Source organism: Erigeron canadensis, chromosome 4, assembly GCF_010389155.1.
Source record: "Erigeron canadensis isolate Cc75 chromosome 4, C_canadensis_v1, whole genome shotgun sequence".
Taxonomy (NCBI): domain Eukaryota; kingdom Viridiplantae; phylum Streptophyta; class Magnoliopsida; order Asterales; family Asteraceae; genus Erigeron; species Erigeron canadensis.
In genome coordinates, this window is record NC_057764.1 from 24,208,994 (window position 1) to 24,353,172 (window position 144,179).

Here is a 144,179-nt window from a genome sequence, read left to right on the forward strand (position 1 = left end):
GGTGAACTTAGAAACTAGTGTTTTTCTCGTTGTGTAGTTTGTATTGAGATCACGGAATTAAAACTCTGCTCAACACGTCTTGCCAGGTAGTGTAACTATAGCTTGCAAGTACTTGTTGTTCTCGTGATAGTTCAATTTTGGATGCTACTCGTCCTTTTTAGATATGCAATCCCATCAAAGAGGCTAATGCAATGTGGGATATGGGCTAGATGTTGAATATGGGCCATCAAAGAGTGTGTTTTTCCTGAGGTATATATGCAATCTATGTGAATGTGCGACCATCTATAAACCCTTATAAAGGGTATTGGAATTAAGAAATTAAGCATAATTTCACTTTCCAAAATACCCCTCCCTATGCATAAAATCTATCTTTTCCATTCTGTCAATCTGTCTAATTACCCATCGCTCCACCGCCTCCCTCCATCACCCATCGACCTTCCATCAGATCTCCACTGCCGCTCTCCATCATCTCCATTGCTGCCCTCCATCTCCACCGCCGCCCTTCATCACAATTCACAACCGCCACCATCTTTCTTCTCGGCGGTCGACCACCGCATATCGTTCCCTTTTTTCATCGGGAAACTTCATCATCCATTTCTCATCGTCCGATTTGTTGATTAAAAATATGGGTTATAAACATGTTCTTCGATACACAAGTTTATATATATACATGATTACATCCATATATCCTATCAAATATTTGATTATTTTATGATTTTGCTATTTTTAAAATTTAAGAGTTTTATCCTATTCAAGTGTGGAATGAAATAAGGAGCGATCTTGAGCGGATATGGTGTAGCATCGACCAGACCCTACGGTATTTTATTTTTTACTAATTTTGGTGATTTTATATATTAAAAATTACATTACAAGATATATATATACACTAATGTAGACGACTAGATGGATCATCACTTGTATAAAACAGGATTGGGTAATTAGATTACAAATGAATTCAAGAAATCTAACATCAAAGGTCAATGTACTTATGGGTATAAAGTAAATATATAGGATACTACTCAGTATTTGATTTTTGCAGTCTTATTTTTATACTTTTTAAATGTTGATGGACAGGTACAAGATAGATGTATCAGGATGAGCGTTGGTGGATAAGTGAAAAAATGAAGTTACGTTGTATATCACCCCACGGTTCTACACTTTCTTCAGGGGAGGGCTGGCGTGGATCAAGCATATTTAGGATGTTCATGAGACAGACAATAATTTGCGGTGAAGTGGGGGAACAATCACACTTCCAACGAGCCGAAAAGGATCAATATGTGTGTATATGTATGCATGAAGTACTATTTGGTCACACTTCATATTATTGTTATTTGGATGCCACTTATCGTTCTTTTACATGTTGTTATGCAGTCAAGACTGGTCGACCTAAATGCTGAGTTATGAAGCAGTTCGATCTTGGATCCAGAGACGATGCAAAGGTATTTGCTATTTCAGTTATCTATGTTTCCAGTTTTGAAACATTATCTGTTTATACCTTTTAAAGTGATTTGTTTAGTGGGTATGCTATGATCACACACGATGGATGCTTCTCTGAAACTAATAGAAACAGCAGTCATAGTGTCGTACCTTATTCCCCTTATGGGACAACATATCCAAACTAATGTTGGATGAGTGTGATTTGTGATAAATTGTTTGTTTAGTAAGGAATAGGAATTGTTACCTATTAGCTTTATTTCTTCGATTGATTTTGTATACTATGTGAAGACCTACTTTTAAGTTTTTGTATGAAATGCTCTTTAGATAGAAACCGGTGAGAACACATGGTGCTGTTGTCGGGCTTCCCACCGAAGTTTTAATCAAGTCACCTAAACAAATTGGTTAAATAATGATGTTTAATAAAACTAAAAAAGCTTTTCGTAACATGAAGCGTGGCAATTTTATCTACCCGGTAGTTTACCTTGGATGTGCTAAGAACTAATGGTATGTACATGTCTGCTTGGTAAGGAATAATTTTTTTAGTTATTGTCAAGATAAAGTTCAAGGCCCTTAAGATACAAAGCTATCTGGCTATATTTTCTTTGATGTCTAGATATAATTATTGCAAGATAAAGTTCCAGGCCCTTAAGTTACAAAGCTGGCTGACTATATTTTCTTCCATGTCAAGATACAATATCCTTTAGCTTTATGGAATAACTATTTGTAACTGTTTGCAGCTTAAATCTTCATTGCTTATTCACATTGTCGGAACTAGCCTCGTTTCCGAAAACATTGGACGACATGTACACCTATAGTTTATCTGGCTTCATGATCATGGACGGTTCTACAATGAGGGTAGTGGGGGCAACTGCCCCCATTCCATTTTTGATACAATGTAATTATTTAGAGGTATATTTGAAATAAATAAATAAATATTACAACAAATGTCATCGTCGTTGTCATAAGTTTCTTCTTTGGAAGTACATTACTTATGTTAGAAACATTATTTTTGAGATAAATTCTCTATTGGTAGAGAAAAAAGTTTGAGTTTTAGTTTTTAATAAAGTTGAAAAAGGAGTTTGAAAAAGGGTGAAGATTCTCCTAAGTTAAAGGTTACTTGAGGGGTAAAGTTGGAAGCTAAATTGTACATCATGGTTCCAAAATTGCAAAGACCAATATTCATGTAAAAGATAGATATTTCCATAACTAGCACTCACCTGTGCTAAACTCGGTCTTCTCAACTCCGATCATTAACGAAATTCTTTTAGGAGTCCATTTTTTTCTAATTACAGGTGAGGGTCCATTTTTTTTAACCCCCCCCCCCCCCCCCCCCCGAAGATGGATCTTATATATAATAAATTACTTTTAAATTTGACCGCTCACAAAAAATATACTGGCTTCGTCCCTGTTCATGATAGTGAGGTATATTATCTTTTATTTTTTTGGTTTTGTTACTAAATTCTTGCATGCACATCACTTGAAATTTAAGTTTACGTTCTGCAAGTTTTATTTACCAAATTTGTTGTTATCTTCTTTAAAAAGATTAGTTAACAGATATATATTTATCTTTAACTTTTGATTTGTTAACGAATTGGAACTAGCGCAGTTGTCCGGCAATGCGGCGGTGGCAGTGGCAAAGGCGATATGGTGGTGGCCGTCGCGAGTGGTCTAGATAATTGATGTAAATGTAATTTTTATATATTTTAAAAATAAGGGGGTCATTAATTTTTATATGCGTTGAAGTAAAGATATACATAGATTTGTCTATCTATTTTTATGTTTTAGGATAGTAAAGATGCTCACCATGTAAAAACTTATGAGGTTCTTTGAATGATAAGGACTTTCTTGAAGGTGTCACCATGTAAGTTGTATGCCAAAGATTTGCAGATATGATTATGAGTGTAGCCAAGGCGTCAACTCAGTGGTTATATTAAGTCATATATCATATCATGGGTATAGTTATTGTGAGTATTTAAATAAAGTATGTTTCTTTACGGATTATTCCAATTAATAAACTTTTATGTTTATTTTGTTTGGTCTTGATATATAATGGTAATTTTTACGGTTTGGTTTGCAATTATTTTCGTCGTCTCATCTCGCATGCTTTGTATTGTAATCACCGTTTAGCCGCCGCAACGCGCGGGCACCATACTAGTTCAATTATATATAGGGGTATTGAAATGGCGACCATTGGCATAGGTCAGTCTCTGTACTTTCATATAATCATACTAGCGTTGTACCCGCGCGATGCAACGGGGAATAAGAAGAAAACGCCGGTGGTTTGTGGGGCGGCGGCGATGAAAAAGAAAAAAAAATAAGCCGGCGGCGGTGGATGGTGGTTTGATGGTGGTTTTTGGGGCGGTGGTGGATGGTGTTTATGGGGGGGATAGCGTACATAGAAGGTGGATTGCGGCGGTAGATGGTGTTTATGGGGGAGAAAATCAGAGAAGGGGAGAGGGAGAGGAAATCGAAAATCGGATGACGTATGTGTGTGTAATGAGCGTGATGGATAAAAAATAGGTTAGTGTAAATTAGGAGGGCATAAAAGACATTTTAAAGGTAGAGGTGTTAAAAGAGGGGTGGGGTAGTTTGCTTATTAAGGGAGTATAGATTGTTGCCGATTCTTGGATAAAATAATAGGAACTTGCATAATTCTAATAATAATAATAATAAAAAAAAAAAAAAAAAAAAAAAGAACACACTCTATCAAAAGACAATTGTAGCATCATTAGGTCCCTAGGTGATGCTACCAAGCTTTCATGTCTACAAGCTTAGCTTTTGAGCACAAGTACAACATGGTATCAGTTGGTGGGTAAGGTAAGTACTTTAGTAAAGGTAAACTAGGCTTTAGCTTGTTCGAAGTATATTCAAGCGTTTACAAATCAACCTTTTGAATTGCATTACTGAAAAAATAGAGTTATTTGCTTAGTGTTGCCAGTCCATACTTAACATATGAATCACTTATGAAACAAAAAGGGGAGAAATGTGTCGAGTAAACCTGCCTGAACCTTTCTTGACACATTGAAAAACGAAAAGATATTTTGACCCATTATCTTAATCCGTTCAAACGAAAAGAAATGGCAGTTTGAAAATTACACATTGAGAAGCTATCAACCAGTGTGATTTGTTCACCACATATTACCAGGTCCGTTTTAGCTATTTTTTCATTTTACGTTAAAAATGAAGCATAACCTGAATCAATCTGGTTAACAAGTAAATGAGTCAAAATTGCTAACTAAAAACTTTACATAAAAATTGCATGTTAAATTAACAGAACATTTAACTTTCACCCGCTTTTTTTAGTAGAACTTTGCATCTTCCCGCAAACTTATTTTCATTTGTACATAATAGACCTTAGAATGCAGGTGGATCAGACCACCTTCTCTTGACTTCAGTTTTGGATCGAACCTCCTTAAGCTTCCCATCAGTTCCATAATCCCGTTCCATAACAAGATTGATTCCTTCATCAGAATACCACCCGACACCGATACACAAGACCCCGTCCTTACCAACATCAACATAAGCTGTCACACCACCAGGCAACCAAAGTATTGTGATATCTACCATGTCTAGCACCTCTTCCTCCCCAAAGTAGACTGCACTCTCAGGCAAACTTCTTTTCTTCAATGTCTCTGTGCAAAGATATACATATGGAGGATCATTGTTTTCCTCTCTAACTGTCTCCTCGCCGTAGATTGGTGTGGCGCTCGTCTCAAACACCTTCCATGATCCGGCCAATTCTGATGGCCGGACTCTTCTTCTCTGAGAAAACGGCTTCACATCGAAGTCCACGTCACTGTTTTCATTGTAAATGATCAAACAAGAGTTAGCAGTAATCCCATGTTGTAAAAGTAGTAAATTAGACAAGTTAAGTAACAGCTTGAAATGTCAGGGACAGGTTGAGTTGGCCTGCAAACACTTTCTTGTCTGTTTTTCAAATTTCGACCACTAAATATGATTAAGACAACTACATCATGAGGGAAAAAAGAACAGAATGATATGAATCATCAGTAATTTAAAATGGTGCACAGAGACAAGGGAGGTTCATCAGATAGGAAGACTAGAGTATTAAATTAAGATTTTAAACAAGTAACTACAACCAAAAAAAAAAAAAAAAACTGTAAGGACACATCACTGATAGTAACTGAAGTACATGAACTTAATGATACCTCTTGTCAGGGAGACTAGCAGTACTGACCCATTGCTCTTCATAAACAGCGACCCTCATGATCTGGATATCTGAACCCCCATCACTGAACTCTATGGTATGAACAATGCGCAATCTCTTGTGGCAACCTTTAACCAAACACTAAGCAATGGAAGAGTGAGACACGGAGCTTACCTCTCTATAATCAATATAAAGAGACGTCTTTAAAACAAAATCGCACGTCTGCTAAATGCTAACCTATCTCTAATGGGTAAAATACAAAATTCAGCTAGAAAATAAATGAGTCAAACAGGTCGGCAGGTGCCCACACTCTACTCTTAATAGATAAAGATTGAATCATCTTAATCAACAGATTAGATAAGTACTGAATAAACATACATTTTATAATCATATTGGAGTTGTGAGACACTTGCTATTTATAACAAATTTAAGAAAAACTGTGTCAAGTCAGCAAAACTCAATTTGACCACTTTCAACACATGCCAAAAGGTACCTGTTTTCAACCATTATACAAGCAAGCCCGGCCTTTTGTAACAGCTCTAGTGCTCTACTATGCCAAGAACATACATAAACATAGCAACTAAATTTAAGTGGTCTTGATATCGTTGGAGATAGCTATTATGTGAAGCCAAGAACGGGTAATCAGAAATCAAAAGGACCCTGAAGTTAGCTAACCAGTGGCCGTTAGCAGCTCCTTTCAGAGGAACGCTTAGTGATCGACTACGGGCATATATCAAGCTAAATTTGATCACAAAATTGAGGGGGCATTAAAGCTATATCCTATGACCTCATATGAGTTAATTTTGGTAGCGGAAATGAATATAGGTGAAGTGGTCAAACATGTGAGCTTAGTCTTTAAAATATAAGGTCCAGTGGTCCACATCCTGTAGCTGCTCTCTTCTCTTTTTATTTATTGGCCACAGAGCCTAACTCCAGCAGTTTATGCTTATCTATACTTCTAGTCCCATAACTTTATTAGATATTTTTTACAAACCATTTGACCTCCTCTACATATTCTTACTACCTCCTTACTGGTCCAAAATCTTTTAATTAACCCGAAGTTCATAATTACAACATGTCTTTTTAATTTCACTCACCAACACATACATTCATGTTTCCTAAAACTACAAAAATATGTTACATTCAATACGAAAGAAACAGTAAGATCATCATGTAAGATTAAATGTGGACTAATATTGAATGTCACGTATTTTCTTTGTTCTATATGATGCATACCACTCCTGTATGTAAAAACAAGGTTATCCCACCAAAAGTTAACAGTTTAACTATGATTATCATATACTAAAGACAGATTTTGAAGGTTATTGGTTTGAGTTAGACTTAAAAAGATCATAGTAATTTAATACATTCTAACATATTACATAATATACAATTCTCAGTTTGGTTCAGTTTGAGAACCTTCACTTGAAAAATCAAAAAGAAAACCAATTATAAACTCGCTTTCAACTTCAAGTCAAGCTGATAACCAACAACCAAATGCAATTTAAAATCTAAGAAGATTTGGTCCAGTTTTAGGTTTTTAGGTCCAAACCAGTTTTTAAGCACCCCTGCGAATGATGCAAGTTGCAACGTACAATACATTAAGAGCGACATAAACCATGATATAGACTGGATGAGATAACCACTGAAACAAACTTACTTGCTCAAACTTGAACGTTGGGGATAAGAAGTAATTGGAATCATTAACTTCTCCAACAGGTATGTCAACTGGACCCCTTGAGTAAGAGCCATCCTACATAACAGCACGTGTGGTGAGTGATAGTGAACAAAGGTAAACGAATCGTAAAAAGGTAGGTAGTTTTTAAGGGCATGAGACCCAAGGCTTGATCTTCAGACCTAAAACTAGTACCCTTTACTTCAAAAATTGGGAGACACCAATCTAGCCACCCCATCAACCTTTGGCATAAATATCCAAAAGCATCTTCATAATATGGATTATGCTGTCATTCTGTAACTCTAAGTAGTGACTATTTACGTTCTATTTGAGCAAAAAAATAACTTGATGAGAGATGTTAGAGAGAACATGGACACATGATAATTCATAAATCTTAAAGAATTATCTTGTTATTTTTGTTTTATAATTTAACTTTATTACATTGAACGGTAACCTATTGAATAAGGTAGTCAAAAGTTCACCATGAAGGCAAAAAGCAGAATCTTCTAACAATGCAAAAAGAGTTAATTTAACCACGAAAATGAGACAAATTTTGTATGTCTCAACCTTAATTTTAAGCATCACACATGCGCTTGTGAGTGTCATCCTTCCACTACCATACCAGCAGATGTTTTCATTTGTAATAGAATGACAAGTGAGAGGGATGATAAAAGCTGAACTAACATTACCTCAAAAAAGACAAGACCAGGCTCCATACCCATAAGATCTTCTTCCATCACATCACTCTTTTCAAAGTCAAAAGACTCAAACTTTGGCAGTACATGGTTTTTCCTCCTTCCATCAAGTGTTTCTATGGTGGATAAAGATTCATCCTCTTTATTTTTGTTCTGCAACTCCTTATTTTCACCATAAGGATTCAAGGTCACCCAATTCACTGTCCTCTGAATGTGAGATGCTTCCCCTCTATTTGTTGATGGTACTGCCTCAATACGGGAAAGAGTGTAGCAGTCAAATTGATGCTCGTTGTTTCTTCCAACCTCAATGGGTTCCATCTGAGCAGTGATAGGTGAGAACACTGCTCCCGCTCCCTTCCATATGCCACTAACACTACTTGAAAACGTGTTCCATACCGGCATAATTACAGGCTCCTAAAATATGAAAACGATATCATGATACAAGTCAACATATAAGGTTTCTCACTCTGTCTACATAACTTAACTTCAACCATTTCAAAAAATCAGATGTCACACACACAGACAAACACACAGTAGTCAAGCAGGGATAAGGGAAACAAGCTCCACAATGAAAGCATAAAATATGCTGTAAGATGATTAGATGAAGCCTACCATCAAACTTACAATACCATAATATATTTGTAACTAAAAAGGGACAGCTTTAGCACATGTCAACACTCAAAAGTAAGCCGTAACTCAACACTAACCAACCTTCATGTTGTCAATTATCATTTGCCATTAAGAACAAAACAAGTCAAACTGTCAAAGTTCTTGTATCACTTCCACTTCCTTTCAAGAAGGCTAACAACAGCTACTTAACCAAGACGAACCTTTTCTTAGTACTCAAAGGAACGAAGCGATTCCAATTCTATATAGACCTCAACTTAACAATTATTTTAACCCTTCCCTAAATCTCAAATTAAACCTGAACAATTTTCATTCTACCTTCTCTGTTTTAAACTCAAATTTGGTTTTCTTATGAAAAGGCATTTACCCTAACAATACAAAACCAATATATATGCTCCGATTACGCTCGTATTTCCTAAAACCACAGAAAGTAGAATATCCTAGTCTGTGTTCAACTAACAGGTCCTAACTAACTAGCTTAAATGACATAATCCTGTACACTATCATCTCAAATTCAAACCAGATATATACTTAAAACACAAAATCACTATCACATACTCACATTAAATCAAAAATTAAAATTGAAAAATAATAATAATAGAAATTAAAACAATAATTAAAAAAAAATAATATTAATACAATTTACTACCTGAGTTTGCAACACATTTTCAGTTTCAATCAACATAGGACCAGAAACCAAAACTACTCCATCATCACTCCCACTAACTTTCCCTCTCCGTCTTTTCGCAGTCGAATTTCGAACTTTCGTCCGCCGTCTATCGCCTTTTTTCACTCTATCTCCGCCTCTGTTTCCATTCACAGCATCATTATCGATACTCCACACGTTATCCTTCCCTTTCGCCTTCGCCGCCGTGAATTTCGCGTTCCGGCGGTTTATGCTTTTGCAGTAAACACGTGTATATGGATGCCGGATTGTTGTTAATGATGATGATGGATGAAACGGTAGTTGATTGTTCCAGAAGGTTCTATAAACATCCAGCGATTGCATTTCTTCTTCTTCTTGTTCTTGTTAGTTTTGGAATTTTTGCTGCTTGGATATTGTTTTAGCTTTTGCTCTTTTTTGGAAAAGACCCCCAATCACTTGTATCAATTTCATGTTTTTAACCGATTTTTACAAAATACGAGTATGTTTTTTTTATTCAATTAAATAAACTAATAAAATAAAATTGTACCCACGCGATGCGACGGCAGGTTGATAGTGGCGACGACTGGTGATGGTGACAGCGATCGTGGCGGTGACGAACTGATGTTGGTGGTGGGTGTAAGTAATTGATTTAATGTAATTGATGTAAAGTGGTAGTGGGAATATTTTAGAAGATTAGAGATTGATGATGTAAATTAATTTAATAAAGGTAAAATGTTAATTTTATATCTAACACTTTTATGAGAGAGAAAATAATAATTATTATAAGAGAGTATAGATGAGTATCTATTTTTATATTTTTATAAATACACCTTTTATTATGCATTATATAGGTATATTTTGTGTATAATAATTATTATATATTAAAAAGGTGTATTTAGAAAAAAAGGAAGTGGCAAACTAGCAATAGACGGTCCATTTAAAACGAGAGGTGATATTAATATCATTAATTTTGATACATCTATCATTATATATAACATGTATATTACATGAGTTTGATAAAACTATCAATATAAATGTTACAAATATCGTTTCCTTTTTAAACGAGTCATCTATGTACCTCATTAACATTAGAGTTCTCACTACAACAGACTCACACTTTAAAATGACTAGTCAATATTAGCGTTATAAAGAAGAACTTTTAGATGTGGAACATTTACATATTGTTTTTTTTAATCCATAAAAATCATGGAGACCCATGCATTTATTCATTAAACAAGAAATAATAAAATATTAGTATGTGAGGGGTTTCACACCTAAGCTTAGGTGTCGGACAACCTTATATTCCATTTTCCCACACACATATATATATATATATACACTAAAAGAAAGTTTGGTATGTGAGTGGGTGGTATGTAGCTAATAGTACCATCTTCTATGCAGATGGTACAAGTTTGTATTGCACAACCAAAAATAATTAAAGGACTTAACGTCTGTTAGTTGTAGCTTGGATAACTAACAATAATAACAAAAAAGTATATAACGGAGTTTATTTTCAAGTTTAAGTGTTTTGACTTTTGTTACGAAAGTTTCATTTTATTTACTTTTTAGCACATAACTTTTGGTTTCTTAAATTTACTTTTTGCCACATTAAGTTTTTTATTTTGTTTATTTTTACCATGTAACTTTTACTTTTTAAACTTCGCCACGGGAACGTTGTTTTTTACTTTTCCCCGTTTTACTTTTTGCGACATAACTTTTGATTTTTCAACTTTTGTCACGAAAGCTTTGTTTTACAGTTTTTGTTCTTTTAAATTTTGCCACGAAGTTTTGTTTTTTTACCACATAACTTTTGGTTTTTAAACTTTTGCCGCCAAAATTTCATCTTCCCTCCTTTTTTTACAAATAACTTTGAGTTTTTTTAACTTTATCCACCAAAGTTTCATTTTCTTTGGTTTTTAACACATAACAGGTTTTTCAACTTTTGATACAAAAATTAAAATTTTTTGTACTTTTTGTCTTATAACGTCGATTTTTTTAAGTCTCACTCCGAAGGTTTTATTTTCTTTTTTTTTTTTCATTTTTTTAATATTTTTTAGCACATATGTTTTTGTTTTAAATATTTGTTACTAAAGTTTCATTTTCTTTACTTTTTCCAAAATTTGGTTTTTAGCTTAATGTTTTTAAACTTTTATAACGAGAGTTTTGTTTTTCTCTCAAAGCTTGCATAGAAATGCTTGTTAATAACTAATTTCCTAAAACATCTTCAATACCATGATTAATCTAAAACCCACCATTTATTTAATTTTGTAACTCTAAATTATACTTTTCCACTCGTTAAAGGCTTCCAAGGTCTAGGAAGTCATTCCCTTATTTAGTGTACTTCGTATATCTAAGCTCATCTTTAAGTGCGATACTCATATATATATATATATATATATATATAGGGTAACACTCCGGTGAGAACACTCTTAAAATAAGAACGGTGAGAACACCTTAAAAACATCATTTTGATGCATTAAAAGTCCATAAAACTAACATATTGCATAACTAATTATCATTATTTAAGGGTTTAACAACACATTCATTCGTTAAAATCGAAATAATAATGTTTTTTGTTTTGTGCATCCATATTGGATGTATATTCATCAAAATGATGCATCCAACAAAAAACGTGAGTTTTTCGATTTTGATGAATCGATGTGTTGTTAAACACTTAAATAATGATAATTAGTTATGCACTATGTTAGTTTTATGGACTTTTAATGCATCAAAATGATGATTTTAAGGTATTCTCACCGTTCTTATTTTAAAACTGTTCTTATTTGATAGTCCCCCTATATATATATATATATATTATATATACTAGAGTGTAGCCCAATGCGATGCACGACCTCGATGATTATGATCAGAAAAAGTGTTTGGAACTCATTCAAAACACAAAAAACCCAAAAGCCAATAATCACAACAACATAGTTTTCAAAAGGGGGCTGATTTTTACACTTAATAAAACTATTTATCCACTGAAATTTAAATAAATAGACAGTTTTACCCTTATGTTCAGTTTACCTAAAAATGCTATTCGAGTTTGTTTCTCGCTGATCTTCCATACATGACTTATCAACAATTAAATATGGATTTACATGTCCATCACATTCCCCGTTAACATGTAACTTATAAACTATTTCATAACCATCAAATCAATGAATCACAATAATATCTATTATTATCAACTTCAATTCGATCTCGAGTTTGACATTGTGATTTCAATTTCCTTCAAATCTCTTTTTAGAGAATAATATTTCAGAAAAATGAGACTTTATTTTGTAAGTGATAAATAAGAACGAAATACTAGCCCCTTCGGATCGTGAATGAGTATGGTGTGTTAAATCGGATAAATGAATTTAAAGTTTGTGGGATTAATAGCTTATGGTCTTCTTTTTGTTAATACGTGTGGATGGATGTGGAAGTAAAGTTACCGAATAGGATATCAGAAACATCCAAGGAAGAAAATGGAGGACTAATGGTTTCTGAATATATTAGTTGTGTTGGTTAAAAAGAAAAAAAAAAGAGAAGAAGATAGATGAAAAATAATGGATAAGGGCAATATAGTCTATTTGTTTAAAAATTCCGTACAAGAATCAACTTATTCCGTGTAAAAATCACTTCCCTTTTCAAAAGCAAGAATTCAAATCATAGTTGTCGACTCGTAAATCTCGACTCGACTCGAAATATGATTTTTCGGCTCGTGATTCGAAACGTGACTCGAATCGTAAGAGTCAGGATATTTGAAAATGTATATTTTTATAATTATGTGTAATTATTTATTGTAAAAATATTGTAATTTATTAATATGATAAGCTAAAAATAAAAATACTATTAAAATCAAAGTAAATTTAAAAGCATATAAAAGAGTTATATTTAAAAAAAATAAAAAATAAAAAAAAAATTTAAGAATTATTTTGTGACTCGTGACTCGGACCGACTCGCACCACAAAACACGAGTCATGTTACGAGTCTGGAGTAAAACGAGTCATTCCATCGAGTCGCCTCGTTTTCCTTTTGTTTTGACTCGACTCGTACGAGTCGACTCGTGACTCGTACGAGTTTAACAACTATGGTTCAAATATAGTATCACATTTCCAAAACATAGAAACTTCAAACCCAAACACAACTGCAAATGCAATGTCACACACCATCCCTTTGATTTTTACAGACGCCATTAATTCTTCCATCAATCAACCTGAAGAGACTTGGTTGCTTCGAACTCATGACCCTCATTGTCATCTTCATAATCCCCAAGAGACTCGCAATATATGTGAAAAAAATTAATCATGCATATTTGTACAACATGTGATATATAACAAAAATAAGCAAACAAAAAAGATATTCACTTGGTAATAATGTTTCAGATCAAAGATGATGATGATGGATGAAAAGGTAGTTGGTTGTTCAAGAAGGTTCCATAAGCATTCATCGATTTCATTTCTTCTTCTTCTTGCTGTTTGTTTTAGTTTGTTCTGGAACTTATATCTTGGTATATTGATTCCGTGTCAAAGGTGTTATTGACTAAGGGCTCATTCTTTTTTTATTCATTAAGTGCTTAGTGTATTAAGTGGCTGAATGCATTAAGGAATGTCTGTGTGTATTAAGTTTAATATAAGTAATTGACGATTATTTTTTTTGTTTAAGTCAAGATAGAAACATAAAATTTAACCGAATAATATTAAGTTCTTAACTATTAAGTTTATTAATAAAAAAAACAAGACCTTACTGTTAGATGATGATATCAATTTGTATATAAATAAGTCAAAAATATATGATTGAAACTCATTTAACCGTTCAAACTCATTTCTTAATAGGGTGGAGATTAGAAATTATTATATCTATACTATCTATATCTATACTATTTATACTATATTAATAAAGCAAAAAGTTCTGTCTAAAGCAAAAAGTTCTGTTTAAATTTAAGTTTCAACATTTACTTTCTCAAAATGCTCCTTTTATATATTATATAATTACATAAAATAACTATATTACCTTTTATCTCTTCTCAAATCTTAACCAATCATTTTTTTCTCTCCCCCATAAATCATTTATTCTCCTAATTCATTCAAAATCTTTTATCTCAAAAACCGTACATCGAAAAATTATAAAAATTGTATGGGTGTTCTTAAAAATTCATACTCTTTCATTAAAGATGTCATTCGATATACTTTTGACGAACTTTTAAATCTAAGGGCTTAGCCCGTACGGCTAAAGCATTTGACTATCACACTCTATGACCTATCACACTCTATGACCTATTACTCCACCATCTCACCGCCGCGACGCACGTCTACTTGTTCTTGTTTATTAAATAGAATGCTAAAGAAAAACTCAAAAGCAAACTACCCACAGAATTTAAAAATGTATAACAGGTGACAACGTACTTTCATATTCTTAAACCACTTCCTCCATCCGTTAGTTTTATCGTCTACTTGTCGGGCTTCAATGACTTCCGCCAGCACATCCTACATGAACTAAATACAATTATAAAATAGGATGTGTCATCCCTCAAAGTAAACAATTAATTGCATCTGTGACTTGTGAGTCAAGGAGTCCAACACTGCTTGGCGATTCATATAGACGTAGAGGTGGGTCCATTTACTTGTCTCTATTAATTCTTACATTATATATCTATTTAGCAGGTGTAAATTTTGGAAGTATATATCTAGAAAGTAGAGATTAGTTAGTATTTTTTTTGTAAAGCAATAAGTTGATCAACTGGTCGCTGACAATTCATTGAATTTTAGCTAACTAGCTTAATACGGAGTCAAATTTTAACATCATATGTAAGGTGCATTTACATACGATACTTTTCTGTATATATACATAATACTGCATCATGCATATATTTACAATACATGCACTAGATTTATAAGATATACATGCACTGAAAAAGGAATATATTGGCAACATGCATGCATGCATTACTTGGGAGAGTATATATATATATATATATATATGTCTAATTAAGATATTGATCATATTATTTCGTTTGTACATGCGTCGACTTAATATTATATAACATCTAATATATATATATATATAGCAGATTCGATCCCTTTGCGTTGAAATCCATGTGTGGATCGAGTAGTACGGTACGTACTAGTTTTTTACAATTAATACAAACTAATTAAGATAGGTACCATGCATTGACACCATAAAATGATCCAATGGTTAAATCAAAACTTAAAGACTATATTCAATGTTTTTACCTCTTTGATTCTTGATCACATGTGCACGAATATTGCTATGATCATATATATGCAAGTCGATCACATGTAATCATAGCAATATTCGTGCACATGTGATCAAGAATCCAAATCTCCACATAATTGTATAACGGATGATAATCCATGTCTCCACACAATTATAAACTTTAGAATTACACATAAGTAATTCAGAAAACAATCAAAAAATAATTTTCATATAAAGAACAATAATCGATTGGACTTGATTTGAAAAGTTCTCAAAGGTTCTCGCAAAAAAAAAAGTTCTCAAAATAACTTTACCCTATATATATATATATATATATATATATGAGAAAAGGAAATATAAGGTTGTCCGGCACCTAAGCTTGAGTATGGAACCCATCACATACTAATATTTTATTATTATTTTTTTAATGAATAAATGCATGGACCCCCATGATTTTTATGGATTAAAAAAAACAATATGTAAATGCTCAACACCTAAGCTTAGATACCCAACAGCCTTATATTCTCATCCTTATATATATATATATATATACTCAAAATACAATGCATGTATCATGTATCTAGTTTTTCATTTAACTATTCAACAATCCTTTCCTTTATTTTTTCTTTTTTGACAATGTTAGGCAGGATATTATTTTATTAAGCTGGTCAATATGTCATTAAAAATTTTGATGTGACATTGGTAGAAGATGAAAGGTTTGTATTGGTAACAACGACCGCCAAAGAGATGACACACATTTGTTCACAAAGAAAATAAAATTTCTTGTTGTTTCCTATTAATAAACAAATATACGTGCCAACATTCTCTAAGATTTTATCATCAAGTTATCGCTGGCTAATTAACGACAATTTAGTCATTGGTTTCACTATAATTAAGTTGAAGGCAAATACATTTACTTTGATTATTTCGACTTAGGCCGGGTACAATCTTTGGGTTCCATTTGTCTACATTTTTAGTTAGTGTGAACAAATTAAAAATTTTGTCACGCTTTTATGTGTGTAAAAATATGTAGAACTAAAAGTGTGTAGAAATTTTTCCATACTAAAAAGTGTGTAGAATTAAAAGTTCATACTTTTTAGTGTAGACTTTTATAATTATTTGTAACACCCCATTTGCCCCCACTAAATAAAAAGTGTGAACTTTTAGATCTACACACTTTTTAGTGTGGATATATTTTTACAGACTTTTAGTTAATTCTACATATTTTTACACACATAAAAACGTAACAAAATTTTTAATTTGTTCACATTAACAGAAAGTTTGGATAAATACAACATTATTTGTAGTGATAGTCAAAAAGTTGTGATAATAACATTATTTCTGGTCCTATATTACTCCTTTTTTATACGAATTAGAAATATGTCGTCACTTATAACATTTAAACTTCTCAATAAAATCTAGATTGTATATTGTTAGTTGTGTCCTTAAATGTAGTATGTCATCGATCTTTGAGAAGATTTAAAAGTGAATATATGTATAGTCGTATCTAGTTGAATCGAGAAATTTAACTATTTAATACTGTGGGAAAGAGTTTTTTTAAAGTGAGTCAATCCACCATATATGTTGTTTGGTAAGGGTTGAACTGTTGAAGCGTTTGAGTTAGTGGCATTATTGAAATTGTTAGATCACTTTGTGGGTGGTTATGTTAGTGTTTGTTTTTTGGTAAATCTTATATTTAAACTAATCTATAAATCTCTTATATAAATAAAAGAATATTGTCTCTAGAAACTTTTTACCTATGTGGCATGCCATTATTTTTTTCTAAACTATTTTTAAAAATATATGATGACATAATAGATTTTCTTAGATTTTCTTTTATTTTAAAAACTATTTTTTATATTAGGCAATATGCCATTTCTTTTTTTTTTTCATATTATTTTTTTAACCTTAATTATTTTTAATTAATATGAAAGATAATATCCTAACTCTTTAACTTTAGTTTCATATCTACTATTAATTTATGATAGTTACTTTTTAATTTTTCATCACCCTAATCGGTTTTATGTATTAATGTTTATCTTTAAAAATATGTTGCTATCTCTGTATCAAATTATAATGTATTGACAACAAATTAAATACATATTTCTATATATTTTTTGGTTTTAAATTTTTAATTAAGCTTCCCGGGTTAAACCCGGGTTGATTAGCTAGTTATTTCATAATACATCATTGCTAGCATTAGAACCTTGATTTTTTCTAAAAGAAGTCAACGTCTTTACCACCCACCATAACAAGTTAGCTATTTTTACACACTTTATTATATGTAATTTTTGATTGAATGGTTCGCACATATAGATGTGTACAAAGTAGTAATAGGTTATGGCTATTTAAAAATCCCGGGTGGAAATGACCAATTTATATCTATCGCTCACATCATTATTGACCATTTTATTAAGTGTTTTTAAGTCAATTTTATGTGCATTTGGCGAGTTTATGGTGTTTGTTAGTGTTCTCAGGCTCTAAACAGGTTACGTATTCATTTGGCACATTTTCGGATTATTTTTGGTCAAGATAGTGATTCATGATATCGAGAGTTGTTTGAAGTGGAAGAGATGATGGGATTTGTGGCTTACAAGTTGGAAAATGGTGATTTCGATCAGAGTTACTAGATTGCGACGCAGTGGAGGGGGACATGTGCCCACTGCGCCGCAGTGGTCATCAGAAAAAAGAAGGATTTATCCGTGGATTTGGACTGCGTCGCAGTGGGGAGTGATGGTGCTTCACTGCGCCGCAGTCGCCTGAAGGACAAAATAGGACGTGGATCCTCACTGCGCCGCAGTGAGGGTATGCATGGCTCACTGCGCCACAGTGAGAGCACGGACAGAAAGGGTCTGGATCAGTTTTTGCATCAGATTTGGAGGAGTATAAATTCTTTCTATGAGCTGCTCTACAAAGGGTTATTTCAAGGATCAAAGCAAGAATTTTTTCCTCCGATTCATTGAAGATTCATGAGCACCCATCTAGATCGTATCTACTTTTATTGTCTTGCAATTTCAATTTCTCAAACGATTGGTACATTATGTTTTTCTTTTATTTTAATTATTATTTCGAAATGACCATGAGTGGCTAAACGTTTAATCATCCACCTTGATGAAACTAGACGAATGATGTGATTGCTATATTTTTAATTCAAAGAGTTGATTTCAATTATCATTGTGTCGGGATCTTGATGATTTTAATTCCTTTATATATATTATTTTGATATTGGTGACATATGTGTTCTTCGTTAGTGGTAATAGTTGAATGCATATGTGATTTTCAAATGGTTATTTGTCTATAAGCAATTATTACTAGTTCAGGGTATGATAGTGAATATCATTTTAATGAAAGGAATATGTTGTCAACGTGTTTTATAACTATTGGTGGTACAACGTTATTCTCACATAAATACAATTGTTAATTCGATAGTTAAACAAACTAAATGTTGGTAAGGTTGTCTAGGCATTGGTGGTACCGGCTCCGGTAATTTCACTAGCAATTTAGGTGATCGGGTAATTTTTTTAAGGTTGATGGTACCGCGTGAGCACCTTAATCCTTTTACGATTATCTTTTCAACTCAAATGAATTTGTTCTTAATTGAATGCAATCATGTTTGAAGTCTAGTGAATTCAAGGTGGATGATCTTTATTATTATTGTCTGAAGTTTTCCTTACTATTATGCAAATTGTCTTTTCAATTTCTTTTAATTTATTTGTCAAGTGAGAATTGAAGCAACACCCTTTTTTCCAAACCATTTTACCAAACAACTAGTTAAAACCAATCCCCGAGAACGAACACGGTCTTACCTCTTAACTATATTGCAAACGGTCGGGGCCACTGCCCGATAGTGTGTAGTAGTGAGTTTTAGGTGATTCTAGTTTATAATTTTTGAACTCGATTTAGCACATCAGGTTCTTTCTTTTATGTGGGACAAGAACATGTATAAAATATATAAAGATTATATTGCTCAGTTGCAAGTTATTAAGGTCGGTCTCCTCCGCTTCTAACCCTTTGGATTCGCTTATGTTTGCAGATGGGCTATAAATATACAGTCAGGGACGTCATATTTATAGTTGGGAGTTTAATTAATACAAATTTTCTAAATAGAAGCATTGAAATCCCAAACGCAATTTACTCTTGCATTTGTAAACAACCACATAATCCTCTCTTTATCACAACCAATTTTTGTCATCTACTTCCATTCATGCCCACAAAGACTCAAAAATGAATATCATCCATCTCATCACCCATAATAATATATATTCTTCTCACAAACATCATTTATGTCACAATAAATCTTTAATGGACACTTTTGATATGGGTAGTGACATTTATAATTTATCTAAATGATTTATTATAACGATTTTCTAACTTATGCCCTAAGGGCACACCTAAAATGCATTTATTATATGAATCTTCTTATTGAAACTAACAATTCATATTAATTATATTAATCTTTTTCTTTCTACCATATCTAGCCTTATATTATTCCTTCCTAATTTTTCCCGTCTACTAATTAAATATCTATAGTTCCCTATAAAACTATCCCAATTCATTGATAATTTGCTGTCACTTAAAAAAATCCATGCATCCATATGTAAATTGACGTCGACTTTTGTTCTATATGTATAAATTGAGTACTTTTTGATTGCTTCCAAAATAACTCCAAAACTAATGTAGGCCTTTTTAGTTTATGACAACAAAAATTAGTTCAGCAAGTTATATGATAACAAAAGTACACCAAGCAAGTTATATGATAACAAAAGTACACCAGGTTAGGAAAATGGGATTATGCATAAAAAATGTCATGTCATATGAATTCATTTTATATGTAATATCAAATATCACCAAATCTCCATAGTTTTGGTACAATTCAAAACAGTGAGCATGACACCAAAAAATATGCTCTAGCTTATTCTCACTATCTACTGTAAATACATATTGGAAGTTAAGGTTTTCAGTTTTAGCATTTTTACAATACTCCAAAAGCTCTCTTGCATCATTCTGTGATTGTAGTCTAAAATTTTGGTAAAAAGGTTATAGACATCCTTATTAAGAAAAGAAAGCTCACCATGTCTCACATACCTTTCAAGCTCCATCACCCGCATAATTTGTCTAACGGACAAACCTGCTTCTTTTAATAAAAGTATATGTTTCTCATCTTCTAATGTAATATTACGGTAAGATGGAAAAAAATCGAATCTCTTGAGTAGACAACAAAACATGTTTGTGCTCCGCAACAAACTTAGTAACTTGCCATTCTTCCGGAAAAATTTCGTTAATTCTTCTCAATGTAATACGCATGTGGGCTTTGCATTCATATCTTACATAGCCTCTGTTTCTTGTTTTTTTGGTGTAGTCTTTTGTAGGCTAGGCTTTTCCTTCTCGATGACAAAAAAAATCACGTCTTTTCCTTTCTCCTTTCTTGTTCACGAACCTCCCTTTTCAAACAGAAAACCCATTATTATATATGTATATAAATGGTATAACCAAAATATTGAGTATAAATCATTTGGTTGTTAGAAATAGAAAAAACTACTGATGTAATCACGGGATTAGAAAGTTGGTCATCACTACCCTTAATTGAAGATCTCAACTTGGACAGGAAGAAAAACCTTTATTATGTTTCCTTATTTAGTTCATAGAGTGGTCTATAAATTCTTGAATTTAAAATTGTAATATCATCACAAATGAATACAAATTCATTCAATCATCCCGATGCGTCTCCAGAAGAACAGTCATCTTCAGAGCAGTTCTCTCTAGAACAACAACACAATGCCATAGAAAATATGAGTCCAAACCTGATGTCCAAGGTAAGTAATTCTTCTTTGGATGTTACACTAGAAACTACTGTACCATATTCGAATGAGGTGTTGAGATCACAGTAAGGAATGTTTATTTGTTAGAAAAAGTATATACTGGATTTTTTGGCAGAAACATGAATGACTGATTGTAAATTGGCAGATACACCCATGGTTATCAATCAGAAATTGTTTATGAAGTTAGATGGTAAACTTACTGATAAAAACTGGTACCAACGGATGGTGGGAAAGCTGATTTATCTTGCTCATACTCATCCAAATATCGCATATGTCATTGGATTAGTAAGTCAGTTCATGCATCAACCTCAAAAAGAACACATGGATGCATTTCTAAGAATTATCAGATATCTCAAAGGAACTATTGTTCATGGGGTTTTGTTTAAAGCAAATGGTCATCTTAATATTCAGATATATACAGATGTTGATTGGACTGCAAACAAAGGAAACTGGAGATCGACCTCATGATACTTTTCTATGGTTGGAGGAAACCTTGTTACATGGAAGAGTAAAAAGCAAAAGGTTGTTTCTATGTCGAGTGCAGAAGCTGAATTTAAAGGTGTATCCAAAGGCTTAGCAGAAACATTATGGCTAGGGAAACTTGTGACAGAATTAGGATTTGCCCTCAAAGAAAGTATCTGATTACAATGAAACAACTTCAAATTTCAAAGAATCCAATACAACATAAAAGAACCAAACATGTAGAGATTGATCATCATTTCATCAAAGAAAAGCTTGAAGACACAATAATTAAGTTGTCGTGAGTCAAATATGAAGATCAACTTACAAGCATATTAACCAAGGCAGTAGGAAGTGTCATATTAAAAAAAATGTCTAAACAAGTTGAATTTTAGTGATCCCACTATTCAACTTAAGAGAGAGTGTTAAAAATAGAAAATATGACGGATGTAATTACGGGATCAAAAAGTTGTCATCACCAGGGACGGCTCTACAATGGGGGCAGTGTGGGTAACTGCCTCCATTCCAATTTTGGTACAATGTAATTTTTTAGAGGTATATTTGTAGTTTTGTTCCTAAATAATAATAATAAACAGAAAATACATTATACATACAAATGTCACCATCGTTGTCATTAGTCTTTTCTTTGGAAATGTGTTACTTATGTTGGAAGCATTAGTTTTGAGATACAATCTTCTATTGGTAAAGTAAAAATCTTCAGTTATTTTGATTTTTAACGAAGTTGAAAAAGAGAAGTTGAAGAAAGTGTTTTACTTGTTTGGGTAATTGTATCAAAATTTATCACATGCTCTAAAATTGCAAAGACCAATGTTCAAGTTAAAGATAGATGTTATCATAACTGGCACCCAGACGAAATTATTTTAAGGGTCCATTTTTTCTAATTCTCCGATGAGAGTTAATTTTTGTTTAAAAATTTTTTTTCCCTCAAAGATGACTCTATAAATATAATAAGAGACTTTTAAATTTGCCCCCTCGCAAAAAAAGTTCTAACTCCGTCCTTGATAAATCACTTCCCTTAATTGAAGATCTCAACTTGAACAATAACAAAAACCTTTATTATATTTTCTTATTTAGCTCATAGACTGGTCTATAAATTCATTTTGTCATTGGTATTTCCACCACTACTAACGTTTGAGGCCCATATATATGTGACGTGGGCTTTTACAATATGTCCTAGGTTGGATCATCGATTTTCGCATGTTGGATCATTGTCATTAGATGATTTATAGGCATTCATTTCTTACGGATATATGATGCATGGTATTAGCCGATAACAAAACCATAAAACAACGGTTCCGTTCAATAAACCCTTAATAATTTTATATATCCATAATAAATTTATAATCAAAAGAATGAATGTTTATATTTTATTTAAACTATTTCTTTCTAGTTTGTAAAAAAAGTTATTTGTATTAAGTAACCTTTGATTTATATACTACTTCTTTCGTCCCATTATAAGTGTCTTATTTTAAATTTTCATAGTATATATTTTTTAACTTTGATTATAAATAATTTTTATTGTGTTAATTATATAACACTTGATAAAAATATTATACCAACAAAAACATATATATATATAAAACTCAATCAATTTGTATAATTTTCATTAAATTTTCTATAAAACAAACAAACGTATTTACAATAAAACTGAGAAAGAAAGATGTTGAAAATTCAAAATACGACACTTCTAATAATGGGACGAAGGCAATAGTAATTTAATTAAAACTTATTCTGAAAATTTCAGAACTAAGTAATACGAGTAAATTAAATTAAGTCAATATATATATGGTTTAATTAACTCTATAGCAGATTAGCAGGTGATGATCAACCCGTCACGTATTCATTTACAAAGTGGTCTCTGCCACCTGACCAATTGTATATGTGAAAGAATTGAAGATAATCATCAACAGATATATATATGTATATTTAACTGCTAAATGAATTAGCTAGCCTATAAATAGACACGTACCATTATTCCAAGTTAAAAGAAAATAAAATTAGTAATCTAATCGATCGGTCGAGTAAAATGGAAAAAGACACGAAGTCCTGTTTTACTAGTGCCATGCAACTTGAAGGTGGCAAAAACATACCTCAACGATACATTCTCCCTCCACTACAAAGACCAAATATCAATAATAATGATTTCTCTTCTTCTTCTTCTTCAACCACCATTATCCCTGTGATTGATCTATCTTTGTTGAATGATCCCTTAACTAGGTCTCAAACCATCAACGAGATTCGTTCAGCTTGCGATAAACTTGGGATTTTTCAGGTTTGTTAATCATTTTTAATTTAGTGTTTTTTTAATTTCTGCACGAGTTATTACATCTAACTTGTTGAGATATATATATATATGGATTATTAAATGGTTGAAATCCACCTGAGCACTAGTCTGATTGGGCGATTAGTGGGTACCAAATGATATATGAAATCAGAGGGTTCTCTCACCAATTACCTTATATATATATATATATAGAAGATAAAATATTTTTTTTTGTGTATACGTAGATACGTTTATTTCCAAATCGATGATCAAGGAATTGAAATAAATAATCAGCTGATGAAAAATACTACTGTATTTAATTTACGTAAATATGTATATGTTGCATGCATGCCTGAATAAATAACAAAGTTTGTGTCATTTTGTATGTAATTTTTTTGGGTAAATTTTGTATGTAATTAATTAGGTGATAAACCATGGGATGCCAATTTCGGTGATGGAAGATGCTCTAGCCATAAGCAAAGAGTTTTTTCAGTTGCCAAGCGAAGAGAAGATGAAATTTGCTTCTGGAAATGTTCACGATCCAGTTAGATATGGTACTAGTATGAATCATGTTCGTGATAACGTCTTCTGCTGGAGAGACTTCCTAAAGCACTATGCAAATCCAATTTCGGAATGGAGCCATACGTGGCCTTTGAACCCTCCGGGTTATAGGTATATATAATACTACTCGTAATATAATTATTGTTAGAATAAGATTGTTATAGATTTTAATTATTATTTATGTTAAATTATCATTAATAAAATTGATTATCAAATAAAATTTGGTCAAGTACGTTGACTCAAGTTTAGCCAATGAGATTTTCAACTTCTATTTTATTTGAACTCTTTTTGTTGTTACATCATTGGCTTTACAATTAAGCTTGCCTAGCTAGCTATTTATAGGCATGATATATATGTCGGTGGACTTGGAGTCCATACAAACTATCTAGATATTTACCAATGATATTTAGTCTAATCAAGTAGTTGAAGTGAGTTAATATTAATACATAATATTATATATGTATGTGATTTTAATAGGATTAAAGTCTTACATGTCATAATATATTTGGATTTGATGTTGGGTTTCCTCCCATGAGAGTAAACTATAACACAATCGGATATTGACCTGTCAATGATACCAATGTACTGTTGTTCAAAAAATAACTATCTAGATTTTTTAAATAATTTATATTTAACTAAATATCTAGTCAATTCTAATTAGTCCTAGTAAGTTCTAGAAATACATATACATGCATATTATTTATATAACGAGTATATATATATTAGAACGGTACCTGCGCAATGCGATAGTGTAATGGGGTGGCGGTGGTGGTGCTGATGGATCGTGGTGGCAATGGTGGTGGTAGATTTGGTGGCGATGGTGGCGATTTAATGGTGACGGCGGTGGTGGTGGTGAGGGGCACCAGTGGTGATGGAGGCGATTGGTGGTAGTGGCGGTAGTGACGGGGTGGTGATGGTTATTGGTGGTGGTGTCGGAAAGTATTATAATGGTGGTGGTGAGGGGCACCAGTGGTGATGGAGGCGATTGGTGGTAGTGGCGGTAGTGACGGGGTGGTGATGGTTATTGGTGGTGGTGTCGGAAAGTATTATAATGTAGTTTGATGAATTGTTGAATGTTAAACGTTGAAAATGCTATTTTGGCTTTACATTTTATAAGTATATATAGAGGTGATTACAATAACAAAAATAGTCAAACACATTCTTATCTTGTATATATACGTATATGTATATATATTGTTATTATCAAAGTGATATGATGCTTTACTAAAACAGGGTTAATTGATTCTGCAGACAAAAACTAGGAAGCTATGCAAAGGCTGTTCACCTATTGCAAACGCAACTAATGAGAGGTGTTATAGAAAGCCTAGCTGGAGTAAAAAATGCTGATTACTTAGATGATGACATCAAACAAGGCTCTCAACTCATGGTTCTAAACTACTACCCATCTTGTCCAGAACCAGATCTTGCATTAGGAATGCAAGCACACACCGATTTCGGAACCATGACCATCCTAAACCGAACCGAACCAGGACTAGAATTCATGGACGTCATGACTGGTACATGGCATCCAGTTTCATCTATCCAAGGAGGATTAGTAGTTTTACTAGGGGATCAAACTGAAATAATGAGCAACGGTAAATACAAAAGTTTGATTCATAGAGCAACTGTTAACATGGAGCGGACTCGCTTGTCTATTGCAAGCATTCATAGTTTGCCCATTCAGAAAAAGGTGGGACCCATACTTGATTTAGTCAACAGTCAACATCCCATTGCTTACAAAGAAGGTAGCTTTGGTGAGTTTCTTGATCACATATCTGCTAATTCTCTTGGAGGTACTAAATACATTGACACCTTGAAAATCCCGCGGTAGGTGTGGATCGATACGAACGTTTAGCACAAATATATGCAATATATGATCAAGGAAAAACGCGCCTCATCGATCATCAGAGATTTTCTGCTTAAATTCATAGCTTAATTAGAATAATGTTGATTCTACCTAGCTTATGTATCGAATCTATCTAATTTGTTTATTTTTCATGAATTAATTACCTGATCGATCGATGTGATTGATATGATCTACTTACGAGTATGTTGTTTACTTGATACATATATATATATACAATAGTACAAAGAGAGCTAGCATTCAGTATATTTTACTTCGATGGTGACCCTGAACAAACCATATACTCTAACTAAAAAAAATTAACATGCAATTTTAGTAGACGGACAAAAACTGCAATTAATTAATACGTACAAAAACTGCTGATGAACATTCATTCTTCAATCTGGATTTCTATGGATCAAAACCGTTGATGGGGCAAAAATGTGGACTAAATGTGTAATTTGTGAAAATCAACCAGTAATTTCGTAATCATGATGGATATTAAAAGTTCATTTACTCCATATATATATATATTTAAATAGTACATGCACTACTCGTGCAATGCGACATCGATGCGATGGTTGCGGTGATCGGTGGTGATGGCGGCGACTGATAGTAGTGGCGGTGGTTGTTGGTGATGATGACGACGTTGAGTGATGTAGGTATTTGATTTATAGGAGGTAATTGTTACATTTTATATATAAGATAACGGACTAATTTCTCATAATAGTAGTATGTAACAAGGTTATAATCTTTAATATAGAGTATAAAAGAAAATTACAAATAAGACAAATGAAAAATGTAATGAATGAATTAAAAAGAAGACAAGTAAAATGGACCTAGCTACCTCTCCATCTATATGAATCGCCAAGTAGAGCTGGACTCCTTGACTCACAAGGCACAATGCAATTGTTTCCTTTGGTGATCACACATCCTAGCTATTTTATACTCTTTTTATATTTGTACTACTATATATGTCGACGCTCTGGAAGGGTGGTTAAAGCCTGACAAGTGGAAAATAGAAATGACAGATTGAGGCAGTGACTAAAATACAAAAAAGAAATCTGTCCTCGGTTTATGATTCATGAAACATGAAATGTGAGGATACTTTGCTTTTGTTTCTAGTTTTTCACTAGTTATTGTACCCGCGAAAAATAATGAAATAAGCAAAAGCAATCAAAATCAAATGTTTAACGATAAAGCCGTTATATAATTAAATAGCAAAAGATAAAGAAATTAGATGTTTAGTGATAAAACCGTAAAGTGTCACTAAAAAAAAATTCATTTGTTCACACTTGGTTATAAAAAATATGAAAAAATTTATGAATTTAATTACATATAAAAATGTGTAAAAAAAAATTACATTTAAATGTGTGAATAAATGTCAATGGTTATAATTTTTTTGCACTTATAAATGTGTAAACAAAATATTAACACTTAAAAGTGTAAACAATTGTTAAATATTTTCACATTTAAAAGTGTGAAAACCCATTTTGTAACACATGATTTCTTCACACCCTCCATGTGTGAAGAAAATAAGTGTTACTCGTACAAATTAACTTTCATACTCTTAAGTATGAACAATTGATATATTTTTACACACTTGAAAGAGTGAACTTCTCTTTTACACATGTATAAATGTGTAAATATTGTGATTTTTTATATTTTTCTTCACAATTTGAAATGTAAATTATTTGTATACACTTTTAAATGTGATTAAATTAACAAAAGTTTTTCACACTTTTTGAAAGTATGGAAAAACAAGTGTGAATATTAAAAATGACATATTTGTTGTAGTGTGTCAAAGTTATTCGACAGAAACATAAGAACCCAAAAGTTCGGTGAAAAAAAAATGAAAACGAAAACTTTGTTGGAAAGCAAAACTCAAAAGATAGAAACTTTAGAAGGTAAAAAATTAAAAACATAAAACAAAAAACAAAAGTAAAACATATAAACTTTAAGTGGTAAAAGTGGCAAAAAGTTAATAACTAAAGAGTTGTACATCATGCATAGAATCATGTTCATATCATGTTGCTTCTTAGTACTCCTTCGTTCTTATTTTATATTTTTTATTTTGACTTTTCAAGTCTTTTTCTTTAAACCATTGACTTTAAATGTTTTTGTTATATATTAGTTGATGAAATTAATATCAATGAAAAATATATTTAAAACTCGGTCCATTCATATATTTTATAGCAACTGTTATAAATTACAAACAAATATATTTACGGTCAAAGTTGAAAATAAAAAACTTAACAAGTCAAATTTGGACAATTTAAATGGGAAAGAGAGAATATATATATATATATATATATATATACGAGTATAATTTTCTTTTCATTAAACAATAATAATAATAATAATAATAATAATAATAATAATAATAATAATAATAATAATATATGAGGCATGGGGCCTATATAGTACATCGGCTTTCCACTAATTGTTTTTTATAAATCCTTATAAATCCTGCGAAGTTCTAACAAAAAATGATTGTTATAAATTAATAATAATAATTATGATTATAATTGTATGCTTAAACCAATGGGGTTAGTGATTCATTGATAAAATCTTTGACTTTGCAACCTATCAGGACTCAAGTCTTACTTTTTACATTTTTAAGGTGAATTATTAGAAGCATTTTACTAGAGTTTTGGGTTACAGTCCAAATATTTATGTAATTTAAAAGCTGGAATAAACTAGTTTGTCATTCTAACAAATGAAAATATAAATTTTAAAATTTGCTAAAAATCATTATCTTTCTCTTTAATAAAGCAAAGTTCTTAAACTTAAAAAAAAAAAAAATGAAAGTGCCGGGTGTCAACCTCTCCCCTTTCCTTTTTAAAAATTCTGTCAAACAAAAATGATGATAAACAAACAAATAAAAAGAAATTAGTGTGACATCTTAAACTTTTCGTTGAACGATCGACTTGAATCATTAAGTCAATGATTTATTTCTGTTAAGTATCTAAACGATTTAATGTGTATTTGTCATTGATGTGTCATATGTGAAAGGTGTTAAATGCCTTAATGTGTTATGATGTGATTTAATGGGTAAACATGCTTGATTTGTCGCACAATATTTCCGATAGAGTTTAAGTCTTAAATGTGATGTTTTAGACTGGAGGTCCAAGCTAAGTGTGAATTTTAGAAAGTTGCTTCAACGGGTTAAGGGGTCATTAGGCCTAATCACAATATTATTTTCGGTTTCTAAGCCCTAACCGCCACCTTTTGCAGTTTGCCCCATATCAAATCTCTTGCGAAAAACTTCTGAATCGTTGTGTTTTGTGTCTCCTTAATCAAGCTTTTGCATCCTTATTGTAATCTCCGAGTATCTGAGATATTATTTCATTGATTTCATGTCCTTTTAATCCTTTGCATCTTTTCAAATCTAGTCTAGGTCATAAGATAATTGTTTGTTGTTGAAATCAATCGTTATCATCGATTCAATGACCTTAAATGTTAATTGTTGTGTTGCAAATCATTTAAGGTAGGGTTGAGCAAAAACCGAACCAGAAAACCAAAAATCGAAAAAGCCAACCCGAACAAAAAAACCGAACAAAACCCATTGGTTTGTTTTTCGTTTTCTAAAAATCGAACGGATCAGTTTGGGTTTTGATTTCATATACCAAAAAACCAATAAAAAACCGAACCATATATATTTCAATTTACGTTATATTTATATCATACTACATTTATGTTTATTACTTATAATTTGTAAATATATTAATATATTTAAACTTTTTTTTCTTTTTAGTATACAAATGTATATAAATTGTATGTTCCAAATGAAAACGTATAAAAAATCAAATCAATTCGTTTTATAAAAGTTATACCAAGATAACACTTATAAAATATAATTAGTTAATAAAAAACATCTCTATACTTTATTTTGTCTATCATATTTTTTTTCTTAACAATTGAAAGTTAAATTTATAACATTATAAACAAAAAAACGTAAAAAAAAAATTTATAAAAAAACTGAAACAAAATCCTAAACCGAATCAGAAAACGACAAATCAAACCAAACAAAAAAAATCCAACAGTTTTGATTTTCTAAAAACCGAATAGATCGGTTCGGGTTTCGGTTTTAGGCAAAAACCGATCCAAACCGACCCATACTCATCCCTAATTTAAGGGATGATTGATGACTTCATTGCATCAATGGACTATTAAAATGATGTATTTGATGTTAAAAAGTCATAGTGGTGGTTTGGGATCGCTTGGTATTCGTGAAGCTCCTATTCTAGCCATACCCAAAGTCGTGAATTTCCCATTCTAGCCTTACCCTAAGACACTTATGATTTGGTGTGCATTCACTTCGGGTTCGGGTTGTCTTCTTATGTAACATGACAAGGTCATCAGTTATGCTTCACGTCAGTTGAAGCCTAGTGAGTATAATAATCCTACTCATAATATAGAGCTCGCTGTTATGGTCTTTGCTTTGAAGTTGTGGAGACATTATCTTTATAACACTAAGTGCACATTGTTACAGATCCTAAAAGCTTGCAATATGTACGTCTTCACTCAGAAAAATATGAATGTAAGACAACGTAGATGAGTGGAATTGCTTAAAGACTATGATTGTGAAATCATACACCATTCGTGTAAAAGGTGTTGGAACCACGTTAGTGTGACCGTCACTGATCATCTATCATTCATGATATGATAATTGACGATAACTGAAATTCCTATGTCTAGTAATTATATAATGGCCGTATTTACTCTTAAAGACATACTATAGGGTTTCTCATTAGATGATTGGAACTATGAGGACTAATGCTACATACATTAAACACCAGAGAGGTTGAATGTATAAATACTTTCATTATAAATAAAGAGTCATTAATCCAAATTTAAGGTTAATGAAGAATCACAAATCAAACATTATACCCTCCTTAAATTCGTGTGTGTCTTCCTCATCAGATTCGTGCATAACGTTACAGCTGAATCATCATCTCATTATTATTCAATCGTGTTTTGGAAACCCGAAATCAATAGCAATCATGCTTAATGCTCTTACAGGTTCCACAGAACGATCGATGATGTTTTATCACTCGAATCGTTTGAGCTGAATCTATGTTACTTGAGCATATCGAGTTGATCCAAATTAAAGCTCTTTTAGATGACAATGTGGGGAAAAAACCCTTGGGTAAAAAGGAACGGGTCAAATGATGGTGAATAAGTCCGGGTTTTCATCTATCATTTTAGTCCACCATAAAACTAAATCTTGACTCCGTTATTATACCTTATAACAGTATAACTTGCTTTTGAAGACATTTACTAACTAATAGTATATAACTTGCCTAAAATTAATAAAATTTATTCCTCAAATTTGATGTATGATCCAGTTCACAATCTCAAAAAGAAAGATAACATGGTGCTTTGTGTTTCTTTTAATCCCAATTCACCAATGATAAGCCCCGATAAAGTTGCATTCATGATCTCCAAATGTTTGTGAACTTTCATATTGATTGGATATTATAGTTTTTGCGTTGATTCATGATCTCCAAATTTTTTGTGAGCTTTTATGTTCATGGGATATCAAGTCCATTTGAGAATATAGAGATGAGTAAATAATCTCTAGATGACATATATAATAGAGAAAATCGTGACAATAGACAATTTTCGTTATGATTTTACCAAAATAGTCAAGTTTTTTCAGATTATCACAACATAGGCAAAAAAAAAAAAAAAAAACCAAAATCGCAACAAGAAACGGCAAATCGCAACAAGAAACCTGCAAATCGCAACAAGAAATGACAAATTTAAGAATTTTTTTGAATGGCATGATACACGAAGGAGACCAAATTAAAGAATTTTTTTTCTACTCGACTTAAGTACTTAAATCCTTGAAAAATGTTTTAAATGACATGATACATGGAAGTCCTTTTAATTGGAGCACGACGAAAAACCTTGGGGAAAAAATAGAGTGAATGTAAAAGTAATTAACAAGTTATCGTTGGTTCTTTTCAATATTTATAAATGATGTTTTAGTTAGACTCAATCTACGCTACAAATAAAATACCAAACAATTAAACAAATCAAGAAATTGTTGACTATGACCAATTAATAACATCGTGTAATTGTATCAACCGTCAAATCGTCAATCACATACGGCACTAGCTAGTGTTTTAACCTTAATTGAACTTTTCTAAGAAATAGAAGTTTGGCGAACAACCAAAGCTCGTACAGTCATACTGAACATAAGAACAAGTCATTAAGTCAAGCAAATGGAATGTTACTAAACTTGATTGAACCACATAAACCGTTTCATTTGCTCATAGAGTATAATATTTCCGTTTCAAAAAAACAACTGTTAACCATATTTTCTCTCATTTTGAAACAAATAGAGTGAATTATTTATTTGTTCATATAAACTGTCTAAAAGATAGTTTTCATCACTATTTTGAAGTTAACTTTGAAACCTTTTAAAAATAGATTAGAATTTAGAAGGTAAGAGAGGGGCAAAAAGCTAAGCTGGATACTGTTCCATCATGCTAAATCGTGGTCCTTATTTTTAAACATTATCATGTGATTTAGTTTAATGATTGCATGCTTCTTTTTTATGGGGCAAATTTGTTAAAAGTTGTCTCAGTTTAGAAGTAAGGTGACTTATTTGCAAGAAGTTTAGATACATATTTAGGGCTATCTTAAAAAATTATTTTATGGGTTTTACTGATGATAACCGTTATTATTAATGTAAATAAATTAGTTGTTTTTATCATAAAATTCAGAAGATGAACTTTTAATATTAAAGATACATGTTTTTTTATGTATGTTAATGACGACTTTAAAAGTATCATTAGAAATTATTTTATTTTATTAACGATATTTATTTTATTTAACTCAGTTATTTAAAAATACTAAGGATCTAACTGTGATTCGACAATTTTGAAAAAGTTTAGTCCTTATTTTGATTCATATTTGTATTTTAACAAGTATTTAAATAATGAAATACTAGGTTAAATCATCTTCCACTTGCTAGTGTAGTGGTTGACATCCTTTGCAAATGCTTTGGGACTCGGGTAATACCTGAGTTTGAATCCTGGCAAAGGTCTCCCAAGTCCTTCAATGATGCCTTGTTTCTTGGGTGACTTTGGTTTAAGGTTGAGAGAGTAGGGTTTACTCCAATTAAATTTCGTACTTTCGGATGGTTTAGTTAAAGGTTTTGGTTCACTGAAAATTTAAATGACATACTGCCTGAAAGACGTATGTGACAATATATGGGATAAACACGTTCTGATCATTTGAATGTTAAAAAAAGTTAAGTTAAATCATTTTAGAGATGTTAAAAAAAATAAAATTTATTTTAGAAAAAATGAAATAATAATAAGCTTTGTATAAAACACCCTGGCCAATATCCGTGTTCTTCCCACTTTCAAAAGCAAAAGCGACAACACACGCATATACTCACTCTCTTTCTGCATCCATCAGCAGCATTCAGCACGCATATATATTTTTAGAAAGAAAATATACCCATATATATACAGATACATACACATATAGATATAGAGAGAGAAAACAAATGCAATAAACAACAATACCGAATTCTCTCTTCCTCTCTCTATATCTTCATATATATACATTCACACAATAAAATCAATCAAAATTCATTCAAATTCATAACCATTTCCATATCACTATCATTTTAGATCTTCTAAAACCCTAGCTGTTATTCACACTACGTTATTTAACCGTTTTTGATATCATTTTTTCGCTTAATCGCTCATTTCGTAGGCTTCCGATTTACTCGCTGCTGGTTATGCTGAAATTGAAGATGAATTACTGTGTGTAATCAGTGTGTGAAGTTAGTGTGTGTATTCGGAATGGATGATAGAGGTAGTGGCGGATCGTTTGTGGCGGTTAGAAGGATTTCGCAAGGGATTGATAGAAGTAATACTACTACTACTACTTGTCAAACTAGTTCAGGTATATCTATATCTATTTCTGTATCTATATATCTATAATTCTCTCTATATATATATATATATATTTTTTTTTTTTTTTGTTGATTTTATGGTGGAATTATGCTAGTAATTATTGTTTATGATTTTGATTATATTTATGTATATGTTCAGGAGTTAAATTATACTAGAAGTATTGGATCTATCTATCTGTCTCAGATTGAAATTTTTAGGAGTAGATGATTACTTGCATTGAATTTTGTGGTGAGTTTTGTGTTTGGATGAAAATAATTACTATATTTTTTATATTATATATTTTTCATTTTCTAGGTAATGAGTTTTTTACAGTTTTATAAGCTTAGTTAGGATATTTTGTTGATTTCATGTGGAGTTAGGGGGATTCGGTTAGGAAAAACGAAGTTCAATTAAATATATTTCTCTTTAGTGAACAAAAGGATAAAAAATAAAAGAAACAGAAGATTTTATAATAATGGCGATATATAGAAATACAAATGTACGTAATTCAGGGCTCTTACAGTTAGAAATGTGCATATACGATATTGAGTCTACACGTCTAAAGCTAAATGACTCTTAGTTACTAGTTAAACTTATTTCATTTTGTTAATTACTAGAACTTTATAAGAATGGATACGTTTAAAGCTGGATTCAAATCTATTACGGGAGATGATTTGATTATTTTCGTTCTATTTGTTTATTTAGACTACCATGTCTAATAATGTTGAATGTGTCATGTAGGCAGTAGGTGATTGATTCTTTTCTGGATTAGCTTTTATTTGATATTCAATGTTGTGTTTTGTCTAAGTTGTTAATACTAGATGTTCGTTTATTTTGGTAAGTATGGTGGTACTATATATGTGTGTATTGGTTTTGGTAGACCCTTTTCCATCCTGAGTTACTGTGTGGTGTTGGCCTACTAAATTATGTCAAGCACATTGATACTTCTGACTTCTGAGTCCTTGACATACTCTATATGTCAGCGAATAATTATTGTTCACCTAAATTATGAAAAAGCATTGATGATTATGTTGCTTTATCAACACTTCATTTTAATTAGTTTATGACTTTTATGTTTCTGGATGGTTGAGAAACAGCTGCTGTTTACATTATAGGACCTGAGCTTTGATTGTAGTTGCCTGTAGTAATTGATACCATGTTTGAATTTTGACAATCGAGTGAAAATGATACTTGTTATTTGTTAGTTTATTTTTAAAATTTTTTTTTAATGATATATGTACCATATTATATTTCAAACCCCTTAACTTTTCTGGTGTCTTAAAAACTCACTTGCTTTGGGAATTGTTTCTCTTTTACTACAGCCGAGGTTGTAGCAGGATCAGCAGCATGGCTTGGCAGAGGCCTTTCATGTGTTTGTGCTCAGAGTAGAGAAGATGATTCTCGCCCGTCATTTGATTTGACCCCTGCCCAGGTCTTGTTTTAGACCAATAGCTATAGTAAATTAGTAACATTCGATCTATTTATGACATATATACCTCTAAAGTCTATTTTGTAGTGCATTATAAATTTTAGTGTCAGATCTTCCATAAATACAATAAGTATGACCATAATGTCATGCTCGTAGATGTTATTGGTTCCATAAGCATCATTGTTCTGTCGATGGTGCTTATTATTGGTATTTTAGTTTCCGCATTACACTTATTATTGCTGAGAATGTCAATGGTTGATGCGGAAGGCTTTCATGTGCCTTCTATTGATTTCATGTGTTGTGTTTCATTGTGGCTTTATGTTAAGTTAGAATATAACTGTATTTATTTCCAGACAAGGGATAATATGTGATATAGGTAAGCCTAATACACAGAAAGTAACCATTTGGGGTTTAAGTTTCATATGGTTCGTTGTTATATATAAAGAATGTTTTCTGTAATTGATCTTTGATTCTGATTCTTCTTTTTTGAAACCAACAGGAGGATTGTTTACAGAAACTGCAAAACAGATTAGATATTGCCTATGATAGTTCTGTTCCAGAACACCAGGTACGTATATGTCAGTTAAATGCTCATACGTCATACATTATCCATGATTTGAAGACAATAAAAGTAATGACACATGCTTAATTCATTTTATTTTTCTTTATGCCGTGTCTCTAATGCCTTTTTAGGCACATCTTTGGGGTGATTTATTACTAGGCATATATAGAATAAACACACATTCTTGATTGTATGTATCAATTAAAGTTGGCAGTTTCCATTTACTTATTTTCTGGGTATCTTCAGTTAAGTTTCTTTTCTATCTAGGTTTGTATTTGTTTTAGTTGACCCTTGTAAAAGGATTGCCATTTTGACTAGTTACCCCAATTCTCTCATTTTGCCTCTTCTAATACAATTAGTGTTTGTCTTACTTTGAATGTTGACAGAAAAAGAAATTGGTTGTTTAGATAATGGAGGGTTGGTCTCTCATCCTTTTCCTATTTTATTTTTACTCTAGGAAGCACTGAGGTCATTGTGGAAAGCTTCCTTTCCTGAAGAGGAGCTTTATGGTCTAATTTCAGAGCAGTGGAAGGAAATGGGATGGCAAGGAAAAGATCCATCCACAGATTTTCGGTAAGAAATACAGTCCCTCTTGTTTTAGATTTACCAATATTGTTATATACTCTAACCTCCTCGAGTTCCAATATAGGGGTGGTGGGTTTATCTCACTGGAGAACTTATTGTACTTTGCAAGAAACTACCCGGTATGTCTCTTGTTGCAATACATCTTATAGCTTTTGATTACTTGTATTAATTAATTTTGTCTGTATCCATTTGGAATCAAGTATTAATCTTTTATGTAAACTATAGAACTATAGTGATTAGTTCTGTTTAGATAAAGATATTGGAACAAATTCCTCTGTTGTATATAATTCTTGCTAGGCATATTCTGTTTCTGGTTGTCACTTTTGAAAGAGTTGATTTATTTCTTTTACACCACCTGGTGTTCAATTGTTACATTCTATGCAGAAATCATTCCAAGATCTTCTTCGTAAGCAGGAAGGTGACCGGTCCATGTGGGAATATCCTTTTGCTGTAGCTGGTGTCAATATCACATTCATGCTTATTCAGATGCTGGACCTTGAAGCAGGTTTGATTAATGTAGAATGTTCAGCTATTGATTTTGATAAAATATATTTCATCTGCTTTATTAAATCTAATCATGTTTCTTTCAGAGTGGATTAGATTTTCAACCATTGTGTCATTTCATTCAGTCCACTATTGTACTAGTGAAAACCAAAAAATACAAGAAAATTGCTGAATCGAACCTGTCACTTCATTGCAAAATTGTTCTTTATCAACCTGCTCCTCAAAACGCAAGAAATTGCAAAAAAATTGGTGTTTTTTAATTTATTTATAAGCATTTTCACAGTCTGTTGATTGTTTTGCAATTAAATAACAAGTACAGTGGCTGAAAAATGTATTAACTTGGTTCTTTTTCAAGTCTCTATTTCTCTTTATCGTCTCCCACTAAAAGAGGCCCATGTATTCTTCATCTAACATTATATTTTACCCATTTGACCCATCAAAGATACGGCAACCTAATCGACCCTTTTACTAGTAAATGTGTCGAATTTGCCACCTCTATGGCCACATACCGATGAACTTGTGCACTTTGTAAATTCTGATGTCTCCATTACAAGCAGTTTCTGTGTCAGGAATTTGAGAAAAAGATCCTGAATTACAGATTGTGTTGTTATACCATATATATTTCAGTAAAGCTTGAATGCTAGTTGCTAAATGATTAACAACTTGCAAAATTATTCCAAAAAGACACTTGTTTAAAGTTCATAAAATTGTTTTCTGTGCAGCAAAACCACGGTCTTTGGTTGGAGCGACCTTCTTGAAGTATCTTTCAGGTATGTACTTTCGTTTGTTTTAATTCTCTTATAACACTAGATTTCCTTCCGTTATTGTACTTCTAAACTGTCAAAGGTACACTATTATTTCTAAGAGACTTGTCGTCAACACTCAACACTTCTGACCATTGGGTCAATGGCCGCTTTGTATGTGTCATCTGACTTACATAGATGTGTTCATTTCAACCCAATCACTCATGAATTGGCCGGTTTATGGTTACACTGAAGCAGGGCTAGAAAGGAGGGTAAACCTGTTTTAAAACTTCTTAATGCATTCCCACCTTTGGTTGATGCTTTAATACTAAGCAGAAACCAAGCGTAAGAAATTCTAGTTTCTAGTCCTAAATCTGATCATTTTGAAGCTACAGGAATGGTGTAATTTTGATTATATTTTGTTACAATGGCTTTGCTTGGAGCTAATTAACTATCTATTTTATATTTTAATTCTTATCTGTGTATCCATATTTATTGCACAGATAACGAGTCCGCATTTGATCTCTTGTATTGCATCGCCTTCAAGCTAATGGATCATCAGTGGCTTGCCATGCATGCATCTTACATGGATTTCAATGTATGTACTTACTTTATATATTGATCTTCATAAGTTAACCTCTTCTGATTGTTCTTAAGTTTTCACTTTCTCTCTATCATTTCCTTAAGATTAAAGGACCTGAACTCATCGACTTTCTGGTTTCTTTACAATTGTGTTATATCTGAAAGGCTCAATGACATGTAACTTTAGTTAGAAGGGACACAAATTTAATGAAAGCATTAGGCGTTGAAACATCTTTACTCTTTAGTATGCTATAGCTGATCATGTCTTTATTTATTTAGAGGGTTGGTAGACCAAGGCTCCCAAGTCTCTGAGGGTTGGAGATGAAAATTATGATATAGTTTTTCCTTGCATATTGCATAAATGGAGGCGGCAAATAGGTGTGTTGGGCTGATTGGGCAATGTGTTAAAATGAGTAACGTGTCTCAATCGAGGCCTGAAACCTTTTTATATCCATGTTTAATTTTCATTACATATGTGTATATATATATATATATATATTATATAATGCGTTATATAGGTTTACCAAAACTATACCGTTGACATATTATTATTTAGTTTTGATTATACGTATTAAAAAGTTCATAATGCCCGACTTTCAACCAGTTTTCATTGTGGCTATTTTTCATTTGTGAGTTTTTGACCTATTAGAGTTGGAAATGAAACTTAACCAAAATCAACCTGTTCAAAGTAAACGGATTATATCTTGAAAAGGTTGTAGTCATGGTACCGACTACCGAGGGAGTGAAGGGTATTATCTGCAGCCTATGTTATTTATCTTACTTCTCCTAGTTGTGTGACAGCTATCTTCTTTTGTTCTTTGATACAGGCAGTGATGAAATCAACACGACATCAGCTGGAAAAGGAACTTTTGGAAGAAAACATAACACATCTTGAAGAGCTGCCCTCTTACGCACTCCTTACTCGATAACCATTCGTTTGTTTACTTCAAAAATTATTAGCTGGCAAGGTACCAAGATTTGAACAGTCCATGATCAGAGTGACACTAGCAAGTGGACAGTTTTACAGTGGATGTTTAAGCATAATATTAACATCAATATGGTGCATGACACTGCATTAAAGATTTACTACTAATAGCTTGATATGGGCTCCAAGAGATTTCAAGAATTTCCACTAGTTCCTAATCGTGGTGAAGGTGATGTAAACGGGTAGAACCTGAAAGAATTGTTGTATCAGCCTTACTGTGTCTAATGGGTTGGCATTGCTCAAAACTTTACATAAAAATGCTGATCTGTTCTTGGATCTCCTTGTCATGTTTATAGTTAATCTCTTAGAGGTGGTCAAATTAATGTGTTGAGTATGAGTTGATATCGGTGATTTTATCCTTTGGGTCAGTTTGGGTTGATTTAAAAATACTTTGGTGAGTATATATTGAAACTCTATAATACACTTCAGAAGGTTATATACTGGTAATCTGGTATAGTAGACGGAATATGTGGGTTACATTGAGTTGATTTGCATATACTATGGTCAATTTATTTTGAAAACTGTACATTTTAGAAACTTCACATAACAAGCTATGGAAACTTCACATAACAATCTATATGGAAACTTCACATAACAAGCTTCAGAAGGTTATGTACTCCAATGGAATATGGAATAACTAGGTGACCATTGCTAGAAGTTGTATACCCTATTTTCAGAAAGTTATGTGCTTGAATGGTATATGGAATAACTAGTAGAGGTGTACATTACCAGATTTTTTTTCTCAAACCTCTTTCAGATCCCAAACCGAAGCGGTTTTTGGTCAAAACGTTCAAAACAGGTTTTGAGGATTGAAAATACAAACCGAACCCAACTCGTTTGGATCGGTTTGAAAAACCGGCTTCTTTGAAGTAGAATTATTTTTAGACTTAATAATTTAAACTTTTGTTATAGATCAAACTTTGATTACATTTAACTTCTCTTATAGTACTTAGCTAGTTTGGGTTAGGTAATGTTTTGAGCTTATTTTTATTACATGATTTGTTTTTGATATAAGTTAAAAAGTTGATTTTTAGTGTTTGAACGAACATATTTTTTATATCTAACTCTGTATAACTATACTTATCCATAATACTATATAAATCATCTTATTGCTCCTCTCTTTTTAGCCACAAAATATCCGAATGCCATAATCTATCAGTATCCCTAACAGCTAAAACCCATGTGTTAGTAAAAGTTACAGGAATTCTTTTACGAGATCTATTATTTAACATCTAAAATAATTACACTACATTCTTTCATATCAATTGCATTTAAATCAATAACTTACATTATCCACCATCAACACTACCACAATTTGCCACCACTACCACCACCCATCGTCGCTGCCATTAGCAGACTGACGCTACTACCAGCACGTTCTCTTGTAGCCCAAACATGTGGAACAACATTTATGCTATTTTATTTTTATAAAAATATTAGAATTTTAAAGATTTCAAAATAAATAATAATATGTAAATTTACACACTAAAACTACAATCTTATTTTACCGAGTACCGACCAATAACTGAATCCTTGAGATTCAAATATATCAAAAATTAATTCTAAAATAAGCTAAATAATGTTTAAATAATATAATAATAGTAAGAGCATCCTAATAAAAGTTGATGAAAAAGTTTTCTTAAGAAAGAAGAGTCTTTTAATAGCTTAATACCATTATATATAAAGACGTTTTTAATTAAAAGATTGTCTCCCCAAACCGCTCAACATTAAAGACTTATTGCAATCTCATAAAGGTTTCGACACATCTTCTTAAACGCAAAACGACCTAGCTCGTTCTTCTTGCTTACGTATGGGTCATTTGAAAAACCAGGAACGAATGTGTCTTCTCCAATAAATTGCCTTCAATAACTGAAAAGCCTTAATTTTCTTTGGTTATCCAATCGAGCTCCCCGTTTAAACATCAGTTGGTCCTAGTGGAGTAGTTTTAATTTTTAGCTTTAGTAACTCTCTGAATCCAATATGTAAATTCTAGCGGCTTACTAGATTTTCATATCAATAAAATTTCGATTTTGTTGTTAAAAGAAAAATTTAAAAGATTGACAATAATAAGTTTGAACAAAAGTTTTTTTTTTTTAGATTGGAAAAAGAAAAAGAAAAGGTTTTACACCTTTAGTTAGGGGGTATTTGGTATTACGATTCTTAAACAAAATCTGCATTTTCAAAATAGATTATGCGTGCGTTTTGAAAAAGCATGTAGCTACATGCTTCTCCAAAACTGCGTTTTCATAGCCAATAATCACTTTTTCATACAAACACTTTTTTAGATTATTTATGTTTTACAAACGTAATAATCAGATAATCACTTTATAACGCAATCCCAGACACCCTCTTAGTAAATTATTTCCGTAAGATAAAAATCTTTTTAAAAGCTTTTTCCAATCGGTAAGCTAAGCTAAGACCACCCACATCGGTGATCCTTTATACAGATTGAATAATATTATATTGAAATAAAAGTACAGAAGCTAACAATTCCTCATGCTCCAAAATCAATCTTAGATTGTCTTCCAAAACAAGCCACATGTCACCATTCTATTAGTGACATTTTTAAAAACTTTATTACACATAATTAATTATAGCCTTTGTTAGGTTTTTCTTTAATTTCTTACTAAGCATACTTTTTCACATAAATATAAACATATGGTATTATTATTTTTTTTTTACGAACATTTTGACATAAATTTTATTAAAAATGGAATTATTTCAAAACATTAAATTTTTTTATTTTACTAATTTTTTTATTTTGTTTTTGTTATTTCAATATTTATAAGATTATTGTAAAACTTATTCTACTTATTAAAAGTAAAGTATTTATTTTTGATATGGTAAATATAGTTATAACTTATATAAATATAATAAACAAATAGTTTGGGTTGGGCTGTGAGTGTGAGTGTGAGTGAAATTTTGAGTTTGGTTGGATTGTATTGATGGAGGAGAGGGAGAAACTATTTTTTAATTAAAGATTGGGTTATGTGGGTCTAATACCCGATTAAACTCACAATACTTTACAAAAATTAAGGACCAAAACATCCTTTGGCTGAAAATGGCCCCTCCTCGTGGATCTTCGAATCTCATGGCGATTTACGGTATTTGATACTTGATAGCATTTATTATTAAAAAATCCATCTATGTTAATTTTTCTGTTGTCAAAATGAAGTAAAATTATTGAGTATGATATATATGTATGTATAGGTTATGATGTGGTTTTGGGATCAATTGCTGCATTTTATATATTTATGGCCCCTTTTACTAAAGTTGAAGAAAGCTTCAATGTCCAGGTTCCTTCCTTCGTTTCATCGATTCTTCTTTTCTATCTAGATAAAAGAATTTTTTTTTTTTTGACTTTTTTGTGCATTTTGACGCCACAACCTCATTGAACATAGCTGAACTTTATCCGTATAAACTTTCTCCTTGCGGTGTCTAAATAATTTCAAATAATTTTATATATTCAGTGGTAACCTGCAATTTCTGGTTTTTCCTTTCTTCATCGTAATTATCGAACTTTATCGAGTTGAACTGACCAAGTTTTAGCATTTGGTTGACTCAGGCCATGCATGATATCTTGTATCATCAGCATCACATAGAAAAAGTAAGTTTTGTCTACTTTTTTTAGTAGAACGTTAGTGTCGTGGGTTACTTTCTCCGCTTTCTGGAGTTGAAAAGATAATAAGTTTCTCTAATGATCCTGTTCGATACTGCATATACAGTATGACCATTTGGAGTTTCCTGGAGTTGTTCCTCGCACATTTATCGGTAAGTTGTTTCTTGGTAATATTGTTTTATTATAGCAGGATCTTATGTATTCAAACTATTGTTTGAAGTTTGAAACTACATGTCCCATGCTATCTTTTGGCAGGTGCGTTGATAGTTTCCATTTTAGCATCTCCGATGGTTTTAGCTATCAATCTGCTGCATTTGCCAAAGATTTATAGTCTTTTAGCAGGTCAGTTCATCAATTTTTCTGAACCGGCCAACATAGTTGGTAATTTTATTATGGAAGACACTGCAACTTACTAGGCATACAATTATATTTAGCATTAATAGTGTAAATTTCACTTGTGAAATATATATTCTAATGATATTTTCTTCTTCGAATCATTTGTGTTATTTTGTTCAGTGCGTTTGACCCTAGGATTCTCCATCTTGGCTACACTTAGATTTTTACGAGCTCAGGTATTAAAGTTATTAAGTCTACTTGATGTCTGTTTACATATGCAGGGGTTGGGTATTGTAAAACAAGTATTAAAGTAAAACAAATAAGACAAGATCTTGACCCTTAAATCATGGTTAGATTGATGCACGAAGATTCACGAAACAATTGATACACGATGATTTTCATGATGCACGGTGATTTTCAGTAAAGAGAAACCTATTGTTTTATTTGTTATACTTGAATACTTGTCTTATTATACCGAAAACCTACATATGCATGTAATCTTTTTTATGTCACATATTTAATGACATGCATTTGGCTTAACATTGGTAGGTTAAGGAAAAGTTTGGCCTTCAAGTTGAGGCTTTCTTCGTGATACTGGTAGCAATTCAATTTCATTTGCTGTTCTACTGCTCACGACCTCTTCCTAATATATTGGCATTGGGTTTAGGTGATTGAACTTGACTCCTAGTGCATTAATATAGACCATTACTTCACATGTTTATATAGAGTTTCTGTTTCACTTTTATATTAGGAAAATGATTTATTCTCCTAAATATTTGGAACATGATTTATCCTCCTAAAGTTAAACGTGGTAAGATAGCCGATTTTGTAGATGATTTAATAATGCTGCTTTCATGTGACTCTTAAATATGGTTTGGATAGATGCTGAATGAGACTTACGTTTTACTTCTGCTATTTCCAATCTTTGATTTTCTTTTAATGACAACTTGGTGCGTAATATGTTATAATTCTAAAGAGTGTTGTTTTATTGACTCTGTAGTAAATTTATCCTATGGCTACTGGTTGAAGGGGAGCTATTATGCCACACTAAGATGTCTGGTATACTTTTCAAAACTTTAAATACCCTATACTATGGATTTCAAATTTCATGTCCTGTAATATTTTCAAACATAATTCCACATTTGAATATCTCTTTAACTTTGAAATCAAGATCAGGATTTGTTTGCTTTGATGAGTATATATTAGCTTCTAGTATTTTTCTCAGGCTTTAAAACTAATTAAAGTGACACCAAGGAATAATGACTACTGATTGCTGCTAGTACACTAATAGTGCTCTAAATTGTGCTATATTTAGTAGCAAGTATATTTATTAAAACCCAAAACATGTATGTACAACAAGTAATAGCCTCCAAGTTGGAGACAGCATCAATTTTTCTACATACACCAAGAGTAATAGTGTTTTAAATTGAAAAACATTGTATAACATGTGTCTCTCTACACCTATGTTTCTATGCACGTCTCATTTTATCTTATTTGAAGTTCAGATTTTTGCTACAATTGTCTTTAGATGTGATATGCTGCTGCTCCTTTGTCCTCTTGGTCTAGAGCTTTTGCTGGTATGTCCACTTGGTACTGAATTGCGTTCTTATTGTATTTGTTGTCTTCCCTTGCATATTATATCCTTATTGATATATTGTTATCGATGGCAGACAAAATCGATTACATTGTGGAAAGCCATAAAATGCTGCATCGGAGCTGCGATATTTAGCATAGGTCTGTATTACTATGTGCTGCTATATATATATATATACACGTTTTAGTTTTCAAGGCCAAGCAATAAACCATGTTAATGTCAATCACATTGATTTCTTATATTTTGTAGTATTATTGTTATTTTTTACAGGTCTTACTATCTTAGTTGATTCAATAATGTGGCAGAAGCTATTGTGGCCTGAATTCAATGTTTTTTGGTTTAACTCTGTCTTAAATCGAAGTTCAGAGTGGGGTGTATCCTCTGTTACAAAAACTATTATATACTGGTCTAGCTTGTCAGTCTATTCATGTAAGCTATCCTTTTTTTATTTGACCTTTTTCGGATAATAAAGATAACCCAAAATCCCAAATCAACCCCTTTATCATTAGATGAGTTGCAATTGCGACATCTAGTTCTATCTCTCTCTCAAAAATAAATATTTATCACACTAAATCATACAATAACAATGTTGTCCTTGTCTTTAAAACTACCTATTTGTATAGGATTAGGATTCCCTGAAGCTGTAACAACTTGAGGGGTCAAGTTGGAAGGATCTCAACCCTTGGCTTAAAATCAAAGGTCATGATTTAAAGATGATCACTAAATCTTGACCCTTGATTTTAATCCAAGGGTTGTGATTCCTCCAACTTGCCTAGTCAAGTTGGAGGAATTTGAGGGGGACCCTAATCTGTTTTTTTATAGTAACTTCTATTAATCTTAGATGGCTCATTGTCATACTTCCGTTCCTAATTCTCTACAAAGATGTACGAATTTCTAAATTTCTTCCTAAACATCTTTTCTTTTAATCAAAAAGTGTGGTGCAGCTTCTTGCAATTTAGTTCTGTTTCTTCCCTAACAATTGTTGTCTAGACTCATCCATTTTATTGGTACTTCACTTCTGCTTTGCCTCGATCGTTGTTGGCTGCATATCCTCTCTTTATGGTAAGTTTAGTAATTAGTTAGGAAATCTAAAGATTTGTATTCTATATCTAAATTGATATATCTTTTGCAGCTTGGGGTTATACTTGATAAAAGAATTGTATTCTACATCCTTCCAGTTCTCTCGTTTGTTATACTTTATTCCAAGCTTCCACACAAGGTATCTTACATGCATCAATCATAAATTAGTGGTTGACTATAGGCTAACTTCTTTCATTTTACATTCTACATTTTGCAGGAGCTCCGGTTTGTCATTAGTTCCGTTCCAATCTTTAATTTGTCAGCAGCTATTGCAGCTAGTCGTATGTATGTGGCTTCTATTTATGTTAATTGGTATTTGACACCATTGTCTTGCTTAATACTATGTTCTTTTACAGTTACAACAATAGAAAGAAGAATTTATGGAATTTGCTTTACATAGCTCTGCTGGGTTTACTCGTGATCAGGTTGGATAGTTTTGTTTGATCATTCTTATGAAAATATTGAACCTTTTCACTTCCCAATATTGATATTGTAGTTTGTTTAGTCTAGCATCCACTGCCATAACTTTCATGGCTTCATATGAGAACTACCCTAGTGGTTATGCTCTAAAATCTTTGCACAGAGTAGGTAATCTTTCCCCTCTACCACTCACACATGCGCACACACACACACACACACACAAACACAAACACAAACGCGCTCACACCTACCCAACTATCATAATTTTAGTTGAATCTTATAGATTCATCAATTTAATTTTGCTGATAGGCCAAACCAAAAACACTACCAGTGAATTGTGGGTTCATATTGATACCTTCTCAGCTATGAATGGGATTTCCCGGTTTTGTGAGAATGACAACCAATGGAGGTATATTTACTATCAATTTTCACAAATGTTAATAGTTTCAGGAGTTGCACTCTTATGGAACAGTTTCTTAAGTTTGTCAATAAATGTCATGAACTGTACTTTATACACAGTAATAATCTGGTTCATTGACTAATTTATGCTCCCAATTCAGGTACTCTAAAGAAGAAGGCATACCATTGGAAGAGCTTTGGCAGAGAAACTTTACTTATCTTCTGAAGTGAGTGATCAATTTTCTATTCTACTACTATCTGTAAAATGTTACATATGCTAGATTGTGGTTCTTCTCATTGTTCTTTCTTTACCTCATAGCTATATGCATACATTTAGGATTTTCATACACGTATTAGAATAAACATAACTTCAAGTTATTTATGGAGTTCATTAATGTGCCTGCATTCATGGGTACTGATAGAACCTTTAATTTTCATCTTCTTTTTTTTTTTTGATTTGTTTTGTAGCGGTAAAGACTAATGACACTAGAATTTGATAATATAGGGAAACATTGTTTATAACCCTTGTTTTGTGCTTTGGGGTAAAGTTCATCTTAGGTTGCATACACAACTTTGACATGTATCTCTAGTTCTCTACATTCCTAGAATTTTCAGTCGAAAGTTAGACCATAAGATACTCACAATTTATTAGCATATGAACCTTGCAAATTGCTATTTTTTCGATCATAGGTGCTCCGTGGAGGTTAAGTAACAGACCTTTTTTCTACGTCACTACGCGTCGTGACTTGTCAGTGTAACATGCATTTTGTACATATCTATTAAATAATAAATGCATCAGATATGATTTTAGAGATATATTTAGTCAATAAGATCTGAATAGTTGAATCAAAGCGATTCAGAAGGTTGTATGCATAATAAGGATATGACTTTGAGTCTGTTTTACCCGTTCGGTAAATAACCCATATCTGCCCTTCCAGAAGTAAATGGGTCCAAATTACCACCTCCACTATTCATTTTGTCTTAAAAGACTTTTCATGTTTTATTGTTAAAATAGGATTTGACCAATCCAATGTTTCCATTTTGACTCAAGTTCTTAAATTTTTGGAATAGTGAACACTCGAGCATCAATGGATTCAAGTGCTTGTTTCAGGTGGATGGCTTTTCCAGAATTCATCTTAGGGGTGGCTTCCCACCAATTTCAATGGTACTTATACTCAGCATTAATTTTATTTTTTTTGTATATCTAGAATACAAGTATGAAATTTGTTGTATTTTCTACAGGTCAAAGAACCGAAAGTATATATACATGGGAATTTCCAAAACGCAGATATCATGCATAGAAGTTGGTCAGGTTGCTCATGACTTCCTTCACCTTGAGAAATGCAACTTGTGTTATATTTTATAAATCGACCAGTTGGTGCCTCCTAACTTATTAGGATTTTAAATAGCGAAGTGTGTTATTTGAAGGTGCAAATATCTTGGCAGTTCTAGTCATTAAAACTTCTTCTTGGGGTAGCAAAACAAAGTTTTGATGTATTATACTTTTTTATTTCATTGAAAATTGAGAATCTAGTTGACTGAAGTTGAGTTGGAGTCTTTTACACAGATACAAATTTTCAACCAATTATGTCTACAGGCCGAGAACAAAATACAAGTAACAAAAGTTTCAATGCATTGTTTGTGTTTTTAGACGAGCATTTATCAAGTTCTTATGTATTTAGTTTGTACCCATATTTTGCTGACGTGCTACGATGCAAAAAGAATAAGATTGTGTTGCGTCTTTCTCTTGTCATCGGTTTGTTAATATAGTAAAGCAAAAGAAAGTCTCCAGTTATTCAAGATTGCAGAATGAATTTTAATGGCTTACAGCTCTTTTCTTTAAGATTCAAGATTATTGTATTATATATAGTTAAGGGTAAATGATTCGTTTTTGCTTTACCAACTTTTTTATTGTATTATATATAGATATATTTTTAACCAACTTTTTTGTTGTTATAGACTTATAGTTAACACTTTATCTTAAATTAATCGTTGTAAACTTTGTTAAGCTTAGTATGATATTACATAATTTAGCTTGTGATAGTGCTGTAGGGATCGCATAAACCTAAGTTCAATGGTTGTTACTGTTTGAAGAATTTAAACGAACCTCGAATTAAAAGAGATGCCTACTTTCAACTATACTTTTTCATTTTGGTTTTACATGAACCTTTTCCCCATGAAATACTTTGTTAGAAAAGGATCCATAGCCAGAAAGCATGACTACATGTGGTGATTCCCTAATGGTTACTTGCACCATTTTCTACATAGTAAATAAATATATCATGATTGATTTGATACCTTGAATGATTAATACATAGATAGATATTGAGAAAGAGAGATTGTGTATGGAGATCACTGATCACTTTGATTAGTAACACTTTCCTCTCAAACATGAACGGACATCCTTATATTAATACATGTCAGATCTTTAATTAGTATCTTTATCTTTATATTCGAATTCTTTATAGGTTAAGGATTAGATCAAGTGTAATGGTGTACATTTACGAGATACAAAGTTATACTTGACTCGATTATTATTTTTCATAAATCATCACTAAAATGATTTAATGATCATAATGAACAAACAAAATTATTCATATCCTGATTAGAGTGTATATATTCGTTTTTTATTTTTATTTAAACTGAACATATAAAATTCTCTTTTATGACCCATATCATTCCGGTTTCCTATGTGTATCTATCTTAGATAATTTACAAAGCTTCATGTCAATTAATTTTTAGGGCTTGACTTGGAAAGGGGGAATATTTTTGTAATATATCAATCATACATTTAATCTGTGTATATGACTATAGCTATCAATTTTACAGTTAATTGCATATTCAATTTTTCCGAATTTTTAACATAAAAAGGTGAGTACAAGACTATAAGGGCTAATAAATCTTGATAAACCTAAATAAGCATCAAAAGACACACCTCAAAAAACAAAGTACTAACTTTGCCAACTTGAAAACTCCTCACACTAATCAAAAACACATACACTTATACACACACACTCTTCTTATCTTTGGTCCCTTTTCAAGATTTCCAAACCAAAACATTTTGTTCTCTAAAACCCTAAAATCCACACATCAACAAAATGTTACTCCACTCAACAATATCTCAATCTCCACCACACCCACAACCCATTTTCATATCATCATCAAATTCTTTAAATTTCCCATCTGGGTTTAGGATTTTACAACTCAAAAAGTCCAAATGTAGTGGCTTTATTGTAAAAAACCAATCTTCAGTGTCAAAAGTGCATAGTTATGGAACAGTTGATTATGAGAAAAGTAGGCCAGGAACAAGTGTAACATGGAAGTCTATTTATAAAAGGATTTCAGTAATGGGGAACCCTGAAAAGGGTGCAACTGAGGTTTTGAATCAGTGGGAAAATGAAGGCAAAAAAGTTACAAAATGGGAACTTTGTAGAATTGTTAAAGAAATGAGGAAATATGGTAGGCATAAGCTTGCTCTTGAGGTATATGTGTTAAAGTTTTTTGCTTTTTTTTTTTTTGTGTGTGTTATGTTGTTAGTAGTTTGGAAGATTGATTGGATGAATATAAGATACTGTAGTGTATTTATGTAGTGTTAAACATTGAAATTGTAGTAGTATAAAATAAATAAAATAAAAGCGGAGTTCAGGGTTTCAAATCGCGCCCTCATATCCATTTAAACATAGTGTTACATGATTTCCCTTCTATCGTGTTGCCCGTGGGACTAGTTGGTGGGGACGAATAGTGGGTCGGTTATCGATTTTAGTACTATGTTGTAAGGAGGTCTAGGTTGGCTTTTGGAATGTAGATGAAGTTAGTTTAAAAGTCTAAAAATAATTTTAAAGAATTAGTAATGTGTTTTATTTTCTAAGCAAAATAAAGCTTACTACATTGAGATGGTAAAATTTGTATTCGAAAAGAATTGCAGATGAGTATTTGAGTTCTAGAGTTAACATTTGTTGAGATTTAGGCCTCGTTTGTTTTTGAAGAAAAACTCTGAGCGTCCTCTTGATCTAATTCGGTCAGAAGTTTTATGTATAATACCCCGTTTGTTTTTCTTTCAGATCCAGAGGGTGAAACCTCTTAGAAACTTCATATTCGGTCAGAGGTTTGTGAATCTCTTTTTGATTCTGATAACAACTTTCTGAAACAAAGCAAAGACATAAAACCCAACAACATTATACCTTTTATTTGCCCTTTGCAAGCCTCGCTCATCAGTATCGTTCCTATATAGAGGACCATTTTATAACTTTGCTGATATTATGAAGTATTTAGATAAGATTATAACATTCTGTCAAAACGTGTGTAATTGTGCTTCTGTTTTGTCTCAAATATCTTAGTTAGCAAGGGAAAAAATTCAAATAATATGAACATGTGTAAAATATATTGCATGTGTTGTATGGCATGATTGGTATAGCTATATAAACTGCGTACATAAAAATAACTAGTTATCAAGATGAAAAGTTGAATGATATGAAAGTTCAGTGTGACGAATACAATAGCTGTTTTTATAATTTAATCAAAATAACTTACTAAGGCATCAGCCTCATGACCATCATTTGTAAATGCTTATAAAAACTTAGGTGCATAACACAGATGCATATATATAAATTAGTGAATGGTCAATATATATGGAAGACAACACACATTAGCTGTGGCCTGTGGACACTCGGCAGGAGTTGGCTAGGTGGGTAAGACTGGGCAGGTTGAGTAACTGGTAAACTACAGCTTGTGTCGGGTCAGGTTAGGCAAGTGTTGGATTCATGTTATTACTTGATGAGTTAAATATAATTACAAAATATGTGTTATAACGATGTATACAAAAATTGTGATAGCACAAGATGTAACTATGTAAGCTCTTTTTAGCAAAAAGGATTAATAGCTTCTATGTATCTGAATAAATTTTGAGTGACTTTCAACCGACTTGACATGCTCGGCCTTGTATTCATTTTAGTTGTATGTTTCAGCCTAACCCATTTGACCCGTTAGTGGTATGTTTTAGCTCAACCCATCTAACCCAAATCAACCAGTTTATTCGTAAATCCGCCAGAATTGCTATATCTAGCTGTTTCTGTTTAGAAGAAAGAGACCTTTCATTTTGTGTTAATTACCTAAAAAAAGGTTCTGGAAATGTGATTATCATTTCTTGATAATTGAGCATCATCGTACCGTTATTAATGTAATTTCCCTCACCTGCAGATTTACATGTGGATGAATAACAGACCTGAGAGGTTCAGAATATCATCGAGCGATGCGGCAATTCAACTAGATCTAGTATCTAAAGTATACGGTATATCAGGTGCTGAAGATTACTTCAAAAGCCTGCCGAATAATTTAATGGACAAACGTATATATGGGGCCCTCTTAAATGCTTATGTGCGTGCTAGAATGGTGGAAAAGGCCGAATCTTTATTAGTTGAAATGAAAAAGAAAGACTATGCTAGCCATGCCCTTCCATTCAACGTGATGATGACCCTCTACATGAACCTTAAAGATCAACAAAAAGTGGAAGCCTTAGTTAAAGAAATGATGCAAAACAACATCGATTTAGATTTATATTCATATAATATCTGGATTTCATCTCGTGGGAATCAAGGATCTATTGAAGAAATGGAGGAAGCTTTTGAAAAACTAAACCTTGACGGGTCGGTCAATCCAAATTGGACTACTTATAGTACCATGGCTACTTTATATATCAAGAAGGGCGCATTTGAAAAGGCTGAAGATTATCTTAGAAAGATTGAAACCCTAATCACAGGGCGTGATCGAATTCCTTATCATTATCTTTTAAGTCACTATGGTAGTATTGGGAGGAAAGAAGAAGTTCAAAGGATTTGGGAATCCTATAAAACAATCTTTCCATATATACCGAATTTGGCTTATCATGCTGTTATCTCCGCGTTCATCAGAATGGAAGATATTGAAGAAGCCGAGATTCTTTATGAAGAATGGGTGTCAATAAGGTCATCTTATGACCCAAGAATTGGTAATCTTTTATTAGGTTGGTATACTAGAAATGGGCTCTTGGAGAAAAGTGAACTTTTTCTCAAAGAAATGTTGAATGTTGGCAAATCAAATTCGAGTACATGGGAAATTGTTGCTGAAGGGCACATCAAAGAAGGTAGGGTATCAGATGCATTATCTTGCTTTGAAAAAGCGGTATCTAATGAAGGGTCGAGCTTCTGGAGGCCAAAACCTGTGAATGTTGCTGCTTTGTATAATCTTTGCGAACGGGATAATGATGAAAAAAGCAAGGAGGCGTTGCTTGAGGTGTTGAAAGGAGCTGGTGTTCTTGAGGATGATGCTTATATGTCGCTTTTACCTTTTTACAATGGATCAAACCCGGGAAATGTTCCAGAAATTGAGGGTGATAATGATGAAGAAGCGGCGGATTTACTTTTAAACGAACTGCAAGCAATTTAAGGACTGATTATAATCTGGTATTTATGTTATAATTCATTGTTGTTAAAGATTAATGCAGATTCTAGTTATGGTTAGTCGTTACACAAGATTTTGCAGAGTTCTTATGATGATGTTTGGCATTTTGAGCGAAGTTAGATACATTCAAGGAGTTGGTTTTTTTAGGCTTTTATCCTTTAGTCTATGGTGTTTGAAGTAGTGAGCGATGTGCAACTCTTTCTGCGCAACGTACAAGAAGCTATAACAAAACCTATATATATATACATATATATATAGACTTCATATATTTTCGTTTTACATCTTGTCAGTTACTGTCATCACTTAATGTGTTCAAAATAGATTTTGGGTTTTTAACAATGCTTTTTGAAAAACCATGTAAGTATATGTTTTTCCAAAACTGTGTTTTCATAGTAAATAATCAATTAATCACTTTTTCATTCAAAAACTTTTTCAGATAGTTGTGTTTTACAAACCAATAATCAATTTAAAATGTAATCCCAAATATCCTCTTGGTAAATGAGATTTAGAGGATCAGATTTTTCTTTAATCCTAAATACGTTGGCAATGAAGTATATCAACCAATATCAATACCATATAATGTTGCTTAATGTTACACGAAATCTTTAAATGAGACAAGTCAAAAACTTCAACTTCAAATCTTCAATAGGCAACCAAAATTAATGTAGGGAACATATTATCGTATTTGTACATTAGTCTTATTGCCGTGTGCGATGCACCCAGAGTATAAACCCAGGCTTATAAACACCAATCAATCCTATATTTGACCGATATTGGATCATAACTTATTCCAACTTGATAGATACGTGACATATTGCATGATTAGGCCCATTGTTCAAGGTGAAATTTTGGTCTCATTTGACCCATTGTTCAAGCGAACAGGTTTTGCCATTCCTTAAGAAATTGATTGTGTACTGATTAAGAATCCAATTTTCTTAAGCGAATAGATCATTTATGCATTAATTAGATCTTTTTTAAAATCTTTTTTCCTCCTTATAGGTATATACAAACTTGAATCCATGGCTTTTAGTAGTGGCAGTGACATATTGTGTTGCTTAATTATGAGTTTTTTTTTTTTGTTCAACTTTATCGGAGGCTCGTAAGAAACTAAGAAATCTCGGTAGTTTTTTGGTATGGTTTAGTTCATACCTTGTTGTATCTCTAAAAAATGTCTTATTTACCAAGGATGAGTAGACAACTTTTAACGTATAAGTCATTTTGTGGGCTACTGAACGAGATCTAAAGAGAATTCCTACAAGAGAATTCGCTACAGAACATAACATACTTGTCACTTCCTCTTTGTGCCCGATATGTAGGGTAGGGGACAAATCGGTACATCATTTGTTCACAAGTTGCTATCTCACACATTAGTTTGGCAGATGGTTTCCTCCTGGTGCAACATGTAACATTTTTTTGCATTCTCTTTGGAAGATATAAGGGAACACACTCACAAATTGTGGGAAATAAAAAATAAAAAACTAATCCATGGCGTTTTGGTCCTTTCCTCTTGGGTTACTAGAAGACAAGGATCCAAATGGTATTTGAAATTAAGCCTCTACTGGTGAACAAAGTTGTACAAGACAACAAATTATTGGGGTGCTCCGACTTTAGAAGACTGGAACAACTGTCCTTTTAAGCAAAATGTAATTTGTGAATAGGTAAAATTCTCCCAAAATAACCATAAACCAAATTTATAGTAAAAAAAGGAAAAATTATTGCAGTTAGTAACCACTATGGACTTCGATTATAGTTTATATACCAGTTTTTATATATTGTTATGTTATGAAAACGAGCTGATCAGAATTAGAATTAATCATAAACGACAAACTTTGCAAGAAATTGTCAAGCGAATAAAGAACTCAATAGGATTAGGTTTTCTTGCATTACTTCTAGTCTTCCACTATCAAGCTAATAACAGAACTTAACTTTCTTGTTCAAAAAACTAACGACTAATTACAAACCGGGAACGCCTAACCTTTTTACGAAAAGCACCACTTTGCACTACTAACTACCTGTTATGTATGCGAACTGTCTCGGGTGAGATTGGAGTCCACCACTTTTTGGTTGATACATCCCACACGATACCGCTACGCCAAAGATCCTTTAGTGGAGCACAACTAACTAAGAAATGAGAAGTGAACTACCCCTCTTAAAGGCCTAAGGTCCTTTCTTAACATAGTATTATGTTACCAACATGGTTGCAACATGAAGAATTTCTAGTAGAGGTGTAAAAAAAAACCGGTTAACCTAACCGACCCGATATGTAACCGGTTAACCCAACCGGTTAAGAACCGGTACCGTACAAACCGGTTATAGGTTACTATAAACCGTCGGTTAGGAATCGATCCTTACTTTCAAAACAAAAATCGATTATTAACCGGTTAACCTATAACCGGTTTTTTTATTAAATAATTAACTAATAACCGGTTAACCTATATATTTATTATCAGACTATAATATTATTCCTATATCCCAGGCGACACCCCTTTATCCAAAAACTAGATATAATCAAAACATGATATATATGTATATAATTTTAATTAATTATTACATACGTGATGATCAAGAAGGGAGTCCAATCCAATTGAAGAGTGACTATTGAAATCACCATCAGCATCTTGATTCAAACAAGAATAAGGAGTGGAAACGGTGATTTCGTCATTGTTTCTTGTTGTGCTACTCTTCCATTCTCTCCTTTCAATCTTGCCATTTGTTACATTTGTTACAGATCTGAAGTAATTGATCCAAACACTTATTTTTGTGTTTTTTTTGTGTCCTTCGATTTGGGAGGATTTCATTCGATTTGGAAGCGGCGGGTTTGGTTCTGGTGTGGGTCTATAATAGGGTATGTCAATATATAATTACATTCTGCTGTATTTTTTTTTCCGGTTAACTGGGTAGGTTAACCACTTCGGTTAACCGGTTATTATAAACCGGAATCGGTTTCATCGGTTTATATTTTCCAACATACAAACCGGTTATTAACCGGTACCGATTAACCGAAACCGGTTATTTTTTTTAAAAAAAATAACCGGTTTCGGTTACTAAAAAAAATAACCAGAACCGATTAACTGGTATTTGCACCTCTAATTTCTAGATAGCAGAAGGGCGCCCCAATGCGACCCAACCAGTTTGAGCATGTTTTAAAAGTCACATGGTGGAGTCTATTCTTATTGCACATTAATTGATTTTAATTAGAATTAACATATTAAAATGGAGAGAAGCCAACCCAAATTCTAGCCAACAATAATCTATAGACTATCCTGAAAATTTTTACAGCAACTTTAATAAAGGCTGGTAACTAAAACTTTGTTTTAAGCCAATTCTAGCAAAAATTATCGTTACGCATTTAGAAGAGTTAGCATCAATAGATAAGTCACTATGAGAGGATGTAAAAGTGGTAGCATATCTCCATAAGTTAACTAAATTACAGCTGATTAGTCCTAGCTTTTCATTGTTCAAAAATATCTACTGTAGCCAGCTTCCGGAACCTTTTGATTAGACCTAGCTCTTCATTCGTCAAAAATATATAGTGTTGTCATGAACCTTGTGACCAGTCCTAGCTCTTCATTCTTCAAAAATGTTTATCATGCCTTTTAAAAACAAAATTGTTAAGTCTTGAAGTCTATTTTAACATTAAGATTTCGATTGGAATCATTGTCTCGCAAGTGATTGAACTCACTTTCATCAACCAATTTGTGGACTTTGATTCATCAACCACGTCACCCTTAATATTCAAAAGTCTCAGATCCCGTTTATGACAAAGGTTGTGCAATATAAAGCTATTGTAGTCGTCTTCGTGTAGGTCTCGCAGTTTTCATACAACAAGTAAACTTCGTTTGTAGACCACGGTCGATGCTCCTATAAACGACGAAACTGATCACGCCGAACCCAAAGACTGAAAATAATGAGTTGACCAAATTCAACACTCAACCATCAATTTCTTCCTCCTCAACACACATCATAAAAACCTGTAATGCTTGTTTCATGGTAGTTCGACTTTTATACCACGATTCCTAGGAAAAAAAAAAATCAATGACTGTTAAATTACAAATTTGGGTACCTGGTTATGGACTTATGGGTAGGCTTGGCAATATATAAACAAGAAAACCCTTCCCTAGATTCTAACGTCTTCTTGAAGGACGATGTCGCCAATTCTCCTAAAGTTGCAGAAGTTGACGCATCTTTTCCCGATATTCTTCAGCCCCCATCTCTATTAATTCATTTTTGTAAGAGTCCCCAAGTACATATGTTGTGAGTGTTCCATCATCATCATGTAACTCTTTCTCTACGAAGGATTCTTGATTATAAGAAGAAGGACGCACGGGATCCTCAAACGAATGTATATGCTCCTTGAAACTTTGAGGAAGGTAGTACTCATCCTCGTCCGAGGAACACTCAGACACGTACTGGGGAATTTCCTCCCATTTAAGGTTCTTAAATTTCTCTTGCTTTAGGTCACTAAGAAAACAACATTAATAAGTTACTACTAGCTAGTTATAAAGAAAAGAAACAAAAATTCCAAATACTCACTACTCTTTGCAAGATTCTTCATGAAGTTTCCAGGCCTCTTCCGAGTCCAGGTCCAACAGCATCATTCTTCGAAAAATGGATTACAAATAATAAACATCAGCCAATATACTAGTTAAAATAATAAAATAGGGAAAAATATATATTTTTTGAATACTCACGATTTCTCCAAAGAAGGACTCATAAGATCGTCGGCCTCTTTATCGTCCAACTCTCCGAACGCCATTCTTCGAAAATGATCAAGAATTCATGATCAAGTAATAATAATAGGAAAAGTAATCAGAAGAAATCAATAAAAACACTAATCAATATGTTAATACTATTTATAATAAGGGGGAAGGGAATATAGGTATGGAACCCCTCACATGCCATTTTTTTTAACCATAAAATTCATGGGGGCATATGATTTATTAACTAATCAACAAATATTATAAAAAAAAAATGACATGTGAGGGGTTCCATACCCAAGCTTAGGTATGGAACCCCTCACATACCATTTTTTTAAACCATAAAATTCATGGGGGCCATGTGATTTATTAACTACTCAACAACTATTAAAAAAAAAATTTAAACCATAAAATTCATGGGGACCATGTGATTTATTAACTAGTCTAACAACTATTAATTGATTGATATGTGAGGGGTTCATACCTAAGCTTCACTTTTCGCTCATAATAAATTAGAACAAAAGCTAAGTACTCACAATTCCTTTTTCTTTAGATGTGAAGGCCTTGAATAGTTTTTGTCGCGCCCATCAAACATCTCAGGTAAAGATCGATTACTACAGAGAAACAGTGAGTTGTTATAAATACTTGAAAGGTTATCCAACAAACATGAATTAAATAAATAAATTATTATAAATAAAACAAACAATAAAAGAAAAGACTCACAGTTCACGTAATTCCATCAGCTGAATTACCAAATCACATCTACAATCAATTCATAAAACCAAAACAATTAGGCATGAATACATATACACAGTTGTTTATAAGTAATAATAAAATTCAAAAAGAAACACGAAACAAAAAATAAGAAATCAAATCCTCAAACTCACTTTCGTTTCAGATCTAGAGATGCAAAATCAGGGCGGAGATGAGGTTCCGTAGAGAAATATGAAACCCAATAAGACATTATTACCGGTTTATTATTATTATTATTATTCTGCAACAAAAACAATGAATTTGTCAATAATAATTATTTTGCAATAATTTTAACAACAACAATATATGGGGTCACCTGAAATTGGCAATAATTAATTTTCTTCAAAAAAAAATAATAATAATTAGGCGCGCACTCTTTATGCATATATATATATATATATATATATATTATACTAGTGCTTAGATCCATGAGATGTGCTTACAACCTTAATTAATTTTTTAGCTTTCTTATTTAAACAATTACACATATAAATAATTTAAAACATAACTGTGTAAGCCAACAACATTTTAAATATGAAGATAAATAACAATAGCGTCAATTATAAATCCATGTGAACAACTTAAGCAACAAAATATTAAGTGGGTGTTCATGATGTAATAGAAAGTGGAGAAAAAAAAAATTAGAAAAATGTTCTTTTGTTTGTTTGTAATGGAGAATGAAAATGAGAACGAAGCTTTTGAAAATTATTTTCGTTCTTTAAAGATCGTAAAGAATGGAAAAAAAAACTTTCTTGATGATGTTAGTATTATTTTTATTATTTTTTAAAATATTATTTATATTCAATTTTTGTTGGTGCCAAACAATAGTGAATGGAATCAAAGGGTTTTTTTTTTTTGAGTCACCCTATTTCGCTTAATTTTTTTTCATTATTTCCATTCTATATTACATGTTCATTTCTTATGATTTTCTCCTACCACATAGCCCCTTTCAATTAAAAATCATTAACAAAAATAACAACATAATGTAAAAATTACATGAACTTTTTGTGTATCATAGATTCTTAGACATTATTGTAAAAACATGATAGGATTATTGGAATGATACATGCAACTTATTGTTTATATAGTAAAAATAAATATAAATATAAATATAAATATATTGTATACTTATTTATCTATATTATTTAATAAAATAAATCACCTTTTTTTAATAAACTTTATGTCTTTGAAAAACTAGAAATACCCCTCATCTTTATTCACTAATTTAAAAATCTCTCTCTAATATACCTATAATATCCTTAATGAAATAATTTACAGCATAAATCCCTCAACACATAAAATGACTGCACTACCACCTTCAATATTAATTACTTTTACATTCACTATCATCACCGCCCTCACCGTCATCCCCGCTGCCGCTCCCACCATCGTCACCACCACCACCTCTGCTATCACTACCCCATCGCGGTTACATTGTGCAGGCATAAGTCTATATTACAAAAATGATATCGATAATGGATTGTAGTTGATAGTTTATTAGTTGTATTGACCCAACCCATAACCACATTATTTATGAAAGAAAAGGGTTTCATGTGTTCATCTGGATTTTATAATGTCATCCTTATATTATAGGCATTATAGGTTATTTACAACTTAAAAATACGGATTAAATGTTTTAATTATATTATTAATTTCAGAATGGGTTATCTTTAAAAAGATTTCCTAGTAATCTTCCAATAAGTGTGTAAGTTTATTTGTTAAAATATACATATCCTTTGTTAAGATTTCCTATTAAAATGATTTGATTATTATAATTTCATACTTTTGTTTTTTTGTCAAACAACTACTTTTGAAAAGGTAAACCACTACTAGAAAACTGGGCTTTACCGACCGAATTACCGACGGAAAAAATCCGTCGCAATTTCCGACGGATTTACCGACAGATATGCCGTCGTAACGTTGTTTTATAACTATGAGTTAATTTACGACAGATTTACCGACGGATTTGCGGCGGTTTAGCGACGGATATAATCCGTAGTTAATCTGTCGGAAACATACAAAATTTACCGACAGATTTGCGACAGATTATTTAAATGTTATTTAATAATTTTCCATTTAATTAAATTGGTATATTTACCAACGGATTACCGACGGAATTAATAAATTTGGAATTAATTTATATATTTTGATTTAGCCGTCGGTGATCCGTCGGTGATTACCGACGGATTACCTACGGATAAATCTAGATCTTTAGTTTTTTAGCTTTGAACCTAATATGTAGCTTAATAACTTCATACATAATTAAAAAAAACTTATGACTTTGTAATTATATCCGGATTATACTCACAAAACTCATGTTTTCCCTTGTCATGCATTATTTAATTATGTTCGACTTAAAAATGATGTTCATCATTGATAATCGTGACAATCATATCCTATCATACTTTTCATGTTTGTTTGTTTGTTTTCGTTCGTTTATTGGCCAAAGTAGCATTTAAATCATAATACATAGTCATAAACAACACCAAACTAAAACTTTATTATCATATTATAAAAGATAAACAATTTATATATCTTTCTTTTGTATGTGTGTCTTTTAGGTTGAAAAACACAAGATTTTAAATTTGAATCTAAAGATATATAATCACCCGTCGGTAATCTGTCGCTATTACCGACGGATTACCTACGGATCCAGAAAATCCGTAGGTAATCCGTCGGTGATAGCGACGGATTACCGACGGTCAATGTTTTATTTTACTTTTTTTAGCTTTGGAACCTATTTTTCTATCTTATAAACTTCGTACATAATCAATAAAAATATACAAAATGTAATTATAGCTTGTTTAAACTCACGAAACTCGTGTTTTTATCGCCGTCGCACGTTTGATAGTTATCCTTAACTTAAAAATGATGTTCATCCTTGACAATCGTAACCATTTTAGCATCCCTTCTATGATACTTTGCATCATTATACATAGTATATAACATAATACTACTACTTTTCATGTTTGTTTGTTTTCGTTCGTTTATTGGCCAAAGTTTCATTTGAATCATAATACATAGTCATAAATAACACCAAACTAAAACTGTATTAACATATTATAAAAGATAAACAATTTCTATATCTTTTCTTTTGTGTGTATGTGTGTCTTTTAGGTTGAAAAACACAAGATTTGAAATTTGAAACTAAAAATATATAATCACCCGTCGGTAATCCGTCTCTAGTTCCGACGGATTACCGACGGTCAATGTTTTATTTTACCATTTTAGCTTTGAAACCTATTTTTCTATCTTATAAACTTGGTACATAATCAATAAAAATATACAAAATGTAATTATAGCTCTTCTATACTCATGAAACTCGTGTTTTTATCTTTAGTTTTAGAACCTAACTATCTAGCTAATAAACTTCATACATATTTTAAAAATATATAAATAGACGCATATAAATATTGCATTACATGAAACAACCTGTATATTCAACAAACATATTGTCGTTGTAAACACTAGCATATAAATCTATAAATAGATATGCACATTATAGTTAATATGAAAAATTTACTATTATAAGTTATTCTATACTTTATAGATTGTTATTGAAAACATATAATTTAGCATTATAAATTCCACTTAAGTGATGTATATTGAAAACATACTATTATAAGTTATTCTATACTACGAGACTAGGTGATCGTTTTAGGCCCCTAAAATTAAAAGGCAATATTCTGTATATTAGACTTAATGTTTGGATTTGGACTAAGCATCATTATATAATTTACATTGCAGTAGTATTTTTTTGGTTTTTGCATCAATATCTGCATCTTTTTTATTACTAGTTGTTGAATAACAAAAGTCGAGTTACTTTTTCTTTTTTTATCTTAATTTATGTAGTAATGAACTAGGCCTCTAAAATTAATTTCGTTTGAAGCCTCCAAATTGAGCAGCCACTAACTAAAATAAAAATGTTTATAAGTAATAGCCAAAGTTTAAAGCAATCTAGAATGTCCTTATATTTAATCTTCATTGTTAAAAATCATTTTTCATTATATGATTTTTTATGAAAAATAAAAAAGAGTGTGCCAACTTTTTCTATATTATAAGTGGCTATTATTCTTTTGTTATTATAAAATCTTACACGTTTAATTATTATTAGACTATGCGTGATGTAATTACATAAACCATTAAACCATTAGTGATTTCATTTTAATAATAAGATAGCATTGTACCCGCGCGATGCGGCGGTGGTCGTGACGGCGACGGTGTGGTGGTGGAGGCTAGTGTTGGTGGTGGATGTTACGTCGAGTGCCGTAGATAATTCATATAAAAGTAATTGATTTAAAAGGTTAATGGAGATATTTTAGAAAAATAAAGGATTGATAGTGTAATTTAATTATTAATGTTAAGAGAATAGTGTATGTGAAAATATTTTAAAGGGTTGTAGACTTGTAGGTGAAAATATTACATAGGAGGACATTTTAGACATTTACCCCCATGTAACTTTCAACATGAGGGGTATTTTCTTTAATATAGAGTATTTTAGTTATGGTAAGATGAAAGTGAAAAGCCATGAAGTATTTTACTTTTTTTCGTTTCCCTCTATTATTTCTCCCCAAACATCTACTCCATATACTTTTACATTTCCAATAGTCAATGAACCTTATCTTGATTCCCCACCCTCACTTTTTATTCTTACTTTTCGGCAGAGCACTTCTACCTCAAAAACAAAAATATCCCAAACACAAAAAACCTTAAAATTACTTATAAAACTATCATAAGATCTATACTATCTTTCTATTATTCTTCAAAACCACCACTGAATCACATCCATCGGAAAACCGATCTATAACGTCGTGGTTTAAGTTCCTCTTGGTTGTAATCTCATTATTTTTGTTTGTTTTGTATAGATCTAAAGAACCATATTTGTTTGTTTTGTGTAGATCTAAAACGTTCGCAAAACATGGGTGAAGATATGAGGTTATGCGGTTGAACTACACAAAAATAAGTTATGAATATCTCTATTAACTTTTCTTTTCATATTTGAAAATTTTATTTTGTTTTTTTTGTCTCCTTAGATCTGAAGATTAAGTTGGAATCATAAGATTTCATCATTGAAGATGAAATAGAAAGAGATTGCATTCCAGGTAATAATAGACTAGAATATGTTTCAGTTCCATTTTTATTTTTATATATTTATATTTTTGATATTTAACATGTGTATATAATAGATATTTGGTTTCGTTTTCTTTGTTTTGTTTCAGATCTAAAATATGAATGTTGAGGAATCGATGGAAAAAGAAGAAATAATAGTGATTTGTAATTAGATAATTAGATGTATAGCTTTAGATGTATATAATCGTTGTTTGCTTTCCATTTCTTTGTTCTGTTTTTAGTTTCTTTGTTCCATTTTTATTTTTATTTATTTATGATATTTAAGAATTTTTATTTGTTGGTGATGTTATTTGTTTTAATTAGATGTGAATATTAGTAGAGAACCAACATAAATTAGTGAATATTTTATTTGATCTTAAAAATAATTTTAATCCTAAATATTATTTCTGAATTTTTGTTTCTTTTTTGCTTTTTTTGTACCGACGACTGATTTGTAGCTAAATATAGGATTATTTATTAGATAAAAAAAATCAAAATTGAAAGTTTCGTCGGATTGCCGACTGAGAATTCCGTAGGTAAATTTTGAGTTCCGTCGCTCAGTCCGTCGGAAAAAATTACCGACGAGGTTTTTACCTACGGATTTTTTCCGTCGGTAATCCGTCGGTGATTGTCGTTAGCGACGGATTACTAACGGATTTGTCCGTTGGTAAAGCCCAGTTTTCTAGTAGTGAACAAAAGAAAATAAGTAGAAATAAAATAACATGCTACGCGGGATAAAAACATATCATCAAGTCATTCGAGCTTCCTGTTGAACTAAAGTGACCTTTTTGTCAATTTGATCTAGTAGTAGCAAAAGCTACATCGGCATCGGCCAACAATTTAAGTTCGAATGTGATCACCATTTTCTAATACCATGTCAAAATTGTCGTCAAATCAGGTGTTCATATGCAACAATAAATTTTTTAAAATAAGTATGTGTTAATATGGCATACTGCACCATCAAACTCATAAAGACCATTATTGCAAAATTTTCAATACCCTTTAGCCATATGCCATTAACCTATTAAACACATATTGCACCATCATTTTTTAGCAACAATTCCTCAAGTATTATTTGAAACACAAACACATTCCATCACATTCAACAACCAAAATTTCAACACTTAAGCCCAAAGTTTTGAGTTAGTTTTTTACTAAATTTCATAAGTTACAACCAAAACACAACATTACTAATATTCTACACACTTCCAGGACCTAATACTGGATAATAATATAAAGCATATATTTCTTATCCAAAAAAGCATACTTTACCTACAGCTAGAAAAAAAGCAACTACTTTTTCATACTCACAATTTATTAACCAAACTATGAGTAGTTTTCATTATTAGCTTCATCACATAACGAATAAAACGACAGACGTTTCACCATATTCATCTTTCACTTTCACCTGAACCTGGAATACGTATATTAGAATACACGACATTTCAATTAAAACGTGTATGCACAAGTAAATAAACATATATCAATCAAATGTATATCATACCTGTTCTACCCTGGAGGCAATTTCATCATTAAGTTCAGTAGTAGAAGTTTTTCCTTCACATACTTAAATCTAAAGTATCTCCCAGATACTCGTATAATACTATATCAAGCATCAAATATAGCTAACATTAATCATACACTGGCAAGACTCCCTATAAAAACAACAAATAATTGGTCAGAATTTATAGAGAAAAAACAGTCAATTATATTTTATTAACCATATGAAGTGGAGTTTGTAGGCTTTTTCTCAAAAGCAACACCTACCCTAAAGGATGATAACAATCAGACCTTCTGCAATACCTCTTTGTATACAACATTGGTTGTATACCTGCTTCGTTTACCTTCATTGTCGGCAATAAAGATCTTTATCCCATCTTTACTCTTAACCCTAGATAGTGCAACATAAAGTTGCCCGTGAGTGAAAACAGGTTTTTCAAGGTAAATGCCAACTTTAGACAAACTTTGACCCTGGCTTTTATTTATGGTCATCGCAAAACACAGTGCTACAGGAAACTGCCTTCTCTGGAATTTAACTGGCATGCGTTTGTCTGAGGAGGTCAATGGCATTCTTGGTATGAAATGAACGTTTCCAATATTCGTACCAGTAATAATAGAAACCTCTATAACATGTTTACCAAGTCTGCGTACTAAAAGTCGAGTTCCATTACACAAACCAGCCGTCTGATCAACATTCCTTAGTAACATTACCGGAACTCCAACTTTAAGACATAATTTGTGATTTGGAAGTCCGGATAGTTCAACTTTGTTAAGAAAATCAGGAGTATACAAATCTAAGTTGGAGTTCGACGGATTGTCTTGTTTACAAATGCTATCTGAACTCAAATAAACTTTTTCTTCACCTGGCAGCATCTCCATAACCTTATCATTAATTTTCTTAACGACTTCATTTGTTGGAGCCAATATGGCTTTCTCTTCAAAATACCTGGCCTTTGATAAGCTCGTCTCCAACTGATCATATATTGTGTCAATCATGGACTTTAGAGGATCGTCTGCCTCAGGTAGAAGAATATCTTTGGGAATCTCCATTGTTGCTTCTCCATCATTTGGCTCAGATACATTACCATTCCCAATTCTTAATATCCAATAAGCAAATTCTTTGGTCTTTTCCAGCTCCACATTTGAAGACCCAGCACTCAATCTCATATTTACTGTTAGCTTTAAAACAATACAATGTTTCCATAAATTAGACGAATTTATAGAAGCATTTACAATGTCTTGTCTTCCACCCCTAGGCATAACGGGAAGGATTTGACGAAAATCACCACCAAATACTATAACTATCCCTCCAAAAAGCTTGTTAGCATTGTTCATGTCGTTTGCTCGTAAAATGTCCCTCAATGTTCTCTCAAAAGCTTCAAAACAATGTCTGTTTATCATTGGTGCTTCATCCCATATGATCAACTTAGTTTTTCTTAGAAGACCAGCAAGATCACTATCAGCACTAATTGAGCACATAGAATCTTCCGTGATATATATTGGAATGTGAAACTGAGAATGTGACGTACGACCACCACTCAACAACAGAGCTGCTATTCCACTGGAAGCTACATTCAAGACTATTTCATGTCGAGAACATACAGCTGCAGATAAAGTCTTCCTCACATACATCTTGCCAGTACCTCCATATCCGTATAAGAAAAACATACCCCTTTCTTGTCTTTCAACAACATTCAATACTTTCTCATATATACAGTTTTTTGTTCTTGAGTTAGATTACTGTATAAGGAATCATGTTCTTCCCGAAGAGCTGAAACAGAATATGACAGTGCTGATTCAATTAGTTTATTGTAGGCTCCGGAAAAATGACTGTCATCTGGATACGGCATATTACAAACTCTTTTCAAAGTTGAACCATTACGCTGCATAATTGTCTCTATCTCAACTAACGTCTTGTTCTTGAGTTGTTCATCAGATAAAATAAGACCTGTTTTTGACGAAAGGAAAAAAAATCAGCATTTATTTTATCTAGTAATTTGGAATTTTTAGCAGCAATTAAACTTAAACGATTTATCTAATAAGTGAAAGAAAAAATAATTTGATTAATATAAATGTAAATTCAAAAGTATTACAACTTATAACCTGGATTACTGCATAAGATTTTTTGTTTGTGTAGAATTCCATCAGATAATAGCAACCATGTTGTCTCCCATACTTCTTCAGGCTTGCTTAAGCTATCAGATACAATAAGCGTAACAAACATGGATCTTAAATAACTTCCGGAGCCCCAATGGATTACTTCTTCAATTCCTTTAATGTATTCTTGGTCGTCATCCAGCAAACCAAGCTCGGAACATGCTTCTTTAAAAGTGTGGAATGTCTTACCATTCACAGTTTTTATATCTTCAAAACATGTAGGACCCTTGACAGTGTTCAATAGAATTCTGAGATAATATAAATCACCAGTGGAAGGATAAGCGTGAAAAAGTCTACCAATGGTACATGGTTTTGAAGGACTGCAAGGAAGCCACTTATTCTTCCCAGCCTTCCAAACAAAGCTTTCAGGAAACTCCACATATGTCAAACTTCGAGATTTTCTATATAGTTTGTTGCACTCCATCCAACCCTTGAATTTAGATACGTTTACAGATGAGTTCAGAAAATCATCAATCATGTTATTCTCATCATATGTAATATGAATATATGATGCTCTTCTTCAAGATGAAAGGGTAGTCTCACAATGGCAGGTTTCCTATAATGAATTTCGAATGAGAACATTCGCCAGCCAGCTTCACATGCAAACACATATCTGCCATCATAATACTCACTAATTTCCTCTTTCTCCATATCGTACACTCCAAATGAAACTCAATCTGGACCCTTATTTATATATTTGAACAAATATCTTATTGAACCAACCTGATTACACCATTCAACATTCAGATGAGCCTTGTATTTCTTTAACAAATATGGATTGTACCCAACGACGAATCCATTATGTAACTCGTTTCCCCCCTTACTAACTACAACCCCATTATCTCGACGTCTATAAACAGGGTACCCATCATCATCTACATAAGTTACATCACAGAACTTCCTTGGAAAAATTTTGGTGCATTTGTTCTTCATGGTGCATGGACTTGATGGTTTCATAACACCACACGGACCATGAATCATGTACTCCGATACTAAGTTATACAATCTACGATCAGTCTTGATGTCAGGTATTTCAGCACATATGACACGGTCTATGTGACTCGACATAGGTAGCTTATCCTTCTCATTTAGAAATATACATATATGGCTGTGAGGAAGACCATGCTTTTGGAACTCAATTGTATAGACAACTACAATCAAACAAATGCACAAGATACATTACCTATAATTGAATTATGGAATTATCAAATTATTGATAACTTTATTTATCGTAATATGTACCTAAATTAAAAGTACACCAAAGTTTGCGAGACAAATTAATTACCTGCGACAACACGCCCAAAAATTTGATTATCCTTTGTATCTTTAATCAACGCATCAAGCTTCATCTTGAACATTCTGGATAGAATTTGTGGCTTGTCTTCAGCATTAAGACCGCATTTCTTCAAATGATGTTGTTTCTCTGGCCATTTTGGATTACATGTGAATGTCAAGAATATATCAGGATTGCCAAATCGTCTTCAAAGTGCCATTGCATCTAGATAATTTTGACACATGTATCTTGATCCCCCTGTAAAAGATGATGGTATAATAACACGCTTGCCAATGGTTGAACCGTCTGTAATGCCAGATTGAACGGCTTCTTCAACTTTCTTATAGCTTGTTGTCCGTAAATTGCTTTGGTTATGGCATACGTATGAAAGCCTCTCTATTTCAATCATCGTATATGCATCAACCATGTATTGTTGGAACAGCTTTCGTGAGTAAAGTAAAAGTGAATAACCGTTCATTCTTTCTTGAATGGTGTACTCAAAATATTCCCTCATAGTAACTGTTTTCATCTTCTTTGTCTTTGTCTGGGAACTTTCACTATGAGGAATATCAGTATGATATCCATCTTCACCATACACATATATCAATGTATACTGAAAAGGAAGGTATGAAGGATGGAGTTCACTTATTCTTTTGAGCTGTCCATTGTGACTCTCTAGCAAAATATCTCTTTTATCAGTTGAACTAAAATCGCCAACGATGAGAGCGGCCACTTCATCTATAGTTGGAAGAGTATAATTACGGGCATCATTGTCTCTTTTACCTATAAGTTGAATGATAAATCTTTCTTGATCATTTTGAGAATACCGATCTCTTGCCATTATAAACATTTTTACTAATGGATTGTCAACTGTATCCAAAAGGGTCTTTATATCTTCAATTAGATCCAAATTAAGTTCTTTGTTGCGTCTGCTGGACTCATTACCGTCGGATCTGCACAGGTAGATGTAATAACATATAAGTGATTACCATATATATAATATATATACACATGTAGTGTATAGATACCACTGAGTAAGAACAGTTTTCAAAATCCAATTGAAAACATATCTTAATACAAACCTCATGGCATTCATTCGATTAGCTGACTCATTTAACGTATCATATATGTACAGTTGGCAGAATTTTGGAGGCTCTCCCGATTGAGGTACCAATGAACCGGCTGTATGAAAATTTTGGCCATGTAACTTATATGTGTATGGACCACTACCATCATTGACTGTATGATCAACTTTCCCACCCATAGATGTAAATGAAAACATCATATTGTATGCACAGATGTTCTCAATATAATGCTTGCTCATCGGATGCTCATGAGATAGGAGATCAACCAATAGCTGTGGTGGAGGCTTTGGAAACACATTAAGAACAACCTTCCCATGTGAACAACATAATGCATAACCATGTCGAGATTTTTTTGCACCACCAATTTTAGTTTCTTGCTGCCACATGTAAGCACCACAAGAACGACATTTATGTACACAATCTCCATGGTCGTAGTAACCTGTTACATATTAATAAATATCAGTATTCTATTGATCTTTATAATAATAAATTTTATATCTATATCTATATTATATATACGAAGACATGAAGTTACCTTCTGAATCACTTTCTTTATGGTTATCAGCAGCGTCGTCATCAAGTATAATTGCTGATTTATGTAGGTTGACAACCTTCCTTTTTTTGGGCTTATGTAAAGAACTCCCACATCCATATGATTTCCTTTTATTTAAATGAGATATCGATTGTTGGCTTGATGTACTACCAAGGTATGCTACTATTGAGGTACTTGAGACTAGCATTCATGTATATGATATAAGTCTTACAAATGTGAACAACATACACAAACATGTGCAAACTTTTTAGAGTGTATTCTTTGAATTACTATTCCGATAAAAGAAATTTTTTACCTGTATTTGAACATCCACTTCCGTTAGCACCAGCTACAATTGGATTTGACATTTTATACATCATACATTGTTGATGGCGATGATACGCATTCAAATCGCGTCCTCGAATGCCTTTTTTTTAAGCATAATTAACTTTCTTTTTCGTCTAGCAATAACGATATACACTTTGACGATTGTCGTTTATTCACTGCATAGACATTGGCATTCCATATTATTATACAAAATATGTAAACGTATTGCCAGCATTTAATATGTGCTCTGATTATATACCTTTCTACACCAAAAGAAAAATATATATATTTGAAATCAACCTCTACACATATCTACAAACATCAGCGTCTTATACATAAAATCCAACATATATATAGTATAAGTCCTAAAGAAACTAAACATATCATATTATAATAGGAACACTGTTTACAATATATATATATATATATATATAATAAGTACGTACTCCGTAATGAGTAGTTAATAGAAGCACATACCTTTTTTCAAGTACATAATCAATCGACGGTGTTTTCTTGCTTCAGAATATCTAAATCTCATGATCTCCTTGGTAGACATGGTGGTAATTAAATATAAGTTTATAATCGGTTGGTTGTTGTATGGTTCGATGGAATAAGGTTTTGATTATAAATATGTATATGCCGCGCATAAGATTAATGTACAGACAATTTGAACATTCAAATTAATTTTAAGTAAATGGCAGTTGTTTGAGTATTAAGTTGTAAAAAGCAACCTACTTTTTTTTGAACTTCTACATGGTTATTAAAATTAAATTTCAGATTCACTTTTCAAATTTTCAAAGTTAGGGAAAGTTAGTCACGCACAGGCCTACACAAAAAAACCGCCATTTTACACAAACCGCCTCCTTATGTTTGCTATACAAAATCCACGTCGGATTTACAGTGCATAGATTGTTTTCTAAGGATGCCACATAGGACTAACTTAAAAAAACCTAAGTAATCATTTATATAGTGTATAGATATGAACGAAATGCATGTTTGGTCCCTGTGATATCACACCATTTGAAATCTCGGTCCAAACTTAATATAAAGTGACGATTTTGGTGCAATAAGTCGGACCTTTTGGCAATTTTGGTCCAAAACTAACTTTGTGTCCAATTTCCATCATTATTACCTTCATGTGCGGGTAGTTCCGTCCATTTAATGCCCATAGACCAGATATGCTATAAACACAAGAATGGATTTTCCAACCTATCGTTTTATCCTTTTTCCCAAAATAGTATCATCATCAACAACAAAAATAACAACTCTTTTTTCAGAGTTAATTGGCAGGATTCATCCTTAAGGTTTTTTCATTTTCATAGTTTACACCCCTCATCAAGAGTTTTAGTAAAATAGGTGCAAACTACTTGGTTTATTGCGAGTTACATCCCTAAGTAGTTTGGAACTATTTCATTATAATTCTTGAAAAGGGACGTAAACCATGAAAATAAACAAACCGCATGGATAAATCTTGCAATTAACTCTTTTTTTCAATCTTAAAATTTTTTAAAGACACCATCACCAACCGTCCAAAAGATTAAAGACACCACCATATATATATATATATATATATTGGGGGTAGTGAATATAAGGTTGTGTCAAACATAAGCTTACGTATGAAACCGTTAAGCCAACCAAATAATCAATGAAGTACTTGTATACTTTTCAGCCCGAGTAGGGAGCTACAGAACTCACCTCAATCGAGCAATCTCAAGTTAAAAAAGCTATAATCGTCAAATGATCATCTCGTGTCTACCACCTATCAACATGCATATTACATTCACAAGTCAAGTCTTAGCTTTTATAGTTGTGTTAGTGATTTCAAGTTTATCGCACGTAAATTGGATAGAAATGGCTAATAACGACTCAAGGAGGGCTTAACGTGGCTTAAGGATAAGTGCATAGAAGTCTTGGTAAAGGAAAAGTCAAATTAAGAAGATATAAGACTCATAAACACTTAAGAGTTGCATATATAGCCGAAGAAAATGGATTTTGTTGACACCTTCAGGTCATGAGACTCATACAAAATTATAAGTCGCAAATAGTGAAGCAATGAGCAAGAGATTTTGAGCTTCAGGGTGATGAGACTCATAAAACCTTATGAGTCGCATGGTCTGACATATTATTTTGGAAAAAGTTGTTATGAGACTTATAAGATTTTATGAGTCACATATTCTGGGTTGACCTGGACTTGTTCTTAGAGCCAATCATGAACCAAACACCATTTTTGACTCAATTAAAATTGACCAAGGATGGTTTGGGACTCAATTCCAAGCATGAATAAACATATTGGGACCTAAACAAACATAACCCACACCTTAATCTTAAATCAAAACACCAACCCATCACAATTTTCGGCCAAAATCAAACCAACACCCCAAACCCTAAATTCAACCTAATTTAGTTTTTGACCCGAATTTTGATCTTAGAACACTTTAGGTTGATTAGAAACAAGTTTACAAACGTAAAATAATCGACTTGGGAGGAAATTGACTTACCAAAATCACCACGCATGCTCAATCCCGAAAATTGACCCGGGTGGAGGATTCTTGCACTTTAGAGACCCAATCTTTTGATATGTTGTTAAGGAGACGATGTATATTATTATCCTAGCTTGAATCTATCCCAAATAACATTTAATGATGAAAAATTCTAGAGAGGGAGAGATGTAAGACTATGTATGTGTGTGTGTTTAATTAGAGAAAGGGTAAAAGATGGAAAGTGAATGGTAAAAGAATGGGTGGACGGGATTGGGGGAGGATAGGGTTGGGTATGGGTTTGGGTCTTGGGTCATGGTTAGACCCATGGGTTGACCCGCCTACACATATTACTAGTTTAATTCAAACGTCTTCTCTTAACGTCTAGTATCGTATCACAATATAGGTGGTCAATCGACCCGTTAAACGTATCTGACGTTGTTATGTCCCTTAAATGAACTCAATTGTGTCGTTACTTAAATTCGTTAGCTAAATTGTGCATAAAGTCAAGAGGTCAAAAGTCACAAATGTTACAAAATATGTTCACTAATTATGGAAAGTATTTTCTAAATCTTATAACTATTGAAAATAACTAATTTAATGATATAATGATGGAAAATAATTCCTAAATCTTGGATGCATATTCATCCAAATGGATGCATCCAACAAAAACGTGATTATTCCGATTTTGACAAATCTTGTTAAACACTTAAATACTATGTTAGTTTTATGAAATTTTAATTCATCAAAATGATTTTTTTTAAGTGTTCTTACTTGTTCTAATTTTAAGGGTATTCTCATTGGATTGTTACCCTATATATATATATATATATATATAAGGTGACTAAAACACCAGAAACGGGCTTCAGAAGGCCTAGTTCAATCTGAGAGGTTTCTCATGCTCTCGGTCGGCTTGCTCTGACCAAGACTCCGCTTTTTGCATTATATATATATGGGGATGGGAATATAAGGCTGTCGGACATTTAAGCTTAGGTGTGGAACACTCACATATTATTTTTTTAATCCATAAAAATTATGGGGGCCCATGCATTTATTCATTAAACAAGAAATGATAAAATATTAATATGTGAGGGGTTCCACACCTAAGCTTAGGTGTCGGACAACCTTATATTCTCTTTTCCCATTTATATATATATATATACACACATATGGAAGTGAAGGTGAGGTTGTCTCACACCCAAGTTGGGTGAAAAACTCCTCACATTTTGTTTTTTATTTCATAAAAATCACGGGGGGCCCATCATTTGTTAATTATACAAAAAACATTAAAATATATTATGTGATAGTTTTTCACCTAAGTTAACAACCCCACCCTCACTTTTCCACTAAATATATATTTTCTTAAATTACAACTATTACTAATTTGCACATTTATATTATGTGATGAGTTTTTCATCTAAGTTAACAACCCCACACTCACTTTTCCACTAAATATATATTTTCTTAAATTACAACTATTACTAATTTGCACATTTATATTATGTGATGAGTTTTTCATCTAAGTTAACAACCCCACACTCACTTTTCCACTAAATATATATTTTCTTAAATTACAACTATTACTAATTTACACATTTCAGTTTTGAAAGTACAAATTTTAAATGGAAATTAACTGAAAGTTTCCTCAGTTTTAGTTTAGGGTGTTGCTGGCATTTTGGGTATTTTGGTTAATTAGGCTAAATAGCAAGATTCCTGAATCCAGATGAGGTTAAGATTATAATCGAATCTCTTTTTGCTATTTTCCGATTTATGTGGCTTTTATCTCGGAACTTGTTTGCTATTTTTTAAATTTTTTTTATTGATTCTTGCTTAATAAATAGAATGAACAAATATGTGCAGATTGGTTGGTTGTGGCTTCTCATTTGTCAATGAGTATCCGGAATTTGTTTGTTTTTGACATTACTTTATGTGTTGTGACATTTCTTTGCGGTTTCATGTTGTTCAATCTATTAACTACAATAACTTGTATCCCTGTTATGTGTCAGTGTCTCAACATTTCACTTAAGAAGTTGCAATTTTATCATCCTTTGGTTGCATCTGGCAACAAATAAAACAAATGTCTTCCGCCTGTGACCCATAAGATATTTAAACAATACTTTGGGATGCTACTTTTCAAAAAGTAACAAAATCTGAGAAACAATATAAGATATGGAAGTTCAAGTACAACCATGAACAAATAACCTTTCAATAGCATATTTTCTAAAAGCATGTAACTAGAAGATAAATGCACCACTAAAATCAAAGCCTCTCAAGCCGTTTGAACCTGCTTCCACACATATTCACTTTTGTAAAGCTTCCATTTATTCCTTTTAGGAAACGACCCAATTGCAGGACCACAAGGATCTTTGGACTCTCTATTAACCCAATTCAACATGGCAAATAGCTTTCTCATTTCCTCTTTAGCCTCGACTCATTTTCCTCATTAGTATATTAAACCGACTTATTAACCACGCCATATTTGGCATTTAATCCAACAACAGAACCAGCACAACTCTGCAAGTCTTTAACATCCCGTGTATCCATTCATGCCTTAGAATCTTTCATCTCAGCATCCAGAAAAAACTATTTAGAATCAAAAACTGTCATGTGGTATTATTATCTTTATCACTTTGCAAAACCTATCTTCCAATACCTCAAGATACTTGACGTAAACCACTTTCAAGCTTGCAGAAGCATTGGAATCGCAACCCGCTTCTGTAGCAACCAAATACCAAATCCCATTTTCCCGAGTGATTTCCCATTAACAGGTTCAATAAACACCCAACCATACTTGTGTTTTATCAACCCATGAAGCAAATTGCCACACTTCCTAAAGCTTGATTTGTGTGTCTTTCAATACCAACAGAGTAATCACACTTTCTCCCTCCATTAAACTTTGGCCTCTTGTTACTATCAAGAGGTAATCTATCCTTTTGGGGTCTTAACCAAGGGCAGATTATGCCTTAGATTCTTTACAACCTGCCAAGTTAATATATAATTGTTACTTTCACTTCTATTATATATTTCTGTATAGAACAGAATCAACCTAAACACAACTTTCTATTTGTGGGTATCATGTACAGCCGGTAATTTGTTAAAAGTCTAAGATGCATACAACAATTATAGATAGCCCGTTCTCAGTCGCCTGTTACAATAAATAAAAAAACCCCAAAAAATGTAAATGGAGTTTTGGCGAAGATTGTCACGGGTTACAAAATCTTACCACTTTCCAACCTTGATATTTCTCTAAGATTTACATTAATCATTTAACATCAAAAATATTCACATATTAAAGTCTATAAGCATAAATATATGTTCCTAAAACTTTTACTAATTTCAGTTTTGAAAGTACATTTCTTAAATAGATATTGACTGAAAATATGTTCTTGACATTTCTGAAAAAGGAAACTTACCCAACATGCTAAGTTTGGCAGCTTTATCGCAATTATTCCCCATGAATATGTAGAGAACTATTCTAGCATCAGTTGGGTATGAACGGTGTTAATATGGCATGCTTACAACTTTCTCGAGCTACTGTAAAATACTTGATTCATTCGGTGCACAACATTGCCTGCCAGCATCATTAATTAAAACGTCATTACAAACAGAGAGACTATCCAGAAGCCTTGAGGCGTTTATAAAACTATACACTTAAAGACTTCTGTATTGTAATGTATATGTATATTCTTCTCACAAACCTTCACCATTCATGTCATTATGATATACTCTGTATTGTAAAATAAATTCTATATTTATAACCGATGTCTGAATTAGATCGGTCAACAATTTGAAAAGAAAACAAAAGCACAAACATATTAAAGCTACCAAGTTTTCTTTAGACTCATTCTCGTCATTACTAATTACTAAAGCTACGAAGTTTTCCCAATAAGAGTTATTTCTTTAATTGAAGTTGGTAGATATTAAAAGATTTGGATTACAATCTACAAGTCAATTTGTTTTCGTAAACTTAAGCACCAAAATAGAAATAGACTATAAAACGTTGGAAAACACAAACCATTTGTTATTTCCGAAATAATAACATATCAGTGATAAGTCCAAAGCTATATTACATATAAATTGGTCTACCGCAAATTAGAAATATCAGAAAGTATAATGGAGGTTGAAATTATGCACAAGATAAAAGTTCGCAATAATTGATCAATCGCATACCAAGATCACCTCAACTGTTGTACAAATCCTGAATCTTTGAGTTATTTGTCCCACGTACATCTTCCAATGTTGCTATAACACTTTCCACCTACGTTTAGTCTCTGCACCATAACCTGATGAATATACCAATATACGATGCCATTCAGGTTGCATAAGACCAAAGGCCCTTGGCCTAGAGGTTTTTGCGATAGCCCACCAACGCAGAGGTTGTGCATTATAGTCCTGCCAGGAAAAAAATGTGAGTAATAGTGTGGATATTTGGGTTATTGAGAAAAAAAAAAGGTGTTTGGCCACAGGATTATCACATCACCGAGTAAAGTATGACATGTCCATGCGAGACATAGGTAGCACACTAACACATACAGATTAAGGCTGTTACTGTAAATTTCATTTGCTAAATATGGGCAAAATGAAGATGCCATTCTAATATGTCCAGTCCAACCTACAGATTAAGAAGAGGAGGTCAATTACGAAAGTGCATCATTAAGAAAAAGAAGTCCAAGAAAAAGAAATATGTGATCGGTCATCAAACAAGTAAACATAAAACCCATATACACAAAAATAAAAACAAAAAGTTACCTGCTTTTAGGTGATCACGTAAGGCCAACCTACTTCCTACTTATGCATATATACATATATACATAAAACCAAATGGTGATCACGTATTGCAGAAGCCAAGAAACCAACTGTTTTCCAATCACAACGCCAGCATATACTTCAAAAGATACAAACAAATATCTCTGAATCTTGTTATAAGCTCATATATTCCCTTTTTTAAGTAACTATACTCAATTTTTGATCCAATAATTCATAAAGCCGAAAAAGTTGTGGAACAGTACAAATAAAATACCATATCAAAAACCATATCATATATTTTGCAAAATTATCACAATGCCTAATAACCAAGTATTTTCTTGAATACAACTGAAAACAGAACACGTCTCGGAAGAAAGAAACACATAAACTTAAACTAAAAACATTTCATTTAGACTTTTCATCAAACACATTGCAGACTGCGGCGGAAAGAGAAGTCGTCCGAATCAAGTGATACGTGAATTGCTCACGCTCCAACCATGAACACCATCAGTAAAAAGAAAGTATACTTTAGACTATAAAACCTTATTACCTTGTACAGTAAACTTACATGTCTTTAATGACATATCTAGAGAAAGTTTTATTAATAACATCTAGCCAAACGCAACAAATATGGTGGTTGAGAATTATATCAAATTCTTGGTGTTCATGAGAAAAAACGATTCACTTGGTGATAATGAACCTCGCCTTGAACCAAATGCATGAAAGATTAAGTATAACGCGGGAATAAACTGAGCCAAATGTAAATATAGATGTATATTCAGAGAAAGATTTATATAAATGATATCGTCTTCAAATTAGACTACTGGTTATCATTGAAAAAAATCAAGAACATTCTTCAACTGATTTTGATCTAAAACAAAAAAAATTAGTAAAATTCTAACACAAATGAAAATTAAGAATAAGAAATCAAGTAACCTTAGATTTCGAATGTGAATTTCGTGAAGTCAAGATAAAACGAAAAAAATCTTCGTCATCTTTATCAGGGCCTTGATGTTTTTCTACCCGAATATCACAAAATTATGTTCTATATTTCTAATGAACGGGCCTTACTCTGATAGTTTCTTTAGATGGAGATGATCTCTTTTCATTGGAGTTTAATGCAACTTTATATGAAAAAAAAATGACTGATAGTAATTGGGTTCAACAACAACCGTTCCATATGATAACTAATCCGTAGAGTTTAGGATATCTATCCAAAACAGCCTTTTTTGCAGATAGTCTAATACAAGACATGGCACATAGGCAGAAAAAACAATAACTGAAACAGACATTTATGGGGAATATCGGAACATTGACTTTCTATACAGAGCAAGGGTTTCACCTCTTTCTGCTATGAAGGGGTTCCACTGCTGTAAGAACTTTGACAGCAGGACGATCTCTGCGCTTGTATTGAAGACACTTTGAAGCAAGTTCCACCTTCACAGTTGTATCTTCATCGGCATATTGTCCTTCTAAAGACGAATCCATAATCAGTAAAACGTCTTTCCCCCATAGTAAATCCAATGCCTGGAGAAAAACAGACAACAAAATGCCTCAACTTCTGCTTGACATTGTTACTTTTCAATGAACAGTATTAATATGAAATGATATTACATAAGAAAACTTTGTACAACTATGACCTGGAAAATCTGAAAGAAAATAAACGATTGCATGTATTACATGGCTTGGAGGGATATGCTTTCCGCTCAAAATCTCTAGCAGGGAAGTTCCATAACTGTAAATCACACTCTCTAAAATTTCTCTACCTGCAATAGGTAGAAAAACTTAAATTCTAGTGTAAACCGAATTTAAAAATAAATTCCTAAACTCCGGTTAGTACATGTAGCTAGGGGTAATGGTGGCCAGAGGAGAGATTACACATACCTTATTACCTTAAAAACACATAAGAAACGCCAGTGCACCAAGATTCATGATGTTTATCTACCATTAAATTTTAGTAGAGTCAGACTTATGAACAAAACGGGTAAACAGAGGAGGTTTTCCAATTCAGGATACCCAAAAAGGGCAAGTCTTTGACTTAGATGTACAGAGTCTAACCAAGGTATCCTGTGCCGTTTCCAAGCCCTTTTCCTAGCAGCCCTTAAATAGGGAGGTTTGATCCTAGAAGCTAATGTAAGGACATCAAGGAAACCTGAGCCACTAGGTCATCATAATGAGTGTATTTGTACCATTGGTTGGAGTGATTACTAGATACTAGAGATTCAACCAAAGTAATGTCCCAATCAAAATGACAGATGGCAACTCTTACAAACATAGTGACCACCGAATCATGTAACAATGACCAGGGGATGGTACCGAGCTGATAGTTACAGCCAAACAATGGTCTCATTTCATCTAGCTAAATTGCCAATGAAAGTTATCTTAATCATTTGTATCAGATCAAATTCTAACTTTAACTAGTAAATCAAGTTACTTCTAATACAAAGATAAGTCACTGCTAATATTTTAAACACGCCTTTAAGATACCATTTGTTCCTCGTACGACATGAGCCAAAAAGCTCTTGGTAGCTGGATAAGGTCATTTCATTACTGCTAGCCGAATGACTTGTTTATAACATTATTAACTTTGAAGCCATGAGGGATTGACCTTTGACTGAAACCTTATTAAAGTTGATCAGAGACAAAGTATAAATGGGAAAATATGTGTTAATATATACTTTTTGACTTGCGTATGAGTGAAGTACAAAAAAACGCAACGGAGGAACACTTGGCACTTAGGACTTGATGTCTTTCAAATTTCGCTAAACTTCGTCCACCCCATTCCTTTGCAGGACTAGATGCAACTACTGCTACAACTACCGTTACAGCTTTCCCATGTTGTGGAAGTTTTCAAATATCAATGGCTATGACAAACCATCTAATGAATCAGTTTTCAAGGTATTATAAATGCTAGAAATTTATGCGCAGTAACAAATATTCAAGCTTACTTTAAACGTCTTTGGAGAGAGAGTTCCTTGAATATAATATACAAGAGCCACCAGTAGATAACAATGAAAACCTGTAAAAAATTCATTAGAGATAATAAGTATCCAAATACTTGAAATCGGTAAATACAGTTATCACACATGATAGGGCATACAGCCACAAGTAGATGTCAAGTACTAAAATGTGGACGCAACCAAAAACGGCACCCGGCACTATATATCAGTAGTTACCATCAGACCTAGTTGTTAGCAAAATCAGTTCAACTTTAGCCTATATTAGGTCATTCCGTTTAAACACCTATCGTCATGCACCCCCAAGTTTCAGAATATGCATGGTTTATATATAATGTAATACAACAAAATGAGGTCATGTGATAGAAGACCGATTCGAGATGGTCATTCTCCAAAAGAAATACCAATACTAGCATAAGAAGACAAAAAGACTTTTGCAACAATTTTCTCTTTATTCATTTCAATGTAAATTACAACTTAAATAGGGAAAGAATGCCGTAAATTTATCCAAGACTTCAGGAAGGAAATAAAGAAATGGGAAGTTGATCACTACAATGCAAGACGGCTTCTAATGCATGTGTAAAATAGAGGATATAAAATGACTAGTTGATGGTCTGGTCTGCAACGGCTCAATCTTCAACTGAGCGGATTTTCGGGTTCGGCCCCTATCAGCATGAGCCAGGATTGAACCAACATTTATAGACCTGCAACAACTCTTTCAAAATATATCTGGTAGCTAAGCTACAACTAAGTAACAAACTGAAAATATTCAGGTCAGATATATAGATAACATAGCAAAAAAGACGACTCCTACTGTAAGGTCTAGAGAATAGCTATTGTATTTAGGGAACAGAAAGACAGATAATGTGTACAACATTTCTGAAATCTTGTTCACCCTTTTTGTGTAGCTGAGAGAAAGGGTGAATCTTGTACCAATTCCAACTCAAATAAGAATCGTTATTGGTCCAACATAAAAAAGTAAAAGGCAAGCTAATCTGTAACTAACTACTTGCAATAAAACATTATTTCCTTAATCATAAAAACAGATTTAATAGAAGGATATCACTGCTTTCATAGTTATTTCATATTGAACAATGTTAGAAAGCCTAGGGATGTTTTTTCTTAGGAAAATATGAGTACCATAAACATGTCCAAATGGCATCACTCGCATGTGGAACTCATCAAGAATGATGCAAAATGTTCCGACTAGGATGTGAAAAGGGACCCGCTTGTCTCAATATCGATGTAGAGATAGAATGTGACGATCAAGAAAAGATAGCCACGTACAGCTTCGTTTGTCAATAGCCCCTGCTTCCGATAGAGATATATAGGATGGCACCTATAAAAGTTCAGATAATCAGTAATCAGGTCAACCATTAAATCATCATTTGCAAAAGGATTGAGGGAATGAAGAAAAGAAAGCAAGACATTACGGAGGGAAAAGAAAAATAGCATATCTTGTTTATATTTATTTTACTTGATAGCAAGAAACCCGGGAACGGAATGGAACACAACTCTTCCTCTAACGAAGCTGTTGATGTCAGACGTGAATGTGTAACCAACCAGATTCAAGCTATTTTGATCCTGTGTATGTGTACCGGTAACACAATTAAAATCCGCACAAAACTGACAGAATGTGCAAACAGTTTGAAAACCATGGACATACTCTGCAATAGTTGCAACTCAGGGCAAAGCCAAGCCGGGCAACATCCATTGACATGATGCAATAATTGCAAGCAGCCACCTAGAGAGGAAAAAAAAAACAAAAAAAAAAACAGAGAAAAGCAACATATGCACTTTGATTCAGCTCCCAAATACATGATATGAAGGTCGATCTCATTTTCCTTGGTTAGCAAAGTATTAAGACGATATGACATTAACACTTGAAAAGTACATATAATTTCAAATATATGCAAAATTCCTAAACATGTTGTAAAATTAAAGAAACCAAACAATAAAAAGACAAGAGAAAATAGAGATAAAGGAGAATCGTCTTATTAATATCACCAATATAAGAGTTTATATAGATACAACAATGGAGTGCTTTCCAAGAAATTAATCTCCTAATACAATTCCAAGATCTCTAAATATCTCGTTACCATATATGAACATCCATTTAATATTTATTCATAAAACTCTCCCTTGGATGTCCATCAATTAAAGACATTATGCCTCGTTAAAACCTTACTAGATAAAACCCAATGGGACAAAAATCAAGTAAAGGGAAAAGAGTACATAATTCTTTCGATACGCTTGGGGATGTTGCCTCGTTAAAAACCTTGACAGGAAAACCCAGTGGGACAAACCCTTGCTCAAGGGAAAAAGAGTGCAACACGTATCTTCTCCCCCTCATGATCACATCACTTAAAATACTTATCATTCCCAAACATATTCGATGTTTGACATATTGTCTAATAGAATAAATCTCTTTGCTTCAATTTCAGTGATTCAGTGACATTTTCAATTCAACCTTGTGATCATTATCTTGAAAGTCAAAAGGGGCATTACAGTATCATTTGACCTCATAAGTATGAACGTCATTTATCACTAAGATTCATAAACAAGACAAACCTTGTCTTTTATTTCACATTTAATTATTCAATCATCATTGAACACTTTCTCATAGTCCATTAATATTCAAATCATCAAAATACATAAAACTTATATCATACTCATATCCGGATTTCTTTATAAGTTTCAAACATAATATTTTCTATTCTCGAGTACTTTTCACACGTGTTTTAAACATTCTAAATCATGAGACATGCTTCATTCATTTGTTATCCCTCATGGAATCTCAATATCAAATGAGCTCTATTCTTATGCTTTTAGACGCGAATGAAAATTTTCTCATTTTGCCAGACTTTTAATTTAGTTGCTTCCACCAAATTTCTTCAATCTCAAGTGCTTGGACTTCATGTCCCAAACTACTAGCGTCTTTTGATCTTTGGCCAATTTTTCATATCATATCAATTTATGTGCATGCATACTTTCAAGATCCTCACTTTATTCAAACTCTTAGTGCTATCCTATTTAATCAATCTCGACGTCGTTTTTATTTTCGATTCCATAAGTCTCTAGACATGTCACAACTCATGAGATCTCATTATATCCAGGTACCCGGGGTTTCTCAAAAACCTCCATGTCTAGTTTCTCATCATCAATCTCTTGGGGTCTTTGTACCTCAAATTTGACCATCGAAATTTTATGCTCCTTTTATTTCGAGGCTTTTATTTTGGAATCGACTTTTCTATCACTCATTATCAATTGGAGCATAAGCAGCTTTTTGGTCAGTTTACATTGCTGGTAATAACTAATATTCTGAATGAATTATCCCACAAATTTTAAACTTATATTCATTGGTGTGAGGATCTTTGATAATTCATTCTTACTTTCTTTAGCTGTTTTTCACTTTCCCTAATGTTGGGAACATCTCCCCCTAATGTTGGGAAAAGTAAATCATTTCAATAAGAAACTTAAGCCATAAACAAATATCCCAATTGTAGCTTTATTTAATACATACACCTTTTCCATGTTTTAACTCATACCCAAAACAGTCATACTAATGTCTAGTGTAATCAGACCGTTTCGAACTGAATCAAAGCATGAGCCTACACACTTCCAAGGCACGTCTATTTTCCCAACATTATTTCCAACATTCTTCAAAGTCTCATCTTTGTGCATTCTGGTGGAGCAACTTAATCTTATATTGCACATTCAAAACTCTTATGAGACATATGTGGTTTTTGACCATAAAACCAATTTCAATGGGGAGAAACACTATTAGCATGATGCGAGTTCATAATATTGCATGTTAAATAACATGGCCCCAAATCATATTCATTTTGCTCTAAATAATCATTACCAAATCAATCATTATTGCCAATACAATATGGAACATGCTCTCAATCTTACAAGATGAGCAATTAATTACGCAAACTTCATGTTGCGACTTTAATGACCCATTTAGACGATGCATCGATTTTAAACACTAAATGGTCTTTATGGACGATGTATAGGCCTACTTACATCTCCTTTGCATGTGTTCCATTATTTTAAGGAATTCCATCCTTATTGTACTTGGCATATTTGGCATATACTTTGTTATAGAGCAAATAAGTACAATCCAATAATCAATTGAAGAACCCTATTGTTTTTTTACATATTTCGCATCATCATTCACCCGGGATGGTCCAACCGATCATGCCAATTAATTAATCAACCAATCAATGTCTATAAACTTTCGTTTAGACTCACATGTACATTAGTACAAGATACATGTATTACCATAAAAAAAATAAAATTTCTCATGATAATAGCTCTTCAAGAGCTTTCACATAATTTAATATACACAAATATAATATTACAATTGACCAATAGTCATTGAGTATACAATTCAGTTTGCAAATAATTTATCATCGATCACCTATGAAGTCTGTCGCCATAAAAACATATAATACAGGCAAGGGAATCTTTTGGCTAATTAGTCAACACAACCAATAGCCAAATACCAACTTATAAACTGTTTAAACAATTCCAACCAAAATAGCATGTTTAGTTTTCAAGTCTCATATATAAAAACCGTTTATTTTATTTTTTATCACATAATATACAACAAAGTCTTAAAAGTTTCATCGATCATTTTGTAATCTCTTAGCAAAAGCACTACAAATAATTTATCCCAAGAATCAAGCGATCTCTAACCAAATCGCAAATTCAAGATTCGAAAAGATCATGCAAAACAATATTTAATAACCTTTTATAACCTTCTTATAAGCTAACAATAATATTAAGTAATATATATTAAAACATTATTATGATCTATGGATGATAACCATTAGAATATATGTTTATAATTTGGTTATAAAGCCAACAATATTTAAAGATTTGTGACCCATCCATTTTACCAACTTTGGTTAAGAAACTAAGTTCTCAAACAAAGGACATATAAAAATGTAACGCCGGTAAACTTCTAATACCAATTATGTTCCTTTTTAATGCAACTTAGTTAGGCAGTCACTGGACTAGATATACATAAACAACCTCCTTCATAAACAATCAAGGCAAGATACTTAGATACACGATTCACAAGCACAGGGCACTTGAAAAGAAAAAAAAAAAAAAACAAGGCTTGAATGAGATTTATTTTATCTTGTTTTATTTACACGTTCAATTTATTTGTTAATGGTGTTCTTAAAAAGAATAGCTACAAGTAATCTATCAAAGTATAGTATTGAATACACAATTATTAAGATTTGCATGATTTATCTAATGTTACAGTTATAGATTTACCTCAAAGGTTTGTAAGCATAATCCATGACCACAAATAGCTTGAATGTAACAATAGATGGCAAGACAATAGCTCAGATATCTCTCAAAACAATGTCGCCGAAAACCTATGGGAATCTTATATAACCTGTAAAATAGAACTTAGATCATACGAAATCGAATCGATCGACAACAAACTCATGTGGTTTACCCAAGCAAATTGTTCAAAGATTTAATGAAGGATGATAAACTCGTTGAATTCAAGCATTAAAATTACAAGGACAATTTGTTTAGAAGTAATAATAATTCATTAAAACAAAACTTTGACCAAACATTAATAAAAATAATAGTTGATTTAAAAAAAACTTTGAGAAAGAAAATCGAATTGGCCAAACATTAATTAATACACATATAGAAGTATAAAAATAATTATGCGGATGAAAACCACAAAGAACATAAACAATCAATGTGTTCTCATTGACGGGCCGAACAATCGAGCATTACTCCAATCGAAAATTATCTTTTATAACTTTAATTATATCTTTAAAAAATCTTTGTTTAATCAACTGAAAATCATGAAATTGACAAGATGTGTCAAACAGAACGAATGCATCAAAAACTTTGTTCGGTGGATTTTATTTATTTTTTTTTTTTTTACGGTTTAGAGCGTGAAAGAAACCAAACAATAAAAAGACAAGAGAAAATAGAGATAAAGGAGAATCGTCTTATTAATATCACCAATGTAAGAGTTTATATAGATATAACAATGGAGTGTTTTCCAAGAAATTAATCTCCTAATACAATTCCATGATCTCTAAATATCTCGTTACCATATATGAACATCCGAACTTCCCTTCGCCTTTCTACATTTCGCTGGGGAAGAAAGAAGGAATTGAGTCCTTTCACATTATCACGGAAAAAGGGGTATTTATTCATAATACAAACACTAACACATAGTTCCATGATGGATTAAAAGCGATCAGAATAGTCATACACACATACGTAAAAACTAACCACAAACACGTCCTTAGATGAATAAGTAATAGGCAACATAAATATTAAGCATCGAAAACCACTACTAATATGATAATAACAGAGAGAGGTCCCTGCAGGCGAGGCAAATCTCTAATTCACGTTCAGGAAATAGATCGAGTCGTGGCAGGTTGAATTTCTTGAGAATCTGTTTAGGAGGCATCTTTTCGAGTCTTTTAGCGATAGCAGCGGTCATCAAGTCACGGAGGCTTTCGATTTGCAGTTGGAGAGCAGCCTGAAATGAAAGATAGGAAAATAATTATCAAGCAAAATCATCATCAGATAATTAATGAACATTATTCCAAATCACACATCCAAAAGTCGAATAAGTTTGGTAAGCGTGGAGTGCTGTCGGACAAATGCCTGATCGAAGTCTTTCAAGATGTCCGAGGAATGCGGGGCGGCTGTCACATAATAACAGCGCCTGAAGATCTCGAAACGGTCAATACAAAAGCTTTCAACAGTAGAGAGGACATCCCTTGCGATTCTCACGGAGGTAAGACTTTCGCCCATTATTCCATCCAGCAACCAATTACTCAAGTAAGACTTGTGGTGGGCCTGATCGAAACCCTTTTTTTCTCCCCCACCTCATCAAATACGTTCTTTCGGGCCCGATAGTGGTTTGGAGAGGCCTACTTTTCCTTGGATGGAATCCCCTTGAAATTTATTGGAATCAAAATTTTTAGAATTCATTCTTTTTCATAATTGGGTTGAATCAGAATTTAAAACACTCCATTAAATTTTTTTAGATACAGTTTGAAATTCTTTCACATGTTTTGAAATCTCTTTCTTAACCAACTCCACCTACTTGACTTGGTCACAAGTATTTTTTAAATTATGTGGGCTCTGGATGTAAGTTTTTTCCAAAGTCTAAGGTTCAAGTCTTGGGTTTCTCATTTCAAGGTATTTTCTATTAGGAGTGGGTTGAAGGTCTAGCAAATCGTTAGTTAAAATCGCCTCCAGCACGTCTGAATCGAAATTAGTTTTACAAAAAAAATAAATAATATGACACACTTTTGTCAACGATGATGATAAATCTACAATAATTTTTATCTATCTAAAATAAATACATGTATATTAATAGATAATATACAACTATCTTACCTCTACTAGATTTTAGACCCGTGTATTATTAGACTTTCATACATTTAAGTCATAAAAACTTATAATTAAGGTTCTAAGTGTTATATTTTGCAACTTGTAGTATAATAATCATAGGTTCGTCACGCCATTATTAGCTGAGAGATATTGATGAAATTGTTTGTCGTAATCATTCCACAAGACACATACTATAATAATTTCTCTATTATATAATTTTTTGAAACCAGTGTACTTATAATGTGATATTATTATGAAAGATAATTAAGAACTAAAATATAAACATACTTGTAATTCCGTACCCGACATTCAAGTATATGTATTTAATCGTCATGCGGACCTATAACACGCATATGTTTATTTTCAATCAGCTGTCCTATGCTAATTAGATAACAATTAGGATTGTTTTTATACTATTGGATAACAATTAGAACTTGTTATGTGATTCCAATTGTGTTTAGGATAAGGATGTTGTATATTATCATCTGTTATATGTTTAGGATATGTATCTAGAGTTTAAATTGTGTTTCTATTAAATACTAAACTAAATATTAACATTTATGGTTTATAAAAATCTAATCTAATATTTGTTAATAAGTCATTAGATTTTGAAATTATTATTTGTAGACAATATTTCATATGCTGAAATTTTTTAGTTAATTAAATGATTGTGAATTTAAAAAAATCCTCTCAAGTTGATGGCTAAAAATAAATATAATTAAATATTCAGGGCTAAAAAGTGTAGTTTATTGATGAAAAACAAAAAAGAGTAAATTAATGAGACTTTTTTTACAAATTAATATAAATACTAATATAATAATATATTTGGATAATGACTATTAGGATTTTTAATTTACAGTTAATCTAAATGATGACATAAGCGATAGTCAATTTGGTGAAATTGAGCAATTTGATTGGTTAATAAGTCATTAGTTCAACTGTCATATAATATATATATATATATATATATATATATATATATATATATATTAAGATTTTTGGTTGGAAGGAATTACTTGGAACTCATTGGAATCAAAATTTTAGATTTTATTCTTTTTCATGTTTGGTTTGATAGTTGATTGAATCAAAACTTAAAACACTCCATCAAATTCTTTTAAATATAACAATTTGAAATTCTTTCGCATAAACGTTTTCAATTCCTTTAAAATTCACAAATTTGACTAAAATATTCTTTTAAGTTGTTATTATTATTATAATTTTTTTTATATATATTTTAAAGTATTAAATATTATATAGATATTCACCTTCATATTTGAATGTGTATATTTATCTAGAATCTTAGGGTGTTGGCATTGACGAGTGTTCTCGGTAGTGAGTGGTGGGGGACCCACTTACATACCGCCGTCGTTACGAGACGACCCACGCGTGAAAGGTTTTGCGTGGTGGGCACACTCACTTTGAAAACGCGTGGAATGAACTTTGAGGTATGTAACGAACTTTGCCCCCTATTGGCTGAAACTTTGTTTTGTTAGCTCTTCTATTGATTTTCTCCAAACACCACTAATTATTAAGTTACTCCCAATTTAATTTTTCAATGCCCTGCTTTCAAAGGTTTTTTGTTGTGTAGACATGGAATTGTGCATTGATAAGACTAGACAAGGATTTCCTTTTCAAAAAAAAAAAATTTGTTTAAAATCAGGAAAGTTGCAATTGTTCGCGTGGGGAAACTGAAGAACATATTTGATAAGATGAGAATATTTATTGTCAAAGTTTTCATTTTAACCCTTGTAGTTTAGTAGGAATTTCATTTATAACCCTTGAGATATAAAAGCATAGTTTTTCCTATCTATATTTCAACCCTATTCATTTAAAGTTTTAAACAAATATGTATAACTTGTTTATTTTCAGGTTTTATGCTTCATTTAAATATTTTTGACTATTTTTTTAACTTTTATATTTGTTTAGAGTCATAAGTTTTGCTTTTTAACTTTTAAATACATTTATTCAAATCCTTAAATTTAATTATAAATTTAATTTTACCGGGCCATTTTTAAAACGTTTCGTTCTAGGCATCAAAAATCTCATTACCGAACCTGCCCATAACTTAGCGCATTTGTGTTACAAGCTTTATCAACGTGCCCTCTATATACAAAAGTTCTACATCTGCCTGTGGTAACAACTCTTTTTTGGCAACTGAAATTTTTTTTTTCTCTTCCACCCAACGCTTGTATAAAATTGTATATACATATACATATACAAATTCAAATATATATGTATCTTCTTCCTTAACCAGCCATATACATATAGAACTTCAAACACACACTTGCACAAATGGATCCAAGACAATAAAAAAGATCAACGATGGCACCACAGGGAAGAAGGAGGTCGTGTGTATCGGCCTCGAGTTCAACAAACCCAACCCGGTCACCGGCAACAAATGATGCCGCCACCCGACCGGTCACGACCCATTCCGCAACCCAACCATAGTGAATCCCAACCTGTTTATCGTCCCATACTAACACCTCCATCTCCAACTCCACAAGTGTATCACTCAACCGACCCGGGTTTGTATGACGTCGGTAGTTGATGGTGTTTTTATTTCTGCTTTTAAATTTATAATGATGTACAAGTAATTATCTTAAAACACACTCTAACGGGCAGAGAACCCGGTCAGTGTAGTATAGTCTAGTGATAAGTTACAGGATCGTTCGCAGGGACGCTTGCAATACCTAATCTAGTAATATGTGTAATTTTAATTGTTTGGGGGTTTGTCACGGTTTCCTAATAAACTAATACCGAAAAGTAAATATCCAATCGGGGCAGGCCGTTTCCGAATAAAGAACGTAAAATAATGGAAAACCTAATAACATTAATTAAATTAAAATACTTGTTTGGCATTTCCGATATCATGGTATGACCGAATGTTATTCTACTATTGCGTAGCACGGGCACTTAAGCCCTCGTATTCCTATAATACCTTTAAATTTTAACCACTCATTTTTTTCTCTCTTCTCGAATCTCAGTTACTCATTTTTTATCTCTCCTCCATAAATCATTTAATTCCTCTAATTCATTCAAAAACTATTATCTCAAAAAACCATACATCGATAAATTATAAAAATTATATGTTAAAATTTCATGCTCTTTCATTAGAGATGTAATTCGATACATTTTCGACGAATTTTTAAATCTGAGGTCGGAATCCGTATGGCTAAGCATTTGGTTATCACCTCATATGACCTATCACCCTTATGATCGATCACCCGACTATTTCACCGCCGCACCGCGCTGACATTTGGCTAGTTGTTAAAAATTTGGTTTAAATTATGTATCCGTTTAATGTTTTGGCATTCATAAAATTTTGAGTCTTGATTAGCATGAGACAGGAATACTTTTTGGCTTGAACATCTTTCTCTAACATGTTAGTCTACTGCTAATCTTGGACTAACCAGTAATGTATGTGAAATGCATTTTTGGTTCAATTTTTTTGAGCAGCAATTTTGTACAAGAAGGGTAGCGATGCATGTTGGTACATGTCGGTTGAAGAATTGCTCCCAGGAAGTTATCGTGATAATAAGTTTTTAGATCATCTTATTTCATTAAATGAACTAATCTATATCTATCTACTAGCTAATCAATCCGGATGATACCCGGGTACCATTAGAAATTATAAACAAATGAACTTGTAAACAAAGCTAATTTGGTTTATAGATGCAATAAATGTGCAAAAGCACATATGAAAATGTTATACTCCATGTAAATGATGTTATATGGCAACATTATTTTTTCATTCATACATCAATACTTACAGGAGACAACAACAAAGCTAAAATAGTCAATATCAATTAATATTATAAGAAGTAACACATATATACACACTTGAAAATAGCTGCCAACTTCATATTTTTTATTTTCGCAACCATGTTCAAGTCATTATAGTAAGCCGAACATCCGAATCCCATGATTGATGTTCTTTGTGTGGTGTTTTGAATAAATTGCAACATACTTGTGAAGAATAAAAAAGGGATTAAGATCACGGAGAATTGTATAAGGATGGATTGTACACTACAAGTTCATATACAGAAGAGAAAACAATATGGAAGATTAAATAGGAGAATTAAAAAACATAATAATACTTATAATTAAGTTAAATACAATTAGGTCGGATTCAAGAAATTCACTGTAATAACTTTACCCATTTAAAACCATGTTCATAATTCATGATTTCACATTTGTTGCCTAAGAAACTTGAATTGATTTGGTTTCAAACCCATTGAATAGTAGCGTGCTTGTAGCTGAAACAAAAACTACCAAAAGTATTTTTAAACTTCTAAATATGAATCGTAAATGATTGTATTATACATAAGCTTGAGACAGCAGGTGTCAAGTTCTGAAATATGCCAATCTCAACATTCATTAGTAAAATGCTCAGTCATTTTCAAGATTTTAAATCATATCATAGACCATAAACAAACAGCCCATGCCCATTTTCACCTACTTGATACGTAAACACAACCTGCTCGTTTTTCATCATAGGCATTCCTTGTCTTTTTCCCTAGGGTGTTTATTTTTGCACATTAACGGTGTAGTAGAATGAAATAGAATATCAAACACATACGAATAGATAAATACTGAAGTGGACCACTGACCTCATATAGGGTAATCCGATATAAGAAAATCCAATGGATAACCTCCTCTTGTAGAGACAACTGCATAATTGGAACACAAAAATAAATCGAAACATCTTTTTTCAAGCAAAAACGTGCCACTATCAAGCCACGGTCAATAAGGCTGTCTGTAAAGTGCTGATGGTAGTGATAAACAAATTGCTAAAAGAATAAATTAAACTTAACCCGGACTTTTTTATTCCACTACATGCAAAATAATTAGTACCGCTAAAAATATCAAACCTCATCATGTATAGACAAAATTATTATTATCTCAAGGAAAAGTAATAAAAAGAACAAATGTACAAACGGAATTGAAGAAACACTCAACATAGCAATGAAGCATGAAATATCAAATACATAAGCTGATAAGCAATGTTGGTATTTTTCCTAAATGAGGAACATGATGTATCACCTAAATGAACGTAAACAATAGTCAAAACATAGATAACTACAAACGTTGTTGTAGTATTTCAAGCTGAATATATAGATGAAAAATAATACTAATATGACTAACTGGCAAGGTGTAAGTCCTAATCCAGATGTGCAACATATGAACTCTTGTGCAACATTAGAGTTTCGGATTTAGGAGACATGCCTTGTGAAAATAAATTTTTTTAATTTGTTGGGTAAACCTTAAAATCTTCAAGGAAATAGGAACCAAGGCTAGAAACACATGTCTTCTTCATAAGATTTCTTTTCTTTAAATCAATGTCCCCAAACTTTAAAAAGCAGAACACTTTGTCAAGTGTTTACACGAAGAATATAATAAAACATGAGAAGCCAAAGGAAATGATGAGCTATGTGTTTCTAATCAATTTACTATGCCCCCAAGTAGTTTGTTACCATCCCGAACAGCCTAACTGACCTAACCTGTTTTGTAGGATTTGTCAACTTAAATAATAATTATGTTACACATTGTTGGCTATTTTCTATAAGAGATAATGTCATGCCCATTAAACAAAAATGCGTACTCTGCAAATAAAATATCACCACACCCTACTGCTATCTAATTTCAAGAAAAGAGTAACAGTGAAAGAAAAGAGTACCAAACCTCAAATTTCAAGAACCCTTCAAGCACATCCAACAGCAACGGACAGCTATCTCCATTCCTGTTTATATCATATCTGTTCTTTTCGCTAAAATCTCTTAACTCCACTTTCCAGGCATCCTTTTGCTGCAATGGCAAATTTATTCGAAATTAAAAAGGAATGTAATTGAACGAAACTCACTAATATAGTCATGGATATAGCACAAGTAAAAATGGTAAGACCTGAAACGTCAAACGTCATGATGAGCTTTTCTGTAAAGGATGCACAAGATGTCAAAATAAATTATAAAAATTTACAGAAGCATTCAATTGGAATACAATTAAATATTGACCAAAAAGATCTTGGGGGTATTGATACAAAATATGTCCAAAGTGAAATGGTTACATAACCTTTAAGCAAAAAATGTGCATATATCCAATTGAGTCTTTGTTGTTTAAATAGCCTATATGTATAATCACCTAAAACAATTGAGTCATCACATATCCAAAATTGATTTCCAGAACACGATGAATCAATTAACTTATAAACATAATTTGTTTAGTTATATATTAGATTAGATTTGATTTTCATATCTCTATTCAGTGATTATTAGAGAGAGGAATTAACAATAACTAATGTTTACATAATAAGAAATAGTTACGGGAAAAAAAAAAAACAATGAACCCTATAAATAATTATAAGCAACAAATTATGAGAAAACTATAAGAACCAAAATTATGTTATAATTAAATTAAATTACATCCAAATTCATCATAAAAAATAAAAAACTACATCCAACAATCCAACAGAAAAAACCCTTAAAAAAATAAATAATAAAAAAAACCTATAAATTTCACATACTTGTATTAATCAATTAGATGAATATTAGATGAATTAGATGAATATGAGAGGAATAAAATTTTTAAATATTGTTGCTGTAAGAATCGATTAGGTTTTGATAAATTTTGTTTTAATTTCATATTTTTTCTTAAATTAGATTATCCTTCATTTACGTTTTACGGAACTTTTTTTTAGGAGAGGGTACAGCTTGCCACATGACAGTTTTCTAAAAGTAATTAGTGTTAGGAACCTTACTTTATTAAGGAGGGAGATACGATAAACTTACTTTTTTTTATTTAAGGTAATTCTACTTTGAATTATCAGAATTGTCTTTGACTTTTTATGTTTAATCCTTAATTAATTTACATTTTAAACCTTTGCTTTAATAATTAACACTTTAAGTCTTTATCTTCTAAAAATTCACACTATCACAATTACATCAATCTACACAACTTGACACCGCCACCGCCAACAATAGTACCATCACCGACACCACTAAACCGTCTTTCCCACCACCGCCGCCACATTTCGCGGGTATCATGCTCGTAATAATAAAACAATTTTTTTATTCAAGTCAATAATGTGGATCGCAACATTCTTTAATTGAAGTTAAATGACCTAATTCATGGCGCATTAGACAAAATCAAGCAGAGACAACCACCAATAAATTGATCTAATCTGTTGAAAACGCAATTCTAAAAGGTTGTACTAATTTAAAGACAAAGTAGACTAGTTAACATACGAAAACAACAAAACGTTTAAAGTAATATGGTACTTAGAAAAAAGATCAAAAGATAATAATCCAAAAAGAAGTTAAAGGTCTTAACCAATCATCATAGTCATAAATTAAAGGTCTTAGTCATAAATGATGATGAGCCATATCAGTAAACCATAAACTTTGGGTTTGGGGATGGAATCCCCCGAGATGCGTTACATACGTTCACTATATTTCACGCTCTTGATCATGCCCACGGCAACAGTCCGCTGCAGGTCCCTCACAACAAACCGACTCAGTTCAGGAAACTCGGAAAAAGTCTCGACCACCATCGGCTTTACTGGAACCATCTCCACCATTCCAGCGTCACCATTTTTCAAGAATTTGGGTAGGGGGTGAAAGGCCTCAAAAGTCACCCGGTCGATCCTATGCAACAGTTTATTAAATCTAACAGCAACGCAAGCAGTATGGCAGCAAACTATTGGTGTGTACCCTTCTTTAATATGACCCGGGTGATTCAGAACGATGACATGAGCTGTAAAACTATCAACACACCGTGCAAGGCGTTGCTTAAGAATTGAAACAACGTCCCCACGCGCAATAGACTGATGTTCCCCTGGCCCTCGATAATCAAAAACTAAACCAACACTGTCTCCTGGCTTTACCACATCATAGGTGTTATTTAGGTGCATCTGTATGTCCATGAGTTCAGTAGAGATACCAGATGGAGCAACATAGACTTTCACACCTGGCCCGATAAAACCAGTTACAAAACGTCCCACTGCCACGGTTGCAAACCCACCAATGTTGTAGACATCAGAAACGGGAAGGCGGAAAGGTTTGTCAACTAGTCTAATTGGCTCATTGATCTGATCAATGGCTTCAAGTAGAGTTGGGCCCTTATACCAGTCTAAATAAGATGACTTCTCAGTCATGTTCTCTCCCTTAAACCCAGAAATTGGGACAAACAGGACTTTCTTAGGGTTGAATCCGACTGTCCTTAAGAAGGAAGACAATTCTTTGACTATTTTGTTAAACCTAGTTTCACAGTATTCGGGAGTAGTAGCATCCATCTGCGAAACAAAAAAAAAAAAAAACTATAGTTAACATTAGAGATATAGGCTGCAAGCCTGCTACTATCCTTCAATTATGTAAAAGAAAACAAAACAGGTACCTTGTTACAGCAGGCAGCAAATCAATTGCTTGACACCAAGTATGAATGCAATCAAAGCGTGTTCACGAGTCTGTCCATCGGAAATTCCATATTCAAAAGCAGGATAGGTCGAGTCAATGATGAGAAGGGCACAGTCAGCCTGGGAGGTTCCAGTAATCATGTTCTTGACATAGTCACGGTGCCCAGGCGCATTAATGACAGTGCAGATGTAGCGAGGGGACTCAAACCCTGACCGAGAAATATCGATAGTTTTCCCACGTTCACGCTCTGTCTTGAGCTTGTCAACCACCCAAGCATATTTGAAGGAGCGTTTGCCCATCTCAGCGGCCTCTCTCTCATACCCTTCAATCACCTCCTCTTTTACTTCACCTAGCTTGTATAGCATATGGCCCATGGTGGTTGATTTCCCAGAATTGTAGTGTCCAATAACCACAATGTTGATATGAGCCTTCTTATTGTCCATGTTAAATAAGCAAGCTGGTAGATCGATCGGCTGACTTGCTAATGTTATGACGAAATTCAATGTCAGATAAACAAAGTATAATACAAATAAAAACTAAGACTACAACGAAAATACACTCGAGATAACCCTGTGCTCCAAAGTATGTCAGATCTATCCCAATTTATCACCTACTACGATCAACCGGAAGCAAATAATAATAATTTTAAGAACTAATTTTCGATTTAAACAGAAATTCAAACCACCAAATAATTATTTACTGGAGATTTAAACAGCAATAAAAATAATTTAATCAAAACCCTAGTGTCATGTATATACGTACAACTTTCATATGTGGGGCTGAAATTGTATTAGGGTTTAAGGTAAAGCACGTTCTGTGTTAAAACCGACGATAGTCGGTGTTCATAAAAAAAGGATAATTTAATTAGACAAAAACAATAACAACAGTATGTTAGATCCATCCCACTTTATCACGTACTTACAGGAAACAATCAATCGAGAGCAAATAATATAAAATTAATATTTTCGATTAAACCACGTACCTATTACTATATATAACAAGGACCGTGCTTATGAACAATATAACCTACCTGGCAGGTAGTTGCGCAGCCAGCCTGTTTTTTTTTTTTAACAAAAAATTTGTTTTTTTATTTTTAATTTTTATGTGACAAAAAGGAAAAATAATGAAATTTCGTAACAAAAGTTAGAATGATAAAAGTTTAAAAATTAAATAAAACAAACCTTTCATGTCAAAATTAAAGGATTTAAAGTTATGTGAAAAAAAATAAAAAGACAATTTTTTTGTTAAAAAAAAAGCAGACTGGCAGGCTGCTGCGCAACTACCTGCCAGGTAGGTTATATTGTTCATAAATACGGTCCTTGTTATATACTAGAAGATTCAGCGCCCGCATTGCGGGCTGCAATAAGCGTGGATGCGCGATAAATTAGAGGAAGGCAGATTAAACACTATTCCACAGTCTTTGGACATTATCCCGGAAAAGATAACGACATGTAAAATTTACAACTCATGGTAATTAAGGAATTTATGTAATAAAAAGTAATGAGACTGAAACTTTCGTGGCAAAAGTTAGAAAAATGAAATTTTAAAAATTAAATAAAATAAAACTTTAGTGCAAAAAGTAAAAGAAATAAAGTTATGCGACAAAAAAAAAAAAAAGTTAAAATTTTTGTGGTAGGAATGGAAAAAGCTTGACGAAAATTAAAAAAACAAAAGTTATATGGTGAAAAGTAAGATAATGAATCTTTCGTGGCAAAATTAGAAAAATAAAAGTATAAAAGGTAAAATAAAACAAAAATTTTGTAAAAAGGGTAAAAGAAGCGAAAGCGACGTGGCAAAAGTAAAAGGGCGAAAACTTTAGTAAATTTCTGTGATAAAAAGTAACAAAATGAAACTTTCGTGGCAAACGTTAGAAAAATAAAAGTTTAAGAACTAATCAAAACAAAATTTTCGTACCAAAGGTAAAAGAAATAAAGTAAAAAGGTTAAAAGTTTCGTGTACTTGACAAAAGATAAAACAAAAGTTATGTGGTGAAAAGTAAGATAAGGAAACTTTCGTGACAAAAGTTAGAAAAATAAAAGAATAAAAAGTAAATGAAACAAAGTTTTCGTGCGAAAACTAAAAGAAACGAAATCGGTGCGACAAAAAAGCAAAAGTGCGGAAACTTTAGTAAATTTATGTGACAAAAAGTAAAGATAATGAAATTTCGTGGCAAAAGTTAGAATGATAAAAGTTTAGAAGTTAAATAAAACAAACCTTTCATGTCAAAATTAAAAGAATTAAAGTTATGTGACAAAAAATAAAAAGACAAATTTTTTGTTAAAAAAAAAAAGTAGGCTGGCAGGCTGCTGCACAACTACCTGCCAGGTAGGTTATACTGTTCATAAGCACGGTCCTTGTTATATATAGTAATACCAAACTAGATTATTTCCCGGGTAATACGCGAGATAAATATATTAAATTTTCATAATATCATAATTATAGTTAGAAGTTAACATGTAAAATCAACTATATTACCGCAATTTCATTTCTTTTAACTATAATATTTTTTCACATAAGTTTATTTCAAAAAAATTTTTGCAAAAAAAAGTATTTCTATAATTCACATTTACTATGAATACTTATTTGGGATAGATGGGTAAATCTATCGACCTTGGACATTGTAATGTAAACTTTATTGTGAATGTTATATTGCTTTATTAGTTAGATGTACGGAATGATATGTTTTTTTGAAAAATTTCATTAATACATTAGATAAACATTTTTAGCTATATTTAATTTTATATCGTTATTATATAAAATTATATAAACATATGGGTGGTGGCCCATTGATAAGATTTTAGATCTTGAGAAAATCCATCAGGGTTCGAATTTTAATTCCTACATTGTAGGTGTAAACTATTAGGGGGGGGGGGGGGGGGGGGGTCGAGAGTCTTGGGTTTTATCCTAGGCATGTGTGGTTCGATCTCCGCATACTGTCCAATTGGATGTCACCATGGTGTCTAGAATGCTAACTACTAAATACTAACTCGTTGTTGGTAAAAAATATATTATTATTATTATTATTATTATTATTATTATTATTATTATATTATTATTATTATTATTATTATTATGGTTTAAAAATATTGTGGATTTGGTAATCGAAGTTGTTTGTCTTATAATATCGTATTGCCGGAAGCTGGTTAAATATTCGTCGGAGATGATGGCAGGAGACTAGATTAATCGGAAGTTTATAAAATGTAAAAGTCTATTATATGTAACATATGTGGCAACTGACATGACATTGCGTGGCACCAACATGTTACACGTAAGCAGTTACCCGGTAGCTTACATCGCTTAGACAAAATAACGAGTTCATTACATTACATAAACACTCGAGTAGATCATTGTACCACATAAACATTTGTGGATAGTTGATTACATAGACACTAATCACTTCTAGGAAATCGATACTAAGTTTTCTAAGGAGGAATTGCTGGAAAAATCATAGACTTAGCAAGCTGAAGGGTCGTTACTTTATTCAAATTCATTTCGGGGTTTATTACAAGTCTATACAAGAACCATTCGGGTTTATTCGGGGTCTATTTCAAGTGTGTTTGGGGATCATTCAGGTTTATTCGGGGCTGTTTCAAGATCTATTCAAGTCCGTGTCAAGTTTCGTCATAAAATCTTAATCATCTGTTGGAGGTATATCTCATCGACCATTGTAAAAAATTGCTACCTATTAGAATTTTCAGCAAATTTATAAAGATAACTAATGCGGGATTTATTAGGCAGCCGAACTGGGGTCACCTACGAGACCTACATATGGCATTAAAACAATGTGAAGAATATTTGGTAAATGGAGATCAAACTCATCAATCACTAATATAAACTTAGAGGTACACCGACATATCTGCTTGTGTATTTATAGATGAAGACTATAAATTTTTTGATGAACGAAGAGCACTGTCGCTACTCTCAGTGACACAATTCATTTGCCTGCTGGCACATATATACCATAAAACAGCCAACGATTGTGCAGCTTTTCTTGCAAATTATGGTAGCAGTTTAGATGCAAATGTTACGTTTAATGGTAAAATATATTTTCTCCCAGCATGGTCCGTAAGCATCCTTCCAGATTGTATGACTGTTATTTTTAACACAGCAAAGGTAAGCTTATCTGACGCCATCCAGATATTTCATATGCGTTCGTGTATTCTAGTTCGTTAACTGAATGAAGTTTGAAATATGATGTTTTTATCCATGTTTGTTATGAGGGGGTGATTAAGGTTGCCGGTCAGAAAAGTGCCGGTGATGCTACGCTCTCCCCAAGTGCCAGTGTGAGTGAACTTTTGCTGTCAAATTCGCCTTGGAGTTGATATTTAGAAAAAGTAGGTATTTGGACACTCACAGCAAACAGTTTGTTAGAGCAAATAAACAAAACAAAAGACACAAGTGATTTTCTATGGTACACTACAAGCCTTGAGAGAGAATAAGTTTATCTATCAAATGTTATTTATAACCTAAGTTATTTAAAGATTATCATGTCGAATATATGATAGCTTTATGTCACCTCTGTAGCATTGAAGCAGATAAAAAGAAAGATGCATTTTTGCTCATTGAGAGTTTGGGTCATGCAGCTCTGATTTTCTTGAACAAAAAAGTTTTAGGTAACCTCTGGTAATAGTTGTCTATCGCAGGATAGCACCGTAGTTCTGACTTATGTTTCAATTAAAATTAACTTCTCATCAAATATGCATTGTTCCATTCTCTTTACTTATTAATTGTAGCATTTGGCTATGGTTATCATGATGATGCAAGCTTCAACATAAGTGAAAAGATTAGCCTCGAGCAAGGAAACAACACACTGGATATAATTAGTATGATCATCGGTGTACAGGTGACTATCTCTTTTCTTTCTACCGGCTTTAGACTTCAGATATAACAAGAAGTTCAATTCAATCTTCTAAAAATTATTGTATTTTCTGAATCAATACAAGTAACATATGAGAAAATGAGAACACCGATTAACCATATAAGAACATAACTGGTCTAGAGATTATTAAAATTATAGTAAGATAAAAGATAGTGTTTTCATAATTTCTTTTCTACATTTTGGATTCAGAACTATGGTCCATGGTTTGATATCATGGGTGCAGGCCTATATACAGTCTGATCTGAAGAATGTTAAAATGGACTATTCATCTAATGAGTGGACATACCAGGTTCGTAGTTGAATTTATGTAGCAATATTGATGTGCAATCAGGTGGAACTGAAGGGAAAAGCCTTGGACTTGATAAAATAGGTCTTTGTTAAGAGTTCCCTATGGACGCAGGGTAGCTCGATCCCTGTTTATCAAAGTCTAATTTGGTACAAGGTAAGTAACACACACTTATTGTTGACATTGTGAGTGTGTAATGTTGGCTTAAGTAGGTCAACTGAGAATTGGGTTCAAACACTTTTCTATCTTATTTGCAGTCCACAATTGTTGCACCTGAAGGGAAAGGTCCACTATCACTGAACCTTGCTAGTATGGGGAAAATTCAGGCATGGGTCAATGGTCAAAGTATAGGATGATATTGGTCAACTTACCTTTCACCAAAGACAGGTTGTACTGATAAGTGTGACTACATGGGAAGTTATGATGCACAAAAATGTCAAAAGAAATGTGGCCAACCTGCTCAAATATTGTAAGTAACATATTCAGTTAAAATACCACATGAACCGAGTATTCTGAAGAAATGAAACAAAAAATTTTCAACAATATTTTTTATGGGTGGCAACTTTGAACACTTACTTATGAATGGGTCGGCTTTGTTATCGTATGTTTAACAGTTAAGATTGTCAAAATCAAATATAAGGAAGAGGTCAAACCAAAAGCCTGCCAAAGTGTTTTTTAGAGCAGTTGACCTAAAAACTTCCATCTAAAAGGTTAGCTTATTATCATTCTGGTTATTCATAAAGAGAGAAAAATCTTGGGCACCATTTTATTGTCGATTAAACCCCACCCAAACCTACCAGCACATAAGAAGGACCTGTTCTGACCCATTATCCAATCTGTCTTGCCCATCCATTTTGCCTTTACATATAAGGGTTTAAATTAGGGTAAATAATAGGAAGAATATACATACAGATATCATGTACCACGAAGATGGGTCCATTCTGGTGAGAACTTGCTTGTTCTTCATGAAAAGCTTGGTGGTGACCCTTCAAAAATATCTGTGATGACAAGGACCGAGCAGGTGGTATGTAGCCATGTCTCAGACTATGATTCCATTTCAGTTGACCTCTGGAAACCAAAGTCTGGTTCCAGATCTCAAACCCCTGAAGTTCGATTAACGTGTGACCAAGGCTGGAAATTTGCATCAGTTCATTTTGCTAGCTTTGGAAATCCAAAAGGAGATTGTGGCATGTTTGCTCAGGGCAGTTGTCATGCAGATGTATCGTTTGTTGTTGAACAGGCAGTAGAATTATCAATTTGCTTGGTTATTAGTATAAACATCAATGACTTAATTCAACAGGATAGACTAAAGCTCAATTTTATGTATAGCATTATGTAGTACATGCAATTAACACACATTTGCTGAAAATTGCAGGCTTGTATAGGGAAGCAAAAACGTTCAGTTCTTGTTTCAGAGGCAAAATTTGGCAACCCGTGTCCTCATATGGTTAAAGGCTTGGCAATTGAAGTTTTATGCAGTGCCTGAACAACACCTTTGTGTTTCATAGTTGCATTATGGTTTTGTACTTTTGTGATGTTGCAACTAATGTTATTTCCATCATTGTGTTACAGTGGATTGAGGGGTTTTTGAAAATCAGAATATGCTCTACCATAACTAGTTTTTTGTTAACAGATGCACTACTATGACAGTTTCTATTATCACAACTTTTTGGGTAAGCATGACTGATCTAAAAAGATGTAATTACCCGTCTCAAACGCCGTAATGACCTACTTAACGAAAGTTTTAGCAGGCCATGGTGATGCCAATGGACTTGCAACCTCCAAACATATACAGAAACATTTGAACATGTGACACTAAAGTAAATAGTAACCGACACTAAAGCTACAAAAACAAGATCGCCGTGATCCATGAAATCGAAACTAGAATGTAATACTACCCAATTCCAAAAGTAGTTTCACCTTCCGAAAGTAGTACTACACTTCTGTAAACTAATCCCACTATCCCAGAACAAATCCAAATAGCGAATTGCTCATCACTATTTGAGTAGAACCCCTAACGTAGATTATGATGAACTTAACATACACAAATGAGAGATACACTGATTGTAGATAGACTCTACTGTAGAAACCACAATCCCTATAGTTTTGAATACACTTGTGTTATATCTTGATCTTCCAAGTTCCTACAAGCTGACTTCAAGAACCAAGTTGATTTCCACCCATCAGCTTGGCCTTCTATCTTTAGTCTTCTACCTTTGATTTTAGACCAAGTGTTGGACTTCTTAGTTTTTTGCAGCTTGAAAAGAACCGCCTTCTTTATTTTGTTCTTCTACACTGAAGGTGTTTGGACTGACTCAGCTTGGAAACCAAAGACTCAAGTATTCTGAGGGTGTTTGTCATCTTCAAGTCTTCATATCAGCTTGACTCAACACCTAGATCAGCTGAAGAAATGGAAGCTACGATGGAAACTGTCGCCCCAATTAACGCGGTAGGTACTTCAGCTATCAAAGATAATGTTGAACAGGAGGACGCGGGCTTCCAACAGCCAAAAAGAAGGAAGAGGAAGGCCAAGAAAAAAACACAGGTGATTCAGATTTCCAAGCCCAAGGTTCAATATATACCCAGAAACCAAAGAAGCAAGAGGATCCTAGAGGCAAAGCTAAAATAACCACTTCAGACACTACAGCTTCATCTTCTTTACCCAGGATGCCATCACTTAATATAGTAGCCCCAGATACACAATCAAGTATTCATACTCTCGTGCATGAGGACATTCCTTTTATAATTCACTCCCAGATGACAGACACATGTGTTTCGAATGGTCCGAATATTGAAGTTGTTCCAGAACCCCAAGCACAACATACGGGTTCTTTTAATCCATAGACTCAAACTGTTCCCGGTTGTAACGCACTTATAGGAACAAGATCCAGGACTCGAGGAAGAATTAGATGCAAAAATGAATATCGGAGCGCTTCTTTGTATTAATCTTCAGGGCTTTGAGTCGCAGATAGAAGTCTAATTCTCTCTGGCGGGTGAAGGGGGTTAATATAAGTTCAACTACCTGGATTACCTTAGGAATGTTTATTGTGTCTTATAAGAAGTGCTATATTACGAGATCAATTATCGTGTCTTGCATGGTTATATCTTATAAGAAAAGCTATATATGTTATACTTTTGATAGTAGTCTAGCAATTCGCTAGTGAAGTAATAAAATTATTTGTTGGCCTTTAAAAAAAAGAAAAGCCCTCCGTACTGATTCTTACCTTCAAATTACAGAAAAAATACAAATTATGCACAACTACCTTGTGACAGACGGAATAAGAGCACGACATATCTACTTTTGATCTGAAAAACTTTCGTGTTGATTATTTACTTCAGATAACAGCACAAAGTGTAAATTAAACTAAAAATCGGCAAACATATCATTAGTTTAAATGGCTTGTATAGAGGTACATTTTCCCTAAAATGAACAAATTCTGTTACCAAAGTTATAGTCAAAATTGTATTATTGAGGTCTGTGACGAGCTCAAATCTATTACGTTTTCTCTAAAATGAAAAAAGTAGTGTTTAAGTTTAGATAAATCCAATGACAACTTAATATGCTAGCTGCCTAGCTCACTCTAATAATTGTGCTATCATCAATCACCCGGATCCATCATGTATGGCTATCACAATACATTGCAAATCACATGGGTACAGAACTTTTGTGTATGGACCTTTACCATTAGATTAGTATCTGTTAAAATGGTCAAAAGCTTGGGAATTGAAACTCTATGCAGTGCCTGAAACACCACCTTTGTGATTCATGAGTTGTATTTATGGTTTTGTACTTTTTTGATGTTGGTAACTAATGTTATGCCCAAATGACATGAAGTTTTGTAAGTTAAGAAAGTACAACTTATTTTCATCATGCTACAATGAATCGAATTTTTTTTTTTAAAATCGGAATATGCTCTACCATGACAAGTTTTTAACTTTCTGTATCTCTTGTGAGGGCAAGATATAGAGAGAAATGAGCTCTACGCACCCCACACTCCACTATCCTGAAATTAGTGACGGAATGATGTATGCACAGATATTGACTTGAAAACTACGTACATTACATGTTATGCACACCTTGAACGGTCCATGTTTTCTAACTCCGATTTGCTTAAACTCGCATATGCAAATATATATCACTGACACCCTTAATTGGCCGGGCCCAATAATGGTATGTGTAATAGCCTGTCAACTAATAAGTTGCAGGTTCTAGTCCCATGGTTTACAAGTTGAAAATACGTGTGGATTATATATATACTTGTCTTTCTAAAAATATATATCAATGATCGTGTTTGCATTATAACGTGATCTGATATATCTGCAAGGAGAGACATCTTAGAAATTAATTATATTATATGCTAATATATGCATTGCTGTGTTGAACTTTGATGGAAGGAAATGGTGACTTTTGCATTTCTAATCGTAATTTGTTACTTTTAAGCTAAGAAAATGGTAACTTTATGTTTATACATTGTTTCCAGTGTTAGGTTCACCATGATATGAACGCGCCATTATCTCATTATTTCATTTACACTGGCCACAGCTCGTACTTGACTGGAAACCAGCTAAGTAGCCCTTGCAGTGAGGTCCCAATCATTACAGCATTGAGACATGGTGTGCGACTAATTGAACTTGATTTATGGCCAAACTCATCTAAAGATAATGTGCATGTTCTTCATGGAAGGTATATATGCATCTTAATTATATGACTACTACATACTTATGAACCCAAAAACTTATAAGGTGAACTTACTGTTGAACGATCACAGGACGCCGGTTGATCTCTTAAGGTGTTTGAGATCAATCAAAGAGAATGCTTTCGTTGCTTGACATCATAACGCTTGAAGACCATCTTACACTACCTGATCTTCAGGATAAAGTGGCTCAGGTGAACATGCTTTCTTTGTCCTGTGTTATGTTTTTCGTGATATCAATCATGTTGTTAATGCTTTCACATATTCTGTATTTAGATGGTCCATGAAACATTCGAGGACATGCTTTTTTGCCCTAAATCTGGCAAGTTAAAAGAATTACCCACGCCTGAAAGCTTGAAGCATCGTATACTAGCTAATTTCAACAAAACCTCCAAAGGAGTACCTTGAAGCCGATGATCGAGGACACGCGGACTAAATCACCGAGGGCTAAAGATACTCTTTCTTTAGTAATAAGAAGTCTCATTTGATAAAAGTAATAAGAAGTCTTATTTCTTCGCAAATGATGTCAAGTTTAAATCATATCATATCAAATCACTTGAAAGTAGCCTGATAAATTGTTGGAACTTGTCACGTGGAAAAAAAAACGAAGGTATAACTTTTCCAAGGGTATCAAGCTATTAAATATTTTTTTTCAAATGTCCTTACTATTAAGATATGAACCATTCTACTTACTTGTTATATTTTTCATGTCTGTTTTTCAATTAAAGTGGAAGGTTTTTTCAAACAACTTGGGGCTTGGTTAACTATTCAATCAAATGATATTGAGCATGTTTCCCATCTCTTCTCGAGAAACAAGTGGGCCCCTAGTAGCATGGGGCACGTGGAATCCCTGTTAAGGGTGTTAGTTGACGTTATAAACAAATATTTTTTAAAGAGAAATTTAGAAGTGAGTGTGAGTAAAAAAGTTTCCAATCACATAACTTGAGAAACGTCGACCTTTTGAAGAAAAAATGTTATTCTCTCCAATGGTAGAAAACTATTCTAAAACTTTTACTTTAAAAAAAAAAACTTTTCATTAACTTCCTATTAGAAATGTTCTTACACCACTAATCCACTATATTTGAATAAAAAATGACATACCACCCAAACTGAAATTGGAAAACATCATCCATATTTGGATATAAGTCATTAATAACCACCGTCAAGTGGTTTAGAGGTTAACATCATACAATTCTTTACGAGAAGTCTCTAAGGTCAAATTACACATGGTATAGTCTTGAAAAAGCTATAGGAAGATTCAGAAATGATCATGGATATTCCGATTAGGTTGCATCTACCCAAATCAATAAGAAGACACTTTTTTCTCGAAGTAAGTGTGTAGATTTCTGCAATTATGTTAGTGATATTATCTTAGGTATCGACGTCTTGTTTATTGAAATGTATGTCGATTGAAACATTACAAAAATATGTTTTAGTTAAAGTTGATATTTTTCATTCCGCTGATGTTATACTCGACTTTTATTTATGATTGATGTCGACATTTTATATCATGTGTGTATTCTTTATATTATGAATGTTACACGCCAAGATTCGTTGTAATGCTTATTCTTCTTTGGTTTACATTTTAATTTTCTCCTAACTATAGTTCAATATACTCATATTAAATTAGATTAAACCCGGACGTTGTCCAGGGCGGACCAAAAACGTAAATAAAAAATATATTGATAGTTACAGTATTATTCATAGCTTACGATATTATAAAACTATCAGATTACGATGGATAAAAATAATAAAGTAATGATTTTTATAAATATATGATATATGTCATATATGTTACAGCATGATTAATTAAACGTAATATTAAGTCATAATAAATTTGTATGTGAGAGTAATAATAATAATAGTAATAATAATAATAATAATTAAAATAGAAATAATTAAATAGTAATAATGGTAATAATAATTATTATAAAATAAAAATAATCTAACATAAAATAAAATAAAATACATAAAGAAAATAAAAATAAAGAAAGAAAGTAACAACTAAGCAAAATATTACATAACAACTATATTATTTGACTATTTATTTACTGTTAATTTATTAGTGATAGAATGAGTTGGAATATATTAATAGAAAAATTAAATAAGAAAAATATAAAATCTTTTTTGACACATATGTAAAATGATAATTAAAGTAAGGTGAACATGTTGAATGAAATTGATTTATTATAAAATGATGATTTATAAAACTATACGGATAAAACTAACATTTAAATGAATATAATAAACCATAATAAAATGATCAATTTATAGGATTAACTTAAATCAAATTCAAAATATAATTATTAGAATATTGAATAGTTAGAACTAGGCGGTTCAAATCCCCGCAGTGCGAGGACGTAATTATCGTTTTTTTTAGTTTTCTGTTAAGCAATACTACAAACAAATACGTAAATAATTTTTTTTTGGACATAAATTATTTCGTAAAGTATAATGTTTAAAACCAAACAAGAAAATAAATAAAAATAAAACAAAGTTTTTTAAATGCAAGACTCCAATCGCGTTCAAAAGTTGTCACTCTCCAAGTCAAAGTTGTAAAAAAAAATGATGAAATACAAAAAGGAAAAAATAAAAAAAAAAGAATAGAACAAAACTTATAAAAAAAAACTAAAATGCTATGGAAACAAATGTTTAAAAAGTATTTCATAAAGTATAAAACTTGAAAGACTTAGGGGGGGGGGGGGGGGGGGGGGGGGATGATGGTAAAAGTATTAACAACCTCTCCCACAGGCCATTAATCAGCTCTTCTATATTCACTTTTGATTGGAAATTGCTTCATTAAATATATAAAGCAATTGGATTGTGTTACTGTTCACATCCAATTGCCTAATAAAGGATATTGCAAATTTTAAATGGAACATTCTTAACATGTTAATATAAGTCTATTGTAAGAGTTTTATGTCCCGGAAAGATTAAACGAAGCCTCGGTAAAATTTTATAAAAAATTACAGCAGAGCGCGACTCTTGTTTCTACAAGAGCCGTCCTCAAAGGCCGTCCCTAGAAACAAAGGTCGTCCTCCTGCAGCATCGTACTTTGACACTTTAATCAACTTTCGACCTTTTCTACTTAATACCGAGCTTCGTACAACTCATAAATAACTTCATTTTGACATAAAAGACATAACACAACATTTCCAAAAGTCTTTGTACCATCCATTGCTACAAATCAAATTTACAAGACCTAACGGGTCATTAAACCAAATTAACGACCTAGTTAACATTAGTATGAATATAAACAAGTCAAATGACCAAAATCTTGACATAACCACCGTTTTTATACCAAAATATACTTGTTCATCCAAGAGAAAGGTTTGTATCAAGAGCCATAATATACCAAGGGATTGTCTATGCCATTACCCAAGTTGCCAACCTTCCAAGATGGCCAAAATACCTTCAATAATAACTTTCACTTCAAATCTATCACTTGATCAAATCTTTTCCCTTGCTACTACCAATTCCTATAAAAAGGTTAAACAACTAAAACGTAAGCAATGATTAGTAAATGCATATACATATGATCATAATCAAGTTACCAAAACATTAGTGCATCAAACATCATTCATAGCCTATCTTTTGATAGCCATTTCATTCATATTAATCACAAACACAAAAATCATCACAAATCATTTTCAACATGGCCATGGACATTTGCTAGTAGGACTTTACCCACCTACTAGTCTTAAACATATAATTTGGCTAGTAGAAATTTACCCACCTACTAGCTCACATAGTCAAAATCACATTATGCTAGTAGGAATTTACCCACTTACTAACTTTTATCATCAAACATCAATTATGCTAGTAGGAATTTACCCACCTACTAGCTTATTTATTCAACAATCAAAATCTTGCTAGTAGGAATTTACCCACCTACTAGCTTATTCATTCAACAAACATATGAGTCATAGGAATTTACCCACCTGTGACCTCTATTAACAAGAACATGATCATATGCATATATACTCACTTTAACTTGGCTATTTGGCACTATATGGCTATTAGGCTCAACAAAATGATCTTCATCACCTACACATTATGTAATATATATCTATGAGTTCTACAAACTCAACTCTTTCACAATCATCTAATTGAATTCACCATGAACTCTATCATTATGGTGTTTGGCTACTTAAAAGAACTTAACACAAATTTCATAATAATTTTTATAACACAATTATAGCCAAACACCCAAAATATATGTTTCATCACTATGGGGTTCATCATCATAAAAACTCATTGCATTAACCACAAATTTCTTCCTTTTAATGCCATTAGGGTTCATTAAAAATCCCAAATTACAAAATTCCCAAATTCATTAGTCAAAAACCCTAATTTCAATCATCCGGAACCCTAATTTCTAAATTTAACAATTAAGAAGAATTGCTTACCTCAAAAGAACAATATGACAATTGAAATCCAATTTCCTTCCTTTCTTCCTTACCAATTTCGAACTCCCCTCCAAGAACAATCAAACCCTCAATTGATTTTTAGCTCTTTAATTTAGAATGAAGAATTTATAAAGAATTTAAGGAGTGAATTTCTTAGATTACTTAATGAAAGTTGGAAGATTGTAGAAGAAATTGAGAGGGATATATTGAAGTGAAATTATGACTCATCAAACATAGCGTCTGAGTTTTCCCTCCTCAAGCCACGTTTCATCCAAATTTTAGTGGGTATTATATCCGTTAACTACTGAAGTTCCAACTAAAATAACCCTTATCTTAAAGTACCAGGAAACTAATTTAATGTCAAAATTATGATAAAAATTAATTTTATCTTACCTTAAAATATTGGGGTGTTACGGTAGAATAAGGATAAGGAAGTGTAATACATTCCCAACTTAGAGCCGATTTAAATGCATCGTGTATTACAGCCTATGTAGAGATTTAAGAGGGTTAGCCGACTTGTTATCATGGGTTTGTTTATTCACTTTTTTTATTCTTTTATTTTAATTAATAATCATTAGGATAAAGATTAATTTTTAAAAGAATATTAAAATTAGGAAATTAATGTAAATATGACACATAATGAAAAATCAAACATGACATTTTTTCATAATTACCAACTAATCAAAAAATTATCTTCTCTTAGTTATATTAAGAAGAACTCAACGAGCAAATATTGATTGGACAAATACCTTTTGGTATTGAATATGTATACACGCCGTACTTCTGCAAATTGCATCCGTGTATTATTTTCGGTTTTTGAACATTTTAGTTTTCCCAACTAATTTATTTAACATGAGCATAGTACCCACGTAATGTGGCGGTGGTGCTGAGGAAGGCGGTCTAATGGTGTAGGTGATGGTACTATTGATGGTGGTGATGGTGTCAAGTGGTGTAGGTTCATGTAATTGTGATAGTAGAAATTTTTAGAAGATAAGGGCTTAAAGTGTTAATCATTAAAATAAAAGTTTAGAGTGTAAATTATAATTTAGTAAGGGTAAAACATAAAAAATCAAGAGTAATTTTAGTAATTCAAATGTAAAATTATTTAAAATAAAAAGAGGCTATTTAAGAGAGTAAAGATAAAAATTATTAGATTTAGAGGGAGGATATATAAACTAAATCTTGTTTGATGGATTGATGACATCTCATTCTCATCACCGATGCATACACTTAGCTTATATAACGATTTATGTATTTAATATGTCATGTTAGGCATAATTTATCTATATGACTATATTTATACTACTATATAAAGCATTTATCTTTTTTTTTTTTTTAGAATTTGAATTATTTAATTTATCCTTCTCTTTTATCATTAGTTTGAATATCATAACCTAATATTCTTATAATATCTTTAAATCTCAATCACTTATTTTTTTTTCTCTCTCCTCAAATTTCAACCACTCATTTTTTATCTCTCATCTCTATAAATCATTTTATTTCTCTAATTCATTCAAAAAATTTTATCTCAAAAATCATACATCGATAAATTATAATAATTATATAGGTGTTCTTAAAATTTCATGTTCTTTCATTAGAGATGTCATTCGATATACTTTCGACGAATTTTTAAATCCGATGTCGGAGCCCGTACGGCTAAAACATTTGGTTATCACACTCTATGATTTATCACCTCCTATGACATATCACCCTTTATGATCGATCACCCCATTATTTTCACCGTCGTACCATGCGGACATTTGGCTAGTTAGAATGAAGGAGATTCAGAAAATAATATTCAAAAATCAAAATACGGAATCTAATGCATGTTGTTGTCAATAATGATAAGGTAACAACCAGTATTTTATTTATGCATGTGTCTAGTCAGGTTGCTTAAATTTATTTAAATTCTTTCATGTTATATCTATCCTTTCTCTTTGTCAAAGAAATTTTGGTTATGACATTTAACTAAGTTAATCTTGTATTAAAGTAAGATAAATAAAATAATATGTTTTTTTCACTGAATATTATTGTGCATCATGAAAATCATTATACATCAATTGCTTCGTGAATCTTCGTTCATCAATTTTAAACATGAACTAAAGGTAAAGATATATCTTATTTACTATACTTTAATATTTGTTTTATAATACCCAACCTCAATTAATTCTTATATATTTTGCACTTTCACCTTTCGATCACTTGATCCAAAATGACAACCAAAACCATATCCATCAGTCGTTTCCTCTTTTCCATCAGCATCAAAAATAAAAATTTTTTAACTCTCCTTTACATTCAAAGGCGGAGTTAGTAGCAAGCTAAAAGATGATTAGCCCGTTCTAACCAACACAACCGCTGATAAAAATTTTCATTTTTGGTTCCGCTAAATTAAGTCGTTGACCCATCTAACGTCAAACCCCGCTATTATTTTCATCCTCATAAAAACATAATCATACTTATCGTGTTATGGTTCCAATTAGAGGTGTAAATGAGTCAATCCTGCTCGCGAATTATTCGAATTCGATTTGGAAAAAGCTCGTTTCGAGCCGAGCCTAATTGAGCTCGAGTCGAATTCGAGCTTAACTATTGACTCGTTTACTAATCGAGCTCGAGCTCGAACTTCGAATACATAACTCGAATAAGCTCGCGAGCCTAAACGAGCTTTCATATATAATATAATAATATATATGCATATTAATTAATATATTATAGACTAATGAGCTTTTTTCACGAACTTTTAATAATCGAGCTTAGTGAGCTCGAGCCCGAGCTCGAACTTGTAGAGTTTTTTTTTGACAAATGAGCCGAACTCGAGTCGAGCTCGAGCTTTTTTAAAACATCGCGAGCCGAGCTCGAGCATAAACAATAAGGTTCGATCGAGCTCGAGCCCAAGCTTCTAAAACAAAGTCGAACTCGAGCTCGAGTTTGGCAGTATTCGAACTCAGCTCGGCTCGTTTACGCCCCTAATTCCAATTTCTTTTTTCCAACACGATATCACGATATCCCACTATCCGTTCAACAATTTTCATATACAACTATTATAGACATTGAATTATCTTATATTATTAATTTATTGTTGTAATTTCTACATTATTGAAATGTACATATTTACAAATAAAAAACCAGTTAAAAAATGTTCTATTAATTTAGTTACATTTTATAGCAAGTGAAATTAGCATTTTTCTCTCGTAAACGCCCCTAACTTTTTAAACAATACAAAATGATATCAAAGGAACTAAAAAACCAAAAGGCGTTAATCTTATTCAAAATCAAACTAAAGGTAACCTGACAAATCAAAATAAGTACTTCTAAAGCTTGAAAGAAAACTCTAAAGCAAAGGGTTGCTAAGTCCACTTCTATCTACTCTCTTCTCTCGATCCCAAAGCCCTTCTGATAACCTGCCATATAAGAAAGAAAGAGGAATACGGCTGAACAAAAAGCCCAGTGAACGGATATGACAAAAGCAGAAACATAATATGAAAAGCGGAACGTATATATAAAAACAAACTTACTTCTTTCACAAACTTATTTCAAATCAAAGTACACATACGTATAGTTTCACAAATACCTTATACATTAACAAATCAAAATAGACTAGAAAACCAAGCCTCATAAAATAATGTACATAAGAGTCAAACAAAATTACTTAGCAAAGGGTCGAACGCTTCGTATGATACTACGAAAACGCCAACCGTCAAACTTACAAAATGCCTAGGACCGATCCATACGCCTCCTATCAAAATATAATATAATGAGCTCGAACCACTACCGGGTTATCAAAAGGAGACGCCGTAGATCAAATCAAATATACCGCTACGGTCGGTGCCACGTCATCAGTGTCACAATAACGCGCCCATGGACCTCCATGGATAGGTTACTCTTATATGCACATCTTAAAAAACCGTTTTGACCAACTTATATGCATAAATATATCGAATATGTTTTGAGAAGACAAAAACGAATTTTTGGACACTGAAAGTAACTAAAAATGTATATTTTAAGATATTTAAATATAAACTTAAAATCACATCTACGTCCACCCAATTCTCACAAAGTCACTTATAAATTTTCGGGCCAATCAATATGATTCATGATATGCGACTGTATTAATTTTCGTGACCATTGAATATGATTTATAATATGCGACTGTATTATCTTTCGGGCCAACGAATATTCGAGGGACATTAGTGTATAGATTGGGACAAACATGTACACATCATCTCATCAAATGTAACACACCAAACCCACCTTTTCCGGGAAGTTTTTGAATCGGGTTTCAAGAGAAGGTTTTGACACAAGTATAGAGAATAAAATAGTACATCAAAGTCAGAGATATCACAATACTTATACACGAATAACAAATAAATAACGTTGTAAATAACACGCAAAATTTATAAAAAGAAATAGACATTTAATCAAATAAATTTTGAGAGGAAAGATGTTACCGGAAAGATCTTAAATACCACCTAGAATGTCCATACCTTATCGCCTCTCACAACAATTGCAAAAATGGAAGAACCGCCCAAAAAATGCGATCACCGAACCGAATCTAACAAATACAAAACTATAAGCACAAAATATATCCTTTATGTATTTGTTTAGTTCTATTGTTAATTAATATACGATTTAACTTTTTTTTATATATATAAATAATGGGAAAATGATCTGTACTGCAGACTTTACCTAAGCTTAGGTACTGCCACATTAAAAAAAGTTATATATTAAACCTTTGAATTTAATAAACATACATAACCCCCCCTGAATTTTACATAATTACCCCCTGCTTTGCCTATGATAGATACTGCATGTTTTACCTAATATTTCCCCATAAATAATATACTTATGCATATCATCCCCAAGTTTTAAACATGATTATAACTCCTTTATTTTCTTTAAAATTTCACCATTAAAATCTGAAATGTCAAACCAAACTTAGACATAATATTAATCTTAATTAATAGTCTTTAGCCGTGATATTATGCTAGATTTCTAGTCGAGTTTTGCGTTTTAGATCTGACCGATTAATCATGAACATGTCAAAATGCGTGACCTTAAAAAACGTTACCATGATGAACTCAAACGTGCCCGTAACCTGAAACCCCAAAAGTATCCTTATGCATGGGTTGAGAGATGGGCTCATTTTCAAAGAATGGATTTTTTGGAAAACGGTTACGGCTTGTTGGATCTTCATGCTAGCCGAAGTATGAAAGAAGAAGAAGAAAAAGAAGGAGAAGATGGGGAGAATCAAGAATTTTACAGTTATGGAATTCAGGCCAAATCATCTCCTGTTCGGGTCATGGATCAGGTTTTGGACCCGAGTCAGAGTTTTGGGTCGGGTCAGGGTCTGGATGGTGGGTATGTTGAGGGAGATTTTGAATTTGGAAAAGCCAAAGATGTTTTCGTGGAGGAGATCAGCGACATTGGAAGATGATCGAGTTTCTGAAGATAAGTAGATGAAGATGGCCGAGGCAAGTAAGGTTTTGAATCGTTGCGAATGGAAAATTTGAACTCGAAGATAAAGAAGAGACACCAAAGTTTATAAATCAAAGACTAGTTAGTTTACTGAGCTTTACTTTTTGTGTTAATTAGTACTAATGCTCACAAAAACTTCATCTCTTGTTTAGTTAATATTTTTACTAGCTTATGCTTATTGCTTAAAAACAAATCTTTTTGATATTGAAAATTAATTCCAAACGGTTTCTTCATTTGCTTATTGAATTTGTCTCAAAATCTTTATAGTTGCTTGATTTGGATGGTTTGTGTTGCTTCAAATTGATTTTTGTACATAACCTCATTTATTTTCTTAGTTCTTTGTTACTAGATGTTCATATCAAAAACCTCTATGATTTGCACAAACTTTATAAAAATGTTTAAGTTATGTAACTAACTATGACTGACCAATTAAAATGTTGTAGGTGACAACTCATATGAGGTGACACGTATACCATTTTACATAATTTGAACATTTTTACTAAGTTCGTGCATATAATAGAGGTTTTGATAGTTGGTGCATATTATGACTTTTCGGTCTTAGTTACATACATTTCGGTGCACTTATCCCTATATTCTAAAATAAAGACATCTTCCAAATTTACATCCGATTACAAATCTTAATCTCACTAGGTTTGTAAAGTTTATGCACAAACGATCAACTATTTCATGAAATCAATTGTGATCAATTTTTAAACGATATATAATAAAAGCAAGGCCATTAATCAACATTAATATAGAGAGACAATGTGAGATGAGATACCTCACGTCTAAAAAAAAAAAGTAATCATGTCAAAATTAATAAAACAAATCATGTGTGCAATTTTGACTCGTTAAATTTTTTTTCATGACTTTGATTATAAATAATTTTATTTGTGTTATATAGTATTTGATCGATTGAAAGACTCTACAAATGCTTGTGCCATACATTGTTCGAACTAGACATTGAACCAATCACATATTTGAGAGATCGAACTAATTAAACGAGAGAATATATATTTTATTAAACATATGAAAGTACTACTCGATACCCAAACCGGTCAAAATGTAGTTTCAACCATCTCAAATAATGCTAGTCATGATCCCAAAATCCGACCTTTTTTTTAACTAAATAGACAATTTATAACCATCATGATTGGAAACTTCCCATGTCATGTATCAAGTGAGCCGAATTTCCACCAATTGAAATTTTTGGACAATATATATCTACCACAACATTACATGTATTATAAAATTCATTTAAACAACTAAATGCTTTTAAAATTAATAATTCAATAAGTATTTGAATTCGGTGATTAACTGGACAACCAAAGAGACCAACCTAGGCTTGACCCGAAGAAAGTTAGGTTGGCAAGTTCGGATTGATGCGTTTATAGGTCGAGATTACACAAACTTAAACTTTTTCTTTTTTTTTTCTTTTTTTCTTTGAGTTGGGTTTTTAGTTAAGTCAATTATTACCAACTCTATCTACAAGTGAACCAAATTTTCACCAATTAATATTTTTCTTTTTATACCATATTAACATTACAATGTATTATAATATGATCCATCATTTCGATCAAATCTTGAGATGAAAGGCATAAGATAGAATAGAGACCAATATCTTACAAATCAAGATTTGCCTCTTAGTTTATTATAATGATTAGATAAAAACAAAAAGGAAAAAGGGATTGATTTACATTTTTACCTTTAGTTGGTTAAATGGACCAAACATTAGATGATATATGTAAAGCATATGTCTAGATAAACTATTTATTATCATCATTACATAAGATGTTACAACTTACAATTAAGTCATCATTTCTTTTAAAAACTAAGGTCGCGTTTGGTTCACAGAATTTGATGGAATATGATGAAATTGGAATTGAATTCCATTCTTTAGTGTGTTTGGTTGGTTAAAGATGGAGGAATCACATTCCGTTGGAATGTTAACATTCCCTCATTTGATGGAATCTTCATTCCTTGGGGATGGGGGAAGAAATCTCATTCTATCCCTCACTTAAATCTTCAAAAAATCAAAAACATTCCGTCAAATTTCATTCCTTCAGATTCCAATTCTTTTGAAAGATTTCATTCCTTCCAAAAAGATTCCGCGAACCAAACACGCCATAAAGGTATAAATTAACAATTCAACAATGAAGTTAATAAGGTAACATTGATTTATACTAGCTTTAAGCTTATCCCATACTCATTTTTGTAACGCCTCATCTCATAATATATGAGATAAAAACTTCGAGGTTGGTATGCCATAATTATGAGGTGCCCATGGAGTGTGATCATTTTATTATAAATCACATGTCCGAGAATAATTTAAGCCTACGGGGTCACACGAAATGACACGGTAACTCGATAATATTAATTGATATATTAAAGTAATATATTAATTAGTTTGATCACGAAATAATTAATTAAACATAATTAAAGGGTTAATTATATTTAATTAGTTAAAAAGGAAGATTAAAATGTGAAAATTGGAAAATGGATTTGGACCCTAAAACTAAAGGGGCCGGCATGACAAAGGCCTTGTAAGCCTTTGTCTAACTTGTTTTCCAATATTGTTTAACCTAATTAAGTTCTATAAATAGAGGCTTAATTCTTGGTTTTTCATATACTTTTTCACATAAGCAAATTCTCTCATTTTTCTTTCTTGCTTTGAAGTGGCCGAAATTCCTTCTTCTTGAAGGGTTTCGACTTTGAAGTTGAAGGTTCAAGCAAAAGGTTTGTTTGGTTTGTGATCGAGTACTAGCATACGTTGTTCCGGGTGTCTAGTGTGCGATCGTAGAGAGGTTTTGCTTTAAACCCTAAGTATTAATAATAATCTCATTATTATTATCTTTATTGGAACTAGCATAAGGTACACAACTCAATTCTATTTTTTGTTAATTAATTTGATTGCATATATGTTTCAATTTATTCCGTTGCGCTTACTCGTGATTATGTATGTTTATGTGCTCATATTCTAACCGTACTGGCAAAATGTTATCTAGTAAGATTTAGACATGAAACTTTTTACGAATAAGTCGCGCGTGTTTTTTAACCATTAATTAAACCACCTCGAAAATGGTTAAAGTTAAACAAGAAATGTGTATAAAAAAATGACCCAATGGAAGTAGTAGCATTTTAAGGGCCAAAATACATATGGGTTGAGTTGGGTTGGGATGATGATGGTCCCCAAGTGGTGGAAAGAGTCACATGGAAGACAGGTTGGTACGGAGAGTGATGGATAGGCTTCGGTGCCGTCAGTACGTGCATCAAATTGTACCTTTTGTTTTTGTTTTTCTTACTTTCTTTAATTTACTCAATTATTTTCTATATTATTTTTAACATTAATTATTTAGAAGCCACAAACAAACAGCTGCTGAAACAAACTCTGTTGCACGACATGCTTTCCTCTTGTTTCACTCCAAGAATAGTGAAACATGCTTCCAGCCTGGCTTCTCATTCTTATTTTCCCCAATTACCCCCTTAATTTCCTGTTTTTTAAAAAACTTTACTAACATTTTTATGTAATTTGATCAGAATGTTTGAGCAATATATTCATTACTTAAGCGGACATAACACATTATTTTGTAATGTGGGTAACTTATTATGTAATTAGACTATGATAGATTGCTAATACGGGAGTAAGTTTAAATCGTTAATTCAAACAAATAACCTACACTGATTGAATTGGTACGTTAATTTGATTTGACTTAGAGCATTTGTCTCGTGACAGTGATGACTTAAGGTTTTTAGAGGCATCAAACGAGATCAATTTTGAAGGGTTGGTTCATTACCATATATATTAAAATAAAAAAAAATAAATAAAAAAAGTAGCTCGAATTTTGTTATTGAACTACGTACTAGTAGTAAAAAAGATGCAGATGTTGATGCAAAACCAAAAGGGTGTTATTGCAATACAAGTTTTATAATGATACTTAGTTCAAAATTCAAACATTAACTTTAATATGCAAAACATTGAGGCCTTAAAGTTTTGAGATTCAAAAACGATCGACTAGTCTCACAGTACTGTTGAGCCACCTTTGTGTCTCGATTGCACTTGAATATATAACCAAATAGATGATTATACCAAGATATATGTTATTAGAAAAAAAAAACCATTTTATATGCTTCACCCATGATGATTCCATTAGACCGACCATAATCTCGGTTCAAAGATTTTAGATGAAATAAGGTTGATTGAAGTAAATCACTATAATAAAGGTGTGTTTAGTTGAAGAAAATTCCTTTGTTTTCCATTTTCATTTTCTAAGAAAATATAGAAAACAGAAAACGCGTTCAAATTGTAATTTTTTAGAAAAGTTTTCCTAGAAAATGAAAATTTCCTTTTCCAACTTTTGTACTAAAATTAGAAAATTATTTTTTTTTAGTTTTTGTTTTTACTTTTCTATTTTCTAAACCTTTTATAAACCTAAAATTAGAAAACAAGTGAATTTGAAAATGTTTTATAGTTTTCTAAAATGAAAAAATGAAAACTCCATCTTTTATTTTGAACACGTTTTCAAAATTTTCAAGGGTTTTTTAGAAATGAAAAACCTTTTCATTTTCTAGAAAACTAAAAATGGAAAACTTAAAAACATTTTCTTCAACTAAACGCACCCTAAGCTTCTTTAAATTTTCAGTTTTTTATTGTATTTTTGGATAACCGATTTATTGTCTGTTGCTTATAGACATGGCCATGGTCTCGATCACTACTAAGCTCAAACACATCATTATATTGATCACGTTATTCGAATTTGAGTTGCACATTTTTCTTTAAACGGCGAGTATATATATTAACAGAACCAGCAAAGAGCTAACGAAATTAAAAGAAAAATAACATTGGATTCACCCATCATATGTCATTATCTAAAAATAACTGGGTTTCCTACGTATGTTTCTAACAAATATCGTAAGGGTAGTTTGGTGAATATAACTTTGCCTAATCTTTTTGATGAAAAAGAGTGCTTGGGGAGGGGCTAACTAAAAAAAGTTGACATTCACATTATGTTGTCAAGTCACTATCTTCTTCATTTCTTTCATGTCCTTCATACGAAATTTATAAAGTTTTTGTCACCGTTAGTTACCGACAATTCAAATTACCATTTACTAGGTAGTTACTTTTGTTTTTGTTTCATTTATGAGTATTTTTGAAATATGCTTTTAATTTGTTTTTGATATATTGAATGAACATGCATGGTTTTGTTTTGTTGACCTTATGTTAAATGTAACATGGTTCATAGATATGAAAACATTTGTTTGAAAAATATGACAATAGAAATGATTTATCTTTTTTTTTCTTTCTTTTTGCCCTAAACATCGTCAGTGGCGGCTTAAAGATTTTTGAGGCCTCAAACGGTATCAATTTTTGAGGCCTAGTTCATTACCATATAAATTAGAGTAAAAGAGAAAAGCAAAAAAAAAGTAACTCGATTTTTATTATAAACTACTAGTAATAAAAAAGATATAGATGTTGATACCAAAACCAATAAGGGCGTTACTATAATGCAAATTATATATCGTAGTTAGTCCAAAATCTAAACATTAAGTCGAATATACAAAATATTGAGGCCTCGAAAATTTGGGGGCCTAAAGCGACAGCTTAGTTCCATAGTACTGTTGAGCCACCTCTAAACATCGTAATCTTAATTTAATCAAATTGTATTTCCGTACGTATATATAGCCCAATTTGACTTGAAAACACAAGGATATAGATAGTCAATTACTTGTGAAATAGATAATTGGATATTGTAACAACCCATATTATTAAACATCTTAGCTTTGTTTCTTCTAGTATACTGTTTTCTAACAAGGGATGTCAAAGTATTTGTATTTTTAATTTATGTTGGATTGATACAGATTTAACTTCAGTCGAGAATTTTGATCATTAAGAGAATAGAATGTGAAGAGTAACTCGGCACACGCGGGCAATTTACTATTTGTCCAATGCTTATCCGTATCATTATTTGGATTTTACCAAATCACATCTCGTTCAGGTTTTTTAATACGAGTTATTTTTTAGTTTTTTACATATGTTTTTTCTTTCGGGTTTTCATATAATTATATTGAAAACGTGTATTCTTTTTTGTAACAATATTATTCAGATTTTACCACATTGGATCCCTTTCAGTTTTAAAATTACGGGTTACTTCTTGGTTTTTTACATATATTTTTTTCTTTTGGGTTTTCAAATATTATATCAAAACTATTTTTTTTTTGGTATTGCCTTTGAATAAATATCCATTTCATATGTCAAAGATTTTAACAAATACGAGAGTAAGTACCCGCGCGTTGCGACGGTGAGATGGTGGGGGTGATAGCTAGGTCAGAGAGTGTGATAGTCAAATGCCTACGGCCTCCGCCCCCCACCCTCGGATTTTAAAATTGTTCAAAGGTATATCAAATGACATCTCTAATGAAAGAACATGAAATTTCAAGAACACTCATACAATTTTTATAATTTATCGACGTATGATTTTTGAGATAAAAGATTTTGAATGAATTGGAGGAATAAATGATTTATGGATGAGAGAGAAAAAAGATGATTGGTTGAGATTTGAGGAGAGAGAAAGGGTATTATGGTTATTTTAGATAAATATAGAATAGATGAGAGGAGTATTTTGGGGATGTACTTAAAATCAATATTGAAAATTTCAATTCAATGTTGAAAATTTGAAAGGAATCTGCTTTATAATATAGTATAGATATATATAGCGACACATCATTAATAACAAAACATAATCATTTCCAGGTTTACAAACAATATATTAAAAGATTTTATTAATTTTTTTTTGGTATTATCTTTGAATAACTATATATTTCATATGTCAAAGTTTCTAGCAAACATAAATCATCAATAACAAAAAGTAATCAAACTAACTGAAGCCGCGCAACGCGCAGACGGATATTATTGTGGTTTTGCCTTTAAATAAATATATATTTGATATGATAAACTTTTAAACAAATATATTCATGATATAATGTTTGTTAATTTAACGCAAGTATACTAAATAATACTAAGGGATCGTTTCAACACGAAAACTCATGTCTCGCAACGCGGTGCCGGAAATTTCCTAGTTTACATTATTTAAGACCATTTTTCCAGGCTGAGCTATCGATAGCATATTGTCTTTGTTGCACAAGGCTAAGTATGTCGTTAAAATTTAAATTAGATATAGATGTTATTAGCATTATCAAATAGCCTAGTGATAATTAAGGAGTCTTACATCATTTTTTCTGAAGAATTCACCACGTTTCCTCACAAGATAGATGTACTGTATGTCAAGTTTAAATCCCGTCATGTCAAATCACTTCGAAGTAGCCTGATATATAGTTAGGTCGTAGCTTAATTATAATGTCTTCACGCGTGCGTCCCAACCACCTAGGACGATCGACGCTGTAGGCATAGAGCGTCCAAAGCCCTGCGTCCTCCAATTCAATCCTCCCGAAGACTCTGACGAACGCTCGGATGTGAGACCGTTTGTGTTTCTTTTCTTATTCTTTTTCTTTCTTGATTAAATTTACATATATATTTGTGGTACATACGTATCTATATATATGTCTATATAGCTCTGAAATTATTTAGCCGGATTATCGAGTTTTTTGGCCGCCGGTATCTTGATGAAGACGAAGGGCATGTGATGATATATAATGCTCTTTAATTTTTCAAAATTAGCCCCTGAAATATTAACACATTTATAAATTATACTAGTTTTTTAAATGTTAAACTTAACCCCAAAACTAATTTAGTATTTTAACTTTTGTGTATTTTAGTTTTATTAACTTATGTGATTTTATTTATGTGTTTTTATTATTAATAAAGAGTTTATTTAGTTTTATTTTAAAATAATATAATATGACAAAGGAATTGATGATGTGGCGAAAAAGTTCTAAGAAGCTTGTCTTATAGACATGGAGAGTCTTGAGAGAAGTCCTAAGTGATGTGATGCTAACATGGCAGTCAAAAAACTGGGAGGAATACCTCTTAATAAGCAAAGGCCTTAGAACTTGTCACATTTAAAAAATAAAAATAAAAAATGACCACTATATTTGAGTAAAGAATGACATTACCACCAAAACCGAAAATAAAAACATCGTCCATTTGTGGATATACTTCGTTAATATATAACCACCCGTAAAACTGGCTCAGAGGTTATCATCATACAATTCTTTACTTGAAGTCTCCAGGTCAAATTACACAAGGTTGATATAATCTTGAAAAGGCTAGCTATAGGAATTAAGATTCAGAAATGATTATGGATATATCCCGATTAGGTTGCATTTACCCGGCCAGGTCAATGAAAATTATAGACACTTCAATTCTTTCCCCGAGTAAGCGTGCATATGTTTCTGAAATTATGTTAGTTATATTATCTTAGGGATCAATGACGTCTTGTTTATTGACATGTATGTCGATTGAAACATTACAAAATGTTTTAGTTAAAGTTGATATTTTAATTCCGCTGATGTTATACTCAACTTTTATTTAAGATTGATAACGACATTTTATATCATGTGTGTATTCTTTATTATATTATAACAAAAATAAATGTTACACGCCAAGATTTGTTGTCATGCTCATTCTTCATGGGTTTACATTTTAATTATCTCCTAAATATAGTTCAATACTCGTATATTAGAAGCTAGAACTCATCAACAAGCAAATATTGTTTGGATAAATACTTTTGGGTATTAATGAAAATCGTATACACGTACTTTTACAAATTGCATCAGTGTATTATTTTCGTTTTTTGAACTTTCAAGTTTTCCCAACTCATTTATATATCACATTATTAGATTTAGAGGGAGGATATATAAACTAAATCTTGTTTGATGGATTATTGATGACATCTCATCACCCATACTACATACATACATTCACTTATATAAGGATTTATATATTTGATATGTCATATTATATGGCAAAATTTATTAGAATATATAAGAGAGATTCAAAAATAACAATATTTTAAAATACGGATTATAATGCATGTTGTTGTCAATAATGATAAGGTAACAACCAATATTTTATTTATGCATGTGTCTAGTGAGGTTGCTTAAATTTATTTAAATTCTTCCATGTTATATATATCTAATTATCTATCCTTTCTCTTTATCAAAGAAATTTTGGTTATGACATTTAACTAATTAAGCTATCTAAGTTAATCTTAATTACAACTAATTCTTATACATTTTGCACTTTACACCTTTCGATCACTTGATCCAAAATGACAACCAAAACCATTTCCACCAGTCGTTTCCTCCTTTCCATCAGCATCAAAAATAAGTTATCTTTTTTACTCTCTTTTACTTTCAAAGGCGAAGTTAATAGAATGCTAAAAGATGTTTACTTGTTTAGCCCGCTCAACACAATCGCTGTCAAAATTTTTTTACTTTTGGTTCCGTTAAATTAAGCAGTCGACCCATTTAATGTCAAACCCCGCCATTATTTTCATCTTTTCATAAAAACATGATCATACTTTTTGTGTCATGGTTCCAATTTCATTTTCCAACACGATATATCATGATTTACCATTCCCCGTTCACTAATTTTCATATATAACTATTTCATAAAACAAACTTATAGATATTGTATTATCTTATGATATTAATTTATTGTTGTGATTTCTACATTATTGAAATTGTATATACTTACAAATAAAAACCAAATCAAAAATGTTCTATTAATTCATTTAAATTTTATAGCAAGTGAAATTAGCATTCTTTCGCCGCTGGTATTTGTACTTTTGTAGTTCCACATCTAACATGAGTAATTAATGAGACTTCTTCCCTCTCCGTAGTTCACAATTATTTTAATGTACTGTTAGAATATGAACCCATAAAACATACAAGATCATCTTCCGAAATAAAAACCCTTCTCTATGTTTTGCAACAAAAGATCTCAAAACAACAACTTTCCTCTGGTTGTCAAATAGAGCATCACGTCTCCGTTTAGAATGGGAAAAATGGTGTAATTTTGATTTATAAGCACTTCTTTACTTCCTGTTTGTTCCTCCGGATTCTGACTTGTTTGTATTGCTAGCTTCTTGCTAGCCTTTTCATTAATAAAATGTTGAATGTTCTAAAAAAAAACATACAAGATCACGAATAAGCGCAACGGAAGAAATCTAAACATATATGTAATCACATTAATTAACAAAGAGAGAATTGAGATGTGTACCTTATATGCAAAGATCCAATTGAGATAATAATAATAAGATTATTATTAATACTTAGGGTTTAAAGCAAAACCCCTCCACGATCGCACACTAGACACCCTGAATAATGTATGCTAGTACCCCGATCACGAACCTAAACAACCCTTTGTTTAACCCTAAACTTAAAAACCGAAAACCCCTTAGAGAAGGGAGAGGTCGGCCGAACCAAAGAAAAGGAGAGAAAGAAGAGAGAATTACTTTGTAATTGTGTGTGAAAAACCTTAAACTTAACCCTCTATTTATAGGGCAATATTAGGTTAACTTTACTTGGAGATTAAGCAAACATCAAGGTTTTGGAAAGCCTTGAAGTAGCCGTCCCCCCTTAATGGACTTAGGTCCAAGTCCACTTTTCAATTTTCACATTTTAATCCTCCTTTTTAATCAATTAAATATAATTAATCCTTTAATTATGTTTAATTAATTATTTCGTGATCAAACTAATCAATATATTACTTTAATATATCAATTGTTATTATCGAGTTACTGTGTCATTTCGTGTGACCTCGTAAGCTTAATTTATTCCCGGACATGCGACTTATAATAATATGATCATAAGCCAACATGTACTATATGTATTATTTTAAGTGCCGTGACATGAATTCAAAAAATAAAAAATTAAAAAAATTAAGTGCGGAACAAATAAAATCGTTAGAGTAATTCATTAACGAAAGGTTATAACTTAACTGGTTAATCTTATGAAGTCCTTAAGCGACGTTAGTTGGTCCATTTGGAAGAAAACCGGATAATTTATTTGTCTACGGATAGGCACAACAATAAATTGTTGATAAAACCCTATCCGTGAGAAAGGATCTCCTATCATTAGCATCCATGTAAATCAATTGTATATTATTGACACTTCTAACTAAATTGATTTGCTAAAGATCTAATGATAAAGATCCGAAAAGCAAAAGTTACACTACTCTTAAATTACACCAAATAATCTTAAATTACTTTATGTCAAAGATCGAACTTTAGTCTTTATTGCAAAAGATACAAGTCACCACTAAGTAGACTAACCCCACATTGGCTCATCATAAAGAACTTACGTAGTTCAGTAGTTACATGCCAGGTAAGCAATCATGGTTAGACTCGGTTAGATATCGACTCACATTTGACCATCATAATCGTAATATGGGTATACATTGTCATTTTGGGATGATTTTTTGAGAAAACGTGTTTCCAATTACACTACAGCTTATCTTACGTTAGTAAGTGTCGCTCACACTAGATAACTAAATTGTCTTTACCTAGCAATCTAGCATGTGCTATCACATCTTAAAATATGTGAAGAAAAATTTCATAGCATGATGATCCCAAAAGATCAAACTTATGACTTGTAGGAAAATCTTGATTGCATCCACTAGCTATGTATTTTATTGGTATAAGATATGGCGCTTCTAAAATGAAAGATGCTTATTAGTGGTGAATGACAATGGGTTCTCTAAACTATTTTATGCAATACTTAACATGGGGTTTGGATTTTTGTACCTAATTGTATGTTTGGTATCTTTTAGACAACCCACATTAGCTTTGTTACAATTATATATAAGGATTTTGTATCGTGCTTATCCCTTTGATGAAGATCGGGCCGATCATTGGTTAAATTATACGAGTATTCCGGTTGGATTGTTTAGTTTCGTTGTCCTCTATCAATAACTTGTTCGCAAAATTTGTACATCATTGTTATTAAGTGTTAATGACGACAATAAACAAATAATAAGCTACAACGTAATATTTTTCAAATATATGAATATTGTACGACGCGAGTCTCATGTGTAGCACGAAAAGAAATGCGTGAATTGGATAAATAGTTGGTGAAGAACAAAAAAAAAGAGTTAATTGCAAGATTCGTCCCTGTGGTTTACCCACTTCCGTGGATTACATCCCTGCTCAAATATTTTAGCCAAATACATCCAAACTATCAGAATTAGTTGCACGTTCCAACCCTGTGGTTGACGGCGTCAAATTTTCTCCGTTAAGTTAGATCACGTCCCCTCACATGAGGGCACTTTGGTCTTTTCCTTCTTTGTTCTTCTTCCTCATTCTTCAACTTCATACCCTGATCTAATCAATCTAGAAAAACAAACACATTTTCAACTCAATTCCACCACTGTAATTTGCAAACACCAAAATCTATATTTTCAAACACCAGAAAATAACTATCCATCTAAATCCAATGTTTATCTTCAAAAATCCCAAAATGACATCCCGATCTAAAGTACATAAAAGAAATCGAACAATTTAGAGCAAAACAAAAACATTTTATATCAATTGTAAAAATCATACCGACGGGCAGATCAAAACCTATACTTTAATCTCCATAAATTAAATATTTTTCGATAATCCTGGATTTAAACTCATCGTCATTCATATTCCATATTTATACAATTTCCTAACATTAAAATCCCAAAAATAAAAGTTGCTTAAACTAAGGATAATGTCCAAACTATAAATTAAAAACCCCAAATAAAACTTGGTTGAATATAGAGTCTACCATTTTAATAAATTGGAGGTAAAACTATAATTAAAGGAGTAAGGTCATAAACACAAGTGGTTGTACCCGAATACTACCCATATAGTAGTCGTCTTGTTGGGTCTTACTATCTTGCAAGCTTTTCTTTAGAAAATGAGATCCTCAAAGTGGTACGTCATTTTTCAGATAGATTTGTAGAGTTTTATGGTGATGGCGGCAGGAATTAAGTAGCAATAACACCAATTAATAAACCAACAAATATGAAGAAGATTCGAGGTGACATTTTGCATTTTTTGATTTTTTATATGATTGTTTTGTTTGTAGTACTACACTACTAGTTTTATACAATATATATGTAACTTTTGATGATGAATCTATTTTCTGGATGTGAAAAAGATGGTGATGATATATATATATATATATATTGGAGAAAAGTTTTTCTTTGGTATCAATTTTCAGGAAATTTATATAAAGAGATCTAGTAAATAAATTTGTTATAGCTAGATTTATTTTTTGATTTTAATGATGGTCATGAATTGATGATTGTATATATCTGTGTGTGTGTGTGTTTTGTTGATAGATCGATTGGGTTTTAAAGCTGAACAATGGGGAAGAAGAACAAAGAGGGAAAAGACCAAAGTGCTAGGCACATGATCTAACTTAACGGAGGAAATTTGATGCCATCAGCTACAGGGATGAAACGTGCAACTAATTTTGATAGTTTGGATGTATTTGGCTAAAATATTTGAGCAGGGATGTAATCCACGAAAGTGGGTAAACCACAGGGACGAATCCTGCAATTAACTCAAAAAAAAATAGCCTATTTGTAAAGAAAATACTTGGTGACCTTAAAGTCTTTGGTTTGAACTTCGCTTGGCATAAAAAGTAATCCTTTAAGGTACCTATTATTAATAAAATCTAGACCCACATATAAAGTTTAAATATACGAGTTTGATTTTTTGGAGTATCCAGATCATGTGAGGTTGAAATGAAGATGAATATTCAATTGTGATATACTAGGGCACCCTATAGGAATGTGTGAGTATAGTAGTCTGTATTTTTCTTTTTTTAACTAAGAGACATTACGTATGTTAATCACTAATCAGACTATTTTATTTTATTATTATTATTATTATTTTTATTTTTATTTTGATAAATTATGCATTTATGCTTCTAATAGATAGCGTATTTGCAAAAGATGCTACATGCCATGGTTATTTACAAAAGAATCACATAACATGCAAAAACCTCCCCAAATGGGACCCATAATCAAGAATCACCACCACTAATCCACATGTAACCACATGATAACACTTTGGCAACCATCATCTTCTAATTAGTTACTCATTTTTTCTATTTTTACCAAATATTTCCATTTCCTTTCCAATATTCTTGTTTGTTAAATTTGCATTATAAATTGACTTACATCATTTTACATTGCCTTTTAGTGATTTTCATAACCATTTTCAATGCCAAATTAATTTAGATTTTTTCAACATAAAACCGAACATAATACAACTAATATTCTTCCTTCCTTTTTGAACTTCGTTTCACATGAAAAGCTAGCTAATACAAGTAAATTGTTGTTTTCTGGTTCATATTATAGTTTCTTAATTACTCCAAAACGGTAGATTTTTTTATTTTATTTTTCTATTGTAATTGGAAAATAATTAATCCTCCAAACTAAATAACCAAAAAATCTTTCTAACGACGAGATGATGACATATTGAAAAAATCAAAGGGGAAGATTAGAAAAAAGAATTAGTGAATGACACATGTCACCTTTTTATAGTTTTAGGAGGATTTTTAGGCTAATGTTTAAGAGAATTTATGCATTTTCCATTGTGATACTCCGTAATTTTACTTTTCATTGATAATTTGGTAACAACTATGAGATTTTGAATGACTTTTCTGATCACATATGTTAGCGATTCGATGTTCAAACATAACTTCTAATAAGTACACGAAACAATAGCAACACATAATCTAAAATGAAATAATACACGGAACCTACATGGATAGAGAGATTAATTTGATACGCTTAATCCGTAATCTTTTTAATTATATATATATATATATATATATATGGCTACCATAGCATAGAGAAAAAAATAAAGTTAACTTATAATCCTAACCATTAAAATTTACAATCCTTTAAATCTTGCCTTTAAAATTCAAAATCAAATTTCTAAAATTATAAAAGTCAAAAGATATAAACATAGTAACTTTTCAATTGTATTAAACATACTAACTAATTGCTTTAAAAAATTTAAGTACATAGTACACTAAAAAAAAAATCATACAACAATGATAAGAGTGTTTATGTATAACAACATACTTTAATTAGTTATTCTTACACTACAGTAGATAATTTTTTTTTTTTGAAAGGTGAATTTCTCTTGAATATTTCGTGTCATGATTCGACAGCGAGAGGTCTAGCATACGTTGTCTTAACCGTGTCCACGCTAGAGAGCTCACTCAAAGTAGAAATGCCTGTTTCAAATACCCAATGGGGGGAAAAATTTAATTAGTTTTGAATTATATATGATGAATAATGTTTGATATTTTCACATTTTTTATCGATTAGTTTCAAATTAATGGAGATTTTCTATTTTAGTTAATTTGGTAAATGGTAAACTTATAAACTCTCACACCAAATTTATAATTTCTAAGAAAAAAAAATACTATAAGAAAGAATATGATAGATTTTTTTTTTGAATGGCGGATGGGAAGGTCGTTCCATCGAGTTGAGCAGTGACATCCAAACGGGCAGTATGTTTAGGGTTCGAAACGCCTTACACCACTGGTACCCCCAAAGGAAGCCCATTACATGCAAAATTTTGTAATCATAGATTCAAAAATAACTAGATGTTAGAGTTTTTACATAGATTAGAAGTGTACTCGTGTAATACATGGCATCCAAATATTTTTTTTAAATGTTATCGTAAGGACATGAAGTTAAAAAGTAAGTGACGGTTTCTGGCTGCTGGCATCCGTGAGGGTTGTGTAACATAGAGAGTTTAAGGTGTATCATACGACAAAGTTGAAAACCTTTGGGTAATAGTCCAGTAGCCACTAGCCACCACTTTATAGGGGAGGTCAAATTTGAGATAATCAAAGGATTATTAAGTGACTGAGAATCATCTGGACACTAGCCTGACTGGAGGATTAGTGGATACCAAATGGTACATTAGATGAATTCCATCCAATTACCTTTTTTTACTACGAAGTTGAATTTTTATTTGTATTGTTTTTACATTACCATTTGTTGTTATATTGACTTTTTAATTACGATAATATATAATATATAAGCACGACCCAGTTATGTTGACATGTTGCACTCTCTAATCTAACTCTAAACATTAAAAGTTTCATGTTCAAAAGTTCAACTCGTGATCGACCCGGGTTTACAGAGTTGGCCAAGTTATAGGTTAGCGGGTTGATAAGTAAAATAAGTTGATTAAATTATAGGTTAGCGGGTTGATAAGCAAGATAAGTTGGTTAGTCAAGTATGCTTTTAAGTGGATTGATTTTGATTAAGTATGTCAAATCAGTTGTTTTTAGGTCAATTTCATAACCCGGTCAACAACCGGGTATTGGTCTAGTTAACACAATGTTTGCAATACATTAGAGTTGTTTATACTTAACAAATCTAGGGGGAATTGCCGAATTTCAATTAAGCAATTTGCTTGCAAACGCTCTGAAAATGACAACCACTGACTTAATTCTAGTTGCTTAGCAACCTAAATCCTTTTATTAAACAAATACTTAAATTAACTCTCTTTAGTCATTAAAAAGAAACTACTGACAAAACTTATAAAAGAATACGAAAAACCAATAATAATTATAGTACTTTTGCAAAACTAAAAAATTAACACTTTTGTTCCAAAATTTTTCCCTCCCATTAAAATATCAAAGAGAGCTTAAATGTCACATGGGGGGACAGCCTGGTCACAATCCAAAATCCTCAAAAGGGTAAAACAGTAACTTCCCTAACACCTACCTGTAAATAACGACCACCCTATCGTTGGTTTATATACCAAAAAACACCCATCTCTTTATTATTCGCTTACAACAAAAATACAATACAACTTATGCTATCTCTTTAAAGTTTATTTTTTGTTCTTGTTCATCATGTCGGACCTCGAGTGCCCAAATGTGATGAACAATCTTATAACATTTCTATCATCTCTTCTTCAACGAGTAGCGGAATCAAACGATCTGAATCCTCGATTCCACCCTCAGAAAATTTCGGCATTTCATGGTCTAACTAGACCAACTATTTCTATCCAAAGCTACTTAGAGAGGATTTTCAAGTATGCTAATTGTAGTCCATCGTGTTATGTCGTGGCATACGTTTATCTTGATCGGTTTACTCAACAACAACCCGCTCTTTCGGTTAATTCATTCAATGTTCATCGATTGTTGATCACTAGTGTCATGATTGCTGCCAAGTTCATGGATGATTTGTAAGTTCTTTTTCTCATATAATTCAGTTGTGTCATGTAAAATTGTGTTGCTGTGACGGAAATACAGTTGTCTGAAACAATCTTCTGTCACAATTCATTACAATTTAGCTATGTGTCGTTCAGATTTTTATAGTTAAAATAATATACCTGATACAAAATGCATTTAAAGTTTTGCCTTACAATTGTCAGGATCACATTATTGGCATGTAATTCAGTAGAGGTTACAGTTTTAACTACTGCAAAAGTAGTTATAATTATTGCATCCCAAACAGATTAAAAAAGAAAACAAAAGTAAAATTCTTTGCTTCAAACCTCTGTTTTCTCTGTTTTTTATACTCATGTTATTCCAAATTATGTTTACAAAAGCTTAAGTTATTAGGTAATTTGAATTTTTGTTAAGACAGTGTAACAAACTAATTAATGATTGTTCAAAAATATAATCTATTATTACGCAATAAGTGGTTGTACGTAGCATATTAGGAATTGTACCTTGTTTATCTTTTGTCCCCCACCTCATGAAAAGAGTTAAGCAATAAGCACCCACCACATAATTAATGTACCTTCAAATCTTAGAGATAATGTTCATTAAAATATCTAAAGTTAATTAGGGTGAATTAGTAGTTGGTTAAGTACATCAATTACATTTTAAAAATATAAATCATATTTTTTGTGTGTCATTGTTTTCAATATGAATCAATTATTTGTACACGTAACATACACGTTAGACACACGGTATTTGAAGATATTATTTTCAAGTTAATTTATAATTAATTGGCTTCAACTTCAATCAAACTTTTGAGTGTGATATTAGTAATGATCATGCTATATGGCTTGTGCATTATGCACCAAAAGTTGTAAACTCATATTATATAATCACTAAATATGTAATTATAATAATTACAATATATATATATATATATATATATAATACAAGTGATTTTAAGATTATTTTAGAGTATTTAAAAAAAATTTGTATGTATATATAGTACTAAGTAATGATTCACACCAGGCACAACTCAAAAGTATGGGAGATTCTTAAGTAGTAAAATGAAGAATAAATTGTAGTGGCTCTCCATATTTTTAGCTGAATAGTCAATTTCAGCATAATAATCATTGATAAGATGAGTTGTCTTTTATACATTGAAGACACTAAAGCTAATTTGAATGCCTAAAATCAAATTGATGTACCTCATCAATTAGTGATTGTAAACATTACATATAATGGAATTTAATAAAGTTTTACATTCGATGGCTTATGAAGTAAAACAACACAATTCGACATTTAGGTGCTAGATAAAATTTGTAACGTGTGTCTAGTATATAAAGTTTTTGTAACTTGGTATATAAAAGCTTAAACTCGTGGTTTTAGCACCAATATGGAATTGAATTATTGGTATGTGCTATGTAGTTATAGTCATAGTTATTTTTGGTGTGAATTGCCTTTTATGAAATAAAATTTGAATCTTGAATTAAATTTGAACTTTAAGTTAACAATAAAATGAAATGACATATTAATAGTAGTGTTCAACGGTTATAATAGTTGCAACTAACAACTTGCTTTATGTGTGAAATTGTTGTTTCTATAGGTACTATAATAATGCATACTATGCCAAAGTAGGAGGAATCAGCACAACAGAAATGAATTTTCTTGAAGTGGATTTCTTATTTGGATTGGGATTTCAATTGAATGTCAACCCCACAACTTTCCACACATATTGCTCATATCTTCAAAAAGAAATGTTACTTGTTCAACCACCGTTAGACCATCATCATCTAATTGCATCACCATCAACGTCGTCATCATCATCATATAAATCGATATCGACAAAGCTTCTTCATTATGAAGATGATCATCAACAAGAAGTGGCAGCAATATAATCAAAATTGTTTTTCCTATGAAATTTTATTTTGGGCTTTCATGTGGTGTTTGTAGGTAGAATTGTAGATTATTGGATATTGGTTTAGAAATTTAAACCTTTTTTTTATATTATGGAAGTGTTTTTTGGGATGTATTTGACTTGGATTGACTTGATTGGTTGTATATACAAATGGGATATATGCTTTTCCATAGAAGCATCAAGCTGAAAAAGGCAAAATGTGTAAGATCCAATCAGAAGACGTGGAGGAACATGATTGGGTGTGGGTCAATATAATAAGCTAATTCATCGGAGATGAATATAATATGCCACAAACATAATTTTGCGATCCCAATGTTGTTTTTCTATTTGTATAGTGTAGTACTCGTAGTATAAGTTTTAATTGTTTTTTACTCGATATATCACTTTTTCCTTCTATTCATATCTTTTTTTTTTTAACTTAGAAAGACATGTTTAAGGATAAATTATACAACATATGTAAAATTTTAGCTAGACTAGAACGGGTCAGGCCAAAATGATGTAGAATTTTGCCTGATGTTTGTTTGATATCATCTTATTAGAAATCAATTAGCAAGTGCTAGGAGTTTTAGATTTCATTAAAACTAAAACATTAAAACATATAATTATAAGGTACACTAAATTTCCATTTTGGAATAAAAGCAAGAAATAAAATTTAATTGGAGAATGACATAAGGTAAGTTGTGTAGAAGTGGTGGCATATGAGAATTAGTTATCTATTCTTTTGGGGAACACTCAACATGTGGTTTCTAGTACATTTATAGTTGGCCATGTGCAATGTGAATTGATACATTCAAAGATGCTAAGACAATAAACCCTAAATTTGGGTATGGGACTATAGTTTAGACCAGACAATTATTAACTTGTCTTTTATTGACATTTTATCTAAAAACGTATTCTTTTATGACCCCTATTTTTTTCCTATAAAGAACACATTTTCATGCAATATAGTGTTGCATTTGAGCTCTTTTGTGTTACCTTACTTGTATAAAAGCCTAAATCTAGGGCCGAACTTGAATGATATTTTTGGGCGAGTGAATCATTAGGAGCGTCAAACAAAGTTTTGTGTAGGAATACATTATATGCAATTTATTCATACAAGTATTCACATGTATCCAATTGCTATTTGCACAAATCAACCAACATAATATAATGATTAACTATTGATTAATTTAACATAAAGTTATATACTGTAATTACTTATGTAACTATGTATTACACATAGTACGTAATTATTATAATACTAAGGTATCGCCATATATAATATAAATCTTTTAATAAAAGATATATCATTCGAAATGCTTGATGTCCTTGGAAATTAAAGCTTCCTTTGGAAAACTCGTTCAAGACTAGGCCAATTCGGGTCAACTTTAATCAATTACTCCGTATATTTTTCTCTATATAAAAAACTTTCAATAAAATAAGGATGTTAGCTTAAGTGTTCAACACTCACTAATTTTTTAATCCACAAAATTCATGAAGGCCTAAACATTTATTTATTAAACAAAAAAAATAAAAAATAAATATGTGAGAAGTTTCATACATAAGTAAGTGTCAGACAGCCTTATATTTATCTTTTCCCTATTATCATTCTAAATTGGCTTAATTTTATGTTTCAGAACAATTAAGTCTGAACTTTAATGTATTATGTATATATTTCTAAACAATTATATTTAAGTTTGAAATTTAAATTTAAAATTTCTATATAAAAAAACGGTCTGGGTCCTTCCCGATTTCGATTTAATCGAGTTTTCAAAAAGTCTTCGCTCCCACTTTTTATTTCATCTACTTTTTTTTTGTTTGTGAATGATCTTTTTGGGATGGTGGGATTACAAAGGTAGCGAACTTTTCTTAAGAAATAGCCTCATTTTATTTTAGGTAATTTGACTTTTGAATTACCAGAATTACTCTTGACTTTTTATGTTTTGCCCTTAATGAATTATAATTTAAACTCTAAACTTTTATTTTAATAATTAACACTTTAAGCTCTTTTCTTTAAAAAATTTTTACTATCACAATTAAATCAACCTACACCATTTGACACCGCCAACACCACCAATAATACCATCACCGACACCACTAGACCGCCTTCCCCACCACCACCGCCGTATTGTGCGGATACTATGTTCGTGTCGTATACAAGTTACATACTTACATTTCATACCAACGTCAACAATGTGACTTTCTACATCCAACAACTAATACACGTCTAATTATCTGAAAAGGCATTACAAACTTGTAATATTTCTTGTCAGCCAACAAATTTAATCCACAGACTACAACTATACCTTCTTTTACGCACGATTCACGCAAAATTTTCATATCGTGGACGTGTTATCCGTAACAAATTAATAACCATTCTCATTTTTCCTTTATTGCTAAAAAGAAAAACACTTTGGAAAACAAACCATGTATATACATGTTATACTTATAGATAATATCCACAACTATCTTTTGATATTGATATATGGATTCTACTATTCTCTCATTTTGATTTGTCATATGTCACCATGACACCATCAAATATTAACCATGTTTATTGATTTATAGTCACCATTGTTATTTTCCAAAACAAATTTAATAAGTCTGGAGGTCACAGATTCAGAATATGTTGGGGGCAAGTGGAGACCTTATATCTTATGATTCATGTTATGTATGAGGTTGGTGTTTCACCCACTAAAATGCCGAAAACAACTTGAGTATGCCCCGGAACAACTCATAAGAATATTCATGAAAATGTTGGAACATCCTTTTTCTTTTTAACAAATTCAAGAAATGCCACCCATATCTAAAAGTCAACTTATGTTTCCTGTTATGCAAATTGCAAAACAGTAAAAGGGAAAAAGATATTACAGAGAAGTTTGATGGGCCAAAGAATACTTGAAATAAAACGCATGTAGCAATGATTGATGGGCCGAAGATACTCTTTTTTTTTTTTTTGAACGGCAATGGGCCAAAATCCCAAATATACTTACTCATGGTCATGGACTCATGGTCTCATGGAGATCATTGACTTCATTCTAAAGCTGGATCAAATGGTTAACACCCTTACTTCTAGAGACAGAGATTATGGAATCTATCACCATCCCTTGCAAGGCCACAGGTCATTTTCTATCTTTAGAAAGAACCTGGAAACAGCCTTTCTACACCATAATGGTAGGGGTAAGGCTGTCTACATTTTAACCTCCCCAATACACCGTCGAGGTATTGGGACCCAAAACCCGTGGAAGACGGCATTGGGCGTTACTTTTTTTTTTTTTTACATTAAGGGCTTGAGTTCGATCCTTAGGGGTGACAAGTCTTGGGATTTTTTCCTCTGAATACTTGTAACGGCCCATGGTCAACATTTTGTTGTTTAGGGTATGTGCAAGTCTTCACCGTTATACGGTAAGGTTTCCCTGATGTCACATACCGACTGAATGTTCGGGAAAAAAAAATTCTAAAAAGTAAAAATTTTGTAACCAGTTATTAGCTATCCAAATTTTAGATAAAAGTTAGAAATCAGTTGTTTCTATTTCCTAGAAAAAAAAAATTTGAGAACACAAGTTTGAACATGTTCCTATTTTTCGAATTTATTTCTTTTAAAGGAGGAGGAGCTTTCCACAACTAAGCACAAATTCACAACAATAAAATTTGTCATATGTGTTCAAACAATTCACAATACAAGTGAAAATCACCAAAATGTTCACAATTCATATGGAATCCTGATAACAAGTGTTGTTTATAAATGTCACAAGCCCCTCATATGTCTTGTTGAGGTTTGAAAAATAGTCATACATACTCTTAAAATAGAAGTTAAAAAAACCTGTACAAAAAAGTGATCTTAGCAAGAAACAGGAAAGCTACCAAGACCATTACTGCTCTTTACTTAACTTTATACAGGTAACTTTAAAACTACATACTAAACATGTATACATACATTGATACATAATAATAAATACAGTGTGAACCAAAGTATTGTTTATATGGTAGTAGCTGCCCAGCTGAGATGAGGTCTTAGAAGTTGAAAGAGTACAGCCAAAAAAGTCCTTAAAATGGAAGTTTAATTAGGAGGCCTGAAAAAAGATTTCTGATCCTAGTCTGATTTACTTTATCACTTTGTTAGTATAAACATAGAATGACCATTTGTAAGGCCTAGGTGAAACCCTTAGGTGAAATGACTAAGTAAGAAGGTGAATGGTTGTGGAATATAAGTGAAAGCTTAAGGTGAAAGGGGTAGGATAAACTCTTCACCTAAGGTGAAAGGAAAGTATGGGACCATTTATTTTGTTTGTATATTAGATATTTTATTTTGATTGGATGTTGTATGGTATTGTGGGGTATAGTGGGTATTAATTTTAAAGGTGAATGGTTAAAGGGAAAAAAAGAAGGGGAAGGTGATGAGAAGTTGTTGCTGATGTGGCGATAAAAAGTGTAGGTGAAAAGGTGAATGGTTAAGGATGGTCTAAGAGAGAGAATGGGACAATAAATTAACACATCAGCCCTTCTCCTCCCTATACCACCACCTTTTTTTTTCTCTCTTGCAACTATCCGTCTTGGCCCAAATAAGCAATTCGAGGACTTGTATTGGTCCGATTAGGAAATTGTGGCCTTTATCAGCGCATATCGTGATAAATGGTATTCCCTCCGGACTAGGCAAACTAGTTTCTATGTACACGTGGTCTCTCATTTTAACCACACGAGGATCACGTGTATTTTAAAAAACGCATTTTATCTTTAATGAAAAAAATTCAATCAATATCATTTTTATCACAAAATAAACTCTTAAAATAAATTAACAGCAAAGTTTCCTATAGTATTTGAGTGATTAATCATCTTTTAGAAAATAAACAAATACGGAGTATTGTTTTTGAATATTCCAAATGAACAACCTTTAGCTCAAATATTACAAAAAATTTTGTTTTTCACCGAACCAAATTCCAAATCATTTTCCCCCCTTAATTTACAAAAACCTAGCTTGGGTAATACGTTTCTAAAAACCATGTGAACTTAACATTTTTCAGCCACATAAAGACAAACAGTCAACCTCACCCTTCTAATAAAAAGTCAAAAAAACCCGTCAATTCAAGAACTGATTTTCGCAAAATTTAAAGAAAGTCACCAAGACCAATACTAATCTTTTATTTAAGTATTTAACTTTATCATTTTGCTTTCTGAATTCTGACTTAACTTTATCAGTTTCTGACTATATAGTAGTAGTAACACATAGTTGCTAATATGTGCCAAAAGGCTGCTTACTAATAAAACAGAAAGAGAACAAAGTTTTTGAATGTGTGAAAAAATGAGAGAACAAAGATAAATGGTCCGAAGAAGAATCTGCAATACTTATCGAAGCGTATCGAAATAAATGGTATTATCTGAAGCTAGAAAATCTTAATGAATTCCATTGGCAAGAAGTTGCTGATGAAGTTATGGCTAGATGCAACACAGATAAAACAGCCCTTGAGTGTTGGTACCAAATGGGGTACCTTAGAAAGTGTTATCGTCAAGAGGTCCAACGTGCCCTTAACCCGGAACCCCAAATGGATCCTTTTGCATGGGTTGAGACATGGGTTCATTTCCATAGAATGGATTTTTTGGAAAATGGTTATTGGCTTTTTAATTTTAATGCTGACCCGGTTAAGCAAGAGAAAGATGGTGGTGGAGGCGAGAACCAAGAAGTTTACTATTCCGGGTTGCAGAGCAAAAATCCGGGTCTGATTTTGGACCTAGGAGTGGATTTTGGGTCGGGTCAGGGTTCTGGGTCGGGCCAGTTTTTTGGGTCGGGTCAGGGTTTTGGGTCTGGGCAGGGTTTCAGGTCAAGTCAGCGTTTGGGAGGTGGGTATATTGAGGGAGGGTTTGGATTTGGAAAAATGGGAAGTGGGGCCTATGGAGACATGCACGTAAGTTATGACGATTCGTTGGATGAGATAGTGGCGCCTATGGAGACGTGGGATGATGGTTTTGTGCCAATTAAGAGGATGAAGATGGAGAAGACAACGGAGGTTGAATCGTTGCAAATGGAAGTCGAAATGAAAGGAAAGGGAATGATTCTTGAATCAAATGAACGAAATGGAGATTTTTTTGGTGACGTTTGGAGAAGTTGAACTAGAACTCTAGAAGATAAAGATGATATTTGGATGAAATTCTTGAATTGATCAGAGTAGTTTGTTACTAAACTTTACCTTTTATGTCAATTGTGATACTTGTGCTAGGAAATTAGTCATAGACAATGTTACAATGCTCACAAGAATTTCATGTTTTGTTTTGTTGAAATTATTTAAGTAGCTTATGCTTAAAAACAGACCTTTTTGATTCTTGGGAACTCATCCACTATTGCTTCTTAATTTTCTCAAAATAAATTTCATACATCTTTATTACTTGTTTTATAGTTGTTTAACGTGGATGGTTTTGTAACTTTGTTACATGAAATTGATATTAGCAGATGATCATAGAATTAGTATATCACCTAATTACTTTAGCTGAGCCTAAATGAGCTTGATAATTAAACCAGTTTGAAGTGGGTCTAGATCATGTGGTCACCCCGGTTCAACCGTTACCTGGCCGTGTCTTTGAAGACATGCATGCCAAGCATAAATACCCGGTTGTCATGAACTCATCACCCAACCAGTCCAGGTTAATTTAGTTTTGGCAGGGTTGACCCGGGTTTTAAAACATTGGTCATGGCATGCCCCTTGAAGAATCAAACATGATAGTTATTGATTTAATGCAGAAGGTTGAAAAAATATTCTTGTTAATTACGACCTATTTGAGAAGTCAAAATGACAATTGTTCCTGATCCCTTCTAATGTGTGAGCCATGATAAACCATCTATTATTCTAACTGTCATTTGACAACATTCAATTGTACAAGTATCATGCAAAATCATATTCACTGATTTGCTATACAAAAAAAAAATAATCTCATTTTAACTTGGGTAACACGTTTTAGTAAACAATAAACCATAATCTTAGCATGGTATTAATTTCACTCAAATGTCTTGAAAGTTGAAAGACAGGTAGTCAACAACTCAACAATACACTTAAAATAGAAATCAACAAAACCTGGAGACAAAAACTGATCTTAGCAAAAAAACAAGAAATGCCTTAAGACTTTACTGATCTTTTGACTTTACTTTATGATCACTTTAAAACTATAATAAATATAATATATAGCATATATATCTATATATATACTGTATGAAATATGAACCAATGGCTGAACTACTATAAAACACATAAAAAGAGCAAAAGTCTTTGTATGAGAAAAGAAATGGAAGAAAACACATCTCCCATTCTCCTCCTTGAACAACCACCACAAACATCTCTAAACTACTGGTCCAATGAGGAAACCGCAACCCTTATCGAAGCGTATCGTAATAAATGGTACTATCTCAAGCTAGCTAAACTAAGGGGCACCCATTGGCAACAAATTGTTGATGAAGTTATGGCTAGATGCAACACACATAAAACAGTTATTCAGTGTCGTCGCAAAATGAGCGACCTTAAAAAACGTTATCATGATGAACTCAAACGTGCCCGTAACCCGAAACCAAAAAAGTATGCATGGGTTGAGAGATGGGTTCATTTTCAAAGAATGGATTTTATGGTAAATGGTTATGGGTTGATGGATCTTCATGCTAAGAAAGAGGAAGATGATGATGAACAAGAAGAAAAAGAAAGAGAAGATGGGGAGAATCAAGAATTTTACAGTTATGGAATACGGGCTAAATCTCATGTTTGGGTCATGGATCATGGTTTGGATCCAAGTCAGGATTTTGGGTCGGGTCAGGGTTTGGGTGGTGGGTATGTTGAGGGAGGGATTGAATTTGGAAAATCTGAAGATGGCGATGAAAGTTCTGATGTTTTCGTGGAGATTGTGGAGACGTTGGAAGATGATCGAGTTTCTGACGATAAGTAAATGAAGATGGCCAAGGCAAGTAAGGTTGAATCATTGCGAATGGAGAACTTGAACTCGAAGACTAGTTAGTTTATTGAGCTTTACTTTTTGTGTTAATTAGTACTAATGCTCACAAAAACTTCATCTTTTGTTTCGTTGATATTGTTACTAGCTTATGCTTATAAACAGATCTTTTTGATACTGGAATTAATGCCAAATTGCTTCTTCATTTTCTCATTGAATTTGTCTCATACATCTTTATAGTTGCTTAATTTGTATGGTTTTGGTTGCTTGATATCGATTTTACTACATACCTCACATATTCTTCTTATTTCTTTGTTATTAGATGTTCATATCTCAAATCTATGTGAACAAACAATGTAAGAGATGAATGACAACACTTTAATTATATGATAATTGTGTTATAAAGTATCACCTATTGATATCAAAAGCATAAGTATATGATGTAAATGTGTAATGA

General features: G+C 32.3%; 12 protein-coding genes, 1 long non-coding RNA gene and 2 pseudogenes across 16 annotated transcripts; 8 read left to right on the forward strand and 7 right to left on the reverse strand.

Annotated features, from left to right (window-relative positions):
- Positions 1–4,643: 4,643 nt before the first annotated feature.
- On the reverse strand, positions 4,644–9,647 carry LOC122595724. Its single transcript, XM_043768153.1, has 5 exons — positions 9,252–9,647; positions 7,970–8,389; positions 7,266–7,358; positions 5,607–5,746; positions 4,644–5,233 (listed from the first exon to the last, which is right to left on the reverse strand). Exons 1-5 carry the CDS (start codon positions 9,609–9,611, stop codon positions 4,792–4,794), a joined length of 1,455 nt encoding a protein of 484 aa, XP_043624088.1. The 5' UTR covers positions 9,612–9,647; the 3' UTR covers positions 4,644–4,791.
- Positions 9,648–23,774: 14,127 nt separating this feature from the next.
- Positions 23,775–26,403, forward strand: LOC122597206 (flavanone 3-dioxygenase 3-like). Its single transcript, XM_043769830.1, has 3 exons — positions 23,775–24,020; positions 24,436–24,683; positions 25,824–26,403. The coding sequence occupies exons 1-3, from the start codon at positions 23,775–23,777 to the stop codon at positions 26,401–26,403; spliced, it is 1,074 nt and encodes a 357-aa protein (XP_043625765.1).
- Positions 26,404–33,922: 7,519 nt separating this feature from the next.
- LOC122595463 (ELMO domain-containing protein C-like) lies at positions 33,923–40,078 on the forward strand. Of its 3 annotated transcripts, XM_043767827.1 has the most exons (10): positions 34,255–34,347; positions 34,497–34,586; positions 35,660–35,769; positions 36,266–36,334; positions 36,786–36,901; positions 36,978–37,032; positions 37,298–37,418; positions 38,140–38,187; positions 38,664–38,758; positions 39,570–40,078. In XM_043767827.1, exons 2-10 carry the CDS (start codon positions 34,562–34,564, stop codon positions 39,669–39,671), a joined length of 741 nt encoding a protein of 246 aa, XP_043623762.1. In that variant the 5' UTR covers positions 34,255–34,347; positions 34,497–34,561; the 3' UTR covers positions 39,672–40,078. The 3 variants fall into 3 exon arrangements, with proteins under 3 accessions (XP_043623761.1, XP_043623762.1, XP_043623763.1); XM_043767826.1 differs by lacking the exon at positions 34,497–34,586 and having other exon boundaries at positions 33,923–34,347; XM_043767828.1 differs by lacking the exons at positions 34,255–34,347; positions 34,497–34,586 and adding an exon at positions 35,507–35,537.
- Positions 40,079–42,633: 2,555 nt separating this feature from the next.
- LOC122595710 (dol-P-Man:Man(7)GlcNAc(2)-PP-Dol alpha-1,6-mannosyltransferase) lies at positions 42,634–48,718 on the forward strand. 2 transcript variants are annotated; one of them, XM_043768135.1, is made up of 20 exons: positions 42,644–42,831; positions 42,938–43,023; positions 43,293–43,334; positions 43,453–43,498; positions 43,602–43,688; positions 43,863–43,918; positions 44,232–44,349; positions 44,683–44,741; positions 45,188–45,259; positions 45,353–45,416; positions 45,547–45,650; positions 46,267–46,338; positions 46,409–46,495; positions 46,574–46,641; positions 46,713–46,781; positions 46,862–46,944; positions 47,086–47,185; positions 47,337–47,402; positions 48,247–48,340; positions 48,418–48,718. In XM_043768135.1, the coding sequence occupies exons 1-20, from the start codon at positions 42,789–42,791 to the stop codon at positions 48,496–48,498; spliced, it is 1,497 nt and encodes a 498-aa protein (XP_043624070.1). In that variant the 5' UTR covers positions 42,644–42,788; the 3' UTR covers positions 48,499–48,718. The 2 variants fall into 2 exon arrangements, with proteins under 2 accessions (XP_043624071.1, XP_043624070.1); XM_043768136.1 differs by lacking the exons at positions 48,247–48,340; positions 48,418–48,718 and having other exon boundaries at positions 42,634–42,831; positions 46,862–46,940.
- A 1,479-nt stretch (positions 48,719–50,197) lies between these two features.
- LOC122595252 (pentatricopeptide repeat-containing protein At1g02150) lies at positions 50,198–53,764 on the forward strand. Its single transcript, XM_043767588.1, has 2 exons — positions 50,198–50,657; positions 52,372–53,764. Exons 1-2 carry the CDS (start codon positions 50,274–50,276, stop codon positions 53,593–53,595), a joined length of 1,608 nt encoding a protein of 535 aa, XP_043623523.1. The 5' UTR covers positions 50,198–50,273; the 3' UTR covers positions 53,596–53,764.
- Positions 53,765–57,000: 3,236 nt separating this feature from the next.
- LOC122596658 lies at positions 57,001–59,391 on the reverse strand. The gene is made up of 7 exons (XM_043769276.1): positions 59,377–59,391; positions 59,195–59,301; positions 59,031–59,069; positions 58,844–58,921; positions 58,302–58,367; positions 58,144–58,209; positions 57,001–58,071 (listed from the first exon to the last, which is right to left on the reverse strand). Exons 2-7 carry the CDS (start codon positions 59,269–59,271, stop codon positions 57,771–57,773), a joined length of 627 nt encoding a protein of 208 aa, XP_043625211.1. The 5' UTR covers positions 59,272–59,301; positions 59,377–59,391; the 3' UTR covers positions 57,001–57,770.
- A 6,563-nt stretch (positions 59,392–65,954) lies between these two features.
- LOC122597207 (ATP-dependent DNA helicase PIF1-like) lies at positions 65,955–67,301 on the reverse strand. Its single transcript, XM_043769831.1, has one exon. The coding sequence runs from the start codon at positions 67,299–67,301 to the stop codon at positions 65,955–65,957; it is 1,347 nt and encodes a 448-aa protein (XP_043625766.1).
- Positions 67,302–67,363: 62 nt separating this feature from the next.
- Positions 67,364–71,084, reverse strand: LOC122597208. Its single transcript, XM_043769832.1, has 8 exons — positions 71,033–71,084; positions 70,720–70,917; positions 70,182–70,623; positions 69,391–70,052; positions 69,112–69,249; positions 68,550–68,977; positions 67,773–68,256; positions 67,364–67,617 (listed from the first exon to the last, which is right to left on the reverse strand). The coding sequence occupies exons 1-8, from the start codon at positions 71,082–71,084 to the stop codon at positions 67,364–67,366; spliced, it is 2,658 nt and encodes an 885-aa protein (XP_043625767.1).
- Positions 71,085–87,374: 16,290 nt separating this feature from the next.
- On the reverse strand, positions 87,375–88,263 carry LOC122594843. Its single transcript, XM_043767149.1, has 2 exons — positions 87,836–88,263; positions 87,375–87,758 (listed from the first exon to the last, which is right to left on the reverse strand). Exons 1-2 carry the CDS (start codon positions 88,034–88,036, stop codon positions 87,570–87,572), a joined length of 390 nt encoding a protein of 129 aa, XP_043623084.1. The 5' UTR covers positions 88,037–88,263; the 3' UTR covers positions 87,375–87,569.
- Positions 88,264–90,867: 2,604 nt separating this feature from the next.
- LOC122597210 lies at positions 90,868–97,472 on the reverse strand (annotated as a pseudogene).
- A 2,795-nt stretch (positions 97,473–100,267) lies between these two features.
- LOC122597211 lies at positions 100,268–103,680 on the forward strand (annotated as a pseudogene).
- Positions 103,681–114,498: 10,818 nt separating this feature from the next.
- Positions 114,499–116,485, reverse strand: LOC122594981. Its single transcript, XR_006323170.1, has 3 exons — positions 116,363–116,485; positions 115,779–115,846; positions 114,499–114,695 (listed from the first exon to the last, which is right to left on the reverse strand). It is a non-coding gene; the product is annotated as an uncharacterized LOC122594981 (long non-coding RNA).
- Positions 116,486–133,512: 17,027 nt separating this feature from the next.
- Positions 133,513–135,937, forward strand: LOC122596677 (cyclin-U4-1-like). The gene is made up of 2 exons (XM_043769296.1): positions 133,513–133,925; positions 135,512–135,937. The coding sequence occupies exons 1-2, from the start codon at positions 133,591–133,593 to the stop codon at positions 135,801–135,803; spliced, it is 627 nt and encodes a 208-aa protein (XP_043625231.1). The 5' UTR covers positions 133,513–133,590; the 3' UTR covers positions 135,804–135,937.
- A 5,294-nt stretch (positions 135,938–141,231) lies between these two features.
- Positions 141,232–141,906, forward strand: LOC122597212. The gene has a single exon (XM_043769833.1). It carries the CDS (start codon positions 141,232–141,234, stop codon positions 141,904–141,906), a length of 675 nt encoding a protein of 224 aa, XP_043625768.1.
- Positions 141,907–143,071: 1,165 nt separating this feature from the next.
- Positions 143,072–143,719, forward strand: LOC122597213. The gene has a single exon (XM_043769835.1). It carries the CDS (start codon positions 143,072–143,074, stop codon positions 143,717–143,719), a length of 648 nt encoding a protein of 215 aa, XP_043625770.1.
- Positions 143,720–144,179: the final 460 nt, after the last annotated feature.

Bases quoted from the DNA above. Each gene is read 5' to 3' on its own strand.
- LOC122594843 (XM_043767149.1), bottom strand. From the start codon at position 88,036: ATGGGCGAAAGTCTTACCTCCGTGAGAATCGCAAGGGATGTCCTCTCT. The intron at 87,759-87,835 runs GTGTGATTTGGA...CTTTCATTTCAG, and splicing joins AACTTATTCGACTTTTGGAT to GCTGCTCTCCAACTGCAAAT.
- LOC122596677 (XM_043769296.1), top strand. From the start codon at position 133,591: ATGTCGGACCTCGAGTGCCCAAATGTGATGAACAATCTTATAACATTT. The intron at 133,926-135,511 runs GTAAGTTCTTTT...TTGTTTCTATAG, and splicing joins GCCAAGTTCATGGATGATTT to GTACTATAATAATGCATACT.
- LOC122595252 (XM_043767588.1), top strand. From the start codon at position 50,274: ATGTTACTCCACTCAACAATATCTCAATCTCCACCACACCCACAACCC. The intron at 50,658-52,371 runs GTATATGTGTTA...CCTCACCTGCAG, and splicing joins GGCATAAGCTTGCTCTTGAG to ATTTACATGTGGATGAATAA.
- LOC122597206 (XM_043769830.1), top strand. From the start codon at position 23,775: ATGGAAAAAGACACGAAGTCCTGTTTTACTAGTGCCATGCAACTTGAA. The intron at 24,021-24,435 runs GTTTGTTAATCA...GTAATTAATTAG, and splicing joins ATAAACTTGGGATTTTTCAG to GTGATAAACCATGGGATGCC. The intron at 24,684-25,823 runs GTATATATAATA...TTGATTCTGCAG, and splicing joins TTGAACCCTCCGGGTTATAG to ACAAAAACTAGGAAGCTATG.
- LOC122597213 (XM_043769835.1), top strand. From the start codon at position 143,072: ATGGAAGAAAACACATCTCCCATTCTCCTCCTTGAACAACCACCACAA.
- LOC122597212 (XM_043769833.1), top strand. From the start codon at position 141,232: ATGGCTAGATGCAACACAGATAAAACAGCCCTTGAGTGTTGGTACCAA.
- LOC122595724 (XM_043768153.1), bottom strand. From the start codon at position 9,611: ATGCAATCGCTGGATGTTTATAGAACCTTCTGGAACAATCAACTACCG. The intron at 7,359-7,969 runs GTAATGTTAGTT...GCTGTTATGTAG, and splicing joins CTGGTCTTGTCTTTTTTGAG to GATGGCTCTTACTCAAGGGG. The intron at 5,234-5,606 runs GTATCATTAAGT...CAATGAAAACAG, and splicing joins GCTAGTCTCCCTGACAAGAG to TGACGTGGACTTCGATGTGA.
- LOC122597208 (XM_043769832.1), bottom strand. From the start codon at position 71,084: ATGTCAAATCCAATTGTAGCTGGTGCTAACGGAAGTGGATGTTCAAAT. The intron at 68,978-69,111 runs GTAATTAATTTG...GTTTGATTGTAG, and splicing joins TTTTGGGCGTGTTGTCGCAG to TTGTCTATACAATTGAGTTC. The intron at 68,257-68,549 runs GTTGGTTCAATA...TCTAAATTCAAG, and splicing joins ATGTTGAATGGTGTAATCAG to GGTTGGATGGAGTGCAACAA.
- LOC122596658 (XM_043769276.1), bottom strand. From the start codon at position 59,271: ATGTCTTATTGGGTTTCATATTTCTCTACGGAACCTCATCTCCGCCCT. The intron at 58,922-59,030 runs GTGAGTCTTTTC...GTTTCTCTGTAG, and splicing joins CTGATGGAATTACGTGAACT to TAATCGATCTTTACCTGAGA. The intron at 58,368-58,843 runs GTGAGTACTTAG...TCATTTTCGAAG, and splicing joins CATCTAAAGAAAAAGGAATT to AATGGCGTTCGGAGAGTTGG.
- LOC122597207 (XM_043769831.1), bottom strand. From the start codon at position 67,301: ATGTATGTGAGGAAGACTTTATCTGCAGCTGTATGTTCTCGACATGAA.
- LOC122595463 (XM_043767826.1), top strand. From the start codon at position 34,245: ATGGATGATAGAGGTAGTGGCGGATCGTTTGTGGCGGTTAGAAGGATT. The intron at 35,770-36,265 runs GTCTTGTTTTAG...TGAAACCAACAG, and splicing joins TTGATTTGACCCCTGCCCAG to GAGGATTGTTTACAGAAACT. The intron at 36,335-36,785 runs GTACGTATATGT...TTTTTACTCTAG, and splicing joins GTTCTGTTCCAGAACACCAG to GAAGCACTGAGGTCATTGTG.
- LOC122595710 (XM_043768135.1), top strand. From the start codon at position 42,789: ATGGCCCCTCCTCGTGGATCTTCGAATCTCATGGCGATTTACG. The intron at 45,260-45,352 runs GTATGTCCACTT...TATCGATGGCAG, and splicing joins TTGGTCTAGAGCTTTTGCTG to ACAAAATCGATTACATTGTG. The intron at 46,496-46,573 runs GTATCTTACATG...TACATTTTGCAG, and splicing joins ATTCCAAGCTTCCACACAAG to GAGCTCCGGTTTGTCATTAG.